Source organism: Mus musculus, chromosome 1, assembly GCF_000001635.26.
Source record: "Mus musculus strain C57BL/6J chromosome 1, GRCm38.p6 C57BL/6J".
In the NCBI taxonomy this organism is placed as follows: domain Eukaryota; kingdom Metazoa; phylum Chordata; class Mammalia; order Rodentia; family Muridae; genus Mus; species Mus musculus.
The window spans coordinates 153,769,822-153,884,029 of NC_000067.6; the positions used below are offsets into that span (position 1 = coordinate 153,769,822).

At 43.4% G+C, this 114,208-nt stretch overlaps 3 protein-coding genes, 1 long non-coding RNA gene and 1 pseudogene across 17 annotated transcripts; 2 read left to right on the forward strand and 3 right to left on the reverse strand.

Moving 5' to 3' along the window:
• Positions 1–8,107: 8,107 nt before the first annotated feature.
• Rgsl1 (regulator of G-protein signaling like 1) lies at positions 8,108–77,520 on the reverse strand. Of its 13 annotated transcripts, none has more exons than XM_017320546.2 (24): positions 75,088–77,515; positions 74,281–74,406; positions 71,945–72,027; positions 69,901–69,975; positions 69,048–69,115; positions 68,234–68,363; positions 58,734–58,838; positions 57,620–57,781; positions 55,455–56,422; positions 52,488–52,550; positions 51,530–51,752; positions 47,683–47,790; positions 42,393–42,495; positions 37,860–38,053; positions 34,789–34,906; positions 34,193–34,307; positions 32,415–32,544; positions 29,973–30,147; positions 24,267–24,405; positions 23,934–24,058; positions 20,408–20,517; positions 15,322–15,417; positions 11,768–11,959; positions 8,108–9,856 (listed from the first exon to the last, which is right to left on the reverse strand). In XM_017320546.2, the coding sequence occupies exons 5-23, from the start codon at positions 69,051–69,053 to the stop codon at positions 11,868–11,870; spliced, it is 3,162 nt and encodes a 1,053-aa protein (XP_017176035.1). In that variant the 5' UTR covers positions 69,054–69,115; positions 69,901–69,975; positions 71,945–72,027; positions 74,281–74,406; positions 75,088–77,515; the 3' UTR covers positions 8,108–9,856; positions 11,768–11,867. The 13 variants fall into 13 exon arrangements, with proteins under 13 accessions (XP_017176035.1, XP_011246303.1, XP_006529637.1 ...); XM_011248001.3 differs by lacking the exon at positions 69,048–69,115 and adding an exon at positions 67,203–67,407 and having other exon boundaries at positions 75,088–77,514; XM_006529574.3 differs by lacking the exon at positions 69,048–69,115.
• On the forward strand, positions 15,978–61,724 carry Gm41974. 2 transcript variants are annotated; one of them, XR_878611.2, is made up of 3 exons: positions 15,978–16,100; positions 57,472–57,665; positions 61,021–61,724. It is a non-coding gene; the product is annotated as a predicted gene, 41974 (long non-coding RNA). The 2 variants fall into 2 exon arrangements; XR_001779487.2 differs by lacking the exon at positions 61,021–61,724 and adding an exon at positions 57,788–59,416.
• Gm18184 (predicted gene, 18184) lies at positions 65,417–66,939 on the reverse strand (annotated as a pseudogene).
• Positions 77,521–79,720: 2,200 nt separating the features above from the next.
• Positions 79,721–81,374, reverse strand: Teddm2 (transmembrane epididymal family member 2). Its single transcript, NM_178243.3, has one exon. The coding sequence runs from the start codon at positions 81,303–81,305 to the stop codon at positions 80,523–80,525; it is 783 nt and encodes a 260-aa protein (NP_839974.2). The 5' UTR covers positions 81,306–81,374; the 3' UTR covers positions 79,721–80,522.
• Positions 81,375–104,523: 23,149 nt separating this feature from the next.
• Positions 104,524–107,050, forward strand: Teddm1b (transmembrane epididymal protein 1B). The gene has a single exon (NM_001008426.3). It carries the CDS (start codon positions 104,626–104,628, stop codon positions 105,544–105,546), a length of 921 nt encoding a protein of 306 aa, NP_001008426.1. The 5' UTR covers positions 104,524–104,625; the 3' UTR covers positions 105,547–107,050.
• The last annotated feature ends 7,158 nt before the right edge of the window (positions 107,051–114,208 follow it).

Below are 114,208 nucleotides of genomic sequence, written 5' to 3' on the forward strand. Positions count from 1 at the left end.
GGAGTCTAGCCAGAATGCCAGAAGCTCAGGACATTGTCTGCGTGACTTATAGTCACCGAATTATGGAGTTGGTGGCTCTGTGGTGTCAGGCACCTGTCTCTGGGAACGTGGTTCACTGTTCTGTCCCTTGTAGAGTGTCCTACTGGGTCTCTACTGGGTCACCAGAGCAAGCCTCATTCAACCAAAACAGGCTGTCTTTCACGGTCCCACACTGTTCCCCCCTCCCCTTCTGGTATATAACATTGAGGCAATTAGTATTTTGTTTGCTCTTTTAAACAGAGACCCAGTGATAATGATTCACCCCCCTGGAAGGTTTGCTTCCGGTATGTGTGGGCCTCAGTGGCTGGGTAGCCCAGAAAGTACACATCATGAATCATCTACAGACGGCTATGCTGCCCTTGGTTTACAAATACTAGATATACCACAGGTTCTGCTCCCTGACCTCGAAAAATCTGGCTAGGTGTGGGGCAGGGATAGAGGTGGTAAAGATATGGTATAGAGACATGCTAGTAAAGATACAGTTTACTAGGTGGGTATATTGTGCAGGAAGAAAGTGTAATCAGAGTAGAAAGGGGTTGGGTAGCCAGGGCAAGTGAGAATTAATATGGCAGGTAGCTGAGCTGCAGCATAGGGAATTAGTTAACTGAACACCCAAAGAAAGCAAGAGAATCAGACACAGAGATTAGCGAAGGGATCAAAGAGCAAGTTCAAAGTTCATACCTGACCTGCTCATGGAATAGCAAACACTGAGGATATCTAAGAGGGGCCCACAGCAGGGAGGAAAGGAAACTGGAACCTATGAATTCTTGGAGGACTGTAGGCAGGGAGCAGCCCGACATAGAAACTGTAAGGGGATGACTCCGGCTTCTGCTTCACTTCGAGCAGACTGCAGCGGGCAGGTCTGGAAACAGAAAGGTCCATTCGAGATGTTAGTTGGTTCATGTAGAGGGTTTGTTTGCTGTCTCTGGATGAGAGAAATGGTGACTGCAAGCAGTTATACTATGGGTGTGTTTGGAAGGAGGCATCAGTAGGATTTGCTGGTGGAGGAAAGGCCGGCAGGAGTGTGGGACAGTTATAGGCATTCTGGCCTGAGGGATGAGAGGAAGGGGACTGTGGTAAAACTGCATGGAAATGATGTTGGAAGAGTAGGTGTAGAGGAAAGACCAGGACATCCACTGGGGATTGCTAAATGTGATCTTCCTACTAGATGGTTAAGGGCAAAGGCCATTTGGAACATATCAAGAGTTGAGGGGTAGGCTGGCTGGAGATCCAAGAGTGAGTCAGCTAATGATGCCAGAAATAATCATTTCTGTGCCAAGAAATGATTATTGAGTAGTCAAATTGCCTGCGTAGAAAAAGGTGGGTGCCTTTGAGGCAGAAGGTTTATGATGGAAGCAGTTTGGACTGCCTGGAGACTAGTGTGGTAGATGATGGAGGTAGGAGCCAGGTCCTTTATGGCTTTTGATACTGTGAAAGAGACTTTGGGTTTCATCTGAGAGCAACAGGGAGAATTCCAGAAGGGTCTTTAGCATGGATGTGATTACACTCACACTTTAGGAAGATCACAGGGAGGAGAGGAGAGGAGGCAGAAGACCAGGCCTCATGGCAACTTTCCTTGAGTTCACAGTGTAGGAAGTATCTCACATCTGGGTTTAACATACAAATGTGTTCCCTTCACTCTTCTGAGAGGAGAGTGTCAGACCTGAGCAGCACAAATCTGAGGATTAAGAAAAGCAACGGGGGGGGGGGGGGGGCTCTGGAGAGATGGCTCAGTGGTTTAGAGCACTGATTGCTATTCCAGAGCTCCTGAGTTCAATTCCCAGCAGGCACATGATGGTGGCTCACAACCATCTGTAATGGGATCTGACGCCCTCTTCTGGTGTGTATGAAGACAGCTACAGTGTACTCATATACATAAAATAAATCTTTTTTTTTTTTTTTAAAGAAAGAAAAGAAAGGCAGCTGAGGAGGATTACAGCTGCAGATGGGAGAATGAGTGCTTAGCAGGGAGCTGTAAGGAATGTCTGGACCATCCAGTATACAAGCATGGTGGCACCATCCCTAGACGATGTAACAGTGGCAGCTGGGATCTGGTATTAGCATCACGCATGCTGGCTGATGACAAAACCCATAAACAGTTCCCTGGAACTAAAGGTGAAATAGCATGCTAGACCAAGAGGCTCACCGCAGTACCACAATATTTATTTAAGCACATTCAGGACATTCATCATGATGACAGGTCTAGAGTCTCATCAGGTTGCTTGGGGACCAAATCTGAAGGGCTACTGACCCCTCACCCTGTGTCAAGAAGTAGCCAATCTATCTTGAGTTGCCATTAAATTCTCCCTTAGTGTGTATTTGATGTTTATAGCATGGGACAGCCATTCTGTGTATCGGTACTCTCAGGACAGCACCCGGATCCAGTACATCTTGGATATAGTCTTCCAGGCATCTATAGGGGAATAGGCATCAGGGTCCCCGTGTGCTCATAAAGTGAAGAGGTATGTTAACTATGTGGGTATTTAAATTTAATAATATGTCCCTTTCCCCCAAGGACTTCAGTCCATCTGGCCATGATGAGTTTGCCTTAGGGCCCATATCTGTTGTTTTACAAGCTGTTCTTTCTCTCTACCAATCTTGCTACCGCAGAGTTATATGGTAGGCAAGACACCATGTTTTTGCGCACAGTTCTGGGCAACATGCCTTATGATATGGGTGCTCTGGTGACTTTTGCCTGTTGATCTGAAAGCTTGAATGAGGCCAGTAGCTTTATCTGCATAGGTCATAGCCACTGTGGTCTGGAAAAGGGTCATGGTGCAACTGACTTCCATTATATGCTTTTCAAACATGCACAGGCACGAGAGAGTAAATAGAGAGTTTCCTTAAATGTTCACTGAGATGGAGGGCATGGTGACTCACACCTTTAACGTAGCATTTGGGAAGCAGAGATGGGCGCATCTCTGTGATTTTTGAGGCTGGCCTGATCTACATAGTGTGTTTAGATACACAGTGAGACTCCGTCTAAAAAACAAAAACAAGACCACCAAATTCCCTCAGAGGACCACACACCAAACTAGTCCAGGCTGGAGCAGCCCATTGCCTCTAGCTCTGGGATGTGCTCCAGGATGTAGTTGACCACAAACGGAGCCTACTGAGGAACTGCTAGAGAGTGGCTATGGTGAAGTGGCCATTGCTTTATTTTGAGGATGGGTGCGCATGTATCTTGGTCAGGGGTTGCCAAGAGATTCCTTCTTTTACCTGACTTAGGGATGGATCACCCACCTCCTCTTGCATCTGAGAGGTTAAAAGCTTGCAGGATGGTCACCTCAGGACTTAGTAGGCAGCTTCCTAGGTAACAGGGCTCCAAACAGGCTGCTGGTCTATATAGTCAATGAGCTGTTCGAGAATATATTGCATTGCTGTTAATATGTATGTTGCTGTTTCGAGCAGGAGTCTGAAGTTCAGCAGGCTGGGGCTTATAAGCTGGGCTCCCAAGCATCCCTTTATAGGAAGGTCAGTTGACACCATGATGGGTAAAGTCATGGTTAGTAGTTTAGGGTTTGCTAAAATATGTTCTCAAGGATGTGTGTGTTCTCAGTTCCCTTTCAGAGCTGTGACCAAGAACCTGGTGGTACCTTTGCCATTATTTTGCCAGAGGACCAACGTTATATCATCACTGTTGGTAACCAGACACGGCACCGGCAGAGGCACACCAAGAGCCTGTACCTTTGTATTTTCAGATGCGTCTTGCTGCACCTTTGTATTTTCAGATGTGTCTTGCTCCATTCTTAGTAAATAGACTAGGTATAGGTTTATGAAAAATGAGCGTCTACTAATAACCCAGGAGCCCCACAGAACCCTAACCATTCTTTACCACAGGGTAAAGGGGAAGGCCTATATTTTATCTTGCACTATGCCTAAGTCAAGTGGGTCTTACCCAACCAGACCAGGCCTAGGAATTTCATGTTGGTCTGAGTTTCATTTACTAGAGTTGAGGGCTCATCTTGTCATGTATAGTTGAATGCTGTCTCCCATGAGTTCCCTCATCAGTTAGCATGACATCATTGATGTGTCAGAAGGGAATGGGAGAAAGATGAGGTCTGATTCCAGACATCATGCCGTAACAGATGGTAGGACTCTAGATGTACCAAGGCATGCCTGGAATGTCCACTGCCTTCCTTCCCATGTAAACACGAGCTAGTTTTTTCGAGTCTGTAGTTAATCTTCAAATTCTAGTTGGATTTTAAAAGTTTTATACAATCCACCCAGAGCTATTGAAGGTACTGGGCATGCCATAAAATCTCAACCTTCTTCAATTCTTTTATTGTCTCTCCAATTTCTACCTGATAGCTTGCAGAACCTGATATTTACTACTTCCCTAGAAGCTGTAGAGCTAGTAGGGTCCCATTTCTCCCTCAAAGTTGCCTTTACTACTTGGACTTTGAGTCCAACCCCACCTTACTCCCCTCCCTGACCCCAGAGTTCTTCAACATCTTTTTTCAAGAGATGAGCCATCCCCAGAGAGTTTTCCAGGACGAGCTTGGCACCAAATACAGAGTGGGGGTTTTTATACAAAATGGGGGTTCTGGTAAAGAGTGGGAGTTCTTGTAAGCACAACAATGCTTGCTTTATTCTGATGGCCCTCCCTGGGAGGAGGAGCTGGTGAACAGATACAGGTCTCTGCTCAGCCCTTATTTTGGAGTGACTCCTGCTCCATTTCCAGTCACAGAGGGTGAGGGGATTTGCCCTCAGCCAGCAATGAGTGCCAAAGGGAAGAGAGAGTTGTTCAAATTTAAGTTTCTTTCCTTTTTTTTTCTTCTTGAGACAGGGTTTCTCTGTGTAGCCCTGGCTGTCCTGGAACTCACTTTGTAGACCAGGCTGGCCTCGAACTCAGAAATCCGCCTGCCTCTGCCTCCTGAGTGCTGGGATTAAAGGCAAGCGCCACTACTGCCCAGCCAGATTTAAGTTTCTTCCATGAAACTACCGAATTTCATGTTTCATGTTTTTTTTCCTGTCCTTTCTTGGGTGGTGTTGGCATGAAACAAATGATACACTACCCTGCCTTTCTCAGTGTTCTGACTGACTTATTCCTTTTCTTTTCTTTCTCGCTTTTATTTGTTCTTTTCTTTTTTTTAATCAGACTTTGTGATACTGTGCCCTCTGCCCTGACACATTTTCTCTCTCTCAGTCCAGCGAACAGCCCTGCCTACATCTTAAAGATCTTATTCAACAACTGGGCTAAGGAGGCAGAGAAAAGGGACATACTATTCTCTCAAAAATTTTTTTAATTTACTCTTTAACATTGTCATGCACGCACATAACATATTTAATCATATCCATCTCCCATCCACGCCCCCCTTTATTCCCGATCTTTCTTCCAGATGTATCTCTCACCTACTCTCGTGTATATATTTTTAATAACCCAGTGAGTTTAGGTAAAGTTGCTTGCATTGTATGGGTGTGGTTACATCCCTGGAGAGGACAGACTGTTTATGAGGGAGTGTCAGCTTATTTTTACTTTTTATGATTCCAGTTGTAAAAGCGAGTTATACTGTGTCCTTGAAAGTCCCGAATATGAACGACTCACTGCATACCTAGTTTCCAAGCAATGCTGTGGGCTTCCTCAGTGCTGTTCAGCGGACTGTATTTCCTGCTCAGTCCTCTTGATTTAGCCATGCCTTTCCCAGGCTTAAGCTAATTCAGTCCATAAGGGGATATTTCCTTAGATCTGGAAGGGACTGTGTAGGTGTGGTCTAAAGCCCTAGTATAGTGGTTCTCGATCTTCCTAATGCTGTGACCTTTAAATACACTTCCTCATGGTGTGGTGACCCCCAAACATTAAATTTATTTTGTAACTACTTTATAACTGTAACCTTGCTACTGTTATGAATTGTAATATAAGTATCAGTTATGCAGGGTATCTGATACGCGACCTCTGTGAAAGGGTCATTTGACCTCCAAAGGGACTGTGATCCACAGGTTGAAAACCCCTGCTCTAGTAACTGTGCTATTACTAATTCTCTTAGGCTCATTCCCTATCAGAGGAACGGCACCCCATCATGACGCAGAATCTCATCATATAAACAGACAGATTAATGGCTCAGCAGTGGCAGGGTCCCAGTCTCAATCTCAGTTTCTGGAGAGAGAGGGACAGCTCCTGTTTAGGAATATGGTGAACCTTCACTCCTAGGCAGGAGAGTCTCTATCACCAGCCATTCCAATGGCAGGTTGTCTCTCACTCCTCCGGGGGATTGGAAGCATCCCTTTTCGTGCTACTGATGGTGAAATGATTGGTGTTGTCTGCTTTCCTTTCCACTTCTGTCCTGCAGTCACACAAAATGATAGACTAAGCTCACTCAGGCAGATTAGAAAATGTGAGGGAGGGAGACAGATGCCTATGTATCTTTTGCAAGTTGTAATTCAAATTTCTTCGTTCTCTTTCCAGCAGCCATTGGGCATTGGTGTGCAGCTGCCTGGCCACAGTAATGGCCACCCTGTGCAGTGGCATAATGCTATGTTAGCTAACCGGTCCTCGGTAAGATGGCTGCCGCTAACCCAGTGGCAGTTATAGGGGAATCCCATAGCCATGTGGCAAGGCACGAAACATTTAACACAGAACATGGTCCTCCAAACATAGAACCAGATGGCTAGCCCCACGTTTCCCAGAATGCCTTTTTCTTCCCCTCTGCACTCATTTGCTTGGTTTGATGGATGGCTTCCCACATGTTCTGTAACAATCTGGCTGTAGTATGTTAACATCTCCCCCAAATGAAGGGCTTCGTTATAAATATTAAAATACACGAGCAAGAAGTATATGGGGGAAACTATGAAATCAAAATAGCAAATTATCCCATGTTCATGGAGAGCCGGATTAAAAACTGTGAAATGTTAAAAATTTGAGACAGTACAAATACTGTTAGTACTGCAGCTCTTTCTTGGGCCTTTGCAAACGTGCCTTCCTCAGCAGCCTGGGGTTATCTTAAACTGAGAGCATCATCTCTCCCTTTCCCATGCTTCCTGTGGCCTCTGTCCTTCCTCCTCACTTCCCCATGTAGGATTTTAGTCCTCAGCATATGAGTGGGTTTCTAAATTTTTGGACAGTTTAGCTATATGACCTCGGGATGGACTTGGGAGGCCATCAAATGCCCATTTAGACTAAGCCCCAACGCAGCTACCTAGTTCTACACGTACCACCCCTCACCACAGAACTTTCTTAAGCACAGGTGACCCCTCCTCTCTTTCCTCGTAGCCGAGTTTTACCTGCAGGCACTCAGCACTTGTAGCTCTCCCTTGGGGAATCCAGAAGGGTGCCCCAGGGGACAGGCTTGGAGAAGGGAAATTCCCACCACGGAAGCAGAGCCTTTCTTGCTGAGCATCCTACTCCAGTTTCAGCTCCAGTGTTAGGGATCCAAACTCTCAGGCCCATGCTATTTTTGGAGGGCTGAAAGACCTATTATAGGTCACTAAATTAAATCTGAATATCAAACAAAAACCAAGTAATTCTTTCAGTATGGCTAATTTTTTTCATACAGTGCTTATGCTAAAAATTATTCATTGCTTATCTAAAATTCATATTTTTCTAGGTTTCTATGCTTTGTCACAGTGGTAAAAAATATCCAAGGACATTAACATGTATACGTTAATGGGTATTTTTTTTTTATTATCCTGGCTCACAGGCTTAAGGAGCCCATGCCTGGCCCACCTTGGGCAGGGTTTCATGATAGTGGTGGTGTGTGCTGGGAGAAGCATCCTCAAATCACGTCAGAAGGAAGCAGAGAGATGGAGTAGAAGACAGGATCAGGGGAAGCTATACCTCCAAATCACCTATTCCCTCATCTAGCCCCACCTTTCACCACCTCCTAGTAATGGTACCAAGTTATGCCATCAACGGATTGACCCACTCATTAGGTCAGAACCCTGGGGTCTCCTGGTGGCTGGGAAAGCCATCACGCAGACACAGAATTAGATGACGTAGCACTCTCTAACGTTCCTCTGAATCCAGTCAGGTAGACAGGATTAACCACCATGTGAACAGGGATCCAGGAAGGGGTGAGGGAGGCGGGGCCGACAACCCCGGAAACAGACTGCAGACCAGCATTGATCAATCTACTGTGTTGCTCAGCAGCAAGCGTTTTTTATACATTATACATTCGGACCAATGGGGAATTGACAGGAGCTCTGGAGTAGCCAACTAACTTATTGTCACTATGGGGATAGCATAGCATATAGTTTAAAAACAAAACAAAACAAAACAAAAACAAAACAAAAAACGATCCACGCTAAATCTGGCTAGGCACTGGCACTGGCAGTCTCACCAACCCCATGGCCAGCTTGCTGCCAAGCAGCTCACACTTCCCAGGCTACAGAAAGTCAGCTACTGCTCATTCAGATCACCTTAGCCCCGTAAAATGATAACATGAGAGATTTGTAATATACCAGCCAGATTTATAACGGTAAATCTCCAACCCCCCCCCCCCCATGAACGCTCAAAGAACACAAAATTCAATTGATATAAATACAAGCTGCACAACCTAGATTGGGCAAACGTACCCTACATTATTCTATTGCTCAACTATGTAATCCCTAGCTACTTGCGGCTTCTCCAGACCACGTGACGTCAGCGCCATCGTCTTCTCCTTCTTCCATCTTCCATCCTCTGTCTCTCTCTTTCTCCCTCTCCCTTCCCCTCTCTAAAACTTTCAGCTCCACCTTTCCCTTCCACTACCCAATCACAGGCTCTAGCCTTAACTGACCAATTAAGATGTCGTCTGACCTCACCTGAGTGCGGGCACTCCTTTTGAGGGAGCAGAAAATACAAACAGCAACCCACAACAGAGAGGTTCCAGGCTGCCAGCACCCGAGAGGACGAGAGGATGAGAGGATGTCTGTAAATGTAAAGACTGGGGAAGCAGCCACTTCCCAGTTCCGGGCCCATTCCGAGATCCCACTAGTTTGCTGGGATCCTCTGCTTTGTGTCATGTGGTATGCCAGCAGACAAGACACTCATGCTTTAGGGCAGTATGGAAGCCTCTCTCACCAGGTCTCCCAGGTCCTACCAGGGCCCACTCAGGGGTTGTAGAATCCTCAAAATGCTACACTAGATGTTCTGTGTTTTTTAAAAATGAGGAAGTTACTAGATATTGAATACAGGGCCTTGTGTATATTAAGCAAGTACTCTGTCATTGAACTACATATTTAGTCCCGTTTTCCCTCTAAATTGCTTATAATTATATGTATTTGTGTTCCACAGTGTGATATTTCAACTCACATATGTAATTTGTACAATCCATATTAGGTCATTGTCATGTCCATGACCTTAGATATTTATTACTTCTTTGTTGGGACCATCCAAAATCCTTTCTCCTACTTAGTGGTGTACTGCTATCAACCATAGTCATTTTACTGAGTTATAGAATTTTAAACTTCTTTCTAACCAGCTACATGCCTGTACCTTCTGCTAACCATCTCGAGCTGCCCTGACTCCCAGCTTCTGGTAATCCATATCTTAGCCCTTTACTGTGAGCTCAGCTACTTTAGCTTCAACATACGAGTGAGAATGTAAGATACTATACAGGGCATATTCTTTATTCTTGCTAACAACCTGTAGCCCCGATTATTGTATAGGGGTAAAATCTGGCACCCTAAGGTCCTGTACACGTAAGCCAATCCCTCTCCTTGAGGAAACATCTGGATCCAGCAACAGTGGACGTGGGAGACAGATGTCCTCATACTTCTCATGACACTGTGCGATGCGTGCACCCGCAAAGGCTTCTCCGAGGGTGGATCCTTCTGCCTCTCTTGCCTTTCTTCTGTCTCTTTTGGTCACTCCTTAATCTAAATGGGCTGTATGAACTCCCTAAAAATAAAAAAAAAATTAAAAGTTCTCAAAGCACGAGGAATGATTGGAACATAAAAGATATTCACAAAAGAGACAGTCTTTGCTGTGGTCATCATGGCTGTAATTGATTATTGATTTCATTTTCTGGTCATAGGTCAGGAAAGTCTAAGGCCAGGGAAATCAAAAGCATACCTTCATGGTTTATTTTCTCTACTACATTCCCAGTGGGGTGTCCAATTCATTTACTCATGTATTGGGCGTGTATTTATGGGGGAACTATAAATATATGGGTGTTACTGTGTTGAGTACTGGGAGTACAAATTAAAATAAAACGTGGCCTTTGCCCGACAAATTATACAGCACATGCCTGTAAGGGGCAAAGCTATAGGAGTTTATCCCTCTGTTAATGATCAATGAGATCTCTCTCTCTCCCTCTCTCCCTCCCCCTCCCCTCCCCTCCCCCTCTTCTTTCTCTCTCTTAAACGAATGACACCATCTTTTCTTTCCTTAAGTGAGACTCATTGGCTACCAATAGGTTCAGCCATGTCTTAATCCACCTAGAGAGCATCTAGTGTGTGGCCCCACAGTGGGCATTTCACCAGATTCTCATTAATAACCTTGTGGGTATCCTCATATCCTCTCTAGTCTCAAGTGCTGGCCTCTTGCTCTTTTATGATTACGTTCTTTCCAAAGACCTCAATCCTAGTAACTAGGTTCTTCTTTACTCCTCTCCAGGATCTTACCTGGTGTTTAAGAATTACAATTCTGTTTCATTGTCTGTATTCTTGCTATAAACTGAAGTCTTGTTTTTTAGCTTCAGTCCTGTGAGTCAAGGGAAGCTTCATTTCTTCCTTCTGAACCTTCCTTGTGTTGAATATGTGCCTGAGATGGGCCGTCCTGGGGGGCCTTGAAGCACTCTACCTGGGTCTTGCCTACCTCTGACATCCTCTGAGGACAAGCGGGCCTACTGTCTTTCACTACCTGCTGCAACTCCAGCCTCACCAGACTTCTTCAGCCCTGGGGGCCATAGGCACTGTTGTAACATCATAACTTATTTCATCCTTTGGAAAAGTCTAGGATAAAAACTGTCAATACAGGACACGTTTGTGCCCACTTGGAAGGGTTCTCTAGTGGGATTTGTAAGTTCTGTATTTTGCAATTCACAGCTACATTGATGAGCTGTTCAGTTCCTAACAGTTGAGGGACTATTCATAAAATCCTGTCATTTTACTCCTGACCTTTTTCAATAGACATAAAATGAGTCTGGTTACTCTAAGTCAAAGGCTGCTGCTTAGGTACTTTGGTTAAAAAAAATGTTATGGAATCTATTAGTTATCAAGTTTTGTTCAAAACTCAGGGAAGAGCAACTGTTTCCATGCATGGAAAGTTGCAGGGATGTTTACCATAGGATGAAAATGTGACAAAGAACAGGAAGTGCTCAATGAGAATGTCACTTGCCTGTCCAGCCCAACAGCTCCTTCACCTGCCTCACAGTCAAGATTTACTCAAACAATGGATGGGAGTGAGAGTATTAACACCTCACTTCCTGTGGTATCCAGTGACACGTCTGCCCATCCATCAATCCATCCATCCATCCATCCATCCATCCATCCATCCATCCATCCATCCATCCATCCTTCCTTTCTTCCTTCCATCCATCCTTCCATCCATCTATCCATCCATCCATCAACATCCATCCATCCACCCATCTATCCATCCATCCATCCATTCATCCATCCATTCATCCTTCCATCCATCCATCATGAGATTTCTCAACAACCCAGAGCCAGGATCTGTACAAGGTTATGGGACTGTAAAGTAATGTCTTAAGCCCAGGTCAGGTGACCTAATCCACAAACTCATATGCTTCCAGTCTCATGGAGGGCACCGGGAGGGAGGGCTCTCTCTCACACTCTGTCTACATCTTACCCGCTGTGGTCTGGTCTTGCTCTGTCTGGGCTGCCCCATTCTCCTTCTTGATCTTTCCACATGGTGCGAGGACATTTCATTTCTGACCAAAAGGGTTCCATCAGTACTGGGAGAGTGTTAAAGGGCCATCCATATCTGCCTTGGCCTTGGCTTGATTACTTCTTCTCTTTTTTGTTGTAGGATATTTTTGGTCTAAAAGAAGAGATGCAAAGGGAAAAGGATGAGGCTGGGGAGATGGTTTAGTTGGCAAAGTCCTTGCTGTGTATGTGTGAAGATCCCTGAGTTTGAGTTCTGAGCATCCATGTCAAAAGCCAGGTGTGACAGTGGGTGCCCGAAATCCCAGCGCTGGGATGCAGAGACAGGAAAATCCCTAAGACTCACTGATCAGCTGCTTTAGCCGGACTGATCATCTCCAAGTTCAGTGGAAGAAGTTGCTTTTAAAAAAGTAAGGTAGAAAGTGACTGAGGAAGGCACCCAGTGACCTCTGGCCTCCACAAGCACACCCACAAAGGTGCATGTGCATCTGTGCACATGTGTATACATCCCTGAAGATGTACACATATATCAGAAAGAGAGAGAGAGAGAGAGAGACAGAGATAAATGCACAGAGAGATGGCATTCCATAAAAGAACTAAAATTACAGACAATGCTGGCATGTTGCCATTTTCTCTGGAAGTGAGAGGGATCAGAATGAAAATACTTTGAAATACCTCTCCTAAACGGAGGTGAGCCAGGACCCCAACAGAGATACCCCCCCCCCCCGACTGCTGGGTCTTCAGGTGCTACCTGCAGGGCAGTGTCAGAACATGGAGCTTGATTCTAAGAAGTTGATCCTGTCAGCTATCATGTATGTAGACAGAATATCTCTGGGCTAAGAATTTCTAGCTGGCACCTACTTCAGGGTAGAAGACCCCAAATGCACAGAGAGGAGGCAAGTCGACTTGACTAGGTAAGGTTGCTAGTATAGCTGTCTCGAGTGAGGCTATGCCAGTGCCTGGCAAATACAGGAGTGGATGCTCACAATCATCTATAGGATGGAACACAGGGCCCCCAATGGAAGAGCTAGAGAAAGTACCCAAGTTGCTGAAGGGGTCTGCAACCCTATAGGTGGAACAACAATATGAACTAACCAGTACCCCCAGAGCTCGTGTCTCTAGCTGCATACATAGCAGAAGATGGCCTAGTTGGCCATCATTGGGAAGAGAGGCCCCTTGGTCTTGCAAACTTTATATGCCCCAGAGGAATGCCAGGGCCAAGAAGTGGGAGTGGGTAAGTAGGGGAGCAGGGCAGGGGGGAGGGAGGGTATAGGGAACTTTCGGGATAGCATTTGAAATGTAAATAAAGAAAATATCTAATTTAAAAAAAAAACCATTAAAAAAAGAAGTTAAGATAGATACAAAGGAGTCAGAATGCACAGCACACACCACATCTTGGCAAAACAAAGACCCCTATGCTCCGCTCCTCCTGTGCTCTTCCAGGGATCAGCTGCTGCTGAGATCAACCTTTGGCTTCTTATACACATTTATTTCTAGACTTTTGTTTTTTGTTTTTTGAGACAGGGTTTCTCTGTGTAGCCCTGGCTGTCCTGGAACTCACTCTGTAGACCAGGCTGGCCCCGAACTCAGAAATCCACCTGTCTCTGCCTCCCAAGTGCTGGGATTAAAGGTGTGCGCCACCACTGCCCGGCTGAGAAAAGATTTTTGTTCAACGGATTATGTATTACATTTTTGAGTTGTGTCATATGGAAAAACCAAAACTACAAGAATGATACAGTCTGATGCTTGGGGGTGGGTGGGTGAAGGAGGTGGGTGTGTGTGGGAGCAACCTCTCAGAGGTAAAAGGGAGGGGGATGGGCTGGAGAACTCTGGGAGATGGGGCAGGGAAGGGGAGCAACATTTGGAATGTAAATAAGTAAAATAATTTAAAAAAAAAGTTCCACTCCCTGGTGATCAGGCATGCAAATCTATAAGCCCTGGGGGCCATTCTTACTCAAATAACCACGTTATGGAATGTGGTTTGAATGTGTTTTGCATTTCTGAACACCTAGTAGCACCTTGTTGTAATAGCATTGTAACATGAACATAGGTTCTTATACTCTGACTTTTTAGTTGCTTAAAAAATACACTGATATTCTTGGAAGTAAAAAAAAAAGTTTGTGAATGAGTGAAATTAGACAAATTTTTATCTAAAATTTTAAAGATTCTTCTCCTTCTTCCTCTTCTTTTAAAGACAGGATCTCTCTATGTAGCCCTGGGTGGTCTGGAACTCATTACGTACATACACCAGGCTGGCTTTGAACTCACAGAGATCTGCCTGCCTCTGCTTCCCGAATGCTAGGATTAAATACATGCACTAACATGCCTACTCCTATTTTATCATTCTTAACTGTGCACGTCGGGGTGTGCCATGTGGGAATAGGTGCCTTCAGAGACGAGAGGTGTCAGATCCTCTGCAGCTGGGGCTATAGCAGTTTTGAGTTACCTGGTGTGGGTGCTAGGAATTGAACTAGGGTCCTCTGCAAGAGCAGTACAGGCTCTTAACCACTGAGCCATCTCTCTAGTTCAGTAATGTTTCTTATTTTATAGCTATAAGGATCTAAATTTAAAGGTATAAATACATATTTTTCATAAAATAGTTAATGGCCACACACATGGTTTAAATCAACCAGTTTCTGTTGGGTTTGAGATTTATTATTAGCATACAAAGGGTGCATTGCGTTAGCTTCTGCTTTTGCAGTAAGAAAACTTTAGCTGCAAAGTTGCCTGCTTTCACATGCCAGGGAAGAGGTTGCCGGGCAAGTGAAGATGCTGTAGGGGTGTCCCGAAGACCTGGTTTGTGTGATTCGTATTTCTTTTTCTTATAAGAGCTTTCATTTGAGCTTCCATTTCATTTAGAGGCTGTACACAATGTTAGTCACGTAGAGTCATGGAAGTAAAGATCATACAACAGGAACGCTAGAACCACAATCATCCTGACGTCTCATGCCTTAGAGAAGCAGAAAAGCAGCAGCCCAACTTCTTCCCCAGATAGAAGCTAAGAATTGGGAAAGCATGCAAGACCTATTGGGAGATGCTGCGTGGAAACAAAGGCAGGTTGGATGCTTGGGCGTGAAGTGAACTCTTTGAGGTAGGAGATGGAGAAGAAAAAGCATACCCTGTGCTCTCAATAAGGGAGGCAAGTCTCCAGAAAGCAAGAAGCATAGGATGGAGATGCTGTTCAAATCAGCAGGTAGATTCTCTGAAAGGGAAAAGCATTTTGTGGTCTCTTGGAAAAGATTTTGCATGATGCTTAAATGAACAGAGACAGGGGGCTTATGCCTCTTCTTCAAGAGGTTACGAAGGACTCAACAAGACATGATTGTTCACGTGAGAACTGTGCACAGATCCTGGAGGGGAGCCAGGAGAACGTCTTACACACCTCTACTCCTCACAATCTATCTTCCATCGGAGGAGCTTAGTCTCCTTATAATAAAAAAGAGAATGGGGCTACTGTAGACTCAGAGCCACTCTCTAGTTGGCCAGGGGACTTTTGCAATCAGTGAATCTCCAACTCACATGGTTGGAGTGAACTTGGCACTGCATCCCGGGGGTGTTGAGGTCGAAACCATTCGACACCTCTGAGCAAGCTGAACCTTAAGACAGTATGCTCACCTGGGAAGGAAGAAGAAAGCACATTAAAATTCTGTAATATCACCCCAAAAAACAAACAAAATTTTTTTCTCAAGTAAGATGTGAAGATGCTGCTTCACATCTCCAGGTTATAGGATGTCAGTGATGGAACATTATTGACAGCCTAACCTTTGTATCTGTGATCGGTGGTCTTGGGTTGACAATGGCAAGCAGAGCTCAGGGTTCCTCAGCCCATGTGACTCTTCATGCTTGGGGCTCTGACCCCATAATTCATAATCTCCTGCTCCTCTCTTCTTTACGTTGCTATCAAATAAGACTTTGGGGGTTTATTTCTATGGAATCCTGTTCTAGGAAATACAGCAAAGGCGGGGAGCTCTTGGGGAAAGGCATGTGGTCTCAGGAGGAGAATTCGTTGCTTGCCCTGCCTGCCCGTCACTTTGATTTTTCATTTCCTATCTCAGTCTCCACTGTCTCCCGTAGCTAATCTTTGCTGTCAGTTTGATTGGGTAATTCTGTGAAGGTGTTTCCAGAGATGCTTAGTCCATGAGACCCACAGGCTAGGGTCCTGGGCTGAATACAAATGAGGAAGTGAGTTGAGAGTTACTGTTCAACTCCCTCTGTTTCCTGTTGAGCACGAATGTGTGATTAGCTTCCTGCACTTCTGCTGACATTCCCCTTCAAGAAGGGTTGAACCTCCTTGAAATGTAAGTAAAAACAAATATATCTCTCTCTTTCTCTTTCTCTCTCTCTCTCTCTCTCTCTCTCTCTCTCTCTCTCTCTCTCTCTCTCTCTCTCTCGACAGGGTTTCTCTGTATAGCCCTGGCTGTCCTGGAACTCACTCTGTAGACCAGGCTGGCCTTGAACTCAGAAATCCGCCTGCCTAAGCCTTGCAAGTGCTGGGATTAAAGGCGTGTGCCACCAACCTTTCTTTTAAGTTGCTTGTTGCCAGGTATTTAGTCACAGGTGTCTTAGTAGCTTTTCCTTTTGCTCTGACAAAATACATAAACAAACTCAACTCAAGGGAGAAGGGGCTTAGACAAAAAGAATAGGAGTCTATCATGGCAGGGAAGTTAAGGTGGCAGGAACCGGAAGCAGCTGGTCAGGGTGCATCCACCATTAGAAAACAGTGTGAGGTGAATGCTGTTGCCCAACTCCATGTTTCCATTTATATTGTCTAGGATCTCAGTCAGGAAATGTGCCACTTCAGTGCTTGGACATTCCCCTTCAATTACTATAATCAAGACGATCTCTCTCTCACACACACACACACACACACACACACACACACACACACACACACACACACACACACGCTGAGAGGCTTGGCTCTCAGGTGGTGATACAAGATTCCACCAAGTTGACAACTTATACTAATAATCACGCTCCACCCATTGTAAAACTGACACTCAAACCTTCCATTTTTAAAAGTTACGATTTTATTTATTAATGTATGTGTGTGTGTGCATATGTGCATGCAAGTGTAGGTATGTATCTATGTATGTATATGCCACAGCACACTTGTAGAAGTAAGTTCTCTCCTTCTGCTATGTGAATTACAGGGATCAAACTCAGATCATCAGACATATTTGCCAACTGGACCATCTCATTGACCCCAAGAATATCACTCCTAAGCCACAACCTATCCCTTGTTGCTACTGGCGCATGACCATCTTGTGGTATAAATGCATCTGGCTTGACATCAAAAGTCCTCATAGTCATTAAAATTTCCAAACTTTAAAAGTCCAAAGTCTATTGAGCTTCTATAAAAACACAAACAAACAAAGCATCAACATCATCATCATCAACAACAACAACAACAACAACAACAACAACAACAACAACAACAACAGGGGTGAGAGATATGGCTTCCCAGTTAAGAGCTCTCAACTCTTGCGGAGGACCTGGTTCAGATCCCACATGGCATCTCACAACCATTTGTAACTCAAGTTCCAGAGGCTCTGACACCCTGTTCTCTCTTCCTTGGGCAAAATACTCATTTGCATAAAGTAAATAAAGTTTAAAAATTCCTCTAAAATAAAAAAAAAACAAAGTATATTTTTGCAAAATATAATAACACATGGTAAATATCCCATTCTATCAGATGGGCATGGTGGCCACACCTTTAGGGAGGCCAGAGGATCTCTGAGTTCAAGGCTAGCTTGGCCTACACAGTGAGTTGCAAGATAGCTAGGACCCGGGCTATAGACAGAAACTTGCCCTGTAAAACAAAAACAAAAACGAAACCAAGCAAAGCTGAAGAATTGGGGCATGGTAAGGAGGGATTAGACCAAAATCCAGCGGGGAAAACACAAAATCCTGCAATTCTATATTTGGCATCTAGGGCTTGTTATAAATTTGACTGGGCTCCAAAGGGTTTAGGCAAGGCTATCACTTCCACTCTGCATCTGCAGGGCATATAACCTCATTCTTTGGCCAGCTGTACTCTCCTATGGATCTCCTGGACATCCCACAGTTCTGGCATCCGGTATCCTACAGTCTCTACTGCAAATTAAGTTCTACCTTCATATCCACACAGTAGTCTCTCAATGCCTCTTTGTAGGAACTCTGACTGTGAAACACCTTGACTGGCCGTAGCTCTTCTCCAAAATAGAGGAATAAGACTACATGTTCCTCTCAACATTGTGTCTTCCATGCTTCCAAACATTATTGCTATTTGGATGACCCTAGTCTGGTCCCCTTGGACCATGGTTGCATTGGCTTCTGCTCTACTTTCAAACAAACCTGCACCCTCACAAGTTAGAGCTTTTGATGTGTGAGGTTCTGTCCTCAGGATGCCTTTTCTACTGTCTCAGTGCAGCTCTCCTTTGGTCCTTCCAGTCTCTTTAACAATTACAGCTGCTTTCTAAGCACCAGTCTGAACTGTACGGGGTTGGGCTGGTGCTGCTTGTATTTAAATGCTGAATACTGGCTCCTAAAATCTGGTTACCCTGAAGGAGCAGATCCACGCTGTACAATAAGTGATGCTATGTAAACCTTGCTCCCCAATTCAACTGGTCAAAGTTGGGACTAGAGGATTGAGTGAGAGGTCTCAGGAGAGACCAAAGGGAAGAAGAAAAGAAGTAGAGAGTGGAGGAGCCACCATAAGCACATGGCCAGGAACTGCAAATGACAAGGGACTGAGAGGTGACTTAGAATAGCTCCAAATCTGCCTGATCTGGGCTTACAGCCTGTAAGGAAAATACCTGAAGTGTGTGTCTTTTATATGAACTAGCTGGAGTTTAATTCCTATTACACTAAACGTGCTCCCATCTTGAAACCTCCTCTGCCAGACAAACCAGTCCACTGTCTTTAAAATCCAACTTCACTCAAATTCTCAGGACAAAGATAGAATGAAGCTGTACTCTTAGTCAAACTATCATGCAAATGGCTCCTAGTCCAGCTCCGGACAGAGTCCTTACTCCTTTCTGATGAAGTCTGATGAACTGGACCGCCACTCTCTGCCATACCCTCAAGTCACATTTGTGAAAGCTTTCCCTTATTAGGGATTTTTAGGGGCAGAAAACTCATTGGCCCTTTTCCTTTCATGAGTTGCCAGCTTAGTTGGGTGGGTTTGGGTCATGCGGGCACTCCCCTCTTTATCTCAGTGCAGATCAGGCCGCCCCTTGATCTTCTGTTCTCTTCCAGCACAAAATTGCTTAGCTCCAACATTACATTTCTGGGTGTCAAAATTTTCATGACCAAAAGCAACTTGGGAAGGGTTTATTTCAGTTCATAGCTTACAATCAGTCCTGAAAGGAATTCAGGGCAGGAACATGGAGGCAAAAATTGAAGCAGAGGCCATAGAAGGATGGTGTTTCCTGGCTTGCTTCTCATGACTTGCTTAGCCTGCTTTCTTATATACCACCTGCCTAGGAGTGCCAGGTGTATGAGCACTTTGAAATCAATCATTAATCAAAAAAATTCCCCACAGACTTGATTACAGGCAATTCAATAGATCATTTTCTCAATTGAGGCTTTTTTCTTCCCTGATGACTCTAACTTGTGTCACAAGTTGGAAAAAAAAATCAGCATGATGACCTCGTGCCAAGAATATACTACTCATGGATGAGAGGGCTAATGATGTAGAATGTATTTGTGTGTTACTTTTCAGTTGCTGTGATAAAACACCACGACCAAGGCAACTTAGAAAAGTGTTTAATTGGGATTATGGGTTCAGAGGGTTAGGGCCTATGATAGCAAGGTGAAGGAATATCTGAGAGCTCACATCTTGATCCACTACCATGAGACAGAAGGCACACTGGGAATGTTACAAGTCTTTTGAATCCTCAAAGCCCACTCCCTAGTGACATACCTCCTCCAACAAGATCATACTTGCTAATTCTTCCCAAACAATTCCACCAAGTAGAGACCAAGCACTCAAAAATATGAGCTTAGAGGGGCCAGTCTCATTCAAACCACCACCACTACACACACACACACACACACACACACACACACACTCATACACACATGTTTTATAAATACACGTTCTATAAATATAGATTAATAATAACTATATCTCATTAATAACCAAAGCACCAAGATATATACTACTTTTCATCTTAATTTCTACATTTTCCCTTACATCTTTATGTATATATGTGTATACATGAAAATTTGTCCATTTATCACTGTGTGTCTAGTTTTCAATTATTTTCTCACTTAACTCAATAAAATACATACTTCTTGAATGGTAGGGTTTTCATGGTGATACTTGGATGGGAGTCTCCTGAACAGCAGCCAAAGAGGTTACTGCTGTCAGGTGCTCAGCATGTCCTGCAGGATCCCAGAAGGCCCTGCTAGATTTACTCTGAATAGCACTCCTGTTGCTAATATCACATACCTTAGTACTAGTACTCTTATTTCTCTGAGGACCAAGTTAAGGTGATGACCATTACAATGGCCACCACCCTTGTGCTTGTTAAGTCTTAGAGTTAGCTCCTCAGACCTCTGTTCTCTCGACATTATCTCTGGCTGGAGAAATGGGGCTGTGGACCCAGGGCAGACTTACCTCCACTCCATGGTGGGTACTTGTATACAGACTTGGGAGGATTTCTTCCATCTTCAAACTTCTTCCCAAGGTACTCTACGTAAGAGCGTGTCGCCTTCCAGTTACAAAACCTGTGGGAAGAATGGCTTCCAGTCACACAGAAGGGTTGGAATGATGAACATAAGGGCAGCTTGGGTGGGACCAGCCATCCAGACTGTAGGGTGTCCAACAGAAGGAGAGACATGGTAGGTCCAGTCATCCAGACTGTGGGATGTCCAACAGAAGGACACACACATATTGTATGCTGTGCTATATTGAAAGCGCTGCCTGTCTAAGGACATTCTCCTTGTCCACGCTTGGCTCCAGTGGAGGACTGACCTGAACAGTATGTGGGAGACTCCCTTCTGGAACCACAGTCAACAGAGTCTGTGAAGAAGCACTATGCCCAGCCTGGGTAGAGTTAGTTGTGCCTCTTTGAATGTCAGGCTGTATAACCTCTGTCTAGTCTCCTACTAAATTACCCAGCATATCTAGCTAGGCTTCCATGTATCTCTTCCTGAGACTCTTGCTCCCTTTCTTGATTCCAGCATGCTTTGCCCTGGAAGATAACTGGTTCCTCACACTTGTATATGTACTGTCATACTTACTGTTACTTGAGAAATATTGCTTCCCAGAAGATCTCAAAACACTCGACACTTCCTCTTTGGCCCCTTCCTCCCAGGACTCCTCAGTTAGTAAGATTAGCTTTAATTGTCTGCACTTGAGCTCCCTCAGTGTGAGGCAAGCAGAGGTATGGTTCGTGCCTGCTCCCCTCTCCCTGCTCCCCAAGGACCAGACTATTCATTATAATTGCTTTGCTCCAATATGCAAAGATGCATTGTTTATGGGTGTAAGAGACATTTATTTGTGTGTGTGTGTGTGTGTGTGCGTGCGCGCACACCTGTTTGCCTGTATGTGCACCATATGGATACAATGCTCACAAAGGGAGCAAAAGGAGTCACATCCCCTTTAGCTAGAACTATAAATGGTAGGTATTTGGTTGTATGCTGCCTAATGTGGAATTGATTTCAGGCCTTCTACAAATGCTCTTACCTAGTGAGCCATCTTTTCAGCCTCCAAGGCCATTTTTTTTTTAAAGAAAAGGGGAAGCCTAGTAGCCAGAGTCACACTATGATATAAGCATCCCTGTTATGCTTTTCTGGAAATTTTTGGCCAACTAGGTTGTCATTGAGCAAGCGAACTACAAGGGAAACCCAGAAGGCGGCTCTTGTAGAACTCCAGGCCTGACAATCAGCTGAAACATCTCAGGCAAGACTGTGAGCACAACTCTCAGCAGGACAGGTTATGAGCCAGAGGCCCCGGTTGTGCTGGGAGTCAGCCTGACCTGGAATGGGTTGAAGCCGGACACAGCATCGGGTGTAGCTTTAAGGACTCATGGACTCCAGATGTAGTTTTGAAGACTGATGGTCTCTGGCCCTCTAGCTCTCTAACTCTACTGAATGCTTTCTGAGAACTTCTAGAAAATCCTAATAACTTTCTTGCTTATTCTATGGTTAAAAACTGCTGGCTTCCTTTCTCTTTAACTCTGTGCTTTATTAAACTCTCTATGCTTAAATAAGCGCTAGGGAAACAAGTCTTCCTTAGTGTTCTGTGCTAAAACTTAGCTCGTTTTTACTGTTCTGTTCTTCATTAAGCACCGGGGGAACTTAACTCTACAACTTGTGCTTTAATAAGTGCTAATATATCTGGGCGTGGTGGCGCACACCTTTAATTCCAGCACTCGGGAGGCAGAGGCAGGTGGATTTCTGAGTTCGAGGCCAGCCTGGTCTACAAAGTGAGTTCCAGGACAGCCAGGGCTACACAGAGAAACCCTGTCTCAAAAAAAAAAAAAGCACTAATATTTGGCGATTAACATATACAGTTTAGCAGCAGGGAATTAATTAAAAAGGTGGTAGTGCTCCTGCCTCTGGTGTGTCACCCAGAAGCCTCTCTGGCTAAGCTGGTTAACTTTTTGTGAACCAGAGAGGAAGGAAAGGAAAAGAATTGAGATGCTCAAACAGGCAAATCTGCACAGACACATGCACATTCAAACATTCATACACCCACGGTCTGGCCAGGCCAGACCATCTGTGATAATCAACTCCATGAATATCTATGCATGCTTACATAGAAACATATACCTACACACAAACATATAGGCAGTCAGACATACACATTTGGATGGATGGATGGATGGATGGATGGATGGATGGATGGATGGATAGATAGGGCAAAGCTCTACAAGCAAGCCATTCAATCAACAACTTTCTTTCCTCTGTTCTTTTTATACCATCTTGCACAGAAAGTTCCTTAGAAAATTACCTCGGAGATAGAATGTTACCTAGAATGGGAGTTACAGGAGGATGTTGACATTAAGTTCAAAGCAGTGTTTTATTATAATACACTCATTATAAGTTCAAAGCAAAAGATTTTACAGGGCCTTTCCTTATCATAGTACACACCTGTGTCTTTATCCTTGGACCTAAATGGTTCTCCTTGAACACAAATTTGTCCCAAGTCTATTTCCCTTTTTAGTGTGATTATGAAAGCTCATTGTATTTCGTATTATGCAGCCTTTACTTAGTATTCTGAAGAGTGGACACATTCTACTCTTGATTCTAACTTTATTATATCTTTCTGGCAAAGCAACTAAGACCATTTCTTAAATCTTTCTTCCTAAAAATTATCTGAATCAAATCAGGAATTCTATAGAATCATTATCTATTTGTCTTCGTAGCATCACTACAAGATAGTACATCTTCATGGGTCTGCAGAAATCTGCTCAAAAGGGTGGGTCAGTACCTCGTGATTGTTATATATTTAATAATAACAGGAAAAGCATATTAATAGCAAGAATCTTTCCTCAAATGTAATCTCCCCAGCCTTGCCTAAAGAAGCAAATCCACCAAAGCTTAAGTCCATTGTGAAACCATCTCAGGAAGATCACCTGCTAGATTTTAGCTTCTCCTACATGGCTCCTAGCAAAGTTGTGTTTGGTCAGCAGGCAATTTGGAGATTTGGGTTTCTAATTTTGGCCCCCATCAGCTTCCTGCCATGTTTTCATTTTCAGTTAGTTGTTACATTTGTCACTTGACTTTTGGGAGAGAGGTGACATAAAGCTGGGCACCGTGACTCAGTGGTGCTTAGATCGGGATAGAAGGGAAGCTGCCCCAGCCCGCTCCTTCCATGAGGTTCTTTGATAGAGATGGTTTCTGCCTTGGCAGACTTTGCCTGCAGGAGCTGCATGCTTAGTGGGGAAGTTCCAGCTTAGGTACGACCTCATGGTCCTGATCCCAGGAGGCATAAGAGGAGGAGAGGTGTGGAGCCAGCATTCTGGTTTTGGTTGGTTTCACTCTTCTGTCCTCCTTTCGACTCAGCGCATCATGATGGAGTTGAGCAGGTAGGGTAAGAGCAGCCTGTTAGTTCCTCACAGGATTGGAAATGATGGGACACAGGAAGGCAGAAACCTGCTTGGCGGGGTAGTCAGTGGGTAAGAAGATGTAAGTACCTTTTCCAGAAGTACATAATGACAGGGAAGATGGACATGATAGCCCCATGGAAGATGGTCCGGTCTAAGTGGCCTTCTGTGATGGCAGAGATGATGATGTCCTTCTGAGACTCGGAGATGTTCACCTACCCGTAGGGTGGAAGCATGTCACTGTTAGAGGCTGCAGGAAAGGAAAATGACCTCTAGTGACCCCTAACATCCCCTAAAATACTACCTCTCCAGAAGGCAGTTTCCTGTGGTTTTGCTAAGCAAAGCTCACTCTGTGACCCGGAGCTTATGAGGTGCCCAGTGATTCGATTTTAGGGTTTTATGGGGGAAAGAATTACCCTTTACCTTCAGCTTTGGAGGAAGATCAGAAACCAGGTAAAGCTTCACGATAATGTTAAGTTTAGACCGCATCAGGATGATGTCATTTTCATTGTATGCTCTGTTGATCTGTAACATGTGAGCTGAACTCACCAGGTCATTAAATCTGCAGAAGAGGCAAATGGAAGAAATCAACGAGAGAAGACAGAAGCAGGGGCTGGATACGGTGACTAACTCAAACTTACTTCTAACAAGAAAAGGTCAGGGCCAGTTCTGAGTTGGATTGTGACTTCATTCACTCAGTCTCAACTCTCCCATTAGCAACAACTGAGCACAGGACACACATCAGGTCCCATGCTAGGTTCTCTGTCTAGTGCACTTCTTCACCACAATCTCCACCTCCACTCTTCCATCCCATGGTCTTCTCCTAGTTCTGCAAAAGGTTTCACCTATGACTGATTCAAGAACTGCAGGGCTCTCCTGCTATTTGCCCTTCGGCACTGGCTGGGGGCCAGCACTGAGATGCAGGGGGACTCTCCTCATGTGGAGCACCAATGGCTTAGACTGAACCTCAGTGGTAATGGGGACACACCTGAGCATTCTCAGGAGAGTAACAATCGGTTTCATGCTTTTTATTGGTGTCTCTGGTTGCTCTACAGCGTGGTTCTCAGCCTTCCTAATGATGTGACCCTTTTGTACAGTTCCTTATGGTGTGGGTGACCCCCCCCAACCATAAAATCATTTTATTGCTATTTCATGTCTGTAATTTTGCTTCTGTAATGTAATATAATGTAATGTAAGTATCTGATATGCAGGATATCTGACATATGACCCCTGTGAAGGCTTCGACCCACTGGTTAAGAACCACTGCTCTGCAAAGAATAGCTTGCAGAGGGAAAGCAAGAAAGTAGAGAGGATGGGGGAGACAGTGGGAGCCACAGCAGGAGGAACTATGCTCTGGCTGTGTCCTCTCTCCCTCTCCCCCTCTCCCCCTCCCCCCTCCCCTTCTCCTCTCTCCCTCTCCCCTCTCCTCTCCCCCCTCTCTCTCTCCCTTCCCCTCCCTCCTCTCTCCCTCCCTCTCCCTCTCCTCCTCCTCTCCCTCCCCCTCCCTTTCTTCTTTCTTCTTCTTCTTCTTCTTCTTCTTCTTCTTCTTCTTCTTCTTCTTCTTCTTCTTCTTCTTCTTCTTCTTCTTCTTCCTCTTCCCTTTTCTCCCTTTTCTCCCGGTTTTCTTTTCTCCTTTCTCTCCTTTCTCCCCTTTCTCCTTTCTCCTTCTCCTCCTCCTCCTCCTCCTCCTCCTCCTCCTCCTCCTCCTCTTCTTCTCTTCTCTCTCTCTCCTCTCCTCTCCTCTCCTCTCCTCCTCTTCCTCCTCCTCTCCTTCTCCTTCTCCTCCTTCCTCTCTCTCTCTCTCTCTCTCTCTCTGTCTCTCTCTCTCTTTCCCATGACTTTCCTTAATGGTTGCTAAGGGACCAACCCTATCTCATTAACCCCATTCATTCTTCAAAGGCCAGGCTGTCTCTTGGCTCCACATTGGACACTAGCTTGGACTGGAAAGTGTGGGGACAGCTTGACAATGAGATGTGGACTTTTTACCCCTCATGAAACCAGATTCCTGCCAGACAAGGCTGGCTATAGACTGGCACCAGAGCTTCAGGTATGAGAAGCCAGAGTCCAGGAACTGGCACTTGACATTTCCACGGTATGTATGTAGTCAAATGTTCCAGACACTGAGATGTGAAATGGTTTATTAGCCATCCCAGCTTTTATGCTTGTACTGGCTAGTTTTGTGTCAACTTGACACAGGCTGGAGTTATCACAAAGAAAGGAGCTTCAGTTGGGGAAATGCCTCCATGAGATTCAGCTGTGGGGCATTTTCTCAATTAGTGATCAAGGGGGAAAGGCCCCTTGTGGGTGATGCCATCTCTGGGCTGGTAGTCTTGGTTCTGTAAGAGAGCAGGCTGAGTAAGCCAGAGGAAGCAAGCCAGTAAAGAACATCCCTCCATGGCTTCTGCTTCAGCTCCTGCTTTCTGACCTGCTTGAGTTCCAGTCCTGACTTCCTTTGGTGATGAACAGCAATGTGGGAAGTGTAAGCTGAATAAACCCTTTCCCCCCCAACTTGCTTCTTGGTCATGATGTTTGTGCAGGAATAGAAACCCTGACTAAGACAACCCTGTCAAAGGGAAATGAGATATTCTGAGCTCTCGGTAACTCTGTTGTCTGATCTTTGCTGAATTGCTTTGTGCTTCTGCATTTGAGGGGTATAAAAAGAGCTATGACATTTATATATAGACTTTCTGGCTTGGGTCAGCCTTTTCAGTCCTCCTGAGCCCAGCTTTTGGACTTTCCTCTCATTATCTCTTTATTTCTTCTTCATCCCTGGCCCTCCTCCTCAAGACCCTGTTTGGAACTCTGATATGGCTGGCCCAGGTCAGCTCCAGGACGAGACACCAATGCCTGAGAACTCGCAGACACTTAAGTGTATTTCTGGTGCTCAATGTTACCTAGCACCTGTCATCAGAAGGGACTTCCCCACCTTTTATGTATATCTTGTCTGCATTCTCAGTCTGGGGTTGGTGCAGATACATGCCTATAAGGACAGAGACTGTGCTCGATAAAGAGGATGAGAGGCCAAATCTTTTAAATTCAGACTCCATCTTAGAGCACCTGACATAAGTTTGAACTCAGGTAAACTAACAGGCTGGCACCAAACTCAGACACTATTGCATATGCCAGCAAGATTTTGATGAAGGGACCCTGGTATAGCTGTCTCATATGAGGCTATGTCAGTGCCTGGCAAATACAGAAGTGGATGCTCACAGTCATCTATAAAATGGAACACAGGGCCCCCAATGGAGAAGCTAGAGAAAGCACCCAAGGAGCTGAAGGGGTCTGCAACCCTATAGGTGGAACAACAATATGAACTAACCAGTACCCCCAGAGCTCGTGTCTCTAGCTGCATATGTAGCAGAAGATGGCCTAGTTGGCCATCACTGGGAATAAAGACCTCTTGGTATTGCAAACTTTATATGTCCCAGTACAGGGGAATGCCGGGGCCAAGAAGTGGGAGTGGGTGGGTAGGGAGCAGGGAGGGGGGAGGGTATAGGGAACTTTTGGGATAGCATTTGAAATTTGAAATGTATATAAAGAAAATATCTAAAAAAAACCAAACCAAACCAAACCAAACCAAACAAAAACCTAACAGGCTGGTACCTAGCACTAGTTTCCAAATTGTCCCCCAACAAAACCTGAGCCCCAGCTTTAGTCTCTAGGCTAATCCCCAACAAGACCAGTGTCTCCATGTTATTCCTCCAACAAACTTGCACCCCCAGGTTACAAGCCCACCCCTGCCAAATGACCACCAATGCAGAGGGGAGCAAAAATTAAGTTTATGATATAACTCCTAGCAGCAGCCAGTTATGTTAAAGGCCACAGTATCTTTCCAATTAGATGCTTGCACACTTACCCCGGCTTGCTGCTTATTATAAAGCCTTGTTCCAATAGATATTCAGGGCTTCCCCCATCCTGCTTGATGGTGGTGCATTGGAGGGGCCTGAGCTAGCTTGAATAGACAGAAGACCCTGCTGTGAGTTACATCAGATCAGCTCCTGTCTGTATTTTTGGGAATCACTAACATTTCCTTGGCACTACAAGGTGATCAGTGAACATGTTGAGGACTGAGCTAAGTCCCTCCATGGAGTGCAATGGGTCAAACTCTCCTGACATTCTGCATCCTGGACATTCTGCATTTCTGAAAATTATATTAACTAGTGTCTCTGGCATGGTGAACACAGACTGGTGGCCTATCTGTTGGTATTCTGTCTGGACTCCACCCCCACAGTTACCTGGTAACAGCCAGGCAGGCCTGGCCCACTATAAAAGGGGCTGCTTGCCCCCTCCTCCCTCTCTTACTCTCTTGCCTCTTACCTTCTTGCTCCCCCTCTCTCCCCATTCTCTTCTCCCCTCTCTCTATGTGGTCATGGCCGGCCTCTACTTCTCTACTTTCTCCCTCTACTACCCTCTTAACTCCCCTCCTCATGACCTGAATAAACTCTATTCTATACTATACTGTCCTGTGGCTGGTCCCTCAGGGGGAAGGGATGCCTTGGCATGGGCCCGCCGAGGCACCTCCTTCCCCCACACCTCACCACACCCCCATAGAACATAATATTGTACCTCTTTATCTTTTTATAATCACAACACTATATCTTTAGTTCACTCTGATACTTTTGCCAGTGGAGAGGTTTTCCAGGACTTACTAGTTCTTTTTCCAAATATTTTTTTACTCTAAGTTTTGCCTCATTCATTCAACGGAGCAGAATCCAAAATCTAAAAAGAAAAGTACTTATTGTTTCCATGTAAATGTAGAGCAGGGCATCGTGGTATACACCTGGAACTAGAGTCTGGGGCTGAGGAAGCTGGAGAATCTTGAGATTAGCACAGACTACATAGTCAGACCTACCTAAGAGACGGGGGGCGGGGGGAGAGGGAGAGGGAGAGAGGAAAGGAGGGAGAAAGGGAGAGAGAGGGAGAGGGAGAGAGGGAGAGAGGAAGAGAGAGAGGAGACTCTTTGAAATCTTATAACAAAGACAAGTATTATAGCTTAAAAGCAAAGCAAAACAGAACAAAACCAAACCTACTCAATTAGGTTCAGCAAAGGAAATTTAAATCATTGAAAGTGTGAGTATGGAATACAGGGTTTGGCTAGGAACATAACTCATTTCTTTAGCTTTGGCTTCGCATGGGTGTGGCCCTGGATGGAATCCATACCTACAAAATATATATCTGCCTTTGCAAAATACATACACGGACAAACAAATAAAATCCAGAAATCTTAAGCTGCTTTGGAGCGAGTTTTACAGTTTTTGGTTGTAAGCCTAGCCTTTTTAAAGGCCAAGCCATCTCTCTAGCCCTTGTTTCACTTTAAAAAAAAAAAAAAAGAAATTAGAGATGGTTGACAGTATTTGGTGTATAACTTAGAGTTTATACAAGAAAAATGTATAAACTTGCTTTCTATTGGTATGTTGACTTTACAGTTGAGGTTTGGCAGGTAAATGACTATGTATTATTAGCACATCTGACTTAAAAATACTTAATCTAAATACTCCCTCCACACACACACACACAAATGCACACACCCACACCCCCCCCACACACACACACATACACACCTCTTATGACAGTCTGGTTTTAAGTGAAGAACTATTGGTGCATGAGACAACTTCTATTTGTAAATAGAGAAAAAAAAATCCATTTACTGGCAATAGCCTGGGGCTCTCCAGGGCACTGAAGAGAGCCCTAGGACCCAAAGCAGGAGGGAAACTGATAGGATGACAGCTGTCCAAGACATTTCCAGCATCATCCTCTCTGGCAGAGCTAAGTCACTATGCTTCTCACATGTCAATCACTGTGGCTCTGATATGTCAAGCCAACTTTTGCTAGGAGGTGTGTGTGTGTGTAGGTCAGAGATCAATGTCTGGTGACTCCCTCAGTCAACTTCTGCCTTAGTTTTTGATGCAGTGTCTCATCGAGCCTGGAGCTCCCCTTGGGTGAGGGTGCTTAGCTAGCCCCAGGAATGCTCTGGTCTCTGTCTTCTCCATGCTAGAATCCAAGATGAGCAGTTTCCTCCCACCCCATCCCCTGAGGACCTTAGGTCCTCATGCTTGGGAGGCCTCCCCACCTCCTACTGGCAAGTTTTAAGTGTGAAGGCTGCAAGAGGGAAGAAAGATGGGAACTTACCTCTCCATTTCAGAAAATAAATACATATCGTTAACGGCAAAGTTGATCGTGATAATTCTGTGGCCAAATATCCGGCGTTTTACAAGGACCGTGTCTCCATTTTCCTGTTCTGCGTTCCGGGCACTAAGGTTTACTGGGGTATGACGTGCAGATGTGGCGGGTGATGTAGAGAAATCTAACAGAGAAACAACAAGGAATTACAGTCTGCTTTGATGAAGTTTCTTTCAGGTCCTAAACTTTGACCTTGGGCTTCACCACCCTCTGTGCACTCATGTTTTGTATCCAGTGAAAGTGCCACAACCTATGTGTACTGCAGCCTCTCACTCAGATGTGCATAACTGCTGAAGAAGGCCCCTGCTCAGGTGTGTGATGATATTCAATCAAGAGATAGTTAAACAACTAATTAATTACAAGAGCGATTGAATGTTGAAGGATGTTCTCATGGCACCTGCCAAATAGAGACAATCATGTCTGGAGCCATGGTAATCCATTAGGTTTCCTGCAGAGACCATAAAAACTGCCCATGAAGACTCAGCTTTTCAGATGGGACTGTGGTGCTGATCAACAGTCACTCAAGGTTTATCTGGGAGGAATCGAGGTTTATCATCTAGGAGGAAATCTGAAACCAAAGTGAAGGAGAATAGAAAGCTAATCTAGAGAATGGAAGTTCTCAAAAGCTCTTGGGGGGGCACTGAGATGGATGGATGGGGGTTAGACATATTAGAGGGTTGTTCATACCAACAGCATGGTGGGAACTCTGAGCAGCACCAGGCCACCTTGCCACAGGCAAATAGCATGTGGTAGGGCACTTTAAGGATAGTTATGGTTAGAGTTTTTAGAATACATCGTGGTCTCTGTTGGTGAGACTGTGGAGAATCAGACCCTGACTGATAGCCTCAGTAGAAGTGTAAATTAGTGCACTAGTTCTGGAGACTTCAAATTGAACAACAACAACATGAGGGCGTTTGTTCTTTTCCCATAGAAACTTAGTACATTTGAGTGAATGTTAGAATAACTCACAAGTCCAGAGAGACATGAGCTGTCATTGCCCGTTTCTTCCTCGTCACCTCAGGAACTTTCCTGGCTCATCTCTAGTCCAAGCATCCTGTTTGAAATTTCTAGATTGCACCACCCACTCTCTTGGTTTAGGGGTCCGTGCACACCCTTTTCTCTCCCACTGCACCTGCTTCATTTGTTCACTCCTGAAAACTCAACTTCAGGCCATTCTGGGGGAAAATTTCATCCCTGTCCATTGCCAGTGCTAACTAGGGTCTGTCGGCAAGCATTATTGAAATCACTCATCACACATACATAGTAATAACAATGGACTGGTTAAAAACTATTCTGTCACGAAGCATCGCTAAAGCATAGCTCAAAGATGCTCAAGCTGTCACCCCTCTTAGCTTCACAACAACCCAGTGAGGTAAGACTAGTTATTATTCCCATTCTATGAATGAAGAAATGGAGGCACGAGTCATTCATTCAAGTACAAGTGGTAGACACGATCTGTTATCTGTGGCTTACAGTTTCTGTAGGAAAACTCTAGATCATAAGGGTAGAGCATAGTTTTTATTTTTACCACTGAAGTCTCAGCACCTGCTGAAGCGCATACCCTAAAGCATTCTCGGTAATGGCCATGAATGAATTAATGAAGCAGTTGAATAAGTCTATAGAGTGGACACTTTATGCCAGTCGAAAACTTGGCAGATGGATGTGCACTGACAGAAAAGGATGTTCAATCTAAAATGGTAAGGAAAATGGTAAATTATAAATGAAAAATGTGGAGATTTTATATAGATATATAGAGAGACACAGATATGTGTGTATGCATATATGTTCAGAATGTAGGCTTCAAAGCATTGGCGGTGTTCTGAAGACTGTGTCCTACATGTTCTTGTAATTTTGTTACCTCTTTATTAATAGCATATACTGATTATTATATATATGATATAGCAAGAAAAAATTAAAGATATTTTTAGAGACCACAGTAAACAACGTAAAGAAACCATTTCACAAAAAGTGAATCCTCTTTGGTAAGATGGCCATGCCATAGTGAATGGCTTCATGCCCATAAATATATGAGCAGCAGGAACTGGATATGATGAGTTGTAAAAACACAAAACAAACACATGACGTTGGAGTGGGGTAGAGAGGCAGAGAGTGTATCTGAGAGGAATTAACAAGAAGCTAATGATCAAAATATATTGTACACATGTATACATTTTTCAAATAATTAATAAAAATATCATATATTTAAAATGTGAGGCGCCAGAGTGCCCTTGCTATTTCCCACACTTGCTGGCTCTTTGAGAAGCACCTCTATCCAGGCAGGCCTTGAAAAGTCTGGTCATCCAGGCTCACTGTGGCTGATGCTGGCCTGGCACGAAGCAAGTAGCTAGAGTTCTCATGTGGACTGCCCACCATGTCCGGGAAGTGACTCACTCTCTTTGTTGTTGAACATTTCCAGGTAGATGAAATCTGCCAGCTCTTGGCGATTGTTGGCATCAGCTATGAATCTGCGGTAGTTGCAAAAACTCTTGATGAAGGCGATCATTTTTATCCATCCCCTTTTCTGCAGAAGGAAGAGGGTGTCCCTTAGCATGGCTATTGTTCACAAAGAACCTTCTCTGTGTGTGCCACAAACCTGATCTCTGTTACGCTGGAAATACTCACTTCTATAAAAGGATGCTTTTGAGCTCCCATTTTGAGGGTGAGGGAACCCAAGTCAGTCTGCCTCAGACTAAGGAATTGACAAGTAGAGGAGTCTGGCTCCAATCACGGAGCCTGTGCTCAAACTCCTTCTACCACACACCCTTCCAGAAGCCGGGAAGGTCAGTATTCAAAAAAAGGGAAGCAACAGAGAACAAGTTGCTGCTTACCAGGAGGAAATGATGGCTCGGCAGATCTTAAAGTGTTAAAGAAATAGAGAAAGGTATAAACCCATTTCTCATCATTATGAAAACTTTAAAGTACCCATTCCCCCACTTGGGCTTCTTACTTTGTACAAGCAAACACATTCTGTTCTACATTCCTTTAATAGGAACTGGGCTCATATCAAAAATTTTGATAAGTCGAGCCAAAACCTCTCTTTTTGCTGAGATTGCTCCATCCTTGGAGGGGGACGGCCTGTGCAAACACGGCTTTAGAGAGACAGCGGTGAAGGACTAAACGCAGTGGATTTGAGAGCTGGAAACTTTTCGGGTAGACTCTACCTTCTCCATAGAGGTGTAATTTGGGTCAATTTACTTGTGTCTCTGTGTAAGACACAAACAACAGCCTCCAGGGTTGTGGTTTAGGGGCTTTTGGATGTGTGTAACAAAGTGTGTAACTCACAGCAGGCAGCGACAACATTCTGGTTTCCTTTTGTCTGACCGGGGAAAGCTGAAATTACTACAAAGCTCGATGATTCAGCAAACACACTCTTGCAAGCATCCCACCATGCAGATTTGGCTCATATACAGAGAGTGGAGAGAGAAAAACCCAGCACATTTTCATGTACACAGTATTGGGCTTAAATCTCATCTTCAGATATATTTTAACCTGATCATTGGAATCCGGTAGAATTGGGCTCAATCTTCTCTACCTAAATGACTCACACTGAATATGAGGTTCTTTAAAGGAGTATCTTTGCTTTTTCAAACCCCATGGAAAGACTTCCCTGTGCACTGCTCCTGTCTCTTCTCCCTTAAGGATAAGAGGGGCAATTGGGTTTAGGAGGAGAAACATGCGTACTCGCTGCCAGCTGCTGCCATTGTCTTTCTGGTATTTCCTGGTCGGTGGGACACATGTTCCAGGCCCACCCTTTGTCATACTGCAAGGTGAGGCTTATGTTGCCAGTGTTTGGATGTGTAGCCCAGGCTGATCAGTCTAATCTTTGTGCAGAAAGATTAGCAAAAACCACATGACGGTCAGTTTCACATCCTTAAAATAAGCACGAGCCGCAGATACTCTCACAGTGTCATCTCCGGAGATCTTGTGCCTTTCGCTTAGCTGGGGCCAGAGAGAGGCAGATCAGGAAGGGACTTCCCAGTACGTTTCTCTGAGCCTCAGATTATCCTTTTGTAAAATGGGGCTTAAAACACAACTCACACAGCGAAGAGTAATCCTTTCTTTCAGTAATATATCAAGGGGCCTAACAGGGACAATCTTTTGTACAGCCGATAGTGCCTGGACAATGGCTTTCCTGCCTGTAATGTCCTCCCCTCTTCCCTCTCACTGACCTGGGAGTCGTGTAGGTGTGTTGTTGACTTTGAGGGCTTCCTAGGGACGGCCTGTGCTTCAACAAACTCAAACTCCACAGATCGTGGTGGAAACAAGTCTTGGTATTCCTTAAACCTACCAGAAAGGCGACAGAGAGTATTAAAGAAGATAAAACCACGGTGCATGAAACATAACAAGGCCTTTTCCATGTCAGCTCCTGCAGGAGTTACAGTGGGAAGTGTGGGATACTCAAAAGCTCTCCTCTGACTATCTCAATTTTATCTAAAGTCAGCCTATCTGTGCTTCTCAGCGCTGTATTCTTCCTCATTCTCCCCCTCTCTCTGTATGTGTGTTGTATATATGCATTTATGTATATGTGCCTGTGTATATTTTATATATGTGTGTATGTTTGAGTGTGTGTATATGTGTAAGTGAGTGTGTGTATGTGTGTGTTGCAAACACAGGCAGGCAGGAGATTTCAAAGTAAGTTTGGTGTTTCTTTTGTAGGACAGCTCTAGCAGTACACTATGAGGTCTGGGAGATCTTTGCTTAATGTGGCTTTTCAAAGCTAGGAAGCAACCCCAGAGGGAACCCCACCTTCTCTGAACATGCTCACCATTTTTCTTCCACAGATTTCATGACATAACCCTGGAGCATCAGCAACGTGGTGGTGGTGATGTGACGCACATTAGCAATTTCTTTGATAAAGGGAGCATCACACTGCAGTATTTCCTCTAAAGAATGAGAGAAAGGGAGGGAGGGAGGGAGGGAGGGAGGGAGGGAGGGAGGGAGGGAGGGAGGAATAGAGGGAGGGAGGGGGAAAGGAGAGTCATTTCTGTCCATAGTTTGGTGGTTTCATGAGAAAGGCTCATGACTCTGGTATTATTCTGGCCTCACTGAGCCTTCTACAATTTGCAAGTCTCCAAAGATTATTTTATATGTTATGGGAAACTATTTTTTGTAGACAAAACACTATCTTTCTTAGTCCCATTTCAAAGATGAAAGCTTGAAAGAAAATAAAGTTAAAATAAAATTTGAATTCATTTCTGTAGCTGGGGTGAAGTTTTCCAGTTTAGAGAGAGGCTTAGGGGGAAAGGAACAAAGCGAACTCTTCAGGTACAGAAGGAGAGCCCAAGATGCGACAGTCACTGTGGAGCGCACCACGATGCTCCGTGTCCAGAGACAATAGGACTGTTAATGAGCTTGAGCATGCGCTTCGGAGTATCTGGGCACTCCTTTCTCTCTGAGACCTTCCAGAATGATGCATAGAACTCATCTTAAAATTCAGCAAACAAGTATTTCTTATATGTGCCAATGCATAATAATAAAGATACCTCTTGCATTCTAAAAGACAGGAACTTTGGGTGGGCCTCATCGTCAGAGTTCAAAATGTACCCCAAGGTCACTTTAGGCTTAGGACTACTACTGCAGTCTACTTAACCTGCCTTTAAGAGAACAATGTAACAACTGACCCTCCTTGCCTTAGATTTCTCAGGTAATTAATCTTTACAACTGATGCAAATCTTAAATTATGTCCCAAGGTGAGTGTATGTGTGCATGTATGTTATGATAATCATTTGCTGAGGACAGAAGATAGGACCAAACTAGCTTCATAAAATGAATGTGCACAAAAAAAATGTTGGAGCAATGTATGGATATCGCTTGATGGCATTGGTTTGATTGGTATCTGGGTCAGCTGGAATAATCTGGAATCAGTGGCTTCACCCCTTATAAGACTCTGTTAAGGATTTCTGTAAAGTGCCCCATTCCTTCTTCATATTGTGCTTTCTGTGCTGTTCAATAAGAAAGCAGAACCCTCTGCCATGGACATACACAGGAACACACAAACACAGGGACAGGTTCACAAGACAGCATTCAGGCAGGCGCAGATTCAGACTCATACCATGGACAGAAGATGATGGAAGACTGTCAGAAGCCATTTAGGAGAGGCTAAGACTAGTGGGTGACTTTCCTGAAATGTCCATCATTTTGCATAGATGGTGGTGGATAAGCTCTGGAGGCAAGGCCCTAAGACACAAATCTCAGGAATGATTCTTGCTATTGATATGTCCTCCCTGTCATTATTAAATTAATATAGCAATCCCTGGGTGTTAGCCCACCCTACCGGGCAGATTTTCTGCAGATCAAAGAAGATGCACTATCTTGTAGTGATGCTATATAGAGAAATAGATGATTTCTTAATTCCTAATGATTCTATAAGAATTCCTAAATTTATACTAATAACTATTGAGCCCTTTATAATAGGGTTGCAATTAAAGTCCTCTATGATATGAAAACTGCTATTAGAACTCTGCCAGTCTTCACATATCACAAGTTAATTGCACTAGATGGAAAGCAGGCAAAAAGATTTACAATTTAGGAATGAATACATTCCTTTAGGCCATAAAACCATTAACTAAAGATTGTAAAAGGAATGAATGATATATTGTAGTTGCAAGGACAAAAGATAAAATATTGACTGGGTTTATCTATACAAAAGTTCGATGTTAATGTATACATAAGAACTATAGTTTAGACTGTCAATGAACCTGTGGAGCTAGCTGTGGGACTTAGCTCCTGGCAGGAGACACAGGACAAGTAGAAATTCAAATCTGGGCTCCCTCTTGTTTAAGGCACATCAAGGGGAAGTGCTTTGTAACTTCTTATAATTGCATTAATGTGATATCAATGCAATATTTGTGAATCTGAGTTTATTATTAATGCATTCGAATTGGACCTACAAACTCGCATGCTGAGCTGGGGCATTTCTGTACATCCCAGGACATGGCAGGCAGATGCTGGAAGCTTGAGAGTTTAAGGCCAGTCTGGGCTACATAGACGGGTTTCAGGCCAGTCTGCAGTGTGTGGCAAGACCCTGTTTCAAAACAAACAAATAAATGAACAAGAGAGACTTGTTACTTTTGAACTTTTTCTTTTTTCTTTTTTTTTGTATTTCTACACTTGCCTTGGATAAACAAAACCAAACCAAGCAAACAAACAAGTAAAAAAACCACTAAATAAATGAGCCCCTTTCTGCCTACATAAACTCTGCCTGTTCCCCTGTGACAGACAAGAAGCTCGGCTCTACAGCTTTAGAAGGGCATTGTGCTCTCACCTCCTTTTTCTAGAGCCATGAGCTAAACTTTACTTGCAATCTCCAGCTAAAATGTATTTCCACAGTCTTTACCACCACCTTAGACAGGAAAACAAGACAACATTTAGGAACGGTTGTCAGACACAGTGTTCCCCAGTGCAACTCTTCTTCTGGGGATGGAGAACACCACCTGTTTGCTTATAGCTAGTCCCAGGCTAGTCATTTTAATGGTCAAATAATTGGAATTTGCATTCAATGGAATAAGTTATAGCTAACTTCAATGCGTTGTACTTCCTTTGTTTAGAAAATGCAGCTACTTATTCCTACCTTACTGGAGTTTAGGTTAGATTCCCAACAATAAAGGAGATTAATGAGCGTGTGTATGGAATGTATCTCACTTGTGATTTCCTTTCATCAGTGTGCTGACTTTGGGCTTAAAATTGTTCTCTGCATTCATCCTCGGTGTCTCAATATTGCCCCCATGTGGCCATTTCCCTCTCAGTTCTCTCTAGCGGTTTTGATGGAGTCAGGCTACTTCCCAAACTTCTCCTCCCAAGAAACTAAAGGGAGAATCAAGAGAAAGAGAGGCACACCGGCAGGGACCTTTCCGTGGAGATAAGTCTTGGTTATATTTTCCAAAGATGTCTTATAAGTCTTTTCATTGGTCTCCATCATGATCTTCTGTACGGCTATCAGGAACTGCAACGGGCTTTCAGACTTCCGGTCTTTGAGGAACTCTTTGAAGTACTCGAGGTGTGCATTATTTAGGAGGACTTCTGTTAAGTTCCTGGAAAACAGAGCGTTGTATTGTTGCTAGAGGGGAAAGGATAGAGACCTTGGAGACTGTTCCGAGTAGGGAATGAAACCGAACGTGGGTTACAGTGTAGTTTCTGGACCTGTGAGACCCGCCTATCTCTGCCTCCCTAGTGCTGGGATTAAAGGCAGCACACCTGGCTGCCCCTTGAATGGAGTTAAAGCTAATGTTTCGCCCACGATCCCCTTTCCTTTTCTCTCACAGTCTTTCTTGGGTAGGCTGTGCTCCCTCCGGGGTTTCATCTTCCTTGGCAGGCTGCAACTGTATCTCTAGTTACTCCCCTTTCCAATTTTAACTGCTCATGTAACCTCTTATGTCACAGTCACAGCTATTATTCAAAGCTGCGTGCATGTAACCTTCTTCTGACTAATTTACCCATCTCCTTTACAGATGCCTTTATGTAGGTTTTTGATAGACATCCTTTATCGGAATGTCATAGCTTTTTTTCTATTCTCATTTTGAAAGTTGGTTTTTTTTTTCTTAAATCATGATGTTTAAAATCATGGTTTAGATATCTCAAATGAGATAATCATGTGGGATTTCTACCTCATTTATTTAATATGGAATATGTGGTGGTTGATCTTGGTCTCCGAGTTAATTGGAATTGAAATTAACTAAAAGGTATGCCACTTTTCTTGATCAGATTATTTGAAATGGAAAGGCCCATCCTAAATATAAGTTGTTCTTTTCAGTATCAGCCCAAGTAAAAGGGAAATGAAAGAAAAAAACTAGTATTTGTCAACTTGCCTTCACTCTCACTGGCAAGTTCATCTATGCAGTTCCTGCTGCACTTCATTGATGTTAGAATTAGCTTCTTCAGGTTTTCAACTGAGGACCCATGAGTGACTCTCCAGGAATCCTGAGGGCTTCAACACCAAACTGCAACTCCTGAGACACATAGCCTCATGAACTACTAGATTCCCAACCTCTCCAGTGTGCGATGGCCACTGATGGACTACACCAGTTATATTGTATGAGGCAATCTCAAAAAAATCTCCTTTTAATATGTACTCATTCTATCAACTCTGTTATTCTAGGGAAGCCCAACGAATACAGGATATTATTTCAACTTTTGGATGTTAACTGAATCTTGTGTTCCCTAGATAAATGCCAGCTGCTGATGCTACATGATATTGTTGTTGTTGTTATTACTGGATCTAGTTTCCTATTTGTGAGAGACTTGTGTGTCTAGATTCAAAGGGAAGTAGTAGTCTGTGGTTTTCATGATGCCTCTGCTTTGGGAATCAGGATGATATTGGCCTCATAGGATAAGTAAGAGTTTCTTCTATTTCCTCAAAGAGCAATTATAATGTTGGTACTATTTTTCCTTTAAATATCTCCCAGAATTCTCCAGTGATACTACCCATGATATGGTGTATGAAAAAATTAAGTTATTAAAGATATACCTTTTTTTTTGTTTGAGACTGGGTCTAAATGTGTAGCTCTGGCTGTACTGGGAATTACCTTATGAACTCTCAGAGATCTTCCCGCCTCTGCCTCTAAATGCTGGGATTAAAGATGTGCACCATTTTGCCTGCAAATTACTACTTTTTGATGTTGCTTGAAGGACACCAAGTTTTTAGTCACTATGTTTTTCTGTTTTTGTTGTTGTTTCTATAGATTTAGCAACCCTTTCAGGTTGTCTTCAAATCAGCTTTTAGAAATCTGGGCATTTCTAGAAGATTATTACATTAAGTTGTTGAATTTGATCCTTGTATTTCCTAACCGTCTCAATGTCTTTACATTTTTTTTCAATCCTGATTTCTAAACAAACTAAATTTTTATTTATTTTTGCATGTTTGTATGTTTGTGCGTTTTTGTCTTTCTGTCCATGCTGTGTGTTTCATGTTACACATATGGAGGTTAAAGGATAACTATTGGGAGTTGGCTCCTCTTCCTGAGTGGGTCCTAGCCTCAAGACCAGACAATGTCTACTGCGCATCTTCTAGTTCCCTGGCTCTTCTTTCAGGTTAAGCCTGCTGATTCTGTCTAGCATGCTTTCTTTCATCTGGTCATTATGCTTTTCTACCCCAGATCTGAATTTGGTTTTTACTTTTTGGGTTTTTTTGTTTCGTATCATTTGTCTCATTTTTTCTCAACTTTTTCTAGTTGACTAATGATTGCTATCACAGATTCCTTCAGCCGTTTAAACGTAATCTTCTTTATTTGCTGAGTGGTTTCTTGGATGTTTTTGATAAGTAACAATAGGAATCACCTCCCAACCGGCTTCTCTCTGCTGCCCGCCCCTTATGCAACCCGTGCTTGCCTGGTTTCACCTTGTGTGACCATCACAGCAACGCTGGAGCGGAGCCCACCCTCATGCTTCACTTCTCACAAGCTCTTGCTGTTTTATTTGCTTTTGGTTTTCTTTAACTGACTTACCAAGGGTGACCCTAGAGAGGATTGCTCCTCACAGTGTGTTCACATGGTACACCCTCTGCTTTCACTTAAATGTTTTTCATTCTCTTAAGTTTCTTTTAAAACTTATAATAAAAGGAAACAAATTAAAAAAAAAACCTATATTGAAATAAACCAGACCCAGAGACTATATATAACACAATGAACTTCTACACTGTCCAAATAGCAATTCAGAACAGAGGCTGTGTGGCTTCCTATTGTATCCCATGCTTTTCCTACTGAACATATTTTATGTGCCTATTACCAAGAAAAATTTTAAAAGTATTTTAAAAAGGTGTATGCATTGTACTTTAAATGTATGAGCTCTTTGTCTGTTTGTTGGTCTAACGTGTGTATGGCTGGTTGTGCAAAGACCAGAATAAAATGGAGGTTTTCAGCATTATACAGATGCTAGGAACTGCACTCAGGTCCTCTGTAAAAAGCAACAACTTCTCTCAACTACTGAGCCATCTCTAAAGACCCCATTCTTTGAAAAATGGCTAACTGAGTCCATGTTTGTTCTATCTGGGATTCCACTCCTGGTCTCTTTTCTATCAAGTGGAGCCTCTACATGCAGTTTAGGACTCTTCCTGGAGTCTAACTTTCCTTAATTCATACTTAATTTTTTATCTCTTCCTACTATATGCACATAGGAATCAGACAAAACTTAATCATAATACTTAAAAGTCAACTTTGTATTGTCCTGAGTTTATGTCTTAGATTAATTAAGGTCAGGAACCATTGGATGTGGTGGTGCAAACCTTTAATCCCAGTACTTGAGAGGCAGAGGCAGGACAGCCAGGGCTACATAATGAGACCCTGTCTTAAAAACAAAACAAAAGCAAAGAACAAATAGAAAAAGACAAGAACTGCCTTGTTACTGTGATTCATATTGTATTATACCATTATCATCAACATCATTAGGTGGCCAAGACATAGCATGTGACCAATAATAACTACACTGAGTGAGAACTAGAGACATGTTTAGAAGAACTGCATGTGTCTTATCTCTGATGCTAGCTGTGATCTTAAGTCATGGGCTGTAGGACTTACACGATTTAGAAAAGACTTTTTATTATTCCTGCTCAACTCAGTTGGAAATATTTCTGTAGTCTGAGTAGAGAATAGTGACCAGTACAGACTAGAACCTAAAGAGGAATAGCTGAGTGCATATCAGGAAATGCTTTCCATTATTCAAGGGGAGGAAGACTTATTCAGAGTGTTTAGAATGGACAGATGATTTCCAACCTCTGGTGATGCTACAGTAACAGAAGCATTCCTGTGGGCATTTTTTTTAAATATACAAAATATTTTTTTCTGGATATTTGACTGTCTTTTTTATACACTACAATGTTTTCATAATCTAGAGGTGAACTTTTCATGTAGCCAGCAATTACACAGAAATGGAGTAAAATGAATAAATTGGTCCAAGTTATAGCCAGGAAAGGAGGAAGCATACTTAAGGGATAAAGCACTAAAAAGTCGCCTGTAGTATTAACCATGTTCTCTGGGGATACAGTTTCAGAGCAGGAAATTACAGCAGATATAACGCTTGGAGAACCTTTTATGTCTAAGTGGCATTTGTGCCTGTGTGGAAAATGCCACAGAATCTCTTCTCAGCAGTGATGGACTATTTAGAAAGTGGAGAGAAATGAAGTGAGAAACCAGAGGCTCCCATAGCAGTGTGGGACCTAAAGTCCCCACATAGACGGAAGTTATATATTGTCTGTTATAGTTTAAGTTTGAAGAAGTTATTTTGTAATAAATGTTATATAGTACTTTATAAAATAAACAACTTATCACATAAAGTGTCTTGTTCCTATGCGTATGATCTATAGAAAAAGATGTAGGAACCTCCACACAGAAATAATGTCTATGCCTAGAGACACTGATGTAGCCAGATCTGCCATCTTACCTTGGTCTCATAGAAGGCTTCCTTACGACAGATTTTTTGACAAAGGATGTTTTTCTTTGTGAGTATGAATATTTTGGTTGCCTGATAATTTCCACTGTAAAAGCTGAGAAAGACCACCAAGTTAGGGAACAATAGTTTATAAGAAGATAATGAGAAGGGACATTTGTCAGGCATCACTTACAACTACTGTGTCAGGCCATTGGACACCTGGACACTGACATCAGGTCAAGGTGTATTAATAATGCACATTGGCCGTCAGGCCTAGAGCTCACCTTTCTTAGAGACACTGGCCAGAGGCCACCTTCCTTGGAGATGTTGGCCATTATGCCTAGAGCCCATCTTCCCGAGAGACTGCTGAGACCAAGTCCACTGTACTTTGTACTGAAGTACAGTGAGGTACAGTAAGGCACAGTCACTGTACCTTACTGGAGATGAGATGCTACCTAACTTCTAATCTAAGTCTTTCATCCAGCCACAATGCATATGGTGTCCTGTCTTTGTTGCCACTTTGGCTATTTTCTTGGAAACACTCCTAATTGCCACTTGAAGATTTTACTTTGTAGTCATTGAACTTAAGACTAATGACCTCATCTTAAAGTGGCTCCCCTTGACTTCTTGCTTTAACTAAAACAATTTTCTTTCTAAGGATGTGGTTTCCATGGCAATGGTATTCTGGCAATCCATGCACAACTCAGAACCGGTGCCTTGCTCTATGATGTACTTTAGAGCAATTATTCGAAGAAATTGTACTTAAATGTTTTTGAAAAAGAACAGATTCCATGGATCTCAGCATCCCAAAACTCTTTGAGGGGTCTGGTGAGATGGCTCAGTGGTTAAGAGCACTGACTGCTTTTCTAGAGGTCCTGAGTTCAAATCCCAGCAACCACATGGTGGCTTACAACCATCTGTAATGGGATCTGATGCCCTCTTCTGGTGCATCTGAAGACAGCTACAGTGTACTTAGATATAATAAAAAAATAAATCTTAAAGAAAAACCCAACTCTTTGAGGGTTTGGGATGTTGTTTAGTTGACAGAGTGCTTACCTAGCATTCATGAAACCCTGGGTTCAGTCCCTTGCACAATGTGATGTCCTTGCCTGTAATTCTATATTTTCCAAAGTGGAAGCAGGAGATCTGAAGTTTAATGTCATTGTTGGTTATAAAGTGAGTTTGAGGCTAACCTTGGCTACCTAAGACTCTCTCATTTTATAGGAGAAAACCACTGACTATAAGATCAACAAGGGCAAACATAGAGTCATCTCACTGTTCAAAAACAGGACATGACCTAGTTAGATAGTCAATGGTTTAAGATGCACAGTGAATAGGCTGTGCTCATGCAGGGTATTTTTGTGTGATTTGAAAATATTTCACTGATAGGCAGCATACAAAATTTATTTAAAAAAACAATAGATATGTTCATTGGTTCTAAATAATTGCAACTGAATTGATTGAAAAATGAAATGCAAACTGCAGAAGACTTGATATAAGAGAGAGAGAGAAAAACAAACAACCCAGAGCCGGGCAGTGGTGGCACATGCCTGTAATCCCAGCACTTGGGAGGCAGAGGCAGGTGGATTTCTGAGTTCGAGGCCAGCCTGATCTACAGAGTGAGTTCCAGGACAGCCAGGACTGCACAGAGAAACCCTGTCTCAGAAAGAAAACAAAACAAAACAAAACAAAACAAAACAAAACAAAACAAAACAAAACAAAAAACCAAAACACCCACCAAGCTGTATAAGCAGCAATCTTTCCTAAGGCTAAACACTGAAACAATGTTGCATTAAAACAAACACATTTCAAAGTCACAAATAAACCTATAAGAATTCAGTTAATACATGGAGATAAGAAATAGATGTTAAACATAGGAAGAACATGTTGAAACAATAATTTTCAGTGTTTAAGCCACAGTGAGCATAAAGAAAAGTTCAGGACTTGAAAAACTGAAAATTTTCCAACAGTATATTTTTCTTAAGGTAACTGGCAATTTTGTAAATGAGAGAAGCTTAAGAAACTGGACATTCCTTCACTAAGTAAAACAAAGAGGAAATTCCTTTATTCTTTGGCTGTGGATGTGACTCGTTTTTCAAGTTCCTACTTTGGTTCTGCCTGGACCAAAAGCCAAATAAACCCTTTCCCCTTATGAGTGGCTTCTGTCAGACATTTTATCATGACAGCTGGAAAGGAAACTGTCCACATGTGGAAGGGTGATATCCAGTCAGCACTGTTGCCTGGATACTCAGAATGTCATCATGGGCCCTCATTAAAGAGGGTCCTTATCTCCAGTCAGAACTGTTGCCTGGATACTCAGAATGTCATCACCCTCATTAAAGAGGGTCCTTATCAGAAGTAGGAATTCGATGGAGTCCTGTCCTGGATGAGTTCCAGTTCAGTGGATCTACTGGACAGACAGCTCTATACAAAAGTCATCCCTCCAGCCCCTAAAATGTTTACTTGTAATGGGATTGTTTGGAAATCAACAGGTTAACCCTATCACTTCTTCAGTCTAAGGAGTGCTATGAGAGTATGAACAGCCAGTCGGAGTTACCTAGATAAAATCAGAACAAATACTATATCCTAAAATAATCACCAATACCAGAAAACTCTTAAAGAAACTCTAAAAACTCTAAAAGTTATGGCTTTGCATTATTTTTAAAAATGATTTATTGATTTTTTTTATTTTAGCATATGAATGTTTTGCCTGAATGTATATATGTGTACCACGTGTGTGCAGTGCCCATGGGAGACAGAAGAGGGTGTCATATCCACGGAAACTAGAGTTACAGTCGTGAGAGGCCATATGGGTGCTGGGGATGGAATCTAGCTCCTCTCCAAGAGCAGCAAGTGCTCTTAACCTCTCGGCCATCTCTCTAGCCCTGGCTTCATATTCTTAACAATGAAATTATAAAATCATTAGGAGTATAATCCAGAACTAGGTAGATAAATGCTAGTACCAAAAGGAAGAATGAGCCATGGTGATCCAGAGTACTAGATCCTGTGCAGAGTAAGAGTGATTTCCCTATAGGAGGCTTCTTGGCACTGTGCTCGGAAGCCCAACCATGGTGAAACCATAGGGAGATCCAATCCATGTCCAATCCAAGCCCAATCCATGGTGGATCCATAGGGAGAAGAGTCATTTAGCTGGAGAATTCGGAACCGAAGCAGAAAGAGAACAGCATCATAAAAGGCTGGTCCAGTGTCAGGAGTCCAAGCGGGCTGAGAAGGAATGTCCATATTAAAGGAAGGAAAGCAAGCTGACATGGACCAACAATCTACCTAAACCAAGAAGCTTAGGTAGAATGGAAGTGATAATCCCCCTAGCTGTGGGCCTGCATGGGATGTCAGAACCTGAGCAAACTGAGGATGTCCATTGTCTTAGGGTTTTACTGCTGTGAACAGACACCATGACCAAAGCAACTCTTATAAGGACAACATTTACAACATCATAAGGGCTGACTTACAGATTCAGAAGTTCATTCCTTTATCATCAAGGTGGGAACATGGCAGCCTCAAGGCAGGCATGGTGTAGGAGGAGCTAAGAATTCTACATCTTCATCTGAAGGCTGCTAGCAGAATACTGGCTTCCAGGCATCTAGGAATAGGGTCTTAAATCCCACACCCACAGTGACACAGCTACTCCAACAAGGCCACACCTCCAAATGGTGCCACTCCCTGGGACAAGCATATACAAACCATCACATCCATGTTAAGGGCTCATCACATGTGGTATAAGAAAGTCCAAGCAAAATGAAGAGAGACCCATACAGGGAATAGACAAGGCTCTTAGCAAGGATGAGGAACATGTCCCCATAAAGTGATAGCCAGGTTGAGGGTGGTTGCTAGCACCTCAGTGGCAGGAAGAATGACTACATGTAACATAAATTATTACATGCGGAGAGCCAGACAGACCTCAGACTTTCTCAGAGGCCCTCATGAAAGATAACGACTGGTCCTAGGCTGGAAGCAGTGCCTTGTAGGAGCCAAGGCTGTGGTTTCCAGGGACCCAATTCTTCCCCACGGACTGTGACTATCACTCCTCAGGCAATTGTATATGAGCTATCAGACATTCTCTTTCCCTTAAAGGATGACTCTGAATGTGGCCATGGAGTTCTAGCAAAAGTAAAGAGTTGTTCATGCATAGAGGTACTGGTGCCAAGCACTGAAGACCAGGAGAGGGAGGAAAGGCATGTGTGAGACAAAGGAATGGTGGTGAAGAGAGATTACCCTCATGACAGGGTAATAAAAAATGATTTTAAGACAGTAGGAATGAGGTCTTTTATTATCAGAGAAGGGAAGAATAAATCTAGAAAAGAAGAGAACTAGAACAAGCCCAGCGCTCGGGGATATTAGGGTAAAGGAACAATGTTCTTGCTGCTCTTTGGTACTCCTCAGCCCAATGTCAGGATACATTGTCAAATGAAGGAAGCAGCAATAACCAGAGAACTTATGACAATGTGAATCTCATATCCATCAGGGACGAGAGTCTAGGTCATTCTGTCCTGTCTGGTAGATTCCCCAAGACCAGCAGAGGTGCCGGCTGAGTGGGAGGGGATCCCAGCATTGGGAGCAGAGGGAGGAGAGAAGTCTTCCTCTCCATATACATTGCAATTTCCTTCCTAGAATAAGTTCTCCAAGATGCCAACCTGGAGATGCTGTTGCAAGATGCGATGGACTCTCTATAAGAAGCAAGAGAGCATAGTGGGGGCTGCTTGCATCTTCTTTAGGACCAAAGCACTTACTGTCCCAGCAGTATGGAAAACTGATAGCTCACTACTCCCTCTGGTACCTGAACCGAGGGAAACTGAATGACGCAACAGAAAGTTGTATCTGCACCCCCTGTCCCAGAGGCAAACACATTTCATCTGGGTCAAGATGACAGTACAAAAGCCCAGGTACCTTCCCTTTAGAGGGACAACTCTAAAAGGCCATTGTAACTTCTGAGTTTCCCCTGGTGTCTGGAGAGTTCTGAGACATCCTGGATGCTTTCCTCACTCCAAGAATCCATCCTAACATTCTTCTATGAATCCCTGACTCCAAAAGGAAACAACAACAAAAACCTTTGATTCTAGGAAACTTGGCAGAAGATGAAGCCACATTATTTAAAATGTCTATTAGATAATAAAGAAGAAATGAATTATCTTAACTGTTGTCATCTTCAATGATTTAGAATTACCTTTTATTTGCATTAGTATTATCTCCTTGCAAACAAGGTAGGGTTTCTCTTTTGGCTTAGGCCTGGGAATTCTTAGATTTAGAAAACACACTTGCTTTACCTCTAGCCTGAAATACTTGCCTGTTGGAGGTACCTTTTCACAGTATATTTTGTAGTCTTCACTCATTTTTTCTATGGCCAACTTTGGATTCTTAAAGGAGAGATCCTTAAAGGACATTTTACTTATATCTGGGAAGGAAAAACAGAGACAGAGTTGAACTGTCCATTCTAGGGTCAAATATCCAGGACTTTCTTTGAAGATATTACCTTTGAAATATTATTTGAAACAGACAAAAATGTTTAAAGAACACACATTTTCTAAGTTAAATGAGAACCAAGGAAACATAGATTCCCCTCCACTCTAGACTGGGTTAGGTTTCCCCTTCTCTGCTAGTACAGAGATATGGTAATGAAGGAACTATTGTTAATTCAATATAAGAAGTAACTTACTCATCCGAATGGTTTTTGATCCCTTTGAAATAATTGTCTCTTGAAAGCAGGAGATTCAAGTAAATAACAAATATTCTGCTATTGCTTTAATTTTTTTACATATGTGGCAAATAATATTAGGACCTTCTTTGTTTGGGGCTTTGACTTTTTGTGAATTAATTTCAGGACTAGCAGCTCATAAACCAGGGTGATGTAGGGTGACAGGAAACGGTTCCATTTTATATGGTCTAAGGACCTAAGATGCTTGGTACTGGACCATCATCCAAGATCAACCTGATTTAATGGCTCATTGTTTCATGCCAATGAGTGCAAAGACACAGACTCTGAGAAGGAGGAGGGGGGAGGGGAGGGGAAAGGAGAGGGGAAGGAGGAGGAGGAGGAGGAGAAGAAGAAGAAGAAGAGGAAGAGGAGGAGGAGGAGGAGGAGGAGGAGGAAGAGGAAGAAGAAGAGGAGGAGGAGGAGGAAGGAGGAGGAGGAGGAGGAGGAGGAGGAGGAGGAGGAGGAGGAGGAGGAGAAGAAGAAGAAGAAGAAGAAGAAGAAGAAGAAGAAGAAGAAGAAGAAGAAGAAGAAGAAGAAGAAGAAGAAGAAGAAGAAGAAGAAGAAGAAGAAGAAGAAGAAGAAGAAGAAAAGTAACATACTCTGTGTATCCCTGGCTGTCCTGGAACTTGCTCCAAAGATCAGGCTGGCCTTGAACTCACAAAGGTCTGCCTGCTCTGCTTCCTGAGTGCTGGGATTGAAGATGTGCACCACTACCACTTGGCTAGAATATGATGTTATTGAGAATTATTAAAAGAAGAAAAATCATTGAAAAAGAATGAGTGGAACTTCTAAGAGTGAGAGAGGGTCCTCAAGTATGTGGGAGTGTTGGACAGTAAAACCATACCAGGACGCTTGGTAAGGTAGAGCAGGTTGAGACTGAGAGACTTGGTGAGAACACACCTGAGACTTAGGCGACTCCCTGCTCCCTGCTAGATTCCTGGCCTGGAACACGTGCCACACTCTTCACGTAAAGAAAAGTGACCGCTGTGCAGAATAGTGTTCTCCATGCTAATGAGGTACCTAGAAGCCCTGAGGACTTAGCCAATAAGCTTCACTTTCCAGACATCCCTCCCTGTAAAAGGTACTTAATCTCAGGTCCACCCTGAGAAGTGGGAACGGCTAGGAATGCATCCATTTTTCAGCCACGAACAGTCAATAAACAGTTTAGACCCATGGACTATCTCTTTCATCTACCACCACCTTGGGGAATGTGCAGAAGTTATTCGCCTACAGCGCTGCAGCTAAATCTCCTGTAGAAGACCTTTCCGGGCTCCCAGTTTACCTCTGCCAAGCTAAGGACAGTCACCAATAGGATAAGCAGAAGTTTCTCTCCTCTACACACCCTCCCCCGCGCACCCCTCCCCCTCCGCCCCAGGCTAGTGAGACCCGGACTCTGTTCTCTGCTCTTCCTTGACTCTCATCCCTGCCTTGATATCCAAGAATCAGAGAGCCCCCATGGCCCTGGCTTCATTGCTAGCCTGGACCCCTGAACCAGCTCTGGTGTTCCCACATTGCAAACTGTGTGTTTCCACCCCCTGAGCAGTGTCTGCATGCTTCCCTACAGGTCGGCACCCTGTCCAGGGGCAGCGTGGGGGTAAGCACAAACTCCCTGCATTCCACCTCAGTAAGATGTCATGACCAGTGGCGGGGGCAGATGCGGACCCACAGGGAAGGGGTCCTCAAGTGTGGGGGAAACAGTCCAAAGCTTTTGTAGGGCAATAATAGAAACCAAAGGGTGATACACTTTCTATTGAGATTGTTTAGTTCTCTGGGCTATCATGGCTTGAGCCAGTGGAAGGCCCATGTACTCTAAGCATGTACATGCCCCTGCCCCAACCAGGGAGCTAGTTACAAATAGTCTATAGCCTCACATTCAGTTAGGGATGGATGATTGAAGCCTTTCTTATCCATCACTGACTCTGGCTTTCTCAGCTATTGACCTTGACCATCTGCTAGCTCTTGGTCATTTGGTCAAGTCCCATCCCTCTCAAAAGCCCTATACCATCCTGGTATATGATCAGCTAGTTTTGAAATGAACTAAAAAAAAAAAAAAGCCAAAGCCCCAAACAAGGAAGGTCTTAACAAAGCATTTGCTGGGTTTATCAGAAACTTGATGCAAGAGCAATTACTACCTCTGACTTTGCAGGTGTCTGGCTATTGATTATACTGAGACCTCTGGCTTCCTTAGAGGCTATTGATCCTGGCTGTCTACTGAGCATTGGTTACTGGCTAGTGAGTCCAAAGGTTGTTAACATTCTAAGTTCTCTTTGTTCTCACAGCTACCAAGAAGTAGCCACAGCTTTCTTGGTAATCTCTTTGTGTATAGAATGGTCCAGAGCCTCTTCCTGAGATGGGAGCAGATTCCTTAGCGTCTACCCTTATAGCTTAGTCTACTGCAATCAGATCCACTAGCAACAGTGTGTTGGAAGCATGACTGTGTAATAAGCAACAGTGCCTAGCATGGGTCTCTCAATGAGAAAAGGATTCTTGGAAGCTAGCCAGTCCATCTCCCATCACTACCCATTCATCCGTTATCAGATCACTAGCCATCTCAGGCCCATCTGCAAGTGCCTTTGTCTCTCATCCTCAGTGCTTCTGGCTTCATTGTTTTAAGCCTCTTAGTCCCCCTTTTCCCCTTATCATACCATTCATTTCTACTGTAGAGTATGTGCAAAGCTTGTAGCTTTTGATTCGATCCTTTCCCCTTACTGCCTACTGTGGAATGACTCATGCCTCAAAGATACCACCGATAAGTGCAAATCCTGATCACTGGAAGTGGGGTTTCTTTCCTTTGTCTAGAAGCAGCCATATATTAATTCTAGTAACAGGCGGTGAACTGGGGAGTAGCTGCCCAGTCACAGTATGGTGCGGCAATAAGACCATGACAGCCAGGGAAGTGGTATGCTCCGGACAGCAGGAGCAGAAAGCAGCATCTTGCCCCACTGGTGTAGAGTTCTTGGGTTTAGAAGTTTATCTGCTTCTGGAGAGTTCATGTGGAACTTTCCAGATCATGCAGTATGGCCGCATGGTGGGAGTCTGTAAGGAAACCTGAGGGAAAGTTAGAGATAGATGGCTGCTTGGACCTGACTCCAGGGCACATCAGATGCATGGCACGGAGTTTCCAGTGCTAACTGGTGTGATGCTTTGGTAGGCAGAAATTCCAACCTCAGTGCCCCGGCTTCCAGAGCCAGTAGTGATAACAGTTGCCTGGGTTCATATCCTGATGGTCATTTCCAGGGTGACCTTGGAAGGTGACATTGAGCCTTGGTTATTAGTTATTTGGAGCTTTTTTTTAATATGCTTTTTTTGAAGAACAAGTGATGTCACCTTTGCAGTGTACAGTACTGATTCAAAAGAAATAATTGCTGATAAAATAAGTTTGATATTTTCTAGCTCCCTAAATGTCACAATTTAAGGAAAAATAAGTGACTGCCCTTACCTTGTAGGAACACTGGAGTAGTCAGCTCTACTTGGAGAGACCCGCCCTGCCGCAGGTTCTCTGTAGCCACTTTTTGCCACTGCATAGAATCTATTTCTTGCATGCTAGCCAAGGCCTGGCTTAGCACCAGAGATTCCTGAAGTCTTTTGTAAAGGAGGATGTGTTCTTCTTTGCTGATGGTTTCTCTTTTATGCCACCTGGCTTTGGCAAAGCGCGTTTGAGTCTGGTGGGGGGGGGGGAGGAGTTGGGAGTAGGAGGAGAGACAATAAAGGATGCAGGAATCAGCTGGAAGCAAGAGATTTGTGGCAACTCAATCTTCCATGTTATCTTGGTCACACAGACCTTGCCTGATAGTCTTTAGAGCTGTCGTTCCTTTATATGCCATGCCCCACCCTCACAATCCAACTCATTTTCTCTCAGAATTCTACATGAATATAACTTCCTTAGAATTAGATTCTACTCAATGTATTGAGTCTTTTTCCTTGGGAGCTTTATACATTTTTTTTCAATTTTTTATTAGATATTTTCTTCATTTACATTTCAAATGCTATCCTGAAAGTCCCCTATTATACCCTCCTACTTTATCCATTTTTTTAAAAAAATATTGTATTTCTCTCCCTTCCACCTCTGTGTGTTTATAAGTGTGTGTGTGCACATGTGCATGTGTGGGTGCAGAGGCCAGAAGAAGGCATCGGAAACTTTGATGCTGAGTTACACACAGCTATGGGCCATCCAAAGTGAATTAGGGGAACTTGAGCCCTCTGGAAGTATAGCAAGCACTCTAAATCTCTGAGCCAATCCTTCAGCCCTTTAGGTTTATAGTTTTGAGAGCACCAAGGATTGTGTCCAGCTCCTGCTGTCTCCAGGAAGAAGTCTTAATTTCATTTACTCTAAGCCTCTAAAGCAGAAGTATTTCCCCTTTCCTCCTGAATCCTCCACAACTCAAAGCCCCTCCTACTGTGAAAATGAGAAACCAGTAGTCCTCTTCCATCAGGAATTCATCATACCAGGGGCTGAGCACCTGAAGTCCAAGCACAGAGGGAACATTATAAGATGGGGCCCTCAGCTGGCTGCTTCCTTTCAGTTTATGACCATCCCACACAGTAGGGCAGACTGCAGAGGCTTTTCACAGTGGGAGAGCTAGTGAGGTGGCAAACATCAGCCACAGCATCCAGTAGGCAGTCCTTCTTTAAAAAAAACAAAACAAAACAAAACAAAACATAGTAGCTTTCATAGCCCCTCTATAAGCATCAGAAAATGGAAATATATTGTGTTGAAAGGGCAAAGTAACTCAGAGCGCTTGTGTCTTCCCAAAGCTGTGTCTTCGATTCTCAAAATGGCTTTAAAACCCAAGCGATTCTGCTCTCACACCTCACATTGGAGATCTCTCCTGATTTTAAGTGTTTGTCACACATTAGGGCAAGCCAAACCTAAGCTGAATTTGTTTACCCACATTCTTTCTTTACTTGACAAATATTTCCTATGTGCCTCCCATGTGCCAGGCATTGTATAAATGGCTGGCCCCAGACTTGTTCCAAGGAGTTCAGCCCCCAGTAGGGTGAGCGGCAGTTGCTACATGTGGTATATGTGCATTAGACATGAAGACAGAGTTCTCTGGGAAGAGAAAAGGAAACTGTTGTGTCTGATTGAGTCAGGGAAACCCAAGAGGAATTTCTAAAGACAAGAAAATGTAGCTCTCTTGCTTTCTTGCTTTTGCTCTGTTCTCTCCTCCTTCTCCCCTCCCCATTCCCCTACCCCATCTCTCTCCACGTGCTCATGGCTGTCCTCTACTTTCTCTTTCTTCGCTCCTCCTCCTCTCCTCCTCCTCTCCTCTTCCTCCTCTCCTCCTCCCCTCCTCCTCCCCTCCCCTCTCTTCTTTCTCTCCTCTCTTCTCCTCTCCTCTCCTCTCTCCTCTCTCCTCTCTCCTCTCCCCTCTCCCCTCTCCCCTCTCCCCTCTCCCCTCTCCCCTCTCCTCTTTCTTCTCTCTCTCTCCTCTCCCCTCCCCTCTCCTCTTCTCTTTCTCTCTCTCTCTTTCTGCTTTTCTCTGCCTCCACTACTCTCTCAACTCCCCTCCCCATGCCCTGAATAAACTATTCTATACTAAAAAGAAAAAAGTGAAAAGAAAAGAAAAGAAAAGAAAAGAAAAGGAAAGAAAAGAAAAGAAAAGAAAAGAAAAGAAAAGGTAAACTCAAGTTTGCACCTTCCAGGGTAAGTAGGAGTTTGCCAGAGGAAAGCTGAGAAGAAGGCATTTCAGGCAGTAGGAGGTGTTTAGGCAAAGGCATGGAGGGGAGAAAGGTGAGGATGATCAGTAATTTCTCAAATATTTCTCTTCTAAAGAAGACTCGGGGAGATGGAGACATGGCAAAAGATGGTTAGCACTCTCTAAGAGGGGGTTCAATGACTGGCTCAGTGATGTGGGCATTATTTTACAATGAGGTGTCAATGGGGTTTTGAAAATGGTCTGGTGAACTCTATAAAGGAGTGTGGTGGTTTGAATACCCTTGTCCCAGGGAGTGGCACTATTAGGAGGTGTGGCCTTGTTAGAGGAAGTGTGTCACTGTAGGGGTGGGCTTTGAAAGACAGTCCTCCTAGCTGCCTGAGAGCTAGTTTTCTCCTGGCTGCAGTCAGATCAAGATGTAGAACTCTTAGATCCTCCAGCACCATGCTTGCCTGGATGCTGCCATACTTCCTGCCATGATGATAATGAACTGAATCTCTGAACCTATAAGCCAGCCCCAATTAAATGTTGTCCTTTATAAGAATTGCCTTGGTCATGGTGTCTCTTCAAAGCAATTGAAACTCTAACTAAGACAAGAAGGATATGGAAATGGTTCAGTGGTTACAGAGCTTGCTGCTGCAATCAAGAGGACCAGCATCTGGATCTCAAAGGCCCACACAAATGCCAGGAACGTGTGGCAGGCGACCTGTAATTTCAGCCTTGGAATATGGAGACAGGGAACAATGAAGCAGCTGGCTATCAGGAGTAGCTCTGTTTGTGAGCTCTGGGTCTGGTCAAAGAATAAGTTCTGGAAGTAGGATCCTCTGGGCTAACCGTAAGTGAATAAAGTTCCCCAAAGCAAGCAGGCAGCATGGTACATTCGTTGTCTCTTGCTCTTGACTGTGGATGTGAGGCTTTGAGTCCCTGCTTTGACTTTCCTGAAATAAAGAACTGCAACCTAAAACTGTAAGCCAAATAAACATTGCCCTCCTATGCTGACTTCTGTCTAGGTATTTTATTACAGCAACAGAAATGTCACGGTTTGAATATGCTTGGCCCAGGGAATTGTACTATTTGGAGGTGTGGCCTTGTTGGAGTAGGTGTGACACCATGGATGTGGGCTTTAACACCCTCATTCTAGCTGCCCGGAAGCCAGTCTTCCATTATCAGCCTTCAGATGAAGATGTAGAACTCTCAGCTCTGCCTGCACCATGCCTGCCTGGATGCTGCCATGCTCCCACTTTGATGATAATGGACGGAACCTCTGAACCTGTAAGCCAGCATCAATTAAATATTGTCCTTATAATGTTGCCTTGGTCATGGTGTCTGTTCACAGCATTAAAACCCCTAAGACAAGAAATGAACTTAGAATGAGAGAACTCTGCTTCCCAATGTCTAGTGCAAAGTTCTTAAGACTTCCTTCAGTAAGATAGCCTGAGTTTTGTGGTTTGGGAAGGCTGCACGTGAGAAAGGAGTGATACAGAATGGGAGGTGGATATTGACCACACATCTATTCATTCTACCTTGGAGTTTGATTGTTTCAAGAAATCACAAAGCATTTTACCTGAGAGTGCTAATCAGGTCCTCAGTGTATGAAGGTTTGTGTGGTAAGGGCCTTTAACAAAGTGAGTGCAGCTGATAAGATGCCATTTTTTGACTGGTCTTGACCTAATTTGCCAGATGCTAACTCATTGAGACATGGCCTACCTTGCAGATCTCCCTCTGGGCTTTGGGAATCCAGGGGTTCACCTCCCCAGATGGCAGAAGCTTCTTCAGGCCCTGAAGGGTCTGAGGTTTGAGTGGTAAGGGTGGCCCGATCTGTTCGTTCAGGTAGAGCTCACAGATTCGATTACCAAGCATGTGACGAAAGAGTGCATTCCCATTCTGTCTATTATTCATGAGAACACTGATGAAATGCTGTAGGTCCTGCCAAAGGTCCAGGAGTTGGACCTCCACCTTCAGATTCATCTTCTTCAGGTGAAACCGGAAGGGACTCCCTGCACAGGCATCAGCACACAGGGCCCAATGAGTGTACCCAAAGGAGAGGCTTCGCTTGAGAGACTTCTTGACAACCAGCGGGGCAGCATGGTTAATAATGGGAGTGGAAGATCTCAGGTGATTAGTGAACGCTGTCTCAAGGAAGCCCTCCATGTGGAGTTGGATTTTGGATTTCTTCTTCACAATGGGTTTCTTGGCGTTCTGCAAGTCCTTGCACAGGGAATGGATTATTGTCTCCTTTGAAGAATCTTCTCCCAGGGAAGTCTTTTGTAAAACTACCCTTTCTGGAAGACTCAGTTCTTCTTGGGGCTTAGTGGGAACTTCTGGTTTAGCGTCTGTTTCCAGAGGCCATAAGATAGGATTATTCAAATGCCATATCTTTTTCTTGGCCTTCTTGCTTGAGTACTTCTTTTGGGAGTGGCGGGATTTCTTGATGCTCATATTTAGAGGGAGCCCTCCTGCATGTGCACAGCAAACACTGTACAGGCGAGTCTCATATTCCTGCATCAGACCATGGCATGCTTCCTCGTTGGCCATTGTCATCTTGGCATGGGTGTAAAAGTTGGGAAGCCAGTAGCTCTGGATTTTGAACAAAGCCACTTTCTGCATGTGGCTGAGGATCTCCCTTCTGGTGGTAGACTGGTTGGGATGCCAGATGGAGAGGTTCAAGAGGGACTCTGAAAGAATAGAGAGAGATAAAGGGTGAGGATGTAGTAGTGAAGGCCATGGTGAGATGGGGTTGGGAGGTTTTCTGAATGTCTTTGTGTAGAGCATGTTGCTACTTCTGGGTGAAATCCTGGGGATAGGAGCAAAGGGAACACAGTGGCAGGTCTTTGATGTCTACTTAGTACACAGTAGCTGCTTTTCTCTCATTACTGTTTTCTTCCCTCATAGAGACAACACATTCTGTGGGATAACTTGAACACATTTTAGAATGTATTGTAAACAAAAAGCAAAAGATACAAGAAAATGTGATAAAAACGAGACTATACACAAGTGAATGGGACTCATGAGTCTAAACAATTACCGAAGCATTTGTAATGGATAATTCCAAGGAGTCAAATCCTTCAAATAAAAGCCAACCATTGCTAGCTCTGGATTTAATCTCATCAATTTTTTTAAAGGGTCTCATATAACCTGGGCTACTCTTACTATGTAGCCAAGATGCCCTTAAATTCCTAAACCTCGTGACTCTATCTCCCAAGTGCTGAGATTACAGGCACATGCACCCACACCCAGATGATGTCATCAATTCCTAATTATTGTTAGGAATGAGAAGAATAGCTTAAACCTCATATCTTCTGGAACACAGTGGTATTGGGTTCAAAGTGCCTCTTCACTTTTCAATCACACTAACAAGAACGAACCCAGTAGTGTAGAGAAAGAATTTAGACACTGTCTCAGATAGATAGACCAAACTATTTTAAGCTCTGTGAAACCACAAATAATTTCTGTGGAACTCTTTCAAAATTAAGACATTCTTTGCATGCAAAGGTCACAAGTATGGCCTTTGGCCCATCAACTGTTTGCTCCAGAGACTCTCATTTAACATAAAAACACAACAAAGCTATGAATAATACTCAGAAGATATGGTAATTCCCCTGCTATCTCATCCCACTTCTTATTCTCCCTTCCAGCCAACCTGTACAGGCCAACCATCTCCCGGGAAAACATAAGCACCATCCTAAACATGGCTGGTGTCCTTCAATCTTTCTCTGTTTTATAGGTGATGATTTCCACTAGCAACTCTGACAGCATGCTGATGGAGAAGGTAACAGTGTGGAAAGCAAAGGATGGGCGTTACCAGCTACCGGCTGGAGTTGTTGGTCACATCCCACAAGAATTCCATCTCACACATGCTCTACAGTTCTTACTGATGTCCATGTTGCAGAGAGTCACCACTCTGGAGCCTTCCTGCAGGTGGGTGGCCTTGAGCACGAGCAGGAGGGAGAGGTAGTAGTCTTTCAAATACTTGTCTGTCTCATCTATGCTCAGAATCTTCTCAGCAAGGATCCAGAAATCCAGCAATTCTTCACCTACAGGTCAGACAGGAGAGATGGAGAGCTGCACACTCGTCTCGCCCCTTTGGATGATATCTTGATGCAGCTGCTCCTCCCAAGATGTGCTTTGCTGCACCAAAAACCATCGCTAGCCAACTTCCAGTTAAGATTGCATCTCCAGAAAGTCCCCAGTGTGTGAGGGTGGGAAGCATAGGGAGCGGGGACTTAATGGGGAAAGGGTCCTTTATGTCTTTCTTTGCTTTTGCTTTAAAAAAAATAAAGTTGCTTTAGGGAAAATTATGACAGTATAAATAATGGGGTATTGTGTATTGCCAAATAAAAGAAGGAGGGGGGGAAAAGAATATTTCCTAGATCATGAGTTCTGACCAGCCTGCAGATGGGCTACGGCCCAAAGGTGCCAAGACCACGTTCCCTATTTAATAACTCTGCCCATCCAAATAGTAAACTGAAAGATGTAGTCTGTCTAATTTTCCTTTACTGCTCCCCAAGAGGCCCTGGGGTTCATACTTAAAACTAGGACCTGTCCCTGGACAAAACCTAATGTGTTGGGCTGGAGTGTCATCCTGGGCCAGCTGCTAGCCTTCCGGCACCCCGATGACGTGACCAGAAGCAATATATCAGGAAGTAGTGTATCTCGCTCTCCCCATAGGCTCTATGTCTGCCTCCTACCATAGAGGAAGCTTTAAGAATCAGGAACTTATGGTGCATCTTCGCACTCCATCTGACTAGCACAGTGGCTGGCACTTAGAGATGCTTAGCAAGTGCTGTCCTATAAATGAATGGAAGGGACTTGGATTGCTTTTGCTGTAACTAGTCTCATGGATCCTAGTTTCCCAAGGCTTTCACCCAAACTGCACCATGAAATATAGCCTAGATTTTCCAGACACACATTAACTGCCATCTGGGATTTAGATACCTTTAAAATATTGAGAGCTTTCAGATTTGGGGAACAATTTCAGAGACTCACCTGCACTGCCCTTGAGGTAGGAGCAGAACCGCCACATCCCCCTCACCCCAGCGATACATTTCTGCAGAAGCCACTGGTCCGCCATGTTCCATCTCATCATCTTGGCTGCCAGGAAAAGTACACAAGAGAGAGGGTGTAAATTCTTCCCTTGCCCTTCTCTTAGCCTTGCACACAACCAGAGCCCCATTCATTCAAGGTCAGTCAGTCAGGTGAATGGGTGGTGGGGAGGACTGACTGTGATGGTTTTCAAACTAGTCACTGGACCATCTGGTGATATGTCAGGGGCATATGCAAGAGCTACATACATGCATATAATCTGCAGCTCAAAAATACCCCCTCCCTACTATAGTCCCCACCTGACAATGACATTGTCCTTAATATCCATTTGAATCTCTTTCCTATTTCTATCCCCACCCCCCTCTTTCTCTCTCTCCCTCTCTCCCTCTCTGTGTAAAATGTAATTGATGTGGTATCTGTGGTACCTGCGTATATAGCAGGGTGCTGGGTACAGTATTTGGCGCCACAGATGCCCCTGAATGTAGCTTTCTTTGGCTAGTGAGTCAAAAGTTTCCAATTCAACCCTAAATAAAAATTTTGTTCTTTCATTCAACAAATATTGATCACATGACTACTAAATGCCAAACCCTATTCCAGATGGTTGGGATATCAAACAAAAATTCCTGCCCCGGAGGAGTTTAGATTCCCATGAAAGGGTGCACTATAAATATATATGATGAGTACATTATTTAGTAAGAACAAAGATAGTAAGAACTGCTAAAATGTGGTAGAGCAGAGCAAAGCATGCTGGGAATTCTAGGTGAGTGGGATGGACAGGATTCCATTAGAATAGCCTTTGCTGGAGATGATATTTCCATGAGCTTTTGAGAAGGTTGGTGGGGAGAGATCTGTGGCTATCTTGGGGAGAGTGCTCCAGGCTGAGGAACAGCTAATGCAGTGGGAAGATATCCAGCTGGATGAGCTGCAGGCAGTCAGTGAGGCTGGGATAGAGTGACCAAGTACTGGGAGAAGAGATGCAGTCCAAGATGAAAAGGGAGACTGGTCTGTAAGCTGCTAACAGGTACAAGGGTACTGGGTTTGCACAGAGACAAGAACTGTTGGTGTATAGCATGAGGTATTATATGTAGGAAGGGGTTGGAGGGAAACAGGCATTAAGCAGATATGTGCCTGTTCTGAATTACATTTCATTTTGATTGTATTATGATACATGTAACAAAAATGACTATTTTAACTATAAGAGAGTACATTCTGTCACATTAAATACATTTGTAATGTGCGACTAAAACCACCGCTCATCTTAAATGTTTTTTCTTCTTGTAAAAATCAAAACTATAACCATTAAATAATAACTCCTCATTTCTAGGTCCCTCCAGCTCCTGGCAGTTAGTAACACACTTCTGTCATTGAGATCTTTGACTCTTAACTCTTCGTATAAATGGAGTATCTAGCATTTTTTCTTATCTAATTACTTATTTAATCTCTTATTTAATCTCTTTGATCTCTTCCTCATTTGGTAGCATATATTATATATTATGGATCTTAATCCTCTATCAAACAATACAGCTTTCAAATATTTTCTTCTGGTATATGCTGTTCCTTTATGTCTCTGTTGATGATGTCTTTTGAAGTTTAAATTTTAAGATTTTTTTTTAATGAAGTCAAATTTTCTGTTGTTAACTCTGCCACTGCTGCCATAGCCAAAAAATCACCAACACCTGGTTTTATAGTTTTAGATATATTTAGGTCTTTGATTTTTTTTTTTGTTAGTTCTTATCTACCATGCTGTATAGAGGTCCAGCTTCCTTCTTATGCATGAAGACTTTCATTTGTTCCAGTCTCTTATTTGCTCCCTGTGGTGGTTTGAATATGCTTGCCCCAGGGAGTTGTGGCCTTGTTGGAGGAAGTGTGTCATTGTGGGGTTGGGTTTTGAGACTGTCCTCCTAGCTGCCAGGAAATAGTCTGCTCCTTTGGATGAAGACAAAGGAACTCTCAGCTTCTCCAGCACCATGCCTGCCTGGATGCTGCCATGCTTCCTATGATGATACTGAACTGTGTAAGCCAGTCCCAGTTAAATGTTGTCCTTTATAAGAGATGCTTTGGTCATGATGTCTCTTCACAGTAGTAAACCCTGTGTGTGTGTGTGTGTGTGTGTGTGTGTGTGTGTGTGTGTGTGTGTGTGTGTGTGTGTGTGTGTGTGTGCATGTGAAGGCCAGAGGACAACCTTCAATGCCATTCATCAGGTGTCATCTACCTTTCCTTTTTGAGACAGGATCTACTGCTGGACTGGAACTTGCCTAGTAGGACAGACTGACTGAGCAGAATCCCCTAGAGATCTCCTTGCCTTCACCTCCCCAGCGAGCTAGGATTGCAAGCACGTGCCACTGTGCCCAGCTGGTTTCTGTGATTTCTGTGATGAAACTCAGGCCCTCCCACTTGTGAGGCAAGCAAGCATCTTACCGATTAAGTCATTCTCCCAGCATTCAGCATTGCCTACTGGGAAAGCGTTCTTTCACCACACAGGATAATCCTGGCACTCTTCTCAAAAGTCATTTGACTGTGTACTTGCAGTTTATCTCTGGGCTTTATATTGTTTTTCAAATGTCCTAAGATCTGTCATTATGCCAGTGCTGTGCTGTTTTGATTGCTATAGAATTGTACTAAGTTTTTACATTAGGATATGTGAGACCTCCATGTTTTTTCTCCAATTTCAAAATTGCTATAGCTATTGAGGATCCATTGAGATACCATATGAATTTTAGGACTGACTCCCCTATTTCTGTGACTGGAATTTCAGGAGTCTGTGTTTTTTAAGGAGTACTGATGTCTTAGCAATACTGTTTTCCAGACTATGAACATGGGAGGTGTTATTTATGTCTTAATTTGTTTCTTTAATGTTTTCTAATTCTAATTGTGCAAGTGCTCCACCTCTTTGGCTAACTTAATTCCTAATGCTCACAGTCAGCTATTGGATGGGACACAGAGCCCCCAATGGAGGAGCTAGAGAAAGTACCCAAGGAGCTGAAGGGGTCTGCAACCCTATAGGTGGAACAACAATATGAACTACCCAGTATCCCCAGAGCTCATGTCTCTAGCTGCATATGTATCAGAAGATGACCTAGTCAGCCATCATTGGGAAGAGAGGCTCATTGGTCTTGCAAACTTTTTTTTTCTTTCCCCTCAGTACAGGGGAACGCCAGGGCCAAGAAGTGGGAGTGGGTGGGTAGGGGAGTGGGGGGGAGGGTATGGGGGACTTTTGGGATAGCATTTGAAATGTAAATGAAGAAATGAAATGTAAATGTAAATGAAGAAAATACCTAATAAAAATGAATTTATCAAAAAAGGTTAATTCCTAAATGTTTAACATTTATTATTTTTAATATTCTTATAATGTGATTGCTTCTGTCACCTTTTTCATTTTTTATGGTGAGTATATATAAATGCAACTTATGTTTTGTGGCTTTACATCCTAGTACTTTACAGAATTCATTTCTTTGTTCTAACAGGGAATTTTGTGTAACATTAGGGTACTTTTGCCTTATATAAGATATCATATCATGTGACCAGTGATAATTTTAGCTTTTGCTTTCTACTATCAACATAGTGGAGCATGTGTCCTTATTACCAGTTGGAACATCTTCTGGGTATATGCCCAGGAGAGGTATTGCTGGATCTTTCAGTAGTACTATGTCCAATTTTCTGAGGAACCACTAGACTGATTTCCAGAGTGGTTGTACAAGCTGGCAATCCCACCAGCAATGGAGGAGTGTTCCTCTTTCTCCACATCCTCACCAGCATCTGCTCTCACCTGAATTTTTGATCTTAGCCATTCTGACTGGTGTGAGATGGAATCTCAGGGTTGTTTTGATTTGCATTTCCCTGATGATTAAGGATATTGAACATTTTTTCAGGTGCTTCTCAGCCCTTCAGTATTCCTCAGTTGAGAATTCTTTGTTTAGCTCTGTACCCCATTTTTAATGGGGTTATTTGAATTTCTGGTGTCCAGTTTCTTGAGCTCTTTGTATATACTGGATATTAGTCCCCTATCAGATTTAGGATTGGTAAAAATTCTTTCCCAATCTGTTGGTGGCCTTTTTGTCTTATTGACAGTATCTTTTGCCTTACAGAAGCTTTGCAATTTTATGAGGTCCCATTTGTCGATTCTTGATCTTACAGCACAAGCCATTGCTGTTCTGTTCAGGAATTTCCCCCCTGTGCCCATATCTTCGAGGCTTTTACTATCTTCTATTTTTCTAAAACCAAAATTGTCTGAGGGTTTTATTGCTGTGAAGAGACACCATGAACCATGGACTCTCTTATAACGGCTAACATTTAATTGGGGCTGGCTTACAGGTTCAGAGGTTCAGTCCATTGTCATCATGGTGGATGCAGACATGGTGCTAGACAAGGAGCTGAGAGTTCTACATCGGATAGGCATGAAGCAGGAAATCAATGAAATGCACTTCCTTCAACAAGGCCACACCTTCTAATAGTGCCACTCCCTATGTGCTTATGGGGGTCTTTTTCTTTCAAACTACTACTACAATTTTTTTTCTATTCTTTATTTCTTAATTGCTCTGCTAAAGACTTCTATGCTGAATAGGAATGATAGGAGTGAGGAATCTTTCATGCTGCTATTGAACCATCCTTTCCTTCTATGATTAATTTCTCTTTGCTCACAGTGCATAATCCTTCTACTACGCTGCTAAATTTAGGTGGCTAATATCTTATTGCAGATTTTTGTGTAAATATTGATAAAGGTCATTGGGCTTTTTTTTTCTAACAGCTTTGTCTGCCTTCGGTATCAGGTAATGCTCTCCTCATAGAATGAATTTTGCAGTAATCCTGTTGTTAAATACTTGGAAAAGTTTAGGAAGGAAGACTACTTCCTTGAGTGTTTCATAGCCTCTGAGATCAGGTGCATTTGGGGTGGTATGGGCTTAGATGGTCTGCTTCTATAGATTTTTGCTTCAAATATTTAGATGGTCTCCAAGAGAAAAGTAAAAATTTGTAGTTATTATACCTTCTTGATATTTTGGCCTTTGTTTGTGTTGATATAGAATGTCTTTGTGTGTCTCTTCTTTTTTATTTAAATTCTCTTTTGTAGGAATTTATTGTAGCCACTCCCACTCTCTTTTAGTTACTATTTGTATGTAGTATTTTTCTATACATTCACTTTTCTTTCTCTAAAAATCTTGTAAACTTGATGTAATGTGTGAACATATGTGAACTGACTGGTTTTGTGTCAACCTAACAGAAGCTGGAGGAAGGAGCCTCAGTTGAGATGTCTCCATGAGATCCAGCTAGCTCTAAGGCATTATCTCAATTAATGATCAATGGAGAAGGGTCCAGCATATTGTGGGTTGTGCCTTCCCTAGGCTGGTGGTCTTGAAAAAGCAGGCCGAGCAACCCATGGGGAACAAGCCTTTAAGCAGCATCCCTCCATGGTCTCTGCATCAACTCCTGCCTCCAGATTCCTGCCCTATATGAGTTCCTGTCTTGACTTCCCTGAGTGATGAACAGCAATGTGGAAGTGTAAGCTGAATAAACCCTTGCCTCCCTAACTTGCATTTTGGTCATGGTGTTTCATTGCAGCAATAGAAATCTCAACTAAGAGAATATGTGAATTCATACAGTATATGAAACAGTTAGCAAACTCTCTCTCTCTCTTTTTTTTTTTTTTTTTTGAGACAGGGTTTCTCTGTGTAGCCCTGCCTGTCCTGGAACTCACTATGTAGACCAGGCTGGCTTTGAACTCAGAAATCCGCCTGCCTCTGCCTCCCAAGTGCTAGATTAAAGGCATGTGCCACCATGCCCGGTGTTAGCAAAATCTTAAGTATGACTATATCTATACCTATAATACACACACACACACACACACACACATATATATGTTATCTATAAGAATATGCTATGAAGAGACTATGATCCAATAGTAGAAAATGATAAAGCTAACTATAATATCATTTGATCTATAGAGACAAAGAATATGTATATATATGGTGTCTATCACAAGACCCAGTCAAATACCCTTTAACCACAAGTACTTATAAGCTGCATAAAATAAAGTCTCTCAGCGTGTTTGACATTTCAATTCCAATTGTGGAACTGCCTGACCTCAATATTTATTTTCATGGATGAAATCAGACTGCACAGTCCAGAGATGTACCTTACAAATGAGTGAATAACATATTAATAGTTGTTATAACATTATTGCAAGATGTATTATTTTTAGATTCTACACAAATTATTTTGCATAATATGTTCTCTGTATTGCTATTCCACTACAGAAGGATTTTCTCCAAATCCATGAAGTTAGAACCACGGACATGCTTCCTTCTCACATTTACACAGTTCTGACTCGGTGTATATATGAGCTTATGTATATATATATATATATATATATATATATATATATGTATATATATGTATATATATGTATATATATGTATATGTATATGTGAGCCTAAAGACAGCTACATCTCAATCTCTTACCATAGTGTCCTCTTTCCTATTTGTCTTAGAACTGAGTTGACTAGATGCTCTACTAATGAGTTTCCTTCATTATGCATCATCATGCTTGCTATAAATATGTTGTGATCACGGGTCCAACTTACATTGTATATTTAGACATTCCCTCCGTTATGACTTTTTACATATTTTCAAAGGGAACCAGGAGAAGAGAAGGCTTTCACATACTATTTACATCCATATGGTTTATGTCCGATACACTGCATTCATGTGTTCACAGTTCACCCAAAGGACAGAGGCTTTCCAACAAGTCTTCCACCCTAAGGTTTTTCTCCACTATGAAACCTTTCATGGACTTGAAGAGGAACAATGATAGTGAAGGCTTTCCCACATTACTTAACACTCAGAGTTTCCCAACACTAAGTCACTATGGCACTGCAGAAAATTGGAAACGATGAATGTTTTCCTACATTGTTTTTATATAAGGCTTTTCGCCATTGTGAATCTTTTTGTGGCATCTAAGGGAACTGTGATAAATGAAGGCTCTCTCCTCTATGAATATTTCCATGGTATCAAAAGGAACTGCAATTTGTGACCATAATGTTTACACACATGGGGTATTTGAATTCAGTGTGAATCCTTCTGTGGCACTATCCTAGTCACTGTTCTATTGCTGTGAGAAGACACCATCCCAAGACAACTCTTATAAAAGAAAGCATTTAATTGGGAGCTTGCTTACAGTTTAATAACCATTGTCATGAAGGGAAGCATTGGTGGCACAAAGCAGGCGCTGGAGCAGTTGTCAAGAGCCTGTTGTGGGCTTACACTCAGTGACACAGCTCCTCCAACAAGGCCACATCCACTCCACACCTCCTGATCCTTCCAAACTGTTCAACTGGGGATCAAGCATGGGAATACTTGGGCCTATGGAGGCTAATCTCATTCAAACCACCACAGGTATGGATGGAAGATTGAGTGTGCTTGCCAAAGGCTTTGCCACATTGTTTACAAATGCAGGGGCTTCCTCTATTGTGGATGTTTTGATAGCAGTGAAGTAAATAGGAATCAGGGAAGGCTTTGCCACATCGCTTGTGTTCATAGGTTTTCTCTTTGCTATGGCCTTTTTCTTGGTGTCAGAAGGAAGTGGAACAAGTGAAACTGCTTCCTTACATTGCTCGCACTCACAGGATTTCTCTCCGATGAGTCATACAAAGTACCAAAGGGGAAAAGGATTAGTGAAGGCTTTCTCACATTTCTTACATAGGTAAAGTTTTTTTTTTTTCTCACTGCGACTTCTTATAGGACTGAAAAGTGAAAGTGATCCTGCACAGGCAAAGACAACACACACACACACACACACACACACATATGTGTATATGCTATATACACACACACACATATATACATACATATGTGTGTATGTATATGTGTGAGTGTGTATGTTATATACACACATATATAATATGTATGTATATATATTATATGTGTATGTGTGTGAGTATGTCTGTGTGTGTTCCTACTCTGTTGTATGTTGCATAGCTCATGCACAGAAGGTTTCTCCCTAGTATGATTCCTTCGATGACTTTGAACACAACTCTGTATCTTGAAGGGGCTTCCACATTGTTTGCATCTAGTTTGTTTTTTATTTTCCTCCAGTATGTCTCTTCACATACTTCAGGAATTTCTGTGGAGAAATGAGGACATTTCCACATTCCTTACATGGCTAGCTCCTCTTCATGTTCAGGGCACTCATCTGGTTTGTGTCTACTCTCAACTGTGATGTGAGCCCTTAGGAACAAATGCACACTGAGCACATCTCCACGTGCCTTCCTTGTCCATGGTTTTACTCCATAAGGAGTTTTTTCTTTTTATATTCCTGAGAGGGTCTAGAACACACCTGAATTTTTCTCCTCATTGACTATATTGTGCTCACAATCTCTTCTCCATTTGATGTCTTAATTTCTCTTGAATTATTGCAGTCACCTTTGGTATTCTGGTCTTCCTGTAATTTTTTTTCAATAACATCCAGAATTCTAAAGACTTCCTGTATCACATCCCAGTGGGGCTCCTTTTGAGAATTATCCAGGAAAGTTCATTCCTCCAGGGTAACATTCAGCTCATCATCACATCTTGAAGTTCACAGACACCATTTCTGCTTCCAGGTCCAGAGTTGTCCTCACAACTGCTCCTAGGATCAGTATCCAAGAAACAGTAAAAAGCTAGCTGCCTGGAGCCTCTCTCAATACTCAGGATCGTGTCATAAACATGGCAGCACTAGAAAGGCTCCACCTATTCACCTTCAATCATGTGTACCTTTCACTCATGTGCATCTGAAAGGATTATCATTATTATCAATTAAAGTTATGTTTTGACAACTTCATACACGTATAGGCTGCACACTGATCACTCTCACCTCCATCTGCTTTTACTTCCCTCTCACCCCTGCCTGCCCCTTCCTTCTCTGTAGATCTCTTTCTTGAGTTTCTACTTGTTCTGTCTTGTTTGAACCAGGGCCATCTCTGTAACCACAAATTTAGAGCTATCCATTGAAGCCTGGTGAATTTAGCAGTGGGCACACAAATAAAGACAATCTCCCCTGTTCCCATAACCTTGAAATATTTAATAGTTTAGTAGCAAGGGGTAAGACCTCACAAGCCCTTCTTCCATCCATAATTGATTATTGATGGGGTCAGTATTGTACAGGTCTAGAGCAAGTAGCCAAGGCTGTTGAGTCCATAATGGTAGAAGTTGTGCCTATCCTCCAGTTTTTACTTTCTTCCCTAAAAGGATTATTTTTTTAAAATAAATTTTTATAATTTTCGATTATGTCTGTGCATGTATCTGTGTGGGGGTATATGCACATGAAGGCAGATCCCTACGGAGGCCAATGATGTCACCTCTTATACAACAGCTGTTGAGCTGTATCTGAATCATATCATAAAACTGATAAGCACCGAGTCATTACACAGTATGGCTTCCCATCGTTCTTCACGTACTCTCACATCTGCGCTCACCTCCTTCCGGGGACTTAAGGAAACTGACGAGCTCCTGGCTGAGGATGTAGTAGAAGCACAAGTTTGTTTTGCAGAAGAACGGTAACCGGTATTTTTCCAACCAAGTCAATAATCCTTTGTACTTGGCAATCTAGAGTTCACACAAAAATAACAGAAAGATAAATGGAACTGAACCCTTAAGAAATGCAGCCCAGGAAGGGACATCAAAGTGGGCTCTATTTGCATATCTGGCTGGATGAAGAAGTATACTGATTAAAAGTTGTGCCTGACGGGGAGTGGAGACTTGAGCTCAAAGACGTCCTCAAAGACGAAATTTGTTCAGTTTGAAATGGAACACACACACACACACACACACACACACACACACACACAAAACACAACTAAACTAAATAACCAACGTGTCCTCAGAAAGTTTTCCTTATTTCTAAGTGAATTTGTTTAAGAAAACAGCTGTTTTGTTTGTTTGTTTGTTTGTTTTACCAAGAAGAAGAGAAGGAGGAAAAAAGATGAAGAGAAGAAGAAAAGAAAGAAGAGGAAGAGGAAGAGGCAGCAGCAGCAGCAGAAGCAGAACTCTTGCTTGGTGACATCAGGTCCAACTCTACTAACTTGCTTCTTTTTCAAAATAATTTCTCCTAAGACCCCAGCCCATGTCAACTGTACATGTAAAAACCACACTTGGAAGCCGAGTGAAACGCTGCACACTGCGAATGTCAGCACCTAGCAGGAGAATTACGAGTTCTAGCCCAGCCTGAGTTACATAGCAAGTTCCTCTTTCAACTATGACAAATCCATATAGAAAAAAACATACACATACCACCATTTAGAGGAAGAGGAGATCCTGAGAGATAATCCACCAGAGAGGGGGAAAAAGTGAAGCTTGAGCTATAGTAGAAAAGCCAAATTTAATAATTGAAGTATGATGCTGTAGTAATATCTTTTATATATAAATCTGGGGTGGGTATATGTGTGTGTCTTTCATTCCAGAATGTAAACCATTAAGGCAGGTAGTGAAACCTGAAACTGCCCACTGTTGAGATTTATTTAATTAATTATTTCAACAAGATGGCTTCTCTTAGGCCTCTAAAACTCAGAGAGAAACAAACTCTTGCTGGGAACTAGGGTCAGTGGGATCTCTCCAGTAACTCATACCACTAGCATAGCACAGAAAGCCACCGGCAGATCTAATGTCTATGTAATGGAAAAGGAACAAAGAAAAGAATAATTTATAAGGAAAAGGAAAAGAAATAAGGGGTCAAAGGTAAGAGGAAGTCATGCTTTGAGAAGAGAGGCATCTAGCTTGAGTCTGCAGCTGTAGTACAGATCTGATCTTAGCGTTGGCCCCAGCTTATTGCCAACCAATTCTTAGATTCTTTCTTGCTTAGGTGTGTGATCTGAGACTTCTCAGCAGAGTGGTCCAAGCATCTACTACCCAACAACTATAATAGACTTGAGAAGTTTCCTAACTGCTCACCTGATTGTAAAGGAAGAATTCAGCAGCAATTGCTTGCCTGGGGGTGGGTAAGACTGTGGACCCCTTCTACCCTTTCTTACACTTTCTTCCATGTCTACCCTCCAGTCGTCTTCTTCCTCTCCGTCTCTAAAGTCTTCAGATAAATTCCCCTCATCTTTTCTTCTTCCCCGAGCCCTTTGCTGTTTAAGAATCTTACCAAGTCATAAGGTACTTCTGGCCACAAGCTCCATTGTGATTTCTCAACATTATAAAATGGTGTTTGACCAAAAACCTGTAAAGAAAAATGTGGTAATTTGAATTAGAATATCCTCCATGAGTCCCATCCCAGTTGATACATCTACTAAACACTCCCACATGCAAGGCTCGGGGAACATTGTGGAAGAGGGGTGGGAAAGACGGTAAGAGCCAGAGGATCAGAGACTTTTCTGGGAGAATGTATCTACTTGTAACATTAGAAATCATATTTATAAAACTTCACCAACATGACTGCCTAAATGTGAGCTGCATAAAGAAAGACAACAGGGGGTCATGCCAAACTGGACAGAGAAAAAGTTCATGACACTACAGCCCACACAGAGAACTACGGGCATCAGAGTGACGCTGGGAGTGAGAGAGGCAGACATCCCCGAGCACACCATGGTTGTCCAGTGCCAAATGGTCAGCCCTGAAAATATACATGCAAGTAACATTGTGGACCGAACAGGTTATATTTAGGAATATATTGACATACAAACACACATATGCAATAACAATTAATAAAAACAGAAGCCGTGAATTGGAAGGAGGGCGGGCAGAGGTATGTGGAAGAGTTTGAAGGGAGGAAAGGGAGAAATGATGTAATTAAAATACAATCTCAAAAAAATAAAGGTGACATCCTCCATAAACTCAGGTGTTTGAATACTTGATCTCCATCCAGTTGGTGGCACTGTTTGGGTAGGTTTAGATGGGCCTTGTTGAAGGGATATGTCATTGGATGTGGGCTTTGAGGTTTCAAAGCCACCTCTCTCCCTTGTTGTATCCATCCCTCCCCCCCCCCCCCGCTCCTCCTCCCCCTCCTCCTCTCTCCCTTCTCTCTCTCCCCCTCTCCCTCTCTCTCCTCCTTTCCTTCCTCTCTCCTCTCCTCTCCCTCTCCCCTCTCTCTCTGTCTCTCTCTTTCTCTCCCTCTCTGTTTCTGTCTCCCCCCCCCCCCGTGTTTGTGGTTCAAGATGTGAGCCCTCAGCTTCCGCCCCAGCCGTCATGCCTGCCACCTGCTCCACTCTGATGCCTCTGCTCCACCATCATGAACTCGGATCCCTTTGGAACCATAAGCCAAAATAAACCTTTTCTTTCTCAAGTTGCCTTGGTCATGGTGTTTTATCACAGCCATAGCAAAACATCTAGTCCCGAAAGCGGAGGCAGCCTTCATGCAGAGAGCAAGGTTATTCTGCAGCCATGGGGAAAGGGAAACTCCCCAACTTTGCAATTTCAGGTGATACTTTCCACTTTAGCAGCTTGCCCTGAACAAGAACATCAAGATGATTTAATTCCAAAATCGACTTTTCATTTGGCTATACCCTGTGTGGTCTTGGGAGCCATCTTGCTTGTATGTAAACACTAAGGCCCGTGACAGTAGAACACATTTACTGCATTGCAATATGCACCTTCTCATGGACTTAGAAGAGAGAAAATGAATGTCTAAACCCATTTTTAATTAGAAACAGCTTTTATATCTTCCTGTACCCCTGGCTGGAAAGCCTTGTTTTCATTCTACTCTTTCTAGAACATGACTGTGAACTACATAAATGGTACTAGTGAATTGGATAATTAACATGTCTTAAGATAGCTCCCAAGACCCAAAACAGAGGCAGAGGCATAGTATGGCTCCTGGATGGGAAATGCAGGCTTCGCATTTATGATTTAATTGGGAAGTTCCTGGAGACTTGAGAGTTGGTTCTGGTTCCTGTTAATTTGCTCAAATCAAATTTCAGGGCAGTCAAGGTGGCTCATTCGGTGAAATTGCTACCCACCAACCGCCTGACCTGAATTTGATCCTTGGGTCTTATTGAGTGGACGGAGAGAACTGACCCTTACAAGTTTTAGTTTGACCTCCACATGTGCACTATGCCCCTCCCTTCACATACAAAATAAATGTAATAAAGAGACTTAAAGACAGAAAACATTCCCAATTTGAAAAGGAAATTAACAAAACAGACACTTAGGTGCGCTAATGGGACATTTGGATCCCGGCTGAGAATGCTTACCGGGAGAGAAAGAAATGTGTTGAAAAAATCAGCAAATGTTTCATCCTCCAAAAGAATGATAAGGTTTGTAGAACAGATGATGTCTGCATAGGGAGGAAAGAAAACAAAACAGCCCATCATGGGGTTGTATCTTATGGAGAAAATGAAGCAGATGGACAGATGTGACACGCTAAGTCTCGGGCCTTTAGATCTGACCCCGTATCCCTCCTCTAGGGTCCTCTCTTCATTGTCTCTTTCTTACATACTCCTAGCTGTGGGGAACTTGCCACCTTATACAACAGCCTATTCTATTTACAAAGAGATAAAAACCAAGAAGGGTTTTTTGGTTCTGCTTGTTTTGCTTTAATGTGTACTGCCTTTATCTTCTGTCTGTGGTCATTCTGCCCTGTGCACTGTTAACAAGATTCATCTAAATCCCCTTAGGCCAGACAGGCCTCCAGCCTTTTGGAACCCCTTCTCCACCCCCAGCCTTCTGCTCACCTCCATCTCCCTCGCTCGCCTGTTTTCTACCCACTTCCTCTCTCTTTGGCTAGAACTGCCCCATTAACCTAAAAACACCAGAAATGCTTCCCCGGGGTGGTGTGTGGGAGAACAGCTGCCTATGTTGCAAGCATGTAACATTAGTGTATCCTGAGTCAGGGCTGTCTGTTGGGATATGTGTGTCTCACATGACACTGTTACCTCCGCCGTCCTAACTCTGCTACCTTGCAGGAAACGAGAAGGAATTGATGTGTATTCCAATAGGATTTCACCCAGCTGGACTGAGCCCAGCATTTCAGCTTTCTTGGTCTCGTGAGTCATTTGTTCCCCAGCTCAAGTATGATGATTGTTTTGTTCAGGCGAATCACAAGATATGGCTGCTAAATACATGCTGGTGGGATGGCTCAGTGGGTAACGGCCCTTGCCACCGAGCCTGATCACTTGAGTCAATGGAAGGAGAAAACTCACTCCTGTAAGCTGTCCTCCGAGCAGCACATGTGTGCCGCACACAGAATAAATGAAAATTGTAAAATAACAAAATACACGTTAAATGGCATAAGGCCTAGCATGAGGCTAGATGATCCCTTACGGTTGTTCCAATTCACTGTCTAAGTTATAGATTGATCGATTGATTGATTGATTGATGATGCAAAGTCTTGGGTCTAGCTCATGGCTGGCCTAGAATTTACTACGTAGCCTAAATAATAATAATCAGCCAGCCAGTACTGGTTCATGCCTTTAATTCCAGCACTTGGGAGGCAGAGGTAGGCAAATCTCTGAGTTCGAGGCCAGTCTTGTCCACAGAGTGAGCTGTAGGACAGCCAGGGCTATACAGAGAAACCCTCACTCAAAAACAAACAAACAAACAAACAAACAAACAAACTAACTAACTAACTAATAATAATAATAACAGCAATAGAAAATAAAACTCATAACAATTCTCCTGCCTCAGCTTCTTAAGTGCTCAGATTATGGATATGAGCCACCATGCCAGGACTCATGCATGCTCTTTAGATGTCAAGGTTTCGTGAATAGCTACCTAATCATTTCATCAATAGCCCAAGGGTTATAATGAAAGGGAGCCAAAAATAATCTAAATAATGCAGACTAGGTTAACCCTTAGACTAGGTTAGCCCTTGTCTTAGTATAGTTAAGCATCTGATGAGGAAAATTAATATCACTGAAGTACAATTTTGAAAACAAAAGAAAACTGAGAGTCTAAGATGTAGCCCAGCTGCGACAGTCTTGCCTGCATTCCTGAAGTCCTGGGTTCAATCCCCAGCTCTGCATAAACCCGGTGTGACGGTGAGTGCCTGTAATCCCAACTCCTCGATAGCAGAGGCAAGAGAAGCGGAAGTTCAAGGCTACCCTCATCTACATAGCAAGTTTGAGGTCAGCCGAGACTACACGAGATCCTCTCTCCATAAACAAACAAACAAACAAACACACAAACAACAATTTAAAAACTAGGCATGGTGGAACATTCCTTTAATCCCAGCACTTTGGAGACAGAGGCAGGAAGAACTCTAAGCTGGAGACCATCCTGGGCTACAGAGTGAGTTTCAGGACACCTAGAGCTATCTAGAGAAACCCTGTCTTAAAACAAACAAACAAACAAACGCACACTGAGTAATGGTCTCTGACATTTTCCCTCATGACTGATACCAGGCCATGTTTGTCTTTGAATAACAGACATAGAAACTCAATCAAAGATGGCTTGTCTTCTATCTGACATCAGAGTCACAGGAGCTGTCCCTAAACACGGGTGTCTCAGCTGCTGTGAAGAAGGAGAGTGGGGACAGTTAGCTGCATCTGCTCTATCAAGGCCCCGGGTTCGAACACTGTCAGAGACTCACCCGCGTTACTCATGTTGCCATGCTCCTCCTGACACGGACCGCTTAGGAACAGAATGTGAACACACGGTGAGGCCTCTGCAGTGTTCCATCCCATTCCATTCCATCTGACTCAACTCCGGTGCAGACCTAAATGTGAAGGAAGGTAAGTCTCTCTTACCCCATCTCTGGGATCCCCCTGAATAAACCAGACCCATCCTATACTCAGTCCATACTCTCTCTTTAGCATTGGAAATGTCTTCCCAAGTCTGTCTAAGACCTTCTATGGTCAGCTGAGGAGTCACATCACTGAACTTGGCCTGCACCCTTCATAAAATATGTCTCCTGTCTACTCAGTCCACAGAGCAGTGGTTCTCAACCTTACTGATGCTGTGACCTTTAAGAATACTTCCTCATGGTGTGGTGACCCCCCCCCAGCCATAAAATTATTTTTGTTGCTAGTCCATAATTGTAAATTTGATATTGTTATGAATCATAATGTAAACATCATATATGCAGGATATCTGATACTTTCATGAAAGGGTCATTTGACTCCCCAAAGGAGTTACGACCCATGGGTTGAGAACCTCTGACTTAAACCATAAAATTTCTGATGTCTTAAATTCCCATCTCCGAAAGTCCATCAGACACTTAGTTTTTATCATCAATTCTTTGTTTCTCTGTCCCTTAAAATTACTTTTTTTTTCTAACACTGTTTTATTCTGATAGGGATTGGACATTAAGATGAAAGACCATAAGGCCTTTATACATCAATGACTTAACCAAGAATGTCTCCCAAACTCCCGAGAAGAGCACTGTTGGATATCATACCTGAGAGACATTGCAAGAATGTCAAGGATCTGGCATTGTTGGATGTTGGAGGCCAACTTGGTCTACAGCTCTAGAAAAACTGAGGTTACATAGTAAGATTCTGTCTAAACTCCAGAGGAGGGACATCTGGCTTCCACAGATCGCTGGGGACACAGGAAGATATATACAATTTTAAAGAATGAAAATATAAATTACTGTTTCTAGAAATTTTGAAGATTCCCCTGGGATACCACATGTTACCAAGGAAACTGGGATTCCCCTCTCAGGGGTCTTAGTCTCATTAGTGAAAGAAGAAAACAAAAACAAAACAAAACACAAACAAAAACCACAACTGTGCTGGACACTGGCTCTCTGGGAAGAAGAGTACATTACCCCATTACAGGAGAACTTATTTCTCCTGTGCTTTTAGCACAGCTTAAGGGGAATCAGTCTTCCTGAGGGGAGGTCTCTGCGGGGTACATGACAACAGCCTGTGTTTGCTATAGCTTGGGATGTTAGGACTCTCCCTGGGGCCAAAGATAGATAGAACTTGATTCCTTTCCACCAGGAGTCAGTAGCTTTGCTTTAATGGTCTCAAAAGAGCCCTAGGTCAGGGCTATTGGAATAGCCTCCCTTCTGAGGAGAAAACCCTAAAAATCATATGTAAAACGGGATGAAATTAGGGGATGGATATAATCCATTTTCTCCATGAAGATCTGACTCTAAAGACACCAGAGGGCCTGCTGTGGCTCAATTCTAACCCCCACAATTAGCCTCTAGGCAGAAATGCTTACTTAAGAGAAAAGATCTCAAGGAATGTGGAACCAGAGCCCTAATCTTGGCGTGCAGCAAGGACCTTCCTACAACTACGGCTCAGGGTCCCTGCCCCACCTGCCTGCTCTCTATTCTCTGTTCTCATTCACCATTGCCATGGCTTCTCCTGGTCATTTTGATTCTAAAGGTTGGGGTGAGACCCAGGAGTCTCTGTTATTTACAAGTACCCTGGATAATTACTGTCACCAGGCAGATATAGGAAATAGTATTTTATAAGTTATAACGCTGAGTTCGTATCTCAGCTCCAATGTTTCCCTGGTCCGATGTGCAATCATTTCCCAGAATTCCAGGCAGCTCCTTTACCCCAGCACACACTTATCCTGGGAATGACAGTAAGTCATAGGTAAGTATTAGGAAGAGAATTCATAACAAATGTTTGAAAAGATGTCAAAAGCCTTTTGCAGAAGGGAAATTTTATTTTTATTTAAAGGCTGAGTCAGGGCTGCAGACGGGGTGAGGGTTCTGTTCTGGCCCTCTGCTAGGATGGCTCGTGTTCGGCTTTTGCTTGTCTGTCTATCCATTCAACATATATTAATTGAGCACTCCATCTTACAGAAACTTTCCAACCCCTCCTCCTCCCCTCAAAAAAAAAAAAAAAAAGAGCAGTCACAAATACCTCCCATCATAGAGCTATCATCTCCACAATAATTTTATGGGACCATCCCGTTCTCCCCTGCCACTCAGAAACTCCATGCGCAGTCACCACTAAAATAATACTGGTGTTGGATCGATCTCATTTCTACACTGCATAGCTGCTTCTTACTCTAATTACTTGATTTTGTCTTTGGCAGTTGGCTCCACCTTTCCATAGAAATCAGAGCCAGTTTTCTTCTATAGCATACTCTCCCAGCATGCCCTGCGACCGCGCTCCTACTCCTAGCTCACTACCGATGAGTAATTGCTACTGGAATCAACCATGGCATCTCTTCTCTAACATGAATGCTCTAGGCTGTGCCAGTGGTTTCTGGTCTAGGATAAATATTCTTTGGCCAAACCCTCACTATGTGGGCTAAGAGAGGAAATGAACGATTGCCTCCAGCATCCATAGCATGATGGATTGTTTTACCCCTTTAAAACTCAGTTATTTTTCATACGAATTATAAGGAATTATCAGAGACTAAATGACCAAGAGGTTATACGAACACACACACACACACACACACACACACACACACATGCGTGTGTGCACTCATTAAAGCCTCTAATCAGTTGGATTCTGAGCTTATTTGTGTTCACACATTTATCATGAGACAGATCAACACCACGTTTCTGGATGTTTTCACATTTGCTTACGTGTCTCCCCTGGCTTCCTCCTGTCTCTTCCCTTGTAGTTCAATAGCAACAAGAGAGCACATTGTCTTTCTAGCACACATGAAGATGGTGCCCTCTTGTGGAAGATAAGAAACATTACACGGTTCTCTTGAAATCTGTAATTTAGTTTTGTTTTCAACACTGATTAGGATTCACCAGTGCTCTTAGCGACTGAGGGCAGAAAGAGCCTTGTCAGGACTGGAGCGATGTTCTTCCAGAGGACCCAAGTTCTGTTCCCAGCACCTTCATCAGGTAGCTCACAACGCCAGGGGTTCTGATGCCTCTGGCTCTGGTCTCCTCATGCTCTCTCTCTCTCTCTCTCTCTCTCTCTCTCTCTCTCTCTCTCTCTCTCTCTCTCTCTCTCTCTCTCTTTCCCTCTCTCTCTCTCTCTCTCACACTCACACACAGTTAGACATAATTAAAAATAATTAAAGAATTAAAAAGGAAGAAAAATCCCTGTTATTCAAATAGCAAGCCTACCTATTTATCTCACTACTCTACTAGGTTCCAACTAAAATTCTTTGTGGCTTTGACACTTATGACTTCGCTTAGAAGTTATGTGCTAAGAGACACAGCAGAATCTGGGAGCAGTAATCTGCTATACGAGATGGGCTCGTCTGTATCTGAACTTCAAAGTGCTCATGTCGGACCAGTCTAAGCTGGTTTTGGTGTCTTCCTCTGTTTAAAGATATCATCTTAGAACAGCTCTGAGACATGAGTAAGCACATGAGATATTAGAGGATGTGTGTGTGTGTGTGTGTGTGTGTGGTGTTGTATGTGTACATGTGTATGTGATGATGAGATCAAATTACAATTGCAGTGAAAAGGGTTAATTGTAAGTGAAAATAAAATCCAAAATGTTTTTGTGCAGTGCTAGACTTTGAACCCAGGCCTTGCACGTGCTGAGCAAGTGCTCTACCACTGAGCTACATCGTCATCACTCCTCTCCCTCTTTACATAGCTCACTGTATAGCTCACGTTGTTTGTGTTGTTGCTGCTTTGGGTTTAGATTTGATGTAGCCTGGGTTGCTCTTGATAAGGATTCTCTTGTGCTTGATTTCCCAAGTGCTAGGATTACAGGTGTGGCCCACCATGCTGTGTGGTCCAGGCTGCCCTCAATCATGGAATCATCTTGCCTCTGCCTCCCAAGTGCTCGAACTACAAGGATGTACCACCATGTCTGGCTCCAAAATAAGCTCTTCATATAAAAAGGTGATGTCTGAGTGGGGTAGAAATAAGAGTTGTGCTACACCAACAGGAAAGTGTGGGGAAGGAAAGTGGGTTCTGAACGTAGCACCCCAACTTCAAGACACCTGAGAAAGTGCAGGGCTCAAAGATGGAATCCATCTTAGTCAGGGTTTCTATTCCTGCCAAACATCATGACCAAGAAGCAAGTTGGGAAGGAAAGGGTTTATTCAGCTTACACTTCCACATTGCTGTTCATCACCAAAGAAAGTCAGGACTGGAACTCAAGCAGGTCAGGAAGCAGGAGCTGATGTAGAGGCCATGGAGGGACGTTCCTTATTGGCTTGCTTCCTCTGACTTGCTCAGCTTGCTTTCTTATAGAACCTAAGACTACCAGCCCAGAGATGGTAACACTCACAAGGGGCCTTTCCCCCTTGATCACTAATTGAGAAAATGCCCCACAGCTGGATCTCATGGAGTCCTTTCCTTAAGGGAGGCTCCTTTCTGTATGATAACTCCACCTTGTGTCAAGTTGACACAAAAACAGCCAGTACGGAATCAAAACTTGAAAAGAAATCCACGGCGTGGAGGAGAAACAAGGGGCTGGGATTGTGACAGTTAGGAAAGGACAGAACCCTCTTGGGAGACTCTAGTGGCCCAGGGGATGCAGGACGAGTTGGAGGCATGGAAACAGGTTGTAAAGGTGCCAGAGGCATCCCTTCCTTCCATATCAAGGCCCCCTCTCCATTCGAGAGGGACATTTTGGCTTAATGATCCTACTGATGCAGGACAAGCCACTGTGGATTGTTGGCCACGAGCTAGATGTCTGAGAAGATGCAAAGAAGTGGTTGAATGTATCTAAGTGGTCTTGGAAATCGCTTCTCCTCTTAGCAATGGCTCAGACTTCTCACAAGTCTTGCCCCCCACCCGCCCCCAAACCAGAGGATGAGGGTCCTGACCACCAGATAATAACTTACTCCTGACACACCTTGCCTTCTGAACAAGAAAATTAGCAAGATGGGTCAGAAGCAAAGGGTATATCTAGTTCTCCTAGAAATTAAATCAATCAATCAATCAATCATCAATAATAAGTAGAATGACCCTCTGGAAGCCTTACTCCAAGCCCACTTGGTCCTACCTGGCTGCTTTACTTTCCATCTGGGGTGAGGAACGTTCTTCCTACCAAGGCTCCCTGATGCTTTAGCTCAACTGGGATTTCACTCACCTGGCATCCAGCTATAGCATTACAGAATAGCTATAGATAGCATTTAGTTGCTTTGGCCCTTTGAGTAACATTTCCCAGCAGAATCACTGTGATACAGAATAAGCAAGCCATTGGATTTTATTATCCATGGAAACCTGAGAGGTCTGGGGCTGGGCAAGTCTACTATTTGGAAACTTTACTGAGATGAGTCCAGACAATGGGCTGAGAGACTGAGGAGGAGAACATGACCCTGAGGCCTTGATCCGTGTGCAGGGGCTCACTGCGTTCTACCAGACCTTGTAGAGGAAGGTGCAGTTCACCAGGGTCTGATGTTCAGTCAGACAAATCACAAAGTGGTCAGAGGAACAAACCAGGAACAGTCCTGAACTTCACACAGAAAAACAAAACAAAACAAAACAAACAAAACAAAACAAAAAAACCAACCCACCACCACCAACAACAAAACAGCCTGGATTCAGAATAAGCATCATAGAAGTCAAGGACAAGAAAGGATGGGGAGATGGTTATTATGATGGCTGAATTACGATGTGCTAAATGTGATCTCAGGATAATATTCTATACAATAAAATAAAAGAAAGTCCCAAAGGGTGCAAAGCGGTACAGGCCAAGCAGGTGCTGCGACTGGAGGTGGGGATTGGAGAGGCTTGTCAGGGGCTAAGAGAGGGAAGGTCATAGCTGTGTGATCTCATTCATTTATTTTTCTTCTGTAGCCTTCAGCAAATTAGATGAAAAGAAGGCAGAGGGGAGAGAAGGTAAACCCATCCCATCACAGTCTGCCATCTCAAGCTGGGGCACCTCTGAAGGACATCTGATCCTCTTGTCAAGCTCCCCTCTCCTGACATGGCATCCAGAGGTCCTTGGATCATGCAGGCAATAGGAAACCACTTGAGCACGTCCAGGTTCACGCATCAGCACCAAGATAACGATACCACAAAATGGAGACACCGTAGGCCGAGATCATCAAGAAGGCTCCGGAGACCACGTGCCAGCAGAAGAAAGTGGTGGCGAACGCTACGTCGTTCTTGTCCTCGTCCAACCATTTATAGCCAGAGATTGGTTTGTACAGCATGAAGCCTATCTGCATCAGCCAGGAGCCGGTGACAACATACAGAAAGGCCTTCAGCATCCAGATCAGCAGCACATTGGGAGCCCACAGCTCTATAGTCTCCACTAGGGCCAGCAGGAACATGGCCTGGATGAGCAGCATGTGAAGCTGCAGCTCCACTCCTTCTGTGTCCTGCATATGAGACACCATCAGGGGCAAAAACAGATACATGCTCAACGCTTGGGCGCATTGCTCCAGAACTACACACCTCTTGGGCAGCAGGTTCTGGCTGATCACATCTGCACACCCACTCAGGAAGAAGGACATGTAGAGAGTAAGATGCTGCCACTGTTTGCGGTACATGAAGTTTCTCAGGTGATGCCTCTTGGTGATGAGTACCAACTGCCAATTAATGCTATTCAACTCTTGGGCTACTAAAATGCAAGAACTCAGTATCTTCAGAAAGCCGATGTAATACATTTGCCGTAACCTTGTCCATCTCCCTTTGCTCCAAGGACGGGATGGTGGATATTGGACAGGAGAGTTGCATATCACAGCCCTGGAGAGAAATGCCGCATGATAAAGACCATAGAGAAATAAGGACAGGCCAGGAAACAGATGACCTTCAAACCCTCCCATGGATCCCAAGGTAGATGTGATCAAAGGCAGAGGCAAAGGCAAATGGCCATTCGCCTAGGGCTCTAGAGCATGGCGGGAGCCTCCTGAAGCTTACTTATAACTCCTACCCATCCCACTGCCTCCACTTGCAGAAGGGAAATGGTTTTGGAGGAAACCCAAACTTAGGGTGGGGTGGGTGTCATGGTTTCCGTTCTGGTCTTCTGCTCTGGCTCATTGATAACCAGCTACCCATTGACAAACAACGAAATCGGCATGTCCCCAACACAATGCTTGGGTATCAGCTGTTCTCACATCCTATAACCTGGGCCCCTGTCTCTCTGCCCATCTGTTCTTGGACCTTTTGCTACATTCCTCACTTTCTTCCTGTCTTGGTCTATTCAGGGTGCAAACTACTTTGAATAATACCAGTCATTAGACCATGTGGCTTATAAATAGAAAATATTTAATTCCTAGAGGTTCAATGTTTGAAATGGAGCTGCTAGAAGATCCAGTATCTGGGGAGGCATGCTTTCCTCAAACAGCACTTTTTCACTGTGTTCACACATCTTCCAAGCAGCAAGCCTGCTCTCTGGGGCCTCTTTAACTGGGGTGCCTATACCATTTGTAAAGGTTTTGCTCTTATGACCTAATTACCTCCCCAGAGGCCAGCATGATTTATAGAGTGAGTTTCAGAACAGCTACACAGAGAAACTCTCTGTGTGTGTGTGCATGAGAGAGAGAGAGAGAGAGAGAGAGAGAGAGAGAGAGAGAGAGATAGATCTATTTTATTTGGTAATCATTGCTGGTGTGAAAAAATTATAATTTTGTATTGATCTTCATGTTAATTCTCCTGTTGGATTGCCACTGTTCTAATTATCAATGACTTAATATAATCATATCATCTTCAAATCACCTCACTTCCTAAAACCATCATCATACATTAACACATCATCATATATTAACATCATATATCAACATATATTAACATATATTAATCATTTTGAAAAAATGATTTATTAGCACATATTAATTATAAATAGTAGCAGGTTTCATTATAACATCTTCATACGTGCATATAAGATTTTAATCATGTTAATCCCATTATTCTTCTGGCCTCCTCTCACTTGAGTTAATCTCCCTGTTCCCAGCAAGATTCATCTCTCCTTTCATGAGTTTTTGTGTATGTGATCCAATGAGTTACATTAGGATTGTTTATAAGCACGTGTGAATTTCTCCACAGAAGCATAGGCACCTAACAGTAGCTATAATTCTAAAGAAACCGCCTCTTCCTCCACCATCAACCTGTAACCCCACATAAATTCTCAGGGAGGGGTGGGACCTCATGAGTCCTCTCTTCTGTGACAAGTGGCTGACAGGCTCACCTTGCAACACATGATTTTTTAAAAAATGTTATTTATTTAATGTATGAGTGCTCCGATGCATATATATCTGCCTGCCTGAAGAGAGCATCAGATCCCCCTATAGATGGTTGTGAGCTACTATGCTGGGAATTGAACTCATGACCTCTGGAAGAGCAGCCAATGCTCTTAACTGATGAGTCATCTCACCAGCCCCACAACACATGAATTTTAAAAGACACAAATTCCTGATCATAACATCTCTAAACTCATAGAACGTAAAGAACTCAGAGGAAGTGTACAATAAAATATATGCTTGACCCAGTCCACGGGTCAGCAACAGGGTCTGCACGAGAGAGTGGGGACTGAGGGGCAAGAGACACGAAGAATGGAGACAACACAGGCTACCTGCTCAAGGATCAAGTCTCGTGTCTCGTTTATTGAAAGGCAACTATGGGTATACATGCACTTGCTGGGGAGTGCAGCTGGAGACACTTAACCACAGGTCCAGGATGTATAGGGGAAAAACAAGATGTTATCAGAGTGTGTTCAGCTGTGGTGGGCTTCTTGCAAAAACATCATGCTAGGAAAACAAGTCTCTCATTAATAGCCCGAGATGGCTGCAGAGATGATGGACGCTTTCTGCTAAGAATGAGCTCCCAATGTATGTTCCTTGAGATTCCTCATTGAGGGCTGGGGCTGTTGCTCAGTGCACACAATGCTTTTCTAGCATGCATGAAACCTTTTAAGGTAATAACTTAGTGTGAGTTTGCTGTGAAATATTTTCTCTTGTGAACACTTATTTAGAATTTGGTGGTCATGTTACCCTTCAGGACAGCCAACCAAATACAAAGGCTGTCTCAAGACATATTTTCCTTTCCAAATAGCTCTCTAGTTAATTCCTCTACTTTATCCTCACTTATTTCCTTTGTTTGGCCACCAACAACTCTGTGTTATAGAATCACCTCTCAATTCAAATCCCCTTTTATTCCTACCTCCTCTGTAGCCAGGTGAGCTTTGAGGAAGGAACGCTAATTACGCCAGTGCCTGATTTGAACTCAGTGGCCTTTTGAACTTAGCTGTGGCTTCGCAGGCAAGACCCTCACTTGAATAACCTTCAAGGCACCTGGTGATTTGGCCTGGTCCATTTCCAGCTTTCCATGTGAAGCTCTAGGTTGGCTTGTTTACTTCTGTCCGGACTCATCCTGCATCTGGGAAGGTCTGCTTCCTCCTCATCTGTCCTTCAAGGCTCAGCTTAAGCTCTGCTTCCCGACCCCTACCCCCACTTCTCTGTGCAAATTGTAGATGTTTCTATATCATTGCCTTTGTCTCGCCGTTTCATATATGTTTATTTACTGGGAAACCTTTAGTACATGTTTTTCTTCTTGGGCTCTTTAGAATCCAATCTAAGCCTGGAGGTCATGAATGATGAATATATAAATTACCAGGTGTCATAGAATGTCTCATAAGGAAGTTATAAAGACAGAGCAAATACACACCAAGGTAACGGAGGTGAGGAAGCTTGCTAACAGCAGTCCTGAAACACAGAGACTTAAAAGTCGACAATCTGATTATGGGATGGATCCCCAGGTGTGGCAGTCTCTAGATGGTCCATCCTTTCGTCTCAGCTCCAAACATTGTCTCTGTAACTCCTTCCATGGGTGTTTTGTTCCCAATTATAAGAAGGGGCAAAGTGTCCACACTTTGGTCTTCGTTCTTCTTGAATTTCATGTGTTTAGCAAATTGTATCTTATATCTTGGGTATTCTAAGTTTCTGGGCTAATATCCACTTATCAGTGAGTACATATCATGTGAGTTCTTTTGTGATTGGGTTACCTCACTCAGGATGATGCCCTCCAGGTCCATCCATTTGCCTAGGAATTTCATAAATTCATTCTTTTTAATAGCTGAGTAGTACTCCATTGTGTACATGTACCACATTTTCTGTATCCATTCCTCTGTTGAGGGACATCTGGGTTCTTTCCAGCTTCTGGCCATAATCAGCCTCCAAACGCTGACACCATTGCATACAACAGCAAGATTTTGCTGAAAGGAGCCTGATATAGCTGTCTCTTGTGAGGCTATGCTGGGGCCTGGCAAACACAGAAGTGGATGCTCACAGTCAGCTATTGGATGGAACACAGGGCCCCCAATGGAGGAACTAGAGAAAGTACCCAAGGAGCCAACGGGGTCTGCAACCCTATAGGTGGAACAACAATATGAACTAACCAGTACCCCCGGAGCTCGTGTCTCTAGCTGCATATGTATCAGAAGATGGCCTAGTCGGCCATCACTGGGAAGAGAGACCCCTTGGTCTTGCAAACTTTATATGCCTCAGTACGGGGGGTGGGGGTGGGGGACACGCCAGGGCCAAGAAGTGGGAGTGGGTGGGTAGGGGAGTGGGGGAGGCTGGGGGACTTTTGGGATAGCATTTGAAATATAAATGAAGAAAATACCTAATTAAAAAAAATAAATAAAATGTCGACAATCTGCCTAACTTCCCCTAGTGCTGCCTAAGCACAAACGCTTTATTCAGGAGAAAAAATCTGTTCCACAGAAGTGAGATCTTTTTGCAGAAGAGACAATTTGTCAAGCTGTTCTTCCATGGGGCCATCCACTGATCTATGTTCCAAGGCAGTGTGGGGCTATTTCGGTTATCCCTACTGTTACAGTTCCCAATAGACCGGGCAATGCTGTGGAGGCGTTGTTGATGGCACACATTCCCTGATACCCAGGTTCCAGTGTGTGTGTGTGTGTGTGTGTGTGTGTGTGTGTGTGTGTGTGTGTGTGTGTGTGTGTAGCTCAATGGCTGCATCATTTCTTAAGCTCCACTTGGCTAACACCTCCCCTTCAATATTCCTGAGTTATTACTTACTAAAATTTATTTTCCATCTTTGCTGCCCTAGACCCAATCGAGGAGCACCTGAGGCTGCTCTTCCCCGGCTCTTACATGATTAAGATCCTCAGGCCTGATCCTTACTCGTTTCTGGTCATAGCGGTTCTGTCTCCTCCATTCCTTGTCTGGCAATCCTAAAAGTCCCGCCTCTGTCTCCCGCCCAACCATTGGCTGCCGGCAACTTTATTTACCAATCAAAATGAACTGGGGGCAGGGACCCTACCCCAAGAAGGGTAGGTAGAATCGCCGACCTACTGCATCCAAACTTGCATTTGACCAAGTTCTCTGGTTGACTCAAGTCCAAAATAAATTTGAAAAGTCTTGATTTAAATTTTATAGTGGTGGTGTAGTCAGAACACACAAATGTGGTTAATTCTGAAGGGAGGAGTCAGGATAAACCTTACAAAGCAGTTGACATTTGCTTTGAAATTAGAGTATGGGCATCTGGTAGGGAAGCAAGGAAGTGTAGGAGATTTCTGGTGGAAAGGGTTGTTGAGGGAGGGTGCAGGGGCAAGAGATCACATTGGCAGAATAGGACAAAAAATTTTCAAGAGTTCTCAAATTCCTCTCTGGCATAGATGGCCCAATAGGTAAGTCCTGTATGTCCTTGGCATCGGCCTGTATGATGATTCCCTCTGGGTCCTTGTCACCTGACTTCCTCACGAGTCACTGATTAGTGCGTGGATGAGGAGAAATCTCCCAGCTCCTCACCCTCAGTGACCCCTCAGGGAGAAGGGGCTAAATGTTTGCAATCAGCAAAGGGTACCGAGTCTCAGATCTCATGCCAGGCCATCTGGTCCCTGGCAGCAACTCTGAAGATGTGGTAAGATGTGGGTCCAGGATCCACGTGGATTCCAGGCAGCCCAAACAGCCTATGGGAAGGAGATTTCCTCCCGTGCAGATCATAAGGGAAGCTGGCTCTAGGGAAAGAAGAAAAGTAATTAAAAGATATGAAAGGGAGCGCTTGCCTGGGCTCAAGGTCGTGTGCCCCTTCCGACCCGGGTAGACTAGATAGAGTTCTGGTATCATCTGGGCAATTTTGGGAAGGTCTTCCATTTTTCTCCTTTTCAAAGTGTGTGCATTCCCTCTGAATTCCCTAATTCACTTACAAGTGTCAAAATTAAAATATTCTTTTCAGAGACGAGGTCTTCGCTGAGATCACACCGGCAGTGTTTGCACTGAGGGTGGGTACCTCTGGGGGAAAGTCTGTTGGCTGATGAGATGTTGTTTATTGACTAATGATATGTTGGTTATTAGGCACCTAGTGAGCAAATATATCAGTTTTCTTCATAATATTAGAAATAAAACTACTATAGTATTTGTTTGGAAGCAGTATGTTCTGGCCAAGTGATCTAATGTGTGGTTTTTGGGGGGAGAGTCTGATATTCATTAGTAAAGAAACTATGGGAAATGCCACAATAAAGTGTATGATTAACAGTTTTAACATTTCACAAAGCTAAACACTCTATAGAAAATATTTCATTTGTTTCACACAAATCTATGAGTTAACGCACTTTGGATGATCTGGGCTATAAAATTTTCACGGGCTTGGAAACTTTGTGTTGTTGTTTGTTCTCTTTTTATTTTTTTGTGTTTCAAGACAGGGTTTCTCTGTGTAGCCCTGGCTGTCCTGGAATTCACTCTGTAGACCAGGCTGGCCTCGAACTCAGAGATCCATCTTCCTCTGCAGTCTGAGTGCTGGGATTAAAGACAGGTGCCACCATCGCCCACAGAGAATTTTTTTCAAAGCAAACATTTACTAATTTAACAAGAATTCTAGAGAAAACGCGTCCTCTGAGCTGGCTGATCTGGAGGAAGTAGTGAGTAAGAGCCAGGTTATTTCTGGTTGTTTGTTTGTTTGTTTCTCAGTTAGTCTTACTGACCTTTGTCCTCAGATTAGCAAGTGTCACAGTCTCAAGATGTCTGACACACTTCTCAGAACCACACTCTTACAACTTTATTTTACATATGTGTAGCTGTCTTTTCATAGATGCATTTTCCTTCATATTCCTCATATACAGGATAGGGAAAAGCCTCACACAGAAGCCCTTTAGCAAACTACCCCTGCAATTTCGCTGACAGAGTCTCCATTCTACACCGGTCCTTTTATACCACCAACAAGGGAAATCACATGACTGACCAGGTGAGGTCCTTCCCTGACACACTATGTAAGGTTATCATAATGCTGGATAGATGGAAGTTATTATCTTGAATGAACTGGATTTAAAATTAGAACCTTGTGTAGTATAACACAGTTTGCCAGGCGCTCACATGGATGTTGTCAAGTCTGATCTTTGTAACAACTGTGTTAGGTGGAGGATGCCCCCTCTCCAAAACAGCTGAAGAAACTGAGCCTGAGCCTGAGTGTCAGAGGCTTCCCTTGTTCAGATTGTTCTATTTCACACCGTTTCCATCATGAGTGTATGCCAGTGCCCCTTCTTGTGGATTTGCTCTGTTATGGGGTGAATAACATATGTAATAATTATATAATTGTATGGTCATAGACTGTCTCCAGTACCACAGAGGGTAATCTTATTTGGAAGAAAGACATTGTTGCAGATGTGATTGTCTGAGTTGAGGCCCTATTAGGGTAGGGTTGGGTCTTGATCCACTATAACTGGTGTCCTTATTAAAGGAGAAGATTTGGACATACATCCAGAACACACGGACTAGCACACAAACAATCCGGGTGATATTTCTGTGGCCTTCAGAAATGTGTGCTGGTACCCTACTCTCTTAATCATTGCCTCTAGAACTAACAGTAACTTCCTGGTGTGTAAGTCTCTCAGTCTTTTGTACCTTATTACTACAGCTATAGCAAAATCAGGGGGTCAGAGCTATGTAGTCGGTCAGCATCCCACTGCATCTGAGGATGCACTGTCTTCTGGGAGCCTCCTCTGTTTCTGCAAGCATCCCTCCAAATCTCACCCATCTGGTGTCAAACTTTTTAACCAATATCTTGGTAGGGTTTGTGCGCTGCCTAAACATGAATTTGAAAAAGCTCCGGATTCTCCCAGAAGCCTGCTTTGTTTGTTCCTTGGTTCCCCCTCTTTGATCTTGCTGTGTTTCCAGGGGTGACTCTGAACTTCCCATCCTCCTGCCTCCACCTCCGCACTTCTGGAATTATAGGTGTGCATCACTGTGCTGAATTTGTGTGTGTGTGTGTGTGTGTGTGTGTGTGTGTGTGTGTGTGTGTGTGTGTATGTGTGTGATGCTGGGGATGGAACCCAGGGCTTCTTGCATGCTGGGTAAGCAAAACACCAACTGAGCTATATCCAAAGCCCCTTGTTTCATTTTCTACCTTGAACTTGCCAAGAACAGCTTCCTTGTCTTTTGTGAACATGTGGGTTTGTTTATTCTTTCTCGTCCTGGCAGGTCCTTGCTTCAAAGCTTCCAAATCCAGCTTTTATATAGGAGTCATGTTCCCATTCACTAAGACTGGACCTCCTACCCATTAGCACTAAATATCCACAGGTGGGTCCATTCCCTCCTGGTTTGCCCCAGAATCGATCCAGAAGATTGATATCTAATTATCTGTAGTATTTAATATTTTAAATATTAAAATTGGGGTTTTCTTTTGATTACAACTAAAAAACAAATTTGCCCACCATCTTATTTTTTTCGGTCCAGTGTGTCTTTTCTTGAAGGAAGTGGGAGGTGGCAGGTTAGATTGATCAGCATAGGTCCTTGGAATGGCTCTTGTTTTCTAGGGAGAATGGAGGTGTTTGGGTAGGATAGGTTTCACATTTGTATGGGCCTCGTCTCCTTCTCAGGGCAGGGTCTGTGGGTGATTCAAAGCCTGGAAGGAGCTGCTTCTGGGGGCTGAGGTTCCTCCCCCATGTCCATCATTGACCTTCAGTACTCAGGGTGTCACAGAGAATCAATGCACAGCAACTGAGTCCCAGGTTGCCTAAAAGGGAGTTCTGCACCTCCTCTCTTGGAAGAAATGAAGGAAATGAAGAACAGGATGTCCAAGCTACATGAAGCACTGTTAGAGGCAGCCTAACTGTATCAGTTGAACCCTGTAATCTGTTAGTGACCTCCTCTTTCTTATTGACATCACTTTGACCAGGAGCTAATCTGCTAACATGATTTCTCACAAAAGGGAAAGGTGTGTGTGTGTGTGTGCGCGCGTGTGTGCTCCTGTTACTTCAAAGCCTTGAGTGCATTCCACTTTTATCAACATAGAAAATGATGCACTGTGACTCTGAGAGTTGACCTTTCTGCCAGTCCTCTGAGAATACAAATGTACATATCCATGCTTCTCCGTGATCATAAAACCAACTTAACTGCCACCAGATTGCTCAGAAGACTAGAAGAGAGACAGAACAAAGGATAAAGGCCTCTCTTTTTTTTTCCCCCTCAATTTTTAATTCAGTTTCAAGGTGAGCATTGCTAAAAGTGTATTTGGAAATCTTTGCCACTATTTTTAAAAGACTTGTTTAATTTTACATGTTTGTGTCTTAAATGTATGTCTGTGCACCATGTCCATGTAGGTAGGTGCTCTCCCATGGAGGCTGGAAGAGGGCACCAGCTTCCCTGGACTTGGAATTACAGGCAATTGCATGGCACCTAATGTGGGTGCTGGGACCCAACCCTGGTCATCTCAAAGAGCAGCAAGTCATCTTCCTGCCAAGCCATCTCTCCAGTCCTTGAGCTTCTCTGTGCTGTAGCCCTTCTCTGGCATCTTTAATGAGGTATGCTGGCTCTAGTTTAATTTGTTTCTTCTGTCCCACTTACTTGTCCTGTTATAATATATGGAATGGACACTGGAAACCAGTGGTAAGGGAAGCAGGATGGGAAGGGGTGGGAGCTCTGCGATTATCTACATGAGGTCCCAAACTTTTACGATCATTTAGATTTTGTTCTGCTTAAGTCAGTTTATTCTTTTGTTAGTATACTGTTTAACTCTTCCTGCGGCCAATTTCAATTATATGCATCTTAAAATCTTCCACAATCTTATAAATGAATCAGTTGAGTAAACTGGTTATCACTGTGTCTAAAGAGGGACTAGACCGGTTGTAAGTCATGTGGTCATCTGCATGAGTTTCGTACTTACAACTTAAGAACATTGAAGTTTGTAAAGGTGACTTCTATTCTTTTTGGACAGTTTCTATATTCTGGATACTTTCCTATGAGTGACCTATCAGAATACAATAGCATTTTTTCCTCTCCAAAATAACCTACTATTTAATATCTAACTCCAAGTGTACAAGTACAAATTTAGGGCACCTTTTCATTCTTCCTTTCTGTGTGTACCCCATCTTTCGTATAAGGCTGCCCTGTGCCTTCTCTATCACCCTGATAGCGTGGGTGGACCACAAGGTTCAATTCCCAATTGTTTCTCACTACGTAAACCTGGAAAGCAGCACAGGTGACCTGAATGTGATGGCTGCCATCTATCTAAAGATTTATTTATTTATTGTATGCATGTACGCTGTAGCAGTCTTCAGACACACCAGAAGAGGGCATCAGATCCCATTACAGATGGTTGTGAGCCACCATGTGGTTGCTGGGAATTGAACTCATGACCTCTGGAAGAGCAGTCAGTTAACTGCTGAGCCATCTTTCCAGCCTTCACCATCTATTTAAAATGAGTGCTAATTCTTCTTAGTCACTAGGGCACCATGAAAACTGAAGACAAAGATGCTTACAAAAGCACAATCAAGATGCCCTGTGCTTTTGTGGGCCGTGCTCCTACAGAAGGATCCAGCTGCACTGCCCCCAGTGTGCACTGTGAACAGGGGAGTGGTCAGGGTGGGGCATGAAATTTAAAATGAGAAGGACTGGGCAGTGTGAATATAGAGATGGGTCCGTGGTTAAGAGTGCTTGCTGCTTTTGCAGAGGACCTGAGTTCAACTCTCAGCACTCATGTTGGGCAGCTCACAACTGCTTGTAACTTGTAGATTTTGTGCATGTGGATTAGTAAATGTCTGAGTCAAACAACTGTCATTGCTATTTAGCATTGTATCTCTTCCTCTGCTTTGCATTCAAACAAACGCCTGACAGGGCTTTCAAAACTTGTGTGGGACCTGAAACATTCCTATTGCCTGATACTGCCTGGTGCATTATGGAATGTCCAGTATCTCTGGCCCATGTTCATATAACTACAGTAGCATTTCCAATCATCATGAAACTGAAAATGTACCTTATGACTTTCAAAGAGTTCCCAGGGAGAATGCTACCATCAAAATAGTGAGAGGCAATTCCTGGTACAGCCTGTTAAGTTCATTTTTAACACACACACATATATATTATATAGCAGTATACGTTATTATATTAATAATTAAATTTATATAATTAGTTTGAAATAAAATTACATTTATATATAAATGCAAATAGAAGCTTCACCTGTCAAAGAATGTTTGTCATCCTGTGTCTGGCTTAATTACTTAATATAGTAATTAATTACTTAATATAGTAATTTCCAGTTCTATCCATTTTTCCTACCAGTGTTGTCATTTTGCTTCTTGTTACTACATTTTCTTTATTTGTTTTGTGCATATGTGGGTTATGTCCATGTGGAGGTCAGAGGGCTCCTTGAGGGAGTGGGTTCTCTCCTCTCGTGGACAGTGTGGAGTCTTCTCATCAGGTGATTATCTCCTTTGCTGTTCAGAAGCGTCAGTTTTATTTTACTCTATCTATCTATCTATCTATCTATCTATCTATCTATCTATCTGTCTGTCTGTCTGTCTGTCTGTCTGTCTGTCTGTCTGTCTTCAAGACAGAGTTTCTCTATGTAGCCCCCACTATCCTGAAACTCTCTCTTTAGACCGGGCTGGCCTCAAACTCAGAGATTCTCCTGCCTCTGCTTTCTGAGTACCTGGAGTACTTTCTGAGTACCTGGAGTACTTTCTGAGTACATATGTGCACCACCATGACCAGCTGGGGCTTGCTACCTGTCAGCCAACTCCAGGGAGAGACCCTATCTCATAGGAATGAAAGGGAATCATGGATTAGGAGAGATGATATCTCTGTACTTGTGTAGATACATCACACATACCTATACCATAGATATTTATGACTACACCAAAAATATTCTAAAACTACACATAAAGTCAGGTGTGGTGGCACGCATTCATACTCTTATCACTTGGAAGGAGGAAGATAAGGAGCTTGCGGCCAACCTGAGCCAAGAAGCAAGACCCGGGTTAGCTCACAAACACACACACACACACACACACACACACACACACACACACACACACACACACCAAAAGGCAAAGAGAAGAAATCAGGGAAGGTACCACTCTTGTTCACAGAACATTCTCTGGATTTCTGAGGCAGTGCTTCTAATGCATATTTCACCTGCCACATAGCTTGGATGTTTTCCTAAAAGGTGGTGCCCCTCTGACGTCCTATTAGATCAAGTTTCTTGCTCACAGCAGATGTCTGACCCTTGTTTGCTGAGTGCGGCACACAGAGGCATTGCAAAAGATGAGATCCTGGTCTCCTGGTACCACAGCCCCCTGTTTACGGCTCAGGTGGATGAGATCTGAGGGTTTGCTGTCATCAAAAGCAAACGCTGGCCAATCGCCAGAGGGCATCTACCCCAGCCTGGCTTCTGCTTCAAAGGTCCCCCAAGTCCCAGCCGCGGTCCTCTTGATCTTTCTTTGTTTGCTCATTAAAGTTAATTTGGGACATGAAAGGATACAAGAATGAATATTTCATTAAGGCCAGGTCTTCCTAATTCAGCAACCTCAGACAAAACAGGTAAAAATAGGGCAAAAGTTGCAAGCAACATACATAGGCTGGACCTAGGCCTCTCCGCACATATGTAGCAGATGTGCAGCTTGGTCTTCACGTGGGTCCTGAACAACTGGAACAGGGGCTATCCTGAAAGCTGTTACCTGTACGTGGGATATGTTCTTCTAGCTAGGCTACCTTGTCTGGCCTCAGTGGGAGAGGAAGCGCCTAGCCTCAAAGAGACTTGAAGTGCCTGGGTGTGTGTAGAGGGAATACTGAGTGGGGTTCCCAACCTGCTCATAGGAGAAGGGGAGAGGGGAATGGGGAAGGGTTGTGGGAGGGAGTGACCGGGATGTAATGTGAGTAAGTAAAAATTTAAAAAGTAGCAAGCACAAGGCCATGCAGTTTAGCCCCTGGTTGAATCTCAGGCCCCAGGTCACAGGCTCCATCTTCAGTGACTTCAAGATGGGGATGCTAAGGACACAGGATGTACTCATGTCTTCACAGAGACACTATCAGTTTTCAAGGAGTCCCACAGCTGTCCTGCTTGGGGAGTTTGTGTGAAATGGTCATGCCTCACCTCCTTGGCTTGTGCCTCCTTGGCTTGTGCTAATGTGCTCCAGGCTGGTGTTAGCCACCACTTCTGAAACTCTTGCTATCTGCCAAGGGTTTTGCTGGTTTTGTTTTGTTTTTTTTTTTGTTTTATTTTGTTTTTTACAGAGTTTCTGTGATAAAAGTGGGATTCTAACACACAGGTAGACAGACTCTCAGAGAACACATAATTCACCATCTCACTCCATTGCTTCCTAGGGTGTCTAAAAGCATTTCAGTCTTTCTTAGTGACAGAAAAAAAAAAACACTAGCCAGTAATGGCTGTACTTTATGCTGTTGCTCCAACTTAGGTGACAGTAAGGCATACGTTTTTATTTAATTCCATTGTTTAAAATCTTTTTAAATTTGGAGGAGGGAGGAGGAGGCTGATATTGGGTGTCCTGCTCTATAATCCTCTAACTTATTCCTTGAGACAGGTTCTCTCATTGAATCTGGAGCTATGCTAGTAGCCAGCCAGCCCCAGAAATCCCTCCCCTAATTCCAGATGTCCTTGCTTTCTCACGGGGCTGCTGGGTACTTGAACTCACATTTGCATATCAAGTGCTTATATCTGCTGAACCATTTCTGAAGTCCCTAAAAACTGCAGCTATTTGAAGAGCAAAATAATAGAGACCATCACATAAATTACTGGTGTTCTGAAAAGCTAAGGCTATCTCTACCTACATGACATGTTATATAATCTTGAATAACATAAAGTTTTACACTGATGAGGGAATATGGTGAGCATAAAGATATAATACATGGGGCTGGAGAGATGGCTCAGTAGTTAAGAGCACTGACTGCTCTTCCAGAGGACCCAAGTTCAATTCCCAGAACCCACATGGTGACTCACAACTGTCTAACTCCAGTTCCAGAGGATCTGGCACCCTCCCACAGACATACATCCAGGCAAAACATCAATGGACATCCAATAAATAACTCTTAAAATGCAATACATGTAACTAGTCTAAACTTACCTCTCTCTCTCTCTCTCTCTCTCTCTCTCTCTCTCTTTGTTTTTTTTTGGGGGGGCGGGTAGGAATTTCACTATGTAACTCTGGCTGCCCTGGAACAGTTATATAGATCGGATAAGATAAGGCTGGCCTCAAACTCCGAGTTGGCCTGTCTCTGTCTTACCAGAGCTGAGATTAAAGTTGTGAACTATGATGTCACACCTTGTGGGACAGTTTTTAAAGGAAGAACTGGGGTTTACAATTCAACAGTAAATCCAAGTGCTCCAGTAATCGTAATAACTTTACGTCTCTTAAATTCTCCTGTCAAAGTAGCACAGTTGTTTAGAACAGGGTCAAAAAATTCTAGGTCCAACTATATAATACTTGTGAGACATATGCTTAAAACAGTGGAACACAGAGAAGTATAAATATTAGCATATTTATGCACAAAATAAAAAATGACAAAAATAGAAAGATAAGGGAATAACACAGAGCCATTATCAAAGAGCAGAACATACTCTCCCAGACTTAAATATATCAGGTAAAAGCCAATATGAGCACAGATGATTTTTATATTGCTCAAGGAACAGATATCATGAAAAGCAATATATATATTCCAAAAAAAAAAAAAGAAGAAATAACACCGGTATAAAAAGAACACAAAAAGAGATACTGCAATTTATTTTAAACTGGAAGATATTCCCGTAGGACCAGTGAGATGCCTCAGTGGGTAAGGGTGCTTGCTGCTGGGCATGACCATCTGAGTTTGATCCCCGGGACTCATGTGGTGGTAGGAGAGAACCAACTCCCACAAGTTGTCCTCTGACCTCTCTATGTGCTCCGTAGCATAACACACACACACAGACAGACACTAAAAAATTATAGAGTAGGGCCGGGCGTGGTGGCACACACCTTTAATCCCAGCACTTGGGAGGCAGAGGCAGGTGGATTTCTGAGTTCGAGGCCAGCCTGGTCTACAGAGTGAGTTCCAGGACAGCCAGGGCTACAAAGAGAAACCCTGTCTCGAAAAAAAAAATAGAGAGAGTAATATTAAAAAAGAATTTCTGGGCTGGTGAGATGGCTCAGTGGGTAAGAGCACCCGACTGCTCTTCCGAAGGTCGGAAGTTCAAATCCCAGCAACCACATGGTGGCTCACAACCACCCATAATGAGATCCGATGCCCTCTTCTGGTGATGCCCTCTTCTGGTGCGTCTGAAGACAGCTACAGTGTACTTTACATATAATAAATAAATAAATAAATCTTTAAAAAAAAAAAAAAAAAGAATTTCTTCTAGATAGTTTAATAGCTATCCTAACTGTACAGAAATTCATTGAAATGCACATACTTTGGGTCTGGTTTATTTTGCTATGTGATATTATTTTTTTGTTGGCAAGTTCTTTATAATAAATTAAAATAAAAACAACAGCAAAAACTAACCTGCCTGGTGAAACCAGAGTGGAGTCAGGAGAAACAGTTCCGTAAGTCTCTAGGATTGGGGTGAGGGGTGACGGAGCACATAGGTCCATTTCACATAAGTCCATTCTCCTGAGCTCTTCCACTCCTTAAACAGTGTCACTATCCAGCACAGAGCTGCTGGACACAAGTATCAAGCATCGTTACGATGAAAAGAAATGTCAATCCCTTAGTTGGACTGGCCCCTGTTTATTTGTTCAATAACCACTATAAGGTTTGGAACAGTGTAGATACTAGAAAAATTCCCATAACGGCAGAAAACTTTTCTGACAAGAACTACTCAGCAGCTGTCGTGCTGCTTTCGCTAAGTATAAACAAGTAGTTTCTAACTAGCCCACTTGATGGATGACTTACACCCCTCTTAGATATCTAAGACAGCATATTAAATCCAGAGTTCCTGGAAATCAATCTCATGCTGGTAAATTTGGCCCCATCAACTCCCTAGCTTCATGACGCACGGTCAAGCACTCATAGAAGTCATTTACATGGACGCTGGCCACACTGGCCGACACTGGCCAGGGAGATCTTATCATTCCTTTGGTGTATTTATTTCCTATCCCACTGCAGACCATTGTCTTCTGGGCCTTGCTGGAACCCACTGTCACTGGGGGTTGTTAGAGGCTCCTGCTTCTGGGTTGTATTCCTGTGTGAGGCACTCTCCCATCTGCAGCTGCTGGGATGTAGCTGGTGGAAGGCTTTCTCTCCCTGGTGGGGGAGTGTTCTCAATCAGAAAGAGAGGGTCTGGAGGAATTAGGGAGTTCCGAGCATCTCAGGATCCTTCTTCTCCTCCCACCAGAGCACCCTGGACTTGCCAGTAGAGACTGGCAGAGTTGAGCGTGTACCTGAATCTGCTGTGTTTATCCCATATAGCATGCCGTAGTTCTTTACCCTATCTGCCCTGCAAGGAGTGAGCAATTCCTTTGAGAGCAGCATACATTTATTTTCACCTTCTGCTCATCTTCTGAGTTGTATTGTTTAAGGCTTTCTTGTTGTCTCCTGGCCCTGTGCACTGTCTTGGTTTGCATTTTCCACTGTAACTCTCTGCCATCATAAAGATGTTCCGTGTCTAGGCTGTGCTATAACATGATGTTCACACGAACATTTGATTGGCACAACAGTAACTGAATTTTATATTTGCCTCACATTGAAATTCATGTAATTTTCAATTATTTGAATGTGGAAGTCAGAGGGAAGCTTTCAGGAGTTACTTCTTGCCTTTCTCCATGGATCCCAGGGACTGAACTCCAGTTATCATGTTTGTATAGCCAGTGATCTACCCACTGGGTCATCTCACCAGTTCTAAATATCTGTTTTAGGTTAGCATACAAAGTAATGGGTTTCATCGTGACACATTTATATATAAGTATTACTATACTTTGTTCTATTTCATCCCCCTCCCCCACACATTTTATTTGATTTTAGTTAATTACTTTTAATGTAAATAGTCACAGTTAGTGTCTACCCACATTGGAAAACACAACTGTTGAACACCAGAAGAAGTTCCTCATCACTATTGTTACTGTATCATCAAATTGCCAGAGTCATTTTCTCTCCCCACCCCAGTCCTCTCATTTACAATTCAACCAAGCATTGCATTCTGGGGAGAACTGTGATGTCACTATGTGCTCAAAGTTAAAAGTCTCACTCTTCCTGAGAAGGAGATTAGACTCATATTTCTCCAATACAGGAGGAATTATAGTGGCTAGTTTTATGGCAACTTGAGACAAGCTAGAGTCATCAGAGAGGAGAGAGCCTTGATTGAGGAAATGCCTCTGTAGGACCTGGCTTTAGGGCATTTTCTCAATTAGTGATTCCTGGGGGAGGGCCCAGTCCACTGTGGGTGGTGCTATCCCTGCGCTGGTGATCCTGGGTTCTATAAGAAAACAGACTGAGCAAGCTGTGGGGAGCAAGCCAGTAAGCAGCTCTTCTCCGTGGCTTCTGTGTCAACTCCTGCCTCCAGGTTCCTGTCCTGTTTGTCCTGTTCTGATTTCCTTCAATGATGAGCTGTGGTGTGGAAGCATAAGCTGAATAAAGCCTTTCCTCCCCAAACTGGTCATGGTATTTCATCACAGCACTAGTAAGTCTGACTAAGACAAGGAACCTTGTTCTAGAAATTTCATCTTGAGGATCACTCCTGAAGCCACTCTTGATGTGTACTATCATCCACTGGTCCAGAATTCCATGCATCGATGAGGCAATAGTATTAAATATGTTAACTAGAGAACCATTTAAGGCATGCTAGCCTGGATGCTCAAAGCACTCAAGGGTTAGCAATGGTGATGAGGGTCACCATTGTGGTCCATCAATTAACCACATCTACCTGATGGAAAGTGGGTAGCCCGAGTTATGAAAGCTGGCCTCCTGCTGTGAGACAGACAGCCTACCACCAACCAGTAGGGAGGGGCTCCAAGGAAAGACTGCGTTTCATCAGAGTTCTGCCCGTTCCTCTCATTAGCAAACCCAAGCAGAAGCATAGAGTTAAGGTTGTCACCGCTGTCCATAAACATCAGCTCTTGAGGTACAGAAGTAGGCAGAATGGAGAGGGTTCTAGAATCGACACCTGTGGGTCCCTAAGTAAGCCTTGGTCACACAGCCAGTTTTCTTCTCACTGCAACAATTTCCCAATGAAATGAAATGACTTCCAAACACTGATGGAGATGTTGGTGCTAATGATGGCAACCCAAGCCACCAAAGACAGCCAGACTAAAAGATGATTCTGAAATGGCATCGCAACATTACAACCTCTCCCAGGTTTTGTATCCACTTCTAGCAACCATTCTCACCCCCCTACCCCACCCCACCCCGCCCCTTAGATAGGGTTTCTCTATGTAGCCCTGGATGTCCCTGAATTCACTCTGTATTTCTGTATTCCAGGCTGGCCTCAAACTCTCAGATCTGCCTGCCTCTACCTCCCGAGTGCTGTGATTAAAGGTGTGTGCCACCATAGCCCGGCTGCTGCTGGCAACTACCCTAACCTGGGTCTTCTCTCATTAATAACTCAGGCTAGTGAAATACTCTTTAGGCTCTGGGAGGACAGGAGTGTGTCATTGCAGTTAATAAACTCATTTGAAATTAATTCTGAGGACCCCCTCCCCATTTTATCACCTAATGGAAGCAGACAAGTGGCACTGGCTATGCCTGGGGTATTCAGAAATATGGGGGATCTCAGATGAAGGAGGCAGGTCTGACTGGAGTGGAGAACCTCGTGGACTTCTGTGGTGTCTGGCCAATCTGCTAATGATTCACCATGTCTGGCTTCCAGCTCGGGTTCCGTGGGTAGTGTCTGGTTTGGGATGAGCGATTCCTATCTTCAAAGTCCTAAGACCAGGATGCTCATGTTTGAATGAACAGCACACAGCCTTGATGTTAAGCCAACGTGCAGAACTAAATTTCACCAAGGGAACGTTCTGTGGGGTTACTTGTCCTGCATACGTGCTGCTCTCAACCTTGAACTTCTAGTGCCCTGCTGAATGTTCTGTTCCCCTCCTCCAGCTGCTGACACCCCCATCCCAGCTTCCAGGAAGTTGAGAGATGAAAGTGGTGGTCAAGAGATGGATGATTGTCTACATGTACTCTCACATTTACCCCGTCCCCAGACCTACAGCCCTGAGGCACAAGAAGTGCCATTGCTAACGGGAAAACACTACCATTCCTGGTGTTACAGTGGGAACCGGGTAGAGCTCGGATGCTCTGAAGCATGTCTGTCTGCTCATGGGAAACTGTGGAGCCGCAGAGGTGGCCACTTTTACCCAGGGCAGCTCAGGATTTCCCAGAGCAAAGACAACAACCAACAAGACTGACTACCAGGGAACTCTCCTCTCTGGTGCTTTGTCATCATACTCATTGTACTTCTGTCTGGAGGCACTTTCTGGAGGTGCACACACACACATACACACTTTTTTTTTTGTCTATTACAATCATGAGGTTTTCTTACCATCTTTTCATTGGCTAAAAAAAGAAAACTTGCAAGTTGTGATAAACACTCCGTTTCATTCTCTCTCCATATTGTTTTTCTTTTTTAAAAAAATTTTATTACTTTTATTTTTTTATCGTTCAGTTGTTATCCCCCTCCTAGTCTGCCCTCCCACAGTTCCTCATCCTATTCCTCCTCTCCCCTGTCTCCAAGAGGATGTCCCCGCCCCCACCCCCCATATTGTTTTTCTTAAAGATACTTAATGCTTACTTAGCTAGGCGAGCAGTTTACACCTTTAACCCCAGCACTCAGAAGAAAAGGCAGGTAAATGTGTGTGAGTTGAAGGTGGAGGCAGCCTGGTCTACACAGTGAATTCTAGGTTAGCCAGAACAGTGAGATCCTGTTATAAAACAAAATAAAACAAAACACAATCACTCTTTCTCATTAGAGAACACAGGTACCAAAACTCTTACCCTTCTATGGTAAAGAAACAGAATCTTTAAAACAGTAAGAAAAAAAAGATGCAATCTGATATTTAGGAGAAATTGGAGCCCAATCTTTTAATTTCTAGTCATTTGTTTATTTTTTATTTCAGAGCCCCACCTTCCTAAAGCTGGATTCCTTCAACAAAAGGCTAAGACTGCAGCTGCTTTTCTTTCCATCATATTTCTGCTTGTGCACTTGTCAGATTTTTCTAGAAGATTGTGCATCAGTTTTGCACTAGCCTCGGTGAGCTAACTGCTCTAGCAAAGTGATAATTTCCACTGTGCAACGATGCCAACAAAACTTTTCATTCCTGTGTGTTTGCCAGACGCCCCACTGCTGTGACAAACACGAGATAAACCAAGAAAATACTTCCTGTGGATCACGTTTTCCCAGGTCTCTGTCTAAGTTTGGCCAGACAGAGGCAAGGCAGAGTATGTTTCCATGGGAATGGTGGTAGAAAAAAAGCTGCTCACTTTCTACCTCAAGAAGGAAATGGGAACAACAGTAAGGGACCAGAGATCAGACAGCCGCGGAAAGGTCAGACCCAGGGACCCACATCCTTCAACTTGGCCCCACCCTATCCCATTCTGTCTCCTACCAACCATCTATCTATAGCTTATTTTTTTCCTTTTTAAAGATTTATTTATTGATTGATTGATTTATGCATATGAGTACACTGTAACTGTCTTCAGACACACCAGAAGAGGGTGTCAGATCTCATTACAGATGGTTGTGAGCCACCGTGTGGTTGCTGGGAATTAAACTCAGGACCTCTGGTAGAGCAGCCAGTGCTCAACTGCTGAGCCATCTTTCCAGCCCCAAGTCTACCTCTATTTTAAATCTATCAGTAAACTAAATCATTGATTAAGTGAGAGTGCTCATGACCTAATTGTCACTGGAAATGTCATCACATTCGTGGTGAGATAGCTCAGCAGATAAGAGTATGTGTACTAAGCCGGACAATCTGAGTTTAATCCCTGGGGTCCACATGGTGGGAGGAGAAAACTGAGTCCAGTAAGTTGTCCTCTGACCTCCACATGTATGTCATGACACTTGAGTACCCACACATAGACACACATGCATACACACAAACTATCTTAGAAATCTTACCACACACAAACCCACAGATATACTTCGCTGGTTTCCCAGGCATCTCTCAGTTCAATTTAATTGACAATCAAGATTAACCATCACATCATAGATAGCCCAAAATATTCCCACTGAGGGTGTTCCCATCCTCAACAGCATACAACTCTAGTAATGTTGCTGTTGTTATTAGTAATATTAGTATTATAGACAGGGTTTGACTATGTAGTCCTGGTTTAGCTTGAACTTACTTTGTTCACCAGGCTGGCCTTGAACTCGTAGAGATCCACTGCTTATGCCTCCCAGATGTTGGGAGTACAGGTATGCACCACGCTGCTGAGCTCAACATTTAACTCTTAAGTTAACATTTAAGTAAGATGAGATTCTCCATATACAGCAAAAAGAAAGTGTCATGAAATGTGAGGGAGGACTGCATGGGTAAGACCGGTCAGTGATATGATCACATGCGTTCACGTTCTATTGGAGGGAACTCCATTGAGAAAATACATGCAACTGCCAGATGTAGTCAGAAGGTAGGTGAAGGAAAAGAAATTCTGGGAGCCTGTAAGATGATCTACTAGAATTCAGTGCTTCTCAGCCTTCCCAGTGCTGTGACCCTTTAATGCCCGCTGTGGTGACCCCCATCCATAAAATTATTTTTTGTTGCTACTTCCAACTGTAATTTTGGTACTGTTAGAAACCTCGATGTCGATATGTTTGGAGATGGAGGCTTGCCAAAGGCGTCAAGAGCCGCTGGTTGCGAACCAGTGTACTAGCTAAAGGCACTTGCTGCCAACCCTATCTGAGGTCAGTCATCCCTATCTGATGTGGTGGAAGGAGATTGCAAGTCAGCCTCTGAGTCTCACACATGCATCATAGTGTGTGGGAACATCTCCCAGCACAACACATTTAAGTAAAGGGCTGGAGAGATGGCTCAGTCCCTTCTAGAGGACCCACCCATGGTTCCCAGCATCCATGTCAGGTGGCTCTCAACCATCTGTAACTCCAGCTCCAGGGGACCCAATGTCTCTGGGTTCTGTGGACACCTCCACTCACATGCACATACATTCAGAAGAGACACATACCTACATACAATTTAAAACAATAAAAATGCATTTCTTAGGAAAGAAAAGAAATCTTGATATAAAGAAATCCCTGATACAATAGATTCACCTTCCCTATGGGAGACTGCTCTAGTGCTCCTGGATCTGAGCGGATAGAGTCAAACCTTATGCAGCTAAGGCTTTTTTATAGAAATGCTGTATGGAATGCTACCTTATTCAGCCCTAAAAAAGGAGAGCCTGTCATCTTTAACACTGTAGATGAAGCCACAATGCCCTGGGTTAAGTCAAATAGGCGAGACCAAGGCAAATACTGCATTATCTCTCTTACAGGGAGAGTCTGTTAAAATGTTGGATTTACAGAGCAGAGAACAAATGACAGTTACCAGGGGCAGTGGGAAGGGTTCAGAAGCAGGGAGATGTTGGTCAAGCTGTGGACTTTCAAAAATGAGGGATGAGTAAGTTTTAGCAGTGCATGGACAACACAGCACATACATAATATTATATCATGCATTTGAAATTTGCTGAGTGTAGATGTGTCTAGCTTCGAACAAATGTGGCTATGTGAGATGATGAACAGGTTAATTATTTTGACTACAGAAACATATATATATATATATGTATATATATATGTATATATATATACACACATATATATATGATCTGCTTTACAGCATGGTTACTCTATATCTATCTATCTATCTATCTATCTATCTATCTATCTATCTATCTATCTATCTAAACACATGCATATGCATGGTGGTGCATACCTGCTGCTTTAGCACTTAGGAGGTAGAGGCATTGGGATCCAAAGTTTGAGTCCAGGCTGAGGCTATCTCAAGAACAAAACAAAAAGTATGAAGACTCTTGGCTTGGCTGAAATCTCATGCATGCAGCTGGCTGACATGTAGTGCCAAGGGCTGTGTGTATTAGATGCAAACAATGATAACTGAAGAGAGAATAAAGTTGAGGTGCTAATTCACATTAGAATGGAAGCAGTTGAGCTGACCAGATGTACATGTCTCAAGATATCTGCATCTGCATTTTACATTCTGTCACAGTGCTCCAAAACTCATCTTGGAGCATGCCTTCATAAGTTCATCTATTATCTAGCTAAGCAACATTGAGGGGCAGGTGAGCAGCTTTGCTGCTGGCCCTCAGTTTCCTGTTGCAAAAGAAGGAAGATGCCAAGTAGGAGCGCAGGAGGAGCTTTCCGTATGTAACTACAAACCCAACTATTTTCTGACTATGGTGGTGTGTAGTGGAGAAACTAAGACAGGGAAACCATGAGTTAAAGGCTAGTCTTGGCTACACAGCAAGGCCCATGTCAAACAAGAACTATAAATATTTGTCTTCAGTATATGGGCTAATAAATGAGAAGTCTTTAGGGATGCACACAGACTGAGTTAGCCAGTCCTTCCCAGATGCTCTCCATGTTCAGGCACCTCTATCCAGCTCCAAGAACTAACCAGGCTCAAGATAAACCAAGGCACGAGAGTCAGAGCTGAGCAGAGACTCCAGCAGAGCTAATGAGAGTACACAATCCCACAGGCGCACTCTCAGAAATATTCACACCCACCTCCTTTGGCAGCAGTCAATTCACCATGGACTAGAAGGGAACGAGATGATGAGGCACCCCTCACTCAAGAGGGCTCCTGTCTGGAACTTTCCGTTCTGTGGGAGACAGAGGTGGGCAGAAGGAGATGATAAAAATAGGTAGACATTATCTCTGCGCACGCAACCAAAACTTGATGGGCCCATGAGAGGAGGGCTGAGAAATCTTGCATTTTGTTCTTTGCTTTTTATACAAATAGATCTATAAAATAGATCTATATTCATGGGGAATGGAAAGTTTGGCGGCCATTTCTACCCGGGCTTATACATTTTCTTTTATGGACTGTATCAGGCAACACTGATCTCCAAGGCCGTGATAGTCAGTGACTCATCTGGGTATGTTACCTACTCTCCTAAGAATAAAAAGAGATGTGCCAAGCTGAAAATATCTTATGGAGGCTGGCTGAAGATAGTGACTGGCTCCCTCTTAGCATTTTATGTGGTCTTCTGTCTTGATGATGGGATGGTGTTGATTAACAAAGGGATGCCTCCAAGGTTTATGTACCCCAAGGAGTGGCAGCACCTCACCATGTTCATCCTCCTCGCCCTCGATGGTTGTGCAGACGTCATAAGCAAGAACGTGCTACGGCAGAGGTGCGTGCTCCTAGAAAGAGGTGCCACTGTGCTGAGCTTCTATGTGCTCCTGCTGCTGCTGGTGTCTCACGTTAAAGAATCATCTGGGGTGGAGCTGCAGGTTCACTCTCTCCTCATCTTGGTGGTGTTCCTGCTGATGCTGGTGTTGACGGCAGAGCTCTGGGCTCCTGAAATGTTTCACCTCAGGATGATAGAGACCTTCCTGTTCCTGATGATGGGCTCGTGGCTGATTCAGGCAGCCTTCATTCTCTTTAGACCAGTCTCTGGCTTCCTGTGGGAGGATGGTGACATCAGTGACATCATGTTTGTCACCACCTTCTTCTGCTGGCATGTGATGATCAACGCCTTATGCATGTTGGGAATCTATGGTGTCTCTTCCTTTTGGCACCGTTGTTACAGTCCCAGCTTGAGGCTGATGGGGTCCAAGGAAGCGCTGTATCAGGAGAGCTCTTCAGGAACCTTCTACAAGCTGCTGCAGGAGGCAGAGCAGCAGGACAAAGATAACCAGGCTCCTCTCCTTTCAAAGATCTCTCCCTGTGACAGGGCCTAGAAACCTGGGTACATACACTACTCCATCTTCCTCCTGTGGGCTCCCTTGGGCACTTGTAATATACCCTTTGTTCCTTGCTGAAAGTAACGACCCTGGAGGATGACAGTCCCAACCATTATGCCTGTCATTGACCCTATAACTGTTGAGGGCATAAAAGGATGACCTGGAAAAGTGACATAGCCTAGTTTATGCGAGTCAGAAAGAGAGAGCGAGGACAAGGAGTAGTATTGAGAAGAGTGGGCTACAAGAACTACCCACCATGGGAAGATAATGGCAGGGAACCTCTGAAAAGAGGGGCAGAGGTCCGCAGGGATTCCAGCACTGATGGGGCTCTGAGTTAGCCAAGGAATGTGACAGTGGTGGGTTGACCAACTAAAGTGGAGCTGCTCTGCAGAGACAGCATGACATATAGTACAATTCACTACTCCATTTGGATGGAATTACAAGAATCCCACACGTGTATAATTTAATGTGGGTGGATTAGCATTGCTTCAAGAACAAATAAGTGATTAATACTTTCAGATCTCATTTTAAGTTGGCATGAACCAAATTTCATGAACCCCTACATACTTCTTATTCCTGACCTCTAATCAGACTAAAGCGAAGTGCTTAGTGGTGATATATATTTCACTATCTATACAATTCACTATACCTTGCATGTGAGTCTTTTCCCAAAAACCAAACCTGTTGTCAGCCACATTTTTACCACAGCTATTCTATAGTGTCCTACATAGAATAGTATACTATTCTATAACTAGCATCAATTTCTCCTATACTGTTATGATCACAATGGACTCTTCCTCCAAGTTCTCATACTCCCTTGATCTGGGTCCCCGTAGCGCCTCTCCTACGTCCGTGTCACATGCGGCAGACACATCCTTCCTTGTCTTTCTCTTGGGAAGGTTTTGTTTCATCACCTAAAATGTAACCCCTTACAAGTTAATAACATAGTGTAGTTTATTGTTACCTAATTTCTTTTTTTTTAATAATTTATTTATTGATTATAATTAAGTACACTGTAGCTGTCTTCAGACACCAGAAGAGGGCATCAGATCTCATTACAGATGGTTGTGAGCCACCATGTGGTTGCTGGGATTTGAACTCTGGACCTTAGGAAGAGCAGTCGGGTGCTCTTACCCACTGAGCCATCTCACCAGCCCCTATTGTTACCTAATTTCTTTTGCATGTCTCAGAGTCATACGATATTACCTGCTAGGAGAACAATTTGGGTGGAAGAAGGAGCAAGAGAGAGGTAGGAGAAGAGATGGGGGCATAGTGAGGGCTATAAGCAAGGTACAATGACATTTCTATATGAAACTTTATACTGTAAGCTTTATTTTCTACGCCAACTAAATAACTAGTTTAAAAGCACATTTATTATATAGCTTATGCTCAATAAGGTTTACTTCCGGGGCCCCCCTTTTCTTTCCCTTGTAAATGTAATGTCTGACTGCTCTGTGAACTCTAACAATATAAATAAATCATGGGCTTCCTTGCTTGTGTGTAAAATTAACTCTACTGATTTGCTTAGGACACTCTTCTCTCTACCATCGTTTGTCACAGCTCTCTAAGGTGTGCCAGGATGACTCTCCAGAAGTGTCATTTCTCCATATGAAAATGTCAAAGACTCCAACAGGTGAATTTGCACAATGACTTATGGTCAGGGCTGTGACAGGGATATGGTTGAAACGCTTCTGTTGTCTGGCCCCGGGGGCTTGTTTGCTGAGAAGGGAGGTGAGACTGATTTACAGAACAGAATGGATAGAAAACAGATGGCAAAGACACCTAGTTTTCAGAGGGAGGATGGTACAATTATTCTAGGAGCTCCTAAAGGCAGTGGTACTCAACCTGTGGGTCACGACCCTGGTGGGGGTCAAAATACCCTTTCACCGGGGTTGCCTAGGACCATTGGAAAACACATTTTATTACCATTCATAACAGTAGCAAAGTTACAGTCATAAAGTAGCAACAAAATAATTTTATGGTTGGGGGGTGGTGGTCACAGGTTGAGGAACTGTAGTGAAGGGTTCTAGCATTAGGAAACTTGAGATGCACTGTCCTAAAGAGTGTGTGATGTTCCCCCGCCTGCAGCCTGGGAACTATCCTAGAGATTAGAGATGTCAATTCTGACCAAACCGTGATTTGTGGTTTTAGTGCTAAGATGAATCTGAGGTCTAGACTGTTAATGGAGCACAGTCACAGATCTTAATAAAGGTGTTTTAATATAGGCTTACACAGAAGGTTTAGGAGGAAAGAAAAAAAAAAGCAACACCAAACCTCTGAAGAGCATGGGTGTGGCCTTCTCAGAGATGGTGCTCACAAAGTTAGACCAACCCAAGAGAGGGTTTGGGCTTCTCAGTGTTTTTCCAATAGTCATGCACAGGATTTTGGTGGGGTTTGCAGTTGCTGTCTTATTTCTGGGTGGCTCCCAAAGGGTATTTGACAGGACTACAAATGAGGTAAAAGTTTGAAAAACAAGGATTCAGGAAGTTAGCGTCTTTTCTGTACACAAAAGATATTTTGTTTGAGATTCCCAGGCACATCTGGGAAGAAGAATGATGCCTCTACCCAAGGTCATATGTTAATACAATTAGGCCTATGTCATTGTTATTTTAACATACAATACCTGTATCTAAAAGGAATGTTAAATTTATATACATTATATATATACACATACACATACATACACCATACACACATATACACAAATGTTAAGGATTGATCTGGAATTCTTGCTTGTTGGCTAACAAGAGGCTTTAGTCAGACTCTAGGCTGAATGGCTCCTCTCTCTCCTTAGGTCCCCACAATTTGTCCGTATTTCTGTCCTGCCTGTCTCATAAAATTCACAAAGGAAATAACAGATGGGTCAAAGGTTAAGAAGGAGTAATCAGGCTCTAAATACACTTTGTAAAGTGTTTATGTTATAATAGAAGGCATGAAAAGTTTTCTTGAGCAATAAAGATTCCACATTTTCTCATGAACTTGTAGCAGCTGTGGTTACCTGCAGAAGGCCCCACCCAAGTTGGAGCCCTTCCACATTCCAGAATGGATGGGGAAGGGACACACACGAGGGTTCATCCAAAGCTGAGGGGCTACTATTGATTGTTCATAGCTTCTATCCTCATGATCCAGTCAATAACCCCATACTCACGTCCATGCAATCAACCTAAATTATACTCAGTGGGTTACTCCGCAATATACTGAAAGTAGGAGAGGATGCATTGGAGAGAAGGGTTCCTGAGGCAGGGGAATAAGAGGAGGGAATCAGGATGTGTGATTATAATCAAAATGCGTTATAAACATGTATATAACACTGTCAAAGAAAAAATATATTTAAAAAATAAATTGCATGAGTTTTGATAAATGTATATGTAAATATATATATATATATATATATATATATATATATATATATATATGAAGATAACAGGGGCACTGTGAAGAAATGATTTTACCATACACAGCAGGCAAAAAATTTTTTTCGAATACATAGATTCAAATATTAAGGATAAGAAAGGTAACCCAAGAAAGATAAAAAGATAAAAGCAGATAGAGCGAAAGAACACTAATCTTTGGTGATCCTTCCATTTGTCATAGCAATGGGAGGAATCAAGCCAAGACTTTGTGCAGGTTGGGCTAGGCAAGCACTCCATCCACTGGGGGACATCCCCAGTTCTTTCAACCACATTTTTCTATAGTTCGTTTTAGGAATGTGTATGTGTATAAATCTGTATGAGGCTATGCACACATGAGTGCAGATGCCCACGGTGTACATAGGTGCTGAGAGATGAACTTGGATCTTCTGTAGGAGCAGAGTAAGTTTTAAGCCACTAAGCCATCTCCCCCTAACCTACTCTAACCCCCAGCACTTTATTTTATTTTATCTTTTGGTTAGGCTTTCACTAACTAGTCTAGATTGACCTTGCACTCTTTCTATAGAGCTTGTCTTAACTTGTGATTTTCCTTCCTCAGCCTCTGGAACAACTAATGTTTCAAGCCTGTATCAACACCAGGCCTTGTTAATTGTAATAATTTTAACTTACTTCATTTTGGGGGAAATGGAGTCTAATAAACTAATATCTCTTTTTCGCCTATTGCATTATCAGAATACTTAAAGAAGTTTTGTTTATCATAGGAGAAGATGTAGAGAGAGGAAATCACACAGTGTAAGCAGCAATGGAAACTGGTCCACATTTTTAAAAGTTGGTATGACAGCATGTCAAAATGTTAGATAGAAATCTCTTCTGAGCAAACAACTCCATTTCTTGTCACTTCCACACTGAAAGGGCCACCTTCCTGGTTCTTACGGTTTGCTATGATGTGTCTGCTCATGCGTTTAAATGACTCTATTTTAGGAGTTGTGAAATTCTTAAGGAGGCAGGACCTCAGTGGACAAAGTAGATAACTGTGGAGTGCTTCTGAAGGCTTTATCCAGGCTTTGGTTCCTGTCTGGCCTTCAGCTTTCTGTCCATCATGATATGAACAGCCTTCTTCCACCATGATGTTCTGTTCCCATGCATGAGGGCCCAGCGACCATGTACTGAACCCTCTGGCACTGCAAGCGAAAGCTTTCCTCCTTCAGGTTATTCTGGCAGCCATTGATTTGGACAGAGCAATGGAAAGGAAGACATTGGTGGAATCTTATTTTTAACAAAATAAAATTAATCTTAGCTAACATAAAGGCACATGATCAATCTGCTAATACAGCCTACTCAAGACTTCAGCCTAGAAGTAAGCAACATGAGGAAACAGTCTGCATGGGACTTTGGTTCTGATACACAGAATTGGCCAAGATGGCCACATCTAGTTGGCTTCTCCATAGTGTGTAGTGGTCCATGGGGTCAGCAGAGGAGTCAGCTTAAGTCCTTTCAATAGTAAGTTGGTTGCTACTAGACATTGGTCTAACCTGGAACCCTTATCCAGCCCTCACAATGATACTGCTAACTAGTCTGTTTTAATAAACCCCTTTCTCTTCAAGTAGCCAGGATAGACTCTTGCCGTCTGTTATAACGCTCTTTGGGTGCTTTGTGGTTACTCTTTCTTCCATCCTCTCCACCCTTTTTCTACCCCTTCAACTCCCTAACGATAGCAGAGTGTTGGGAGCCGCCCTCACATTCGCCGTCACAAGATGGCGCTGACAGCTGTGTTCTAAGTGGTAAACAAATAATCTGCGCATGTGCCAAGGGTAGTTTTCCACTACATGTACTCTGCCTTTCCCGTGACGACAACTCGGCCATGGGCTGCAGCCAATCAGGGAGTGATACGTCCTAGGCGGAGGATAATTCTCCTTAAAGGGGACGGGGTTTCCGCCATTCTCCTCTCTTGCTTGCGCTCTTGCGCTTTTTTGCTCTCTGGCTCTGGCTCTTGCTTCTGGCTCCTAAAGATGTAAACAATAGAGCTCTTGCTCTGGCGCTCTGGCGCTCTGGCGCTCTGGCGCTCTGGCTCCTAAAGATGTAAGCAGGGGGCTTTCATTTTTGGGGCTTGGGGCTTGCACGCTTGCTCCTAAAGATGTAAGCAATAAAGTTTTGCCGCAGAAGATTCTGGTTTGTTGTGTTCTTCCTGGCCGGTCGTGAGAACGCGTGCAAGAGCAGAGAAAGAGAGCCATGAATCTAGTTTCTTTCTTTTTATTTCTTCTTTGACCATGACTACTATCAAACAGCAAACAACCCCACCCAAACGACCAGCAATGACCAATGCCACCTCTTGGGGCCCTAGGCTTTATATACACTCTGAGCCTTTCCCAGAATTCCAAATATCCATAACCACAGAATCTATCTGCAGCTGGCAAATATCTGCAGCTCTGTTAGAGCACGAGGCAAATCATAGCTGCCACAGATAATCTGAAGTAGCCCCATATCCCACACCTGGGATTAAAACAAAATTCTATCCTTATAATAGTTCTGTGCTTTAAAAAGAAACCAAAATTCTCACTATACTCTGTGACAGATAATCTTACTATATCTACTCCAGAAGCACACACACACACACACACACACACACACACACGACATGTAACAGATTGTAGCAGAATGGTTACTAGAATAGTTCCCATAGGAAAGCTTAAGTAATAAATATTCGCCAGCCAGAATTATGAACTTGGAAGGAGAAAAGCAAGGTATGGTGGCACACATTTTTAATCCAGTCTTGGATACATTGTGAGACCAAGGCCAACCTTGGCTAGATGAGACACACTCTCATCTAAGGTATGGAGCACATAGAAAAATAACCAAGTTTCTCACCAAGTTTAGCATACATGGTCTTTACTTCAGTCTATAATAGAATCCTCATTCCCATATGCAAGCCATGTCTGCTTCATATCCCCATCTGTGTTCTTGTCTAATGAGTTCCCACTAGAGCTACCCATTAAACTCAACCAAATGCATTCTAAGGTTTATCTATCCCTTATCTTTACATTTTCCAAATCCTTCTTTCAAACAATTTCAAGTGCTTCTTTCCACATGGAAAGGCAGTTACAAAAAAGACCCCATTTCTGGTACCAATTTTATGTATTAGTTATACTTTTTACCTATTTGACAAATACCGGAGGAGAAAGAGTTTAAAGGAAGCAAGATTTACTTTTGGCCCATGGTTTTAGTCTGTGAGCATCTGGCTCCCTTGTATCTGGGCCATTGTGAAGCAGGATGTAAAGATGTGGAGAATGGAGAGTGGCTGTTTAATTATGGCAGCCAGAGAGCAGAGAAGAGAAAGGAGGCCAGGACAAAGGACAAAGGTACCATGCCATCAGTGACTTCTTCCAGCTAGGCACCACTTTCCAGAGTATCCAACTCCTAAAATAGAGTCACTGGGCACCAAGTCTTAGCATAGAGGGGAAGGGGAGGGGGAGGGAGGGGGAGAGGAGGGGGAGGGGAGGGGGGAAGGGGGAGAGGAGGGGGGAGGGGGAGGCGGAGGAGAGAGGGAGAGAGGAGGGGAGGGGGAGGAGAGGGAGAGGGGAGGGGGAGAGAGGAGGGGGGAGAGGAGTGGGAGGGGAGGGGGAGAGAGGGAGAGGGGGAGAGAGGGAGAGGGGAGGGGGAGAGGGGGAGAGGGGGAGAGGGGGAGAGGGAGAGAGGGGGAGACCCATCACTCCGGTTTCTACCTCTGTCTCTGGCTTGTATTATTGTCTCTGTGTCTTTGTACTTTAAATCTCCCTCTGTATTTTTTTTTGGGGGGGGGGACACCTACCACTAGATTCATGACTTACATGAAACCTAGGATGATCTCATTTTGAGACTCTTAACTAGACATGAAAGGGGGCTTTAAAGAAAAAGACACTTATACAATGTCTGGGTTTTAGAACTTGTGGGTTTGAGAGCCACCATTCAACCTGCTACATCACGTTGTAGAAATTTTCAATCCCAATCCAGGGTTTCTATCCTGCCTTTGACCACTTAGTTCCTGGATAAGAGACACACACAGCCTTTATATTTACAACACACAAGAGCGGGCGGAGATCTACCCTCTATGTTATTAGAGTGTTATCTCCTATAGATAACTCTGTTATTACTTACTATGTTTTATCTGGGCTGCTCTCAACTCCAATTGGCCAACCCTCAGGGCCACGTTTTCATGGACTCACCTAACCCATGTCAGCTTCTCCTTCCTCCTTCACCTTCTTTTCTCTCCCTCATGGTTCGCCTCTGGCCCCTCTACCACCCCCAGGCCCAGGAACCCTAAAACCCACTTATATCTCTTCTGCCCAGCTATTGGCAGCATCTTTATTCAGCAATCAGAAATAACTAAGGACAAGGTTATATATCGTCACATGGGTCTGTCCCTGGGGCAACCAGGTCTTGAAGAGAGATGGCTCGGCGGTTAAGAACACTGGCTGTTCTTCCAGAGGTTCAATTCCCAGCAACCACATGGTGACTCACAACCATCTGTAATGGGATCTAATGCCCACTTCTGGTGTGTCTGAGGACAGCTATAGTGTACTCATATAAATAAAATAAATCTTTTTAAAAATATTAGCATTAGAATATAAGCAGCATCAGGCCAACCAATGACATTATCATCCTCACACATGTACAGGATTTCTCCCCTCTTGTGTTCTATGTCCCATGAGGCCTACAGGCAACAGCAGCTCTATCTGGGACTCAGCGGTCCCTTGCCTCATTACCCCTACATCTATGTAAGAAGTATTTATCAAATTCTCTCCATGTGTTTCCATGTGTTCCCCTCTGTGCCCCCTCCCTGAAACAGCAGTGCAGAAATTGCTCAGAAGATAAGAGCCTTAAACAAGACTCACCAGGAGCTGTCAGGAAAAGTGCCTTTTACAGCTAAATTTCACAAAGGTGAACTCACAGTGGAAGCTCATTTGTAAACATGGTTAAATAAATTAAAATCTTCCACGTTCTATCAAAATGCCCAAGGAATTAGAAAATCTATTAGAAAATCCTTAGGAATTTTATCGGAAGGACCCAGATGTAGCTGTCTCTTGTGAGACTATGGGGCCTAGCAAACACAGAAGTGGATGCTCACAGTCAGCTAATGGATGGATCACAGGGCTCCCAATGGAGGAGCTAGAGAGTACCCAAGGAGCTAAAGGGATCTGCAACCCTATAGGTGGAACAACATTATGAACTAACCAGTACCCCGGAGCTCTTGACTCTAGCTGCATATGTATCAAAAGATGGCCTAGTCGGCCATCACTGGAAAGAGAGGCCCA

Bases quoted from the DNA above. Each gene is read 5' to 3' on its own strand.
- Rgsl1 (XM_006529574.3), bottom strand. From the start codon at position 74,374: ATGGGATGGAACACTGCAGAGGCCTCACCGTGTGTTCACATTCTGTTC. The intron at 47,791-51,529 runs GTAAGGGCAGTC...TTTCCTTCCCAG, and splicing joins TACTCCAGTGTTCCTACAAG to ATATAAGTAAAATGTCCTTT. The intron at 15,418-20,407 runs GTAAGTCTGCCC...CTTCCTTCCCAG, and splicing joins GTACCCACCATGGAGTGGAG to GTGAGCATACTGTCTTAAGG.
- Teddm2 (NM_178243.3), bottom strand. From the start codon at position 81,305: ATGGGAGGGTTTGAAGGTCATCTGTTTCCTGGCCTGTCCTTATTTCTC.
- Teddm1b (NM_001008426.3), top strand. From the start codon at position 104,626: ATGGGGAATGGAAAGTTTGGCGGCCATTTCTACCCGGGCTTATACATT.